The sequence below is a fragment of the Dama dama genome, chromosome 22 (genome assembly GCF_033118175.1).
Source record: "Dama dama isolate Ldn47 chromosome 22, ASM3311817v1, whole genome shotgun sequence".
NCBI classification, from domain to species: Eukaryota; Metazoa; Chordata; class Mammalia; order Artiodactyla; family Cervidae; genus Dama; species Dama dama.
The window spans coordinates 963,260-1,088,813 of record NC_083702.1 but is presented as its reverse complement, the minus strand read 5'-3'; the positions used below and the strand labels follow the sequence as shown (position 1 = coordinate 1,088,813).

Here is a 125,554-nt window from a genome sequence, read left to right as displayed (position 1 = left end):
TATGGCCTCAGAGTTAGACCACGGCCGCTGTGCGGGCCTCGGGGTCAGGACCGCGGCCGCCGTGCAGTCCAGCAGCCTCACTCCCAGGTGTTTTCCTGAAGAAAGCAAAAACACTCATTTGAAAAGATACGTGCACCCCTATGTTCACAGTAGCATTATTCACAATAGCTGAGATGTGGAACCAACCAAAGTGTCCACCCACAGATGAGTGGGTAAAGAAAATGCCTTGTGTATTTATACAGTGGAATGTTAGCCGTGAAAAAAGAAATCTTGTTGTTTGCACCAACATGGATGGATCTGGAGGGTATTATGCTCAGTGAAATAAGTCACAGAAAGACAAATACTGCATCATTTCATGTTTATGTGGAACCTAAAAACAGTGAACCAGGAACACACTCACAGATACAGGGAATAAACGTCGTTTCCAGAGGGAGAGGGTGAGGGGCCGAGTGGAGGAGGGGTGAGAGGAGCAGAGGGCAGACCTCCACGCGCTGAGTCTGGGCTGCGCCGCGGGGGGCGCCTCAGCAGCAGCGCCTGGAGCCGCGGTGACGCAGGGCGCCTTGGCCTCGGGTCACCCCTCGGTCAGTGTGAAGCAGCCGAGTCACTGTGGCATGTGTGTGCACGTACACCACGGTACATACATGACCCTGTATGTACGTCAGCTGTACTTCCTTAGGGAAAGTCAGGATGAGAGGCGATCTGGGAAGACGGTGCAGCGGGAAGCCCCAGGAGTGCCTGTCCCTCCCAGCAGCAGGCGCCAGCAGGCTCTGACTTGGGGGGCTCTGGAGAATGCGAGAGGTGAGGCTTCAGGGCACGACTGGGCTCGGGGCAGGGGAGGTGGGGCGCGGAGCACAGACGCCACTGCCGTGCAGCAACTGTGCATGCATGCGTCCCAGAGCAGCTCGCAGAGCTGGCAGCGGCCGGCGCGGGGAAGGGTCCTGCCCTCCAGCTGCTGAGGCCCTGTGTGTGCTCTGACGGCGCGTCACTGCGGCTGGCCTCACAGGGGCAGACGGGGCGGGGGGGCGGCCGCCACCGCTGCTGTAGTCCCCCGCCATTGCTGCAACTTGCCACCCCCTTCTGAAGTGACTGCTAAAGACTCCAACAGAGTACATAATTGCATATATGGGGAGAATTTGAACGTGACTGCTTGTGCCCAGGGAATCCATTAAGTTTACACCTCAAACTGATCCTGGCACAAAGACCGCCTACAATAATCAAAAGCAAAACAAGCACAAAGCTGGGGGAAGAGAGACTCTGATTTTTGGGGTTGCCAGATTGTTAGATTGAAATATCCAGCGAACAACAAAAAAAATCACAGGGCATACAAAAAAAAGTATGGTTCTCTCAAAGGAAAAAAGTAATACAACAGAGTCTGTCCCTGAAAAAAGACCTGATGGTGAATATACTAGACACAGACTTTAAAACAGCAGTCTTAAAAATACTCAAAAAACTAAAAAAGACATGGAGAAAGTCAATAATGTATGAACAAAAATGGAAATATTGGTACTTCACCTGATGGTCCAGTAGCTAAGACTCCACGGTCTCAATGCTGGGGGCCTGGGTTCAATCCCTCATCAGGGAACTAGATCCCACATGCCACAACTAAAGTTTGCACACAAATTTGGTAACCTCAATAAAATGGGCCAATTTCTTGAAAGACACAATCTGCCAAAAGTCACACAAGAAACAGACCATTTGAACAGGCCGGTAGCAATTAAATTGAATCAAGAATTAATAATCTTCCCAAACAGAAAGTTTCAGGCCCTGATGAGTTCACTGGTGAATTATATCAAACATTTAAGGAGAAAGTACACGAATTCTCTACAGTCTCTTTCAGAGGATAGAAGCAAAGGGTTACTGCCTAACACTTCCTATGAGGCCAGTATTATCCTAATACCAAAACCAGACAAAAACGTTGCAAGAAAAGAAAACTGCAGGCCCATATGCCTTAAAGAAACTCTCCTTGAATATAACAGGAGAAAACCCCTAGATGACCCTGGGTGTGGTGATGACTTTTTAGATACAACTTGAAAGGATTGATCCATGGATGAAATAATCACTAGTTAGACTTTGTCAGAATTAAAAACTTCTATTGACAGTGTCAAGAGAGAAAACAAGCCACAGACCGGGAGAAAACATTTGCAAAAGACATCTGAAAAAAAGACTTACTCAAAATATACAAAGAACTCTTAAAACCAACAGGAAGAAAACAAGGAACCTGACTGAAGACTTAAAGACCTCAACAGATTCCTCACAAAGAAGATACATAGATACCAACCTGATATGAAGAGCCAGCTCACTGGAAAAGACCCTGATGCTGGGAAAGATTGAAGGCAGGAGGAGAAGGGGATGACAGAGGACGAGGTGGTTGGATGGCATCCCCGACTCAATGGGTGTGCGTTCAGGTAAGCTCTGGGAGTTGGTGATGGACAGAGAGGCCTGGCGTGCTGCAGTCCATGGGGTCGCAAAGAGTCGGACACGACTGAGCAACTGAACTGAACTGAACTGAACCCTATGAAGACATTCAGCTCCACTCACAGGACAGGGAATCTTCCAGTGGATCTTCCCGACCCAGGGATTGAATCCAGGTCTCCTGCATTTCAGGCAGATTCTTTACCGTCTGAGCCACCAGAAAGCCCCAGAAAGAACAGAAAAGTAGAAGTAAACGCTCTGCCTCAAGTCGACGAGGAACAAGTACACTGCACAGTGCTGTCCTCTGCCCTCAGCAAAAACCCTGAAGATCTCAGAATTCATACAATTATAAATTAGAAGGTAAAGTCACATGATATAACTTCCCAACTTTTAAAATAAAAATTGCTTTTGAAAAAAATCTGTGTTTAACATCGGGAGAGTCTTCACTTTTTAAAAAATGCTAACTATAAGGAAACTACTGTATGTCCTAAAACTTATCTAATTGTAAAAACAGAAAAGGAACTCTGTGAAGCTGCAGCTACACCAGCAGGCATGAAAATCAGGCACTTCTTGTGAAATACTCTTGTTTTTACTTGAAAAAGCAGCTTTTATGCAGGTGCAGGCTTGCCAGCAAAATAAAATGGACTGGAATGGGTGAATTTAACTCAGATGACCATTATGTCTACTACCATGGGCCGGAATCCCTTAGAAGAAATGGAGTAGCCATCATGGTCAACAAGAGTCCAAAATGCAGTACTTGGATGCAATCTCAAAAACGACAGAATGATCTCTGTTCGTTTCCAAGGCAGACCATTCAGTATCACAGTAATCCAAGTCTATGACCCAACCTGTAATGCTGAAGAAGCTGAATGGTTCTATGAAGATCTACAAGACCTTCTAGAACTAACACCCAAAAAAGATGTCCTTTTCATCATAGGGGACTGGAATGCAAAAGTAGAAAGTCAAGAGACAACCTGGAATAACAGGCAAGTTTGGCCTTGGAGTACAAAATGAATCAGGGCAAAGGCTAATAAGAGTTTTGCCAAGAGAAGGCACTGGTCATAGCAAACACCCTCTTCCAACAACACAAGAGAAGACTCTACACATAGGCATGACCAGATGGCCAACAGCGAAATCAGATTGATTATATTCTTTGCAGCCAAAGATGGAGAAGCTCTATACAGTCAGCAAAAACAAGACCAGGAGCTGACTGTGGCTCAGATCATGAACTCCTTATTGCTAAATTCAGACTTAAATTGAAGAAAGCGGGGAAAACCACTAGACCATTCAGGTATGACCTAAATCAAATCCCTCACGATTATACCATGAAAGTGACAAATAGATTCAAGGGATTAGATCTGATAGAGTGCCTGAAGAACTATGGAAGGAGGTTCGGGATGTTGTACAGGAGGCAGTGATCAAGACCATTCCCAAGAAAAAGAAATGCAAAAAGACAAAGTGGCTGTCTGAGGAGGCCTTACAAATAGCTGAGAAAAGAAGAGAAGCTAAAGGTAAAGGAGAAAAGGAAAGATACACCTATTTGAATGCAGAGTTCCAAAGAACAGCAAGGAGAGAGAAGAAAGCCTTCCTCAGCGATCAATGCAAAGAAATAGAGGAAAACAATAGAATGGGAAAGACTAGCGATTGCTTCAAGAAAATTAGAGATACCAAGGGAATATTTCATGCAAAGATGGGCACAATAAAGGACAGAAATGGTATGGACCTAACAGAAGCAGAAGATATTAAGAAGAGGTGGTAAGAATACACAGAAGAACTGTACAAAAAAAGATCTTCATGACCCAGATAATCAGAATGGTGTGATCACTCACCTAGAACCAGACATCCTGGAATGCGAAGTCAAGTGGGTCTTAGGAAGATCACAACGAACAAAGCTAGTGGAGGTGATGGAATTCCAGCTGAGCTATTTCAAATCCTAAAGGATGATGCTGTCAAAGTGCTGCACTCAATATGCCAGCAAATTTGGAAAACTCAGCAGTGGCCACAGGACTGGAAAAGGTCAGTTTTCATTCCAATCCAAAGAAAGGCAATCCCAAAGAATGCTCAAACTACAGCACAATTGCACTCATCTCACACTCTAGTAAAGTAATGCTCAAAGTTCAGGCCAGGCTTCAACAATACTTGAACCGTGAACTTGCAGATGTTCAAGCTGGTTTTAGAAGAGGCAGAGGAACCAGAGATCAAACTGCCAACATCCTCTGGATCATTGAAAAAGCAAGAGAGTTCCAGAAAAACATCTACTTCTGCTTTATTGACTATGCCAAAGCCTTTGACTGTGTGGATCACAACAAACTGTGGAAAATTCTTGAAGAGGTGGGAATACCAGACCATCTGACCTGCCTCCTGAGGAATCTGTATGCAGGCCAAGAAACAACAGTTAGAACTGGCCATAGAACAACAGATGTGAGGCAACACCATGGCAGGCAGCTTAGATTAGGAGTAGGCCTTCCTACTTCTGGGTGGTAAGATTATCAGGCCACCTGGATACCATCAATCAGCTTACACTGACTGCTGTTTGCCAATTAGGAAATTAGGAACGGGGCGGAAACCCCCAGGAAAGTCCCGCACGTGTGAAAGTTTTGACCAATGAAATTGCTTTGCAAACTTGTAACCAACCCGCTTAAACCAACTACCAACGGTGTGTGCTCACCCTATAAATTTGTGTAACAGCTTGGGCTCGGGGCTCTCTGACCCACACCACTGCGTTGGTTGCGGCAGGAGCCCTGACTCGAGTCAGCAATAAACTTCCCTTTTTGCGAGTTGCATTGTCTTGGAAGCCTTCTCTCTTCCCGCTCGGGGATTCGGACATCGGGCATAACATTTGGGGGCTCGTCCGGGATCCCTTGACCCGGGGAAGAGAACACTTCCAGGACAGAGGGGAAGGATAGATAACAGCACCGGTGCTCAGGCAAGACAGGAAAGTCCAGTGTAAATCCGAGGCCCTGCTGTGAAGCAGGAAGGTATCTGGCGCAGGAAAAAGCTTTCTATAAAGGGGGGAACGGATTAAACGTTCCAGCCAGCGTAAGGCCAAGGCCAGCGAGCGCACTGGAAAGCAGCTGGCTCTGCGGGAAGGAGAGTTTCTCTCCTGATCCTGAGTCTGGTGAGCAGTGGACGAAAACTCAGGGGGCCCGAAAACCCAGCACTGTGTTGTCAGCCAACGTTTGTCTGTCCGTGTGTTTGTCTTCGGCTCTCCGTGTTTGGGTGTGTGTCGGCATTGTCTCTGGTCTCGTTCTCTTCTGGTGCATCGTTCTCTTCTCTCTCTTCTGACTTATTCTCTTTCTCCCCTTCTTCTCTGATCTGCCCTCAACTCCTACTTTTTCAGGAGTTTCAGTGAACAGGCGAACAGTTGTGGGGGCAATTGATGAGTCCCGGCCAGGGCTACACTCTGGCGGACTCTGAAGGCCCTACAATAAGTGAGCCTCAGTAACTAGAGCCTGACCGGGTGAAACTCTCCTTTAACATCCTTAACTGAGGACGTGGCCTAAAATTCTTTGTGTGGGCACGGGTCAGGCACTTAAAGGCCATTAGGGCACCTGCCACTTGAAGGCTCCCGTGAGAGGATAAGGGGGTCATGGAACGGGCTAGAAACCCCTAGGTTGCCCGCCCCCAGCAAGAAAACTTCCGTGCAATGACACAGGCACATAAACAGTTAAGCATACCATAAGCCCAACCTCTTGGCCACCACCACTCCCGTTAGGATTTTTGGTGGTCGTTCTCAGTGACTTCCTCTCTCCCTCTCTCTTCCCACTCACAACCCCACCTGGGACGATTATCAGCAGCTGTTGCAGGTGCTCTTCACCACAGAAGAACAGGAGCAAATTCTGGCAGAGGTGCGGAAACGGGTCCTGGGGGCCAACAGGCCAACAGCCCAGCCTCATCTCGTGGACGAGGGGTTTCCTCTGTTGCGGCCTAACTGGGATTTTGAGTGAGCGGAAGGTAGGGAGCGTCTCCGAGTGTACTGCCAGACTCTGATGGCTGGCCTGCGGGCCGCAGCAAGAAAGCCGACAAATTTGGCGAAGGTGAATTTAGTAAGGCAAGAGCCCACTGAAAGCCCGGCAGCCTTCCTAGAGAGGCTGATGGAAGCTTTCAGGCAATATACACCCATGGACCCCCAGGCTGAGGAGTCACGCGCTGCAGTTCTGTTAGCGTTCGTGAATCAGGCAGCCCCAGATATTAGGAGGAAATTACAAAAGACAGAGGGATTGGGAGAACAGACAATACAGGATTTACTGAAAGCAGCTGAAAAGGTATTTAATAATAGGGAGACCCCAGAAGAAAGGGAAGAACGAATTCAACGGGAGGAAAGGGAATTAGCTGAGAAGATCAGGAAGGAAGATAGAGAACATAGAGCGAGGGAAAACCGGAAGAACCAGAGGGAGCTAGCCCAGATTCTTTTTGCGGGTATAAAGGCCGGAACAGAACTGAGGGAACCTTGAGACCCCCAGACGAGAGAAAAAGAGAAACCAAAAAGGCAGGCCCTAAAGAAAGGTCAGTGCACCTACTGCAAAGAACAGGGGCACTGGAAAAACGAGTGCCCTAAGAGGGACCCGAGGAGAGGAACGACCCAGAGAGAGAAAATCTCCCCTAGAACTCGAGTTCTATATGCGGGGGAAGACAGTGACTAGGGGAGTTAAGACTCGGCACCCCTCCCCGAGTCCTGGGTAACCATACATGTGAGGGGAAACCCGTTGGCTTCATGGTAGATACTGGTGCCCAACCCTCTGTTTTAAATCAAAAACTGGGACCAATGTCTAAGAAAACCAGCTTGGTGCAAGGAGCCACGGGGACAAAAAGATATTGTTGGACCACAGAACGAAAAGTAGATTTGGGGACCCACCAGGTGTCCCATTCGTTTTTGGTAATACCAGAATGCCCAGCCCCTCTACTTGGAAGAGACTTATTCACTAAAGTTAATGCTCAGATCCATTTTGACCCTGGGAGAATGACAGTCACGGATGGACTTGGACAGCCGACATATGTCTTATCCCTAGCCTTAAGAGATGAATACAGACTTTTTGCGCCTAAGCCCTCAGAGACCATAGCACCGGATGTACAACCGTGGGTCCGTAAATACCTGTTGGCCTGGGCTGAAACAGCAGGGATGGGATTGGCCAAACAGAGACATCCGGTCGTCATCGAGCTAAAGGCCAGGGCAACTCCTGTGAGGGTGAGACAGTACCCCATGAGCCAGGAAGCTCGGTGGGGGATCACTCCCCACATTCGACATCTCATGGATGCCGGAATTCTCAAGCAGTGTCAATCCCCTTGGAACACCCCCTTACTGCCGGTGAAGAAGCCAGGGGGGACAGATTACAGACCTGTCCAGGACCTACGAGAAGTCAACAAGCGGGTGAGTGACATACACCCTACTGTCCCCAACCCGTATACCCTCCTGAGCAGTCTGCTGCCTGAGTACACTTGGTACACTGTGTTGGACTTGAAAGATGCCTTTTTCAGCCTACCCCTGGCGGCCCAGAGCCAGGAGATATTTGCCTTTGAGTGTACCGAGGGGGAAGGCCAAGCGGTGGTACAATTAACTTGGACCCACCTCCCACAGGGGTTCAAGAACTCCCCTACCTTGTTTAATGAGGCTCTGAGTGAGGACCTCTATGAATATCGGACTCGCCACCCAGAGGTCATCCTGCTGCAATATGTAGATGACCTTATGTTGGCTGGAACCACAGAGGAGGCATGCAGCCGTGCCACCAGGGACCTCTTACAGACCCTAGGCACCTTGGGGTATCGTGCTAGTGCAAAGAAGGCGCAAATAGCCCGGCAAGAGGTCACCTATTTGGGGTATAAGATCAGGCAGGGGCAAAGGTGGCTAACTCAGGCCATGAAGGAAACAATATTGCAGATACCAGAGCCCAAGACCCCCCGCCAGGTGAGAGTTTCTGGGGACTGTTGGATATTGCAGACTGTGGATCATGGGGTTTGCTGAGAAGGCCCGGCCCTTGTATGAGGGAAGTAAAGAGACCCCAAACTGGACTTGGACTGAGCCAATGAAACAGGCTTTCCAGTAACCCAGAGAAAGACCGCCCTCTCCATGATTGCGGCGAGATACTGGCTGAGGCCCTGGTGGCACGAAAAGACTTAACTGATGTACACCTAGACAACAGTGAGCTAGTATGGTTCACCGATGGGAGCAGCTATGTAAAAGATGGGCAAAGGAAAGCGGGAGCCGCCATAGTTGATGATTCAGGACAGACGATATGGGCTGAGACACTTCCCCCAAACACTTCTGCGCAGAAAGCAGAACTGATTGCCCTAATACAGGCTCTGGAGCTAGCCAAAGGGAAGAGAGTTATCATTTTTACTGACAGCTGACCAAAAATTTGCCCGAGATTCGCAGGCTCCTGGAAGCTGTCCAGCTGCCCCGGGCAGTAGCAATAGTACATGTCCCCGGTCACCAGAAAGGAGAAGACCCTAAAGCGCGGGGCAATCGGGCTGGTGATGCGGCCGCTCGAGAAGCGGCTAGCCGGGACTACGCCGCCCCCATATTAGCCGTGGGACTTCCACCTCCTGGTATGGGGACTCTGCCGCCAGTCCCCGACTATTCCCTCCCTGACCTCGTTTGGATCAACGAGGATACCACCCTCCAGAAGGATGACAAAGATGGATGGTACCGAGATCAAAACAACAACCTGATATTGCCTGCCATCCTGGGTCGTCACCTATGTGAACACCTGCACACAGCTACACACTTGGGAGAGAAAAAGACCCTAACACTTCTCCAGACGGCCTGCCTGAGGTTCCCTCGACAAAATGCAACTGGACGAGAGATAATACAGGCTTGCAAAGCGTGCCAGCTGATGAGGACAGGGAAGAAGCAGCACACGGGAATGAGGTACCGAGGGGAAGAGCCAGGGCAACACTGGGAGATAGATTTCACTGAGGTAAGGCCAGGCAAGTACGGGTATCGCTACCTGTTGGTTCTGGTAGATACCTTCTCAGGGTGGGTGGAAGCCTTCCCTGCTAAGGGAGAGACAGCAATAGTGGTTGTTAAAAAGATCTTAGAGGAGATGGTGCCTAGGTACGGGCTGCCAGTAACTATGGGCTCTGATAACGGACCTGCCTTTGTGAGCCAGATTGTACAAGGGCTGGCCCAAGCTCTGGGGACGAAATGGAAGTTACATTGTGAATATAATCCCCAGAGCTCAGGACAGGTTGAGAGAATGAATCGGACCCTAAAAGAAACTTTGACAAAGTTGGCAATAGAGACTGGCGGGGACTGGGTGACCCTCCTTCCCTTCGCACTCTTTTGGGCACGCAACACCCCTTATAAGCTGAATCTTACCCCTTTTGAGATTCTGTATGGAAGACCCCCTCCTGTGTGTCATATTTTCGAAGGAAAATGCCTGCCACCCCCTCTGTGTCTTGGTTGCTGTAATGCCAAAAACCTTATACCACTCTGAAGAGGTTATGTACTCACATTGGAACCAGGAAACGCTAAGACAAAAGAGAGAGCCAATCAGTGCGATCACCATAGCAACCTTGTTCAGTCTTGGGCTGGCAGGAGCAGGACTTTGGGACAATTCCAGCAAACTCTGATGGCATTAAGTAAGGTGCATAACCATGTTTGGAAATTGATTTGAGAGATACATGAGGGTCAAAATAAGGGGGCCATCCCCTCACATAATATTGGCCCAGGTGATTGGGTTTAGGTAAAACGGCACCAATCTAAAGTATTAGAACCTAGATGGAAAGGCCCTTATGTTGTTCTCCTTACCACTCCTCCTGTTGTCAAGGTCGATGGGATTGGACCCTGGGCTCACTGCAATCACGTGCGGCAACCCACAGCAGAAGAACAAGAAAAAGCGCGAGCAGAATGGAAGGCGAGTCCTCACCCGTCAAATCCTTTGAAACTGAAACTCGTCCGCCGGGAGGCCTCCTAACTCTCCTGTTGATGGCTGCCCTTATCAACCCAGGAGCGACTAGTCGCAACCCCCATCAACCTGCCAAGATCACCTGGAACCTCAGCGACGGGCAGACCCATGAGCTGCTCAACGAAACCTCAGGAGTCCACCCTTCGAACACCTGGTGGCCAGACCTTTACTTTGATCTGAGCGGAGTCTTCCCCGGGGAAGGACCCCGGGGGAAATACCCACAATTCAGGCCATGGGGGGCCATAGGGACTGGGAGAAAACTCGGCCAAGAGGGGTTCTTCGCGTGCCCGGGCAACATAAGAAATAACTGGAAAACCTGTGGTGGCATGGAAAGCTTATTGCAGGAGCTGGAGCTGTGTAACTTCTTGTGATGGGCCCCGACAATGGGACGTAGGAAACAGATTTGGTAGCCCCGAGTGTGGCGCAATCCCCAGGGCCAAGTACCTCAGATACGGGTGCAATTTAACCAAGCTTCACTATCTCTGCAAGGCCAAGGCTTTCCTCCCTACGAGCCGCTGCTGAGGTGGTCTTGCAGAATAGGAGAGGATTAGACTTGATTTTTCTCCAACAGGGTGGGGTCTGCGCGGCTCTGGGAAAAGAATGTTGTTTCTATGCAGACCATACAAGAGTGGTAAGAGAATCTATGGTAAAAGTAAGAGAGGGACTGGCGCAACGGAAGAGAGAACGGGAAGCCCAGCAGAGATGGTTTGAGTCTTGGTTTCAACGCTCCCCCTGGCTGACTACCTTAATTTCCACCCTCCTGGGTCCACTTAACCGACTAGTATCAGCAAGTGGCCCAAGATGGAAAAGAGGAAGATTCCTCTACTTGAACAACAGACGGGGGGAATGTGAGGCAAGCAGAAGTAATGCCATGGCAGGCAGCTTAGATTAGGAGTAGGCCTTCCTACTTCTGGGTGGTAAGATTATCAGGCCACCTGGATACAACCAATCAGCTTACACTGACCACTGTTTGCCAATTAGGAAATTAGGAACAGGGCGGAAACCCCCAGGAAAGTCCCGCACATGTGAAAGTTTTGACCAATGAAATTGCTTTGCAAACTTGTAACCAACCCGCTTAAACCAACTACCAACGGTGTGTGCTCACCCTATAAATTTGTGTAACAGCTTGGGCTCGGGGCTCTCTGACCTGCACCACTGCGTTGGTTGCGGCGGGAGCCCTGACTCGAGTCAGCAATAAACTTCCCTTTTTGCGAGTTGCATTGTCTTGGAAGCCTTCTCTCTTCCCGCTTGGGGATTCGGACATCGGGCATAACACAGACTGTTTCCAAATGAGGAAGAAGTATGTCAAGGCTGTATATTGTTCCCCTGCTTATTTAACTTCTATGCAGAGTACATCATGAGAAACACTGGGCTGGATGAAGCACAAGCTGGAATCAAGATTGCCAGGAGAAATATCAATAACCTCAGATATGCAGATGACACCACCCTTACAGCAGAAAGTGAAGAAGAACTGAAGAGCCTCTTAATGAAAATGAAAGAGGAGAGTGAAGAAGTTGGCTTAAAACTCAACATTCAGAAAACTAAGATCATGGCATCTGGTCCCATCACTTCATGGCAAGTAGATGGGAAAACAATGGAAACAGTGACAGACTTTATTTTCTCGGGCTCCAAAATCACTACAGATGGTGACTGCAGCCATGAAATTAAAAGACGCTTGCTCCTTGGAAGAAAAGCTATGACCAACATAGACAGCATATTAAAAAGCAGAGACATTATTTTGCCAACAAAGATCCGTCTAGTCAAAGTAATGGATTTTCCAGTAGTCATGTATGGATGCAAGAGTTGGACTAGAAAGAAAGCTGAGCGCCAAAGAATTGATGCTTTTGAACTGTGATGTTGGAGAAGACTCTTGAGAGTCCCCTGGACTGCCAGGAGATCCAACCAATCAATCCTAAAGGAAATCAGTCCTGAATATTCATTGGAAGGACTGATATTGAAGCTGAAGCTCCAATACTTTGGCCACCTGATGAGAAGAACTGACTCATTTGAAAAGACCCTGATGCTGGGAAAGTTTGTAGGTGGGAGGAGGAGGGGACAACAGAAGATGAAATGGTTGGATGGCATCACCAACTCGATGGACAGGAGTTTGAGCAAACTCCAGATGATGAACGATGTGGAAACCTGGCGTGCTGCAGTCCATGGGGTCGCAAAGAGTCAGACACAACTGAGTGACTGAACTAAGGCTTGCCATGAGAAAGGGGTGCTTATAGATGCTAACATGATTCAAGAAAAGGCAAAGTCACTACATGGCAACTTGAACGGAAGGTGAAGGATGTAAAGATGGAGAACTGAATGCCAGCAAAGGTGGTTTGATGATTTCAGATGGAGGTTTGGCTTTAAAAACGTCAGGGTAACAGGAGAGGCAACTTCTGCTGACCAAGAGCCAGCAGACGAGGTCCAGACGCCATTAAGAAAATCACTGCACAGAAGGTCCATCTGCCTGAGCAGTGTTTAATGTAGACAAAGTACTGTCCTGTATTCTTGGGAAAATGCCACAAAGGACATTCAGGAGCACGGAGAATCCAGCAGCAGGGCTTAAGGCAGGAACGAATGGGCTGCTTCTTTGCACAGATGCGGTCAGGTTTATGACAAGATGGCCCTCAAGCCTGAAGGGAGAAGAGGCCCAGCAGGTGCCCGTCTTTAGTTGGACATTAGGAGGTCGCCATGGCCAGGCCACATCTTCTGGATTGGTTCCATCGATGCCTGGTCCCTGAGTTCAGGAAGCTCCTTGTCAGTAAGGGATGGTGTTTCGTTTTGCTGCCGCTGAGTAGAGCCTCCGGCCACACACAGCCCCAGGAGTTCAACACTGAATGCACAGACATGGTCTGCTTCCCCAGACACGGCGGCTCCGTTCAGCCTCTAGGTCAGCGGTCATGAGGACCTCTGAGGCTCCACACACGATACTACGGGAAGGATCGTCAACATCATGGAAGAGACACTGATAGAACATCCTGAGAGTCTGGGAGGCTCGCACCACTGACAATGCTGTTGTTCTAAAAAAAAAATCCTGCTGGGGAAAACTGTCTCGCTGCTGTGCGTGACTCCCCAGGGTTTACGACAGAGCCAGTCAAGGAAATCATGAGAACTTGTGGATCTGGCAGCATGCCCTGGAGGGTGAACTGTTCTGATGCAGGTCTTCGGGAGATTCCAGGGCTGGGACTCCCCTGCCAGCCCAGCGGTTAGGGCTCCACGCTTCCGCTGCAGGGGCGCAGCTCAGACCCCTGGCCGGAGAACTAAGATCCCACATGCCGCGAGGCGTGGCCCCAAAATTAAAAAGTTCCAGGGCTAACAGACACCACAGCAGAGGCATTGACCAAAGAGATGAGATGAGAACTCCTGAACCACGGCCAGACAGTGGAGGAGAAGACGCAGAAGACGCAGCCCCAGGGAGCAAGGTGATGTCAAAGCAGCGGGCAGAAAGGCTCCGATTCTTCAAGACAGCTTCCCACTTTACGCACAACATGGGCAAACGGGGAAGGGCTGGTGCAGTGTGGAAGCACGTTTAGAGACAGAGAAGTCCGACGGACATTACGAGGTATTTCTATGAAGCCCCCGGCCCCCCACCCCCTCCTCGGCCACCTGAGACAGCAAGACTGTCCCCCCGCCCCCCCGGGCCCCCGCCAGCCTGCTCAGCCTGGGGACAAGGAGGGCTTTACAACAACCCACCTCCAGTCATGAGCAGGGAACGGACAGACCTCTCGTTGTGTCTTAATGTGAAAACCTAACAGCTGTACACTGTACTGGGCTCGTGTGGAGGCGGACAGTCTGTCCTCACAGAGACGGGAGGTGAGCGACACTAACTGTAAAACTAACGACGCATCGCTTTTGTTTCTAACTTTGCTTTCAAAGACTTGTGTGCAGCTCTCCCTAAGTGGAGAAAGCGTCACAATCTGTCATCGTAGCTTTTCTTTTTTAATGCAAGTGTCCCCAGTACTGCATCATGAATATGACTGCAATGCTGTATGCCAGAAGACTAGGACAATCCCCCCGCTAGTGTATGGGCTGGGCTGCCTTGAAGGGACTGTGCTGATGGTACTAAGTGACTGTGAAGCGATCAGACTGCTGCTTCTTGACTGTCGATCCTCAGATAACTGTACCTGTACACAACTGTGAATTTCTTTTTCACATTACCTTCTTTTTAAGCTTTTTAAATTAATCATTTTGGCTGTGCTGTCTTCGTTGCACACAGGCCTTCTCTAGCTGCGGCGTGTGGGCTTCTAACTACAGTGACTTCTCGTTGCAGAGCACGGGCCCCTACAGCTCGGGCTTAGTTGCTCCAAGGTTTGTGGGATCTTCTTGCATCAGGGACTGAAGGTGTGTCCCCTGTGTTGGCAGTCCCCCCTCTTTTCCTTTTTTCCGTCTAGTACTTGTAGTATGTGTAACATCCACAGAGCTCTGTACGGCGTGAGTCCTGACAGATGATCCATCCTGGGGACAGGTGACAAAAACTCGTGATCCTGATACAGTACCGTACAGAGTTTTTCTTCATGATTTTTTTTGGAGGGCTGCACCTGAAGGCTTGTGGGATCTCAGTTCCCCAGCCAGGGAGTGAGCCCTCACCCCCTGCAGTGCAAGTGTGGAGTCTTACTCTCCAGACCACCAGGGAAATCCCTCTAGTTTTCTTTTCTATAGCCTTACATAATTGGAAGACTATATAACCTGCAAAAATGTCAACTGTTCATGTTATCAGTAGGGACTTCAGTCAACAGTAGCTGTTAGAAGCTAAGCTTTGGGGGAGTCAAAAGTGAACCTGTGATTTCTGACTGGGGGCAGGGGTTGGTGACCCTGCCCCTGCGTTGCTTGAGGGTCAAGTATACATTGATGTTGCCAAGTTCAGGATTCTCAATGGCAGAAGACAGGACACGCAGATATGGAATGAGGGGGGCAAACACCCAGAGATGCGGTGGAGCTGGTGGTGTCAGCATGGCACGTGACTCCTAACACCTGAGCACGTGTCTGCGTGTCCACGCATATCAGCGTGTACATGTCCACGCATATCAGCATGTGCACATGTCCACGTGTGCACATGTCCACGTGTACACACATATCAGCGTGTGCACATGTTCGTACACACGTGTTCACGTGTGCCCACACACAGGTGTGCCTGATACCCTGCCTCAGCAGAAAGGCCTAGAAACACAGGCACGCTGAAAGCAGCAAGCACATTTTGCAGCTGGATCTTGGTCTCCAAAACCAGCCCCGTCACAAGGAGGCTGGGCCCTCAAGACCGCTGCCTCCAGGGCAGGGACAGAGGCCCGAGCAGCCTGGGTGGACACCTGGTGCTAGGAAGCAGCCACGCAGGAGGGTCCTGATGGGGCTCGTGTCTCAGACAGCACAGCTGACTGGACCGTGGGCCAGGCTGCAGCCGGACACCAAGGCAGCCCACAGGGCTGTTCACAACCCAGCCAGGCCCGGCAGCATCCACGCCCAGGCTGACCGTCGGGGGCCATGTGCAAAGCCAGACCTGTTCCAGGCAACTGAGTACCACACGCGGGCAAGTGGGCGCCTGGGAAGGGGCAGTGGTGGGCGTCGAGACACCACAGCCTGGCTGCAGCAGGATCCCAGGGGGCACTGCTCTGGGGGTGGTGGGGGGTGGGATCTCCCTGTGGGCAGGTGCTGCAGACTCTCAGCTTCAGTGCAGAGGCAGTCCCTGAAGGTGGGGAAGCCCCCCAGCCCTTCCTGGGACACAGGCGCTCGGGGTGGAGGCCAGGCCGTCGGCAACTCACTCTGGACTGCCCGAAGATTCTGTGTCTCTGTGCGCAGGCATGTAGTGTGTGCGTGGATGTGCAGTGTGTACACACATGAAAAGCACGCGCGGGTCTCCGCATCCTCACCAGGGCCTGGTGGGGCCGGACACACGTCGGGAGCTCGGTGGACAGTGCAGGAAGCAGGAAGAGCCAAACTCACTTAAAGCCAGTGACGACTGTCTCCCAGGTGTCACAGAGAACCAGTGATAAGACAGTGTACAATGTTACTCTCATTCTTTCTGAACACGTTTATCTCCTAAGATCTCTTCTGAAACAGAGACAGTGTGCCCGTGACCACAGAGGAGGCCCTGCCCTGCAGGGCCAGGTGCAGTGGGGTACGCCCAGCACGCGCTGGCCTTCGGGTTTCCACGGCCCAGGGGCCCTGCCAGGCGCCGAGAGGCCACCGCCTGCTGCCCCAGAGCAGCTCCTCAGGGCGAGACCCGTGGCCTGGAGAGTGGGCACCCTCATTACCGCAGGCTGCAAGCGACGCGGCCATGGGTACCCAGGCACAGCCAGGGATGGGCAGCCGCTGTCCTTGGTCGGTTCCCGGCTCGACTGGAGGGAGCTGGCGGGCACCCACGTCCCTGGGGGCCCCACCCCCGCTCAGGGAGGCCCGCGGAGCCGCTCCAGTAGCACAAGCTTGGTCTGCAGGTTCACGTTAAAGGGAGGCAGCCTGCTCAGATTCACACTCAGTCCGGTGGTGCCTGGGACGCGGGCCAGGATGCGGTGTGTGTCCCGGTAGAGTGCCAGGGGCCCGGGAGCGGCCTCCATGAGCAGGTGTGTGTATGCCAGCATGCGCGCCGAGCCCGGCTGCAGATCCTCCGTCTTCTCGTACCTGCGGAGGAGAGCATGCCGTGCCCTGCGGGCCCACACTGGCCCCTGGCACCCAGCACCCCCGGGAGCCCACGCCAAAGGGTGGACATACCTCCAGGCGCTGTTGACCTCCAGGAAGCGGGACACGCCTGTCTGGGCAGCGGCCACGTCGATGTGCAGGATGACATCTGTGGAGAGCGGGCAGGCCCCGTCAGCGCCGCAGGCCCGCACCTCTGCTGAGACCACCTGGCCCCCGGAGCCGCGCACCCACCTGCGCGGGCGGGCACAAGCTGGTGCAGCCTCTGCATCGCCACGCCACCGGGGTAGTTGAAGTGGGACACATACAGGCCCGTGGCCGAGTATGCGGCATTCACCACAAGGTGCCCCATCACCAGGAGGGACCCCACTCTGTGCAGCCAGGATGTCCTGTGACCGCTCAGCCTGGAAGGGAACAGACAGCTGGGAAGCGCCGTGAGGAGCATGCCCGCCCGCTGCCGCATCTCCACGCGAGTGGTCGCCACACAGCAGACCTGACAGACTCGGAAACCCCGCCAGCCGCCAAGGTCAAACCTGCGTTAGCCTTTCGAGCATCCCGAGTTACCCCTTGGGTCAGAACCCAGCCTCGAGCACGTCCCAGGTGCCGGGCAGAACAAGGACAGGCGCCTGCTGCCTCTACGAGCTGGTCAGGCTGACCACGGGCCCTGCAGACTCGGGCTGGACCCCGCACCAGACCCTGGCTGGGCGCCCGGTTGAGCCCGTTGGTCACCCTAGACACCCGCCCCTTCACGACCCAGTCATGGCCCAGGCGAGCCCGCGCGGCGGCTGGTGGCACTCACACGCGGGCGCAGCCCCTGGCGGCCACGATGTTGAGCAGTGGGAAGGCGTAGATGACGAAGCGCAGCTCCTTGTGCGGCAGCAGCGAGTACAGGGCCACGAAACCCAGTGCGGGCAGCAGCAGCGCCAGGGCCCGCCTGTCCACCGCCCCCAGCGGCACGAACAGCAGGCTGCAGCCCAGCCCGCGCGGCAGCGCTGAATAGAAGTACCAGAGCAGCGGAGAGGTCTGCGCGAACGTCAAGGAGGCTGCGGGCTCCCCCGGACCAGCCCCGCCAGCCTGACGGCGCCCCGCCCACGGCACCCGGGAGCCCACAGCTGGGGCCAAGGCAGGACACCCCACGGGGACGGTGACCTCCCCCACGGGGATGCTGAGCCCCCCCACATGGGGACGGTGACCCCTCCCACGGGGACGGTGACCCCCACGGGGAACGCTGACCCCTCACGGGGATGCTGAACCCCGCCACGGGGATGCTGACCCCTCATGGGCTGCCACAGCAGCGGATGGCGAGTGGGACTGCCCAGAACCGTCCCTCCATCTTTCACTGTGAAAACAGCCTGTCCCAGGGTGGGGGGCACAGTGGGGACCCACAGCATTCTCTTTGGGGATGTCTTTTAAAGAGCCCAGAGTAAAACGTTAAATCAGAAGATTGCAAGGACAGAGAAGCAGCTGGGGCTAAGACGCTGAGTGGTGTTTTCTCCGGGCACAGATTCAGGACCAGGGAGACCCGCCCTGCAGAGAAGGACATGCTGGTGCTGGCGCCATGGCAGCCGCCGCGCTCCGAGGCGCAGCTGCAGCGGACAGCAGCGCCTCACTCTGCGCCAACGGAAGGATACGCCCCAGTTGGAACTCTTGTTCAGAACGGTGTTGTACCAGAGCACCTTCCCTTCTGGCCACACGAGGTAGCGCCAGAAATAGGAGTCCACGGCCACTGTCAGTCCTGAGGAAGGAAGAGCGGCTCAGCAGAGCAGGGGCCGCCCCGGAAGCTGTCACAGGCGGAGGTCCCCGGGACGCAGCCCTGCCAGCACGGCACCCAGGAGCCACGGCAGCGTGTCCCAGAGGAGCGGAGGCGCCGGAACCGCCCCCAACCCAGCCTCCACACACAGGCGCCCCGCGTCTGCCCAGCCTGGCCGAGGCACAGGGAGGGGGCCCCGACAAGGGTCCTGTGCAGGGGGTCTCGTGGGGGACGCTTGGGCAGCAGAGCCAGAAGACCTGCACTGGGACCCTGTAACCCAACCCCACAGGAGGTGCAGGTGATTCCACTTAATGAGAAAAAGAAACGAGAGAGCCCCCATCAACCCAGCCCCCGCGACCCACTTACCCAGGCAGAGGATCCCGGCCGGCACGGCACAGCGCAGGGCCCGGGTCAGCGAGAGCTTCCGCCAGCAGAGCGGCAACAGCAGCGCCAGACCCAGGAGTAGGCTCAGCTCGGCCCTGAAGACCAGGGTGACGAAGGCCGAGAGCCAGATGAAGCGTGCCCACCTCTGCTGCAGCCAGGCCACCAGGGCCAGCAGCACTGCGGGGGACGGGCGCGGGGTCACCCTCTGCTCGGGGGGCGCGTGAGCTCCGAGACCGCCCGCCCGGCCCCTCTGGGGTCCCTGCCCCCCTCCCGGCCCCGCGGACCAGCTCCTCCTCCGGGTGCTGCCCCGGGGAAGCCCTCGCCCCACCAGCCCCCCGAGGGCGAGCTGGAGCCCTGCACGGGGACACAGCTGGCTCGCTTCCTGGCCTCCCTGGCCTGCGTTTCTGGGACACCTGGTGGGCAGCTTTTGACAGACACTCAGATGGACCCCTCCCTGCCAGCCAGGGGGACCCGGGCAGGATAGGCTGGCAGCGACATACCCACGGGCAGGGCCAGCACATTGGGGAGAGTCCGCGTGCAGTAGAACATCAGGTGGAACTGTGAGGCCGTCACCCAGCAGAACAGGGCGGCCACCGTGGCCCCAAACTGCCGCCTCACTTCTTTTTGTAACGTCCAGAGTCCAAGAATCACGCCAAGTCCCAGGACGGCCCTGACTGAGCAGAGAGGGTGCGTGTGCCCAGCGGATCCCGTAGTGAAAACGGGCTGGTGTACACAGCACAACGGGAGTCAGCCGCAGAGAAGAAACCCTGCTGCGTGCCGCAGCGGATGCACCTAGAGGCACCGTCATGCTAGAGGTCAAGTGCAGAGGAGCCGGGGAAGGCCGAGTGCCACGTGGCATCACGTGTGTGTGGAATCTAACATGACACGGATGCACTACACACAGAACAGACACACACGAGGCCTGTGGCTACCAAAGAGAAGGCGGGGAGGGACAGCTTAGGAGTCTGCGATCAGGAGACACACGCGGCGGTGTGACAGACATCAGCAAAGACGCGCTGCCCAGCACAGGGAACTGCGTTCAACAGCGCTTGACAGCCTGTGATGGGAAGGGTCTGCAAGAGATAGATGTATATGCAAAACTGAACCACTTCACAATACATCTGATGTGAACAGAGTACTGCAAGTTAATTCTACTTCAATAAAAAAAACTAACATGCAAAATAAATGAAACTAAATACGTTCCATTTAAAGCAACGGTTTGTTGTTTTTACTGAAACTAGTGTTAGGTGAATTTGTTCACTCTCTGTTTCACTTGCTAGTAACTGAATTCTCTTGAGCGTGGTGGGCCACCTTTCAGTCCTGTGACACTTTTTTATTTAGCAGTAAACACTTCTGAAACTCAGACAAAGGGGCTGGGCATGGGAAGCAGGTGGGCTGGACTCTGGCACCCCGAGCCTGCAGCTGCTGTGCCTGGAGGCCCGGCACACTCGGAGGCTGGGCAGGGCAGACATGCGCGGGCGACGGCCGGCACCCCAGAGGCCCTGTCACCCGGCCGACGCCTCCAGGGCTACACTTACCGAGGACCTGACGCTCAGACGTGGCCGCAGCCCCCCCGCCGAGGCTGCCTGGACCCCCGTGTGAGCGGACGGCCCACCTCTGCCTCCTCGTCCACATTTCCCGAGGCCTGGCCGCCTGGTCCCGGGAGCTCTCTGACTGCGCACCCCGGCCAGCGTGAGCCGCGCTGCGACTGCTCAGGGGCGGGGCCCGGCCCCGCCGTCACGCAGGCGCCGCCGTCACGCAGGCGCCGCCGTCACGCAGGCGCCGCCGTCACGCAGGCGCCGCCGTCACGCAGGCGCCGCCGTCACGCAGGCGCCGCCGTCACGCAGGCGCCGCCGTCACGCAGGCGCCGCCCCCACTGAACTGCCTGCCGAGAGGCCAAGACGGCCGGGATTCCAGGAGGCGGCCACTCCCGCCGAGGGCCCCTTGACCGGTGACCGAGGCTGTCTGACGCTGCCGCCGCCCTTCACCCTGTACCCCTGGAGAAGCCCTTACCTACGAGCTGAGAGTAGAACTTGGACATCTCCAACAACGAGAGCGCGTAGACCGCGGGGCTGGAGAGCGCAGCGATCAGCAGCGGCCCAAGGAACGTCCTGGGGACCACGCCGGGGAACTCGAGGTGGTCAAACTGCAGAGAGAGGGCGGGTCAGCCGGGCCCGGGCCGGGTCCCCACGCCGCTCGGGCGAGCTCACCTTCTCCACGTCGAGCCGGTGGTAGAGCAGGTCGTGCACGGCCTGCAGGTTGAAGCTCTCCTCCACCTTGGTGTAGGGGCAGGCGGCCAGGTGGACGGCGGCCACCGCCAGCAGCAGCCCCAGGAGCTGGCGCTGCCCGCCCAGGCCCGCCGGCCTCCTCCCAGCCATTCTGCGCGCCCGCCTCCTAGACTGCCATCCACCGTCAGCACCGCAGCGCTTGAGTGTTTGCAAAGGATGGAGACACAGGTTCCCAAGCTTCAAATCTCCGCTGGCATCAACACCTGGGAGACGTGTGTGAGGGGTAACAGGACCCCTCTGAAGTGCCGTAGCTTCTGTAACCTGGAAACACATCAACACAAGACACTGAAAAAACAATCGTGCTTAAGAAACTCTCACGTTTTAACCAGTCATCTTCCTCTTTAAGCTGTCTGCAAATACTCTTCCAGGAAGAAGGACCCAAGTTGCAGACCCCGAGCTGAGTGCATTGGCAGCGGGGCCCCGGGTCAGCCCGGCCCTGGACACAGCAGGGCCGAGAAGCTGGGGTCTGGCTGGACAGTCAGGAACACGCCGGGCTCGGCCCCAGGGTAGTAGCCCGGGCAGACAGGCTGGGGCTGTGAAGCGGGAGGGTGGGGGGCACACCCAGAGCGCCAGCCATGAGAGCAGGGGGTGCCAGCGAAGACCTGCACCTCCAGGACTGTGTGACGGGGCGTGGACTCTGCATCCTGAACTTCGCCCAGGAGCCTCTGAGCCCCGGGAAGCACCACGCTGGTCGTGAGCACAAACCGGTGGATGGCAGAAAGCAAGCGTGTTTCTGGGGGTCGGGGGGGAGGCGCAGACAGATGCCTGCACTGCGGGCACTCACACACCGGCAGGACTCTGGGGGTACTCCGTGGAACAAAGATTCTGAGGAGACCGCGGAGCATCCGGGCAGCGCCTACTCACGGAAAACCTACATCTTTCAACTTGGTGAGGGAGGGAAGACAGCAAATTCTTCCTGTTTGTGGCTTGTCTTAAAACAGGTTTGCTTTCCTTTGAACCAAACCAGAAGGGCAAGAAGCAAAAGAAGAGAACCACAGTGCCGTTTGTTAAAACTACTTTTTGGTCAGAGGGAGATGTATGCAGTCTCTGCTCTCCTAAGTCAGCAAGTGGGGAATCCACAACTGAATAAAATCTGGAGGAGGAAGAGGAATCCTGTTCGATATGGCGGTGGTGGCGAGGTGGGGGAAGTAAGGGAGTCAAGAGGGCTTTAATAATTCAGAATTACCAAATAACGCAGTTCCGAGAGAAGTAACAGAACTCGGTTCCCTTACCAAACTGTAAGGGTGGGATTTTCCTGTTTTCCCACCACTGTAACCTCAGCAAGGAGGGGCTCTGTTCATCACAGCTCACAGCTGCATCGGCACCTGGTGCTCAGCAGGTGCTCAACAAACTACTTGAAAAACAATTCATAAAAGCTCCTAAGTGTGGATGTCATCAGCTTACATTTTCATTCAGTTCAGTTCAGTTACTCAGTCGTGTCCGACTCTTTGCCACCTCATGAACTGCAGCACACCAGGCCTCCCTGTCCATCACCAACTCCCAGGGCTTACTCAAACTCACATTCATCAAGTCAGTGAGACCATTCAACCATCTCATCCTCTGTCGTCCCCTTCTCCTCCCGCCTTCAATCTTTCCCAGCATCAGGGTCTTTTCAGATGAGTCATTCTTCACATCAGGTGACCAAAGTATTGGAGTTTCAGCTTCAGCATCAGTTCTTCCAATGAATATTCAGCACTGACTGATTTCCTTTAGGATGAACTGGTTGGATCTCCTTGCAGTCCAAGGTACTCTCAAGAGTCTTCTCCAACACCACACTTCAAAAGCATCAATTGTTTGGCACTCAGCTTTCTTTACAGTCCAACTCTCACATCCATACATGAGTACTGGAAAAACCATAGCTTTGACTAGATGGACCATTGTTGGCAAAGTGATGTCTCTGCTTTTTAATATGCTGCCTAGGTTTGTCATAGCTTTTCTTCCAAGGAGCAAGCGTCTTTTAATTTCATGGCTGCAGTCACCATCTGCAGTGATTTTGGAGCCCAAGAAAATAAAGTCTGTCACTGTTTCCATTGTTTCCCCATCTATTTGCCAGGAAGTGATGGGACTCGATGCCATGATCTTATTTTTTTTAATGTTGAGTTCTAAACCAGTTTTTTCACTCTCCTCTTTCAGCTTCAAGAGGCTCTTTAGTTACTATTTGCTTTCTGCCATAAGGGTGGTGTCATCTGCATATCTGAGGATCCTGATATTCCTCCCAGCAATCTTGATTCCAGTTTGTGCTTCATCCAGCCTGGCATTTCACATGATGTACTCTGCATATAAGTTAAATAAGCAGGGTGACAATATACAGCCTTGACGCATTCCTTTCCCAATTTGGAACCAGTCTGTTGTTCCATATCCCGTTCTAACTGTTGCTTCTTGACCTGTATACAGATTTCTCAGGAGGCAGGTCAGGTGGTCTGGTATTCCCATCTCTTTAAGAATTTTCCAGCTTGTTGTGATCCACACAGTCAAAGGTCTTGGCATAGTCAATAAAGCAGAAGTGGATATTGTTCTGGAACTCCTGCTCTTTCTATGATCCAACAACCAGTTGTGGATGTCACTGGTGATGGAAGTAAAGTCCGAGCTGTAAAGAACAATATTGCATAGGAACCTGGAATGTTAGGTCCATGAATCAAGGTAAACTGAAAGTAGTCAAACAGGAGATGGCAAGACTGAACATCATTTTAGGAATCAGTGAACTGATTCCTGGAAATGGAAATGGGTGGATTTAACTCAGATGACCATTATATCTACTACTGTGGGCAAGAATCTCTTAAATGGAATAGCCCTCATAGTCAACAAAAGAGTTTGAAATGCAGTACTTGGGTGCAATCTCAAAAAACGACAGAATGATCTCTGTTCTTTTCCAAGGCAAACAATTTCATTAAAGACACATTAATGCTTTAATTTCCAATGACGCCGAGCAGACCACAGAACATTCACATGCTGCTCTCTGTTCCTCTGTGAGGTTAAAAAACTGTCAAGAGCTAGGAAGCATGTATAAAGCCGAGCGTTGGGAGCAGCTGCACATGTGCCGCTTGGCAGGACGGCTCAGACGTTCCAGGCTCGTCCCTGCAGACCCCGCTCCACGCCCCTGCCCACAGCACGCGCCCCTGTGGGAAAACCTAGACTCTGACATCTCAGGGGGCTTCCCTGGTGGCTCAGACGGTAGAGAATCCTCCTGCAATGCAGGAGACTCGGGTTCGATTTCTGCGTTGGGAAGATCCCTAGAGAAGGAAGTGGCAACTCACTCCAGTTTTCTTACCTGGAGAATCCCATGGACACAAGAGCCTGGTGGGCTACAATCCATGGGTTCACAGGAGCTGTGGGGTGAAAGCTACATGACAAACCCTGCTCCGGGCCCTACGGGCTTCTCCCCCAGATGAGGGTGCTCTCTGCTGACGGCCGAGAGCAAAGCAGTTTATTCTGGAAGGCACTAGCAGCACCCTGCATGCCCACCCGCGACCAGGAGACACACACAGCGTAAGCAGGTACACAAACCACAGTAACCCCCACCGGGCCGAGACCGCGAGCAGATGCACCTGCACTGATCCACACCTGCCTGCAGCTGTTCGGACTGTTAATCCGAGCGGTTAAACAGGCCACGACTGAGGAAATTGTCGTTTCCAGGATGGAGGCCCCTCAAATTAGGAAGCGACCTGCAGAGGCCCTCCTGTCCCTGTCTATTCCTAGGTCTCGACTGAAACCGGTCAAGTCACATGTTCACGTTACTAATTCACGGCTGGAAACACAAAGAAACTGGCGGAGATCAGGCCAGAGAAAACTGTCTTTTGGACTTCTTCCTTCTGGCAGTTCTGTCCTACAGAGACCAGGTAACGCCCACGTTCCTTCTCCTAACTTAAACCACGGGTTTCGGCGCCAACGGCCTCGGGCACGGGGGGTGGGGAATGCGGACTCCTGGGTCCCCAGACACACTCCTCAGGCCCCAGGTGACGCGGCTGGCCCCAGGTGAGGAGCCTGGCGGGCGTCCCGCGTGCACGCGCACGGTGAGGCCCAAGAAGCCTCGCGACGGCGCCAGCCCGAGGTCCCCTCAGCCCGCCCCGAGAGCCCCAGCCGCGCGCGCTGACCTCGCCAGGCCACCGCGCGGTCCCTCGAAGCGCTCGTGCCTGGGCTGCCCACGGCCGGAAGTCGGGTGGCGGAAACCAAGAGCTTCGGCGATGCCCTTGCCCGAACCTAACATGGCCGCTGAGGCTCGGTTTCCGTCGCGGACGCCCTCGCTGCCCGGAGTAAAGATGGCCGCGCCGGGCGGCGCGTGGAAGAGGCGGACGCAAGGGGCGGGCCCGGGCCTCCACGCCCCCCACGCCCGGCCTCCCGGCGGGACGCTGACCCGGGGCCTTCCTATTGGTAGCCGCTCGTGGCGAGCCCGGATTGGACAGCATGGGGGCGGAGCGGGCCTAGAAGGCCAATCACCGCGCGAGGGCTGGCGTGGGGCGGGGCTCCGGCCAGCTCCGCCGAGTATCCCCGGGAACCGCCGGCGCTTCGGAGCCGGTGGACGGCCGGAGGCCGGAGTGCTCGGCCGGTTCCCGCTGGACTTCGGCCCGTGTCCGCGCGGCCGCGACTCCGCGGCGCCGTCCGCCTTGGCCCGCCATGCGCCCGCCGGCCCCGGCCGTGCTGGGGCTGCTGCTGCTGCTGCTGCCGCCCGGCGCGGCCACCAAGAAGCCGACGCCCTGCAAGCGTTGCCGCGAGCTGGTGGACAAGTTCAAGCAGGTGGGTCGGTCACCCTGTGGGGACGGGGGCGGGGGGCCGGGGTCGCCCCGCCGTGGCCCAGAATCACCCCCCGTGGGCCTGCGATCACCCTGCCGTGGACTGGATCATCCCCCATGGCCTGTGGTCACCCTACCATGGCCTGTGGTCACCTCACCGTGGCCTAGGTCACCTCATCATGGACTGGGTCACCCCATGGACTGTGGTCACCCCACCATGGACTGTGGTCACCTCACCGTGGACTAGGTCACCCCACCATGGACTGGGTCATCCCCACATGGACTGGCTCACCCCTCCATGGACAGGTGTGAGGCAGCAGGGCTGACCCTTGTGGCCCTCTCCCCACAGGGAATGGTGGACACGGCAAAGAAGAACTTTGGTGGTGGAAACACAGCTTGGGAGGAGAAGACGCTGTCCAAGTATGAATTCAGGTGGGCACCCTGCTCTGACGGGCCCAGCGCCCGCCTTTGGGGCCTGACATGTCCCTGGGAGCGTCTGCAGACACAGAGGGTCCCTTGGGCACAGTCATCTGTCCTTGCCTGGGGCCGGCGTGTGGGCCTCTGACTGGCCCCTGGCTGTCGCCTCACCCTCCAAGGGGCAGACACAGGGGTCTTTTCAAAACACAAGTGGGGCTGGCTCCCCGCCCCAACCCAGAGCTTCAGCCCATTGCCAGGCTTCCCTGGGTGGACCCCACACTTGATGTCCCACCTAAGGATGAACAGGCCTCCCTGACCACCGCACCCTCTGCGTTTAGCTCTCTGCCTGGCAGTGATGCCCCCCAGGCCCCAGCTGGGTGTTTGTCAGGGGTCTGTTTTCACTGCATGGCTGCGGCGCGGCAGCAGGGGGCTTGCAGTCATCCTGGAGCGTGGACGCTGACCCCTGAGGTGCCGCACGCCCCCACCTCACGGTGCTGCCGGCCCTGTGTTTCAGCGAGGTCCGCCTGCTGGAGATCGTGGAGGGCCTGTGTGAGGCCAGCGACTTTGAGTGCAACCAGCTGCTGGAGGAGCAGGAGGAGCTCCTGGAGGCCTGGTGGCTGCGGCTGTGAGTGCTCAGGGCCCGGCACCCGCCATGCCCAGGGTTCGAAACGCACTGGAGACAGTAGGGCTTCCACACACCTGATTTCTCCCTCACCCACATTCCCGTCCTGTTCCACCAAAGTGCAGCGATCTTGACAAGGGAGTTAGCTGGGAGAGTCTGCTGGCCACAGGCCCTCATTTCCCGGGTCCCACAACGCTCAGAAGCGCCTTACGTTCAACTGTGGTTTTGTTTTGAGGAAATCCGCCACGTGAGACTCAGTGGACGCTGTTTACATTCTCAGGAAGAAGAAGCATCCTGACTTATTTGAATGGTTTTGTGTGCAGACACTGAAAGCTTGTTGTTCTCCGGGGACTTACGGGCCAGACTGCCTGGGTATGTCTTTCCGTGGGGACCCTCGAGTGTCTGCGTGGTTCCTGTCCTGGCTCCGGGGGCGGCGGCTCCCACAGGCCTGGGTGCTGCCCTCTCCCGGCTGCAGGGACCTTCTTCCCTGGTCTGATCCCAGGTGTGCTCCCAGCTCACCCCTGGGTTCATCGTAACTCACTGCCTGGTGCAGCCCGCTGAGTGCGAGGAGGCCCACGGCCAGCAGAGCCCTGTGCGAGAGGCTGGGGCGTCCAGCCTTCAGGGTTCCCCCCAGGCATCACGGACACGTTCAGGTGGATCACCTGGGCGGAGGGCATGATCTTGGCACTTAGACCCTGCCCCAGCCCCCCCACTGTCCTGCTGGTGTGTGGCCGCAGCGGGATGTCCTCACTGTCCCCTCCTCGGTCCCGTGTCCCCAGTGAGGCCAGGGCCCGTGTGTCCTGGAGAAGGGGCAGAGCGGGTCTGGGGTTGCAGCAGGACTCGGAGCGGGGGCTCCCTGGGGACCCCTCTGCTCCCAGGTGCCCTCTGAGCAGCTCGTGTCCCCAGCGTGCCAGGGCGGGTCCGAGCGGCCCTGCAGCGGGAACGGCCACTGCAGCGGAGACGGCACCCGAGAGGGCGACGGGTCGTGCCAGTGCCACCTGGGCTACCGGGGGCCGCTGTGCGCCGACTGCGCGGACGGCTACTTCCGCTCGCCGGGGAGCGAGGCGCGCAGCATCTGCTCAGGTACTGGCAGTGCCCGCAGGCCGCGAGGGGCGCGAGCGGGGCCCGATGGCGGGGGGCGGGGCCGGGAGCGGGCCCGATGGCGGGGGGCGGGGCCGGTCCTGCTTCGGGTCCCTGAACAAGGCGCCGGAGGGAAGTGCAAGGTGATGCCCCGGGAGGGCCTCCTGGGCCGGCAGCGTGGCACCGCCAGCTCCACGACAGCCACGCTGGGCCTGGGCGCTGTGGCCTCCGGGAGGCTCGCGCGGCCCTGCTGCCCCGGCGGGAGGCTCAGCACCGGCGGGAGCGGGCTGGTTGTGCCTGCGGTGCTCGGGCCGGGTCCGCGGAGCCCCTTCCGGGGGGCTGGTAGTATGCCTGAGAACGGGACAGCAGAGGCCATGCAGTGTGGCCCCCGAGTCCCCGTGAGAAAGGCACGCCACCTCGGTTACCCTGGTGTCGGGAAGGGCAGGCCCCCACGGGCGTCTTTGAAGGCGCCCCAGGCTCCCCCGTGAGTTCCGAGATGTGCCCGTGGGGTCCCACAGATGGGGCCTTCTCAGCTGAGACGGACATGCCGACCCTTCCCCTGGGGGCGGCCCGCGCCCCACTCATGAGGCTGTGTCAGCCCAGGGCGGCATCCAACGACGTGTAAATCCAGGGAGGGGGCCACGGGGACGTGTGTTTCCTCATTGGCTGTCACTGCCTCGGGGGAAGACTGTGGTGGGCCGCGGCAGTCAGGTCTGGGGGCCGGTGCTGTGCCCTCGGGCCTGCCCGCAGTGAGGCCAGCCGCCCCGGTTCCCACCCGAGACCTCCCTGGGCCTGGCAGGATTGCGTGTGTTGGTGGGCGGCATGCACACCCAGCCGGGTCTGGGCTCCAGGCTTAGGAGCAGCTCCTCTGAGTCCTCGTTTGTTAAGAATTTTATCACCACTGGGCGTGGGAATCCCTGCGTGTTGTCTTTTCTCATTAAGTCCAGTGTTTCGAGTTACATGAGTATTTTTCTGTTATTGAATCAGTCTTGCCTCTTTGGGATTTTTGCTTATTTTCACCCTAACAAATGTCAGTTGCTAAGCCCCCAAACGACCTTTGCATTGAGTTTTCTCCTGAGACGTGCCTGCCTCTGCCTTGCAGCCTGTGACGAGGCGTGTAAAACATGCGTGGGCCCCACCAACAGGGACTGTGACCAGTGCGAAGTAGGCTGGGTGCGCCAGGACGACGCCTGCGTGGGTGAGGCTGGCAGGCGGCCCTCCCCTCTGCGCCCCCCACCCTGGACCCCCCGCCCCCTGTGGGCTGTGCCGGCCCAGCACCCCCAGGACTCACCATGCTCTGCCTGCTGCGGACGTGCGGGGGGAGACTGACGTCCCCAGTTGTGCTTTAAGGGGTCACAGGTGGAGGCTGGGTTTGTGGGCGGGTGCTCTTGCCCACGGGCAGAACGCTCCACGAGGACTCTCTGTGGCCTGGACTCCGGGCTGGGAGGGTGGCCTGCAGCCTTGCTGTCTGTGGCCTTGGGGGTCCTGTTGGCTCAGGCCCAGTCACGTCCCCTTGGGCCCTGCGGGGCTGGCAAGGCAACGCTGCAGGGAGGGGGCGGCCTCTGACTGTGGTGACGGCGCAGTCCCGTGCTCTGGAGGCCCCTTACCAGGTTTCCTGGCCTCCCATCACCCACTGCCCGCCCTCAGGCCTCACTTGGACTACAGCCCCGCCCGCAGCATCTCAGGGCCTGGGGCGGGTCCCTGCGCTGCCCGGCTGCTCCGGGGGGGTCCGGCCCCGGGTTTGGTTTCAGCCTCCTGCCTCGGGCCCCAGACTGAGCGGGGTGTGGTGCGCCCCGCGGCCCTGGGGAGGGGCTCGTGCTCAGCCGCTGCGCTGTGCCCACGCACGCAGAGGCCCTGGAGGACGGCCGTCCACGCGTCCCCAGGTGAGGGGCCCTCAGCCGCCACTCAGCGGTGCTGTTGTTTCCAGACGTGGATGAGTGTGCGGCAGAGCCGCCGCCCTGCGAGGACACGCAGTACTGCGAGAACATCAACGGCTCCTTCGTGTGCGAGGGTGAGCGCCGCCCGCTGCCCCGGCCTCCCCCCCAGCCTGCCCCGGCCTCCCATCCCCACCTCGTCCCCGGTCCGTCCCCCCGTCCTGCCAGCTCCCCAGACCTTTGTCTGCGTGACTCCTGCACGTGCTGCCCACTTGAAAAGCTTAAGATGGCAACACAAGTACTGGCCGTTTCCCGACCGTCAGGAAGCTCAGATGAAAGACGGCATCGGCGCCCACTGGTGGGAGGGCCCTGGGGTCAGCGCAGTGCAGATCGGACGCCGTGCCGTGTCCCCTGTTCGATTTTCCCTCAACAACACCACCGTGACCGCGCTTGTCCGTCGTGTTTCTCTGCATCGTGTCATTAGGAGCGAGCTGATGTCTGTTCCTCCTCAACCCACGTGGTTGACTGTTTCAGCCACGCATGTTCTCCGGTTACAGGCTTGGAGGGCCCTTTAGGTAGAGCTCTTCACGCTGCTCCTCGCTTCCCCTGCCTCAGTCTCCGAGTGGGGCCGCCCGGCCCAGAGCTGGTGCCCCTTCCTCGCCCAGCAGCGGCCCGTGTGGCTCATCCCCCCGCGGCATCCTGTCTCCGTGCTCCACGGACGCACAGTGTGCCCCAGAAGCGTCACAGGAACGCAGGCGTGTGCTGGGGGCGGCACGGGGGCCACCCCTCGAGGGCGGGGACGCCAGCTCTTGCGGCCACAGGGCCTCTGCCGCCCCACGCAGCTGCCGCAGGACGAGGCTCATGTCGTCACCCCCGCCCCTTGTTGCAGAATGTGACCCCACCTGCGTGGGCTGCACGGGGAAGGGCCCCGCCCAGTGTAGGGAGTGTGTCGCCGGCTACAGCAAGGACAGCGGCCAGTGTGAAGGTCAGCGGGTGCGTCTCTGCTCCACCGGGGAGCTTCCCGGGGTCCACGCGCCAGCAGCTCCTGCCCTCACGCCTCTGCCTGTCCCCCGCCAGACGGCCGCCCGGGGCTCCTGCTGAGCCCTCCCTCCCTCCTCTAATGCTCGTCCCGTCTCCGCCTCTGTGCGCGAGTGAACCCCTCGACCCCTGCCGGGCCTGTGTGCCCAGCGAGGTCACCCATGCAGTGGAGTGTTCTCATTTAGACATCGATGAGTGTTCGCTGGCGGAGAAGCCCTGCCTGAGGGACAACGAGAACTGCTACAACACGCCCGGGAGCTTCGTCTGCGTGTGCCCCGACGGCTTTGAGGAGGCGGAGAACGCCTGTGTGCAGACCGGGCCGGCGGGGGCTGGTGAGTGACACCTCAGCCACCTCTGCACACACGTGGCCGGGGGCTGGCGGGGGTTCCCGCGGCGTGGGGGGGCCCCTCAGAGACAAGCACGCGGCGGGCGGCGGGGGAGTGCCCTGGGCGCCCTGAGCACGGCACAGCCCTGGCGGCTTCGACCCCAGAGACCTGCAGGCAGGATGTCTGAGGTCAGGTGTCCGGGGCTGCCTCCCCCCGAAGCCCATCGGGAACATCCTTCCCGCCTCTTCCGGCTCTGGGGGTCACTCCTGGCATTCCTGGGCGGGTAGCTGCATCCCTCCAGCCTCTGCCTCTGTGGTCTTGTGGCCTTCGCCCCTGGAGTCTGCATCCACAGTTCCCTCTGCTTGTGGGGACACCGCTCATGGGCTCAGGGCCCCCCAGTGACCTTGATCACCTGTAGGGACCCTATTTCCAAGCAAGGTCACGTCCATGGGTGTCCCGTGGGGGGTACAGTTCTTCCAAGATGGTTCCAGACGTGTCCTGGGGGCTGTGGGATGTCTGCGGGACGGTGGCTGGGCCTCCAGGAAGAGCTGAGGCCCCAGCGGGACCATGGGGGGCCCAGCGGGCAGCAGAGAGCAGGGCCCGGAGGGGCTGCAGCCGCCCCGCTCAGACCTGTGCTCCCAGGCTCACCATGCGGGCTCTCGTCTCATCTGGGCTGACTAACTGCGGCTGCCTCGCCAGCTCCCCGTCTCCTTTCTCGGGGGCCCTGCCCCACTCTGGGGAGACACCCCAGCTGGGCAGGCCTCCCACGGCTGCGGGCAGGCCGTCCACTCACCGCCACGGCTCCAGCAGGGCCCCTTGTGCCAGGATTTTACCCAACGATCTCTGTTTTCTGACAGAAGCCACGGAGGCAAGTCCGACGCAGCCCCCCTCCCGGGAGGATTTATGACGAGTGCAGTGTTGGCCACGCCGCCCCTAACTTATTCAGACTCGTCCCGATGGGCCCGGTGCCAGCTGCTGGCTCCAGGGGTCTCCTTCCCAGAATGGCCGGTGCTTACTGGACCCTTCAAAAGCTGCGTTTCTTGGCTGTTCTTAAACAGATTTGTATATTTTGATACCGTTCTTTATAATAAAATTGGCCACTGAAGGTAATTAGGCAGAGAACAGGTGTGGGTTTGTCTCGTTAAAAACATCTGGACTCTTTCGAATGGAGTTTGCCCAGTCCTGGAGCCCCGGGCCTGCGGGGGCCCCTAGGGGTTCCTGTTGCTCACCCCCAAAGGCTTGCAAGCACCAGCGGAACATTGATCAGGGGGTTCAGGGCCCCCCGTGGGCCCTAGAGAGTATCATCAGGGACCCTGGGGGAAGAAGTCAGAGGGGAACCCCCAGGACCAGGTCCTCATGTAGGGAGGAGGCGCCCTGCACCCCCAGGCCCGGCCTGTGCTATGCAGTCTGCCCAGCGGTGAGACCACGGCTGCCCTCGGGGTCTCACACCCTCAGGCCCTCGGCGCCCCCGTCCCCAGCCTCACTTCTGCCCGTGTCACCCTCTCCCGCGGTCCTGGCCCCAAGGACAGTCCCCGTGCCCCTGGCTGCCCCTGGGTGCTCAGCCCCAGCCAGGCACTCGCCTGGGCGCTGGGGCGGGGCGCCTGCGGCAGGACTCTACCCTGGGGTGCCTCGCTGGAGGGGGGCACAGCATCAAGGCCTCAGGCCCGCCAGGCCCTGCAGCTGGCTTCACCGGCTCCCCCAGCTCCTATGGGACGGAGCCTCCAGTCCCAGGTCTGGGGCAGGTTCCCCGAGTCCCTGGGGTGAGCAGGAGGGAGTCCAGTGGGCTGGGCAAGGCCAGTGCAAGACCCACAGCGGGGGGCCACAGCAGGGGCCACACGCTCCTCTCGGAGACGGACACGTGAGGCAGGCTGAGGAGCTGAATAGGAAAGTGGGGTGATGGCCGTGCGTGCGGGCAGCACAGGGCAGGGCGGAGATGGGGGGATGGAGTCTGCACTGTGGGGTTCCAGGAGGGCCCCACAGGGGAACAGGCCAAGCCTGAGAGCTGGGCCAGGGCCTGGGTGCTGGGAGAGGTGCTGGCGGGTTGGTGGGGGGAGGCCCTGGCCTGGGGCGCTGCGGGGAGGCGGCAACCCGAAGGCTCCCCGAGGGGAGAGAAGCCTCCTCGCCAGCTGTGGGCCAGCAGGTCCACAGGGTGGACAGTCCCTGCCCAGTGTGGGGCCCAGGCCTGGGTGCCAAAGCCTCCCCCTGGGGCTGCATGACCCGAGCAGGGAGCCGCCCCGCGTCCAGCTGGAGCCCGATGGCCCCTGTCCTCACTGTGGGGGATGTGTGCAGAGCCCCGGGCAGACCAATCACTCACCCATGGCGGGGTCAGCTGGGTGGCTGCCTCGCCCCTCCCGCAGGGGGTACCAGCCAGTACCCTGAGGGGACCAGTCACCTAGCAGTGGGGGGTGGGCTCTGGCTCTGGCTGGCAGCCCCCACAAAAGCTGCACCCTGGCCTGAGCCCCGCAGCTGGCCCCCCTGTGACCACTGCGCTGGCCGGTGGGGCCTGGGGGTCCTCTCCCTGTCCCCTCCCCGCCTTCCTGCGGTGCCACACCCCCCCCCCCAAAGACCACCTCCCAGACACTAACGGGCCTGCGCAGCCTGGGGAGGGTCGAGGCCCGCCGGGCGCCTCCCTGCTGGCAGCACCTGCAGCCACAGCCCAGGGGAACCTGGGTCCTCAGCTCTCTGCTCTGGGACCCCCTGTCAGCCCCTTCACTGCCCCTGCCCCACTAGGGCAGAGCACGCCAGGCGGACTTAGCTCCTCCATCGTGCCCGGCGTGGTCCCACGCCAGGGCCTCCGCGTTACTGTCTCTCCTGCTGGGAACGTGCGGGGTCTGCTCCCCCATCCGCTGGGGTCTCTGCTCATGTGGGGGGTCCGGGGGCACTGTGGCTCCCTGCCCTCTCAGACCCTCCTGGGACGGCACCAGGAGGCACAGCCCCTCACTGGAGCTGAGTCACCCCGGGGCCCAGGCCCCCTGAGGACGGCTTTAGCCCCTTCCCAAAGCCCCACATGCCCAGGGGGGTGTCTCTGCACCCAGCAGGGCTTCTTGCCCCCACCCGACCCCCCAGGCCGAGGTCTGGAGTCAATGGTTAACACCCCAGTCTCAGTTTTTCCATCTGTAGATGGGAGCAGGACCTCGCCAGACCAGGCCAGGAGTTCAGGGTGCCCGCGCTGCCCGCAAGCAAGGCGTAAGGACGTCAGCACTGGGGGGGCTGAATGGTCCTGGCCTCCCAAAGGGCCTGGCTCCGCCGGTCACCGGGGCGGCCCGGCGGTGACCCCCGTGCACACCCCGCGGCCGCCCCTCCTGGGAAGCAGGGGGACGGTCTGGCCGGGTGGATGGATCAGCCCCTGCGCCCGGGGCCGAGGGGTGGGGGCTGGCCAGCAGGTGGCGCTGCGGGACCACCTCCAGGCCCGTCTGCCTCGGCCGCAGGGTAGGGGGCCACCCTGGGCGGAGTCTGGGGACAGGCTGTCGTCACGCTGAGGCCTCGGGGGTCCCGAGAGCCCCAGGCCCGGCCCTCGGGGCGAGCCATCCAGTGAGGGACCGTGCCTCCTCCCGCCTGGTACCGCCCCAGGACCCCCTCAGGGACCCCTCCTCCTCCTCCTCAGGGTCACAGGGAACAGCCCCCTCCCTGCCTCCGAGCCGGACGACCTGCCCAACGTCCAGTCAGGCTCAGGACCAGGGGGCACGTGCGCTCACCCGCTGGGCCCTGCAGGCGGCCAGGAGCCTCGGGGGAGCCATGATCAGGCTCCGTGGGCTGGAGCTCAGACCCCTGGGGCTGCGCCCACCACCCTCTGGACCCTGGGGCCCCCGCACCACTCACAGTCCTGGGGCTGCCTTCCACCCAGCCGGCCTTCATCAGGCTGTCACGCGCCCCATGGGCGAGCGCTTCTGGAAGCATGCAGCCACGGTCCCGGCCGCCCACCCTGGCTTTGCTGCAAAGTGGGTCCTTCTATCTGATGGGTCTGCACAGAGGGACATGGGCAGTGTCTGGGGACACTTCTCATGGGGTGAGGGGGCTCCCGGCTCGAGTGGATAGAGACCAGCAACGCAGCTCGACACACCCAGGAGTCCAGGACGCCTCACATGTCGGCCCCGGAGGAGCCGTGTCCAGGTGCCCTTCTCCTCAGGGGAGTCACGGCGAGCAGACAGCCCCCTCCTGCCCTCAGGGTTGCCTGGAGGACCTCCCCTTCCCCCACCCCCCCACGGGGCCCCCTGAACACAGGGCAGGGACACCAAGCCCTCCTGCTCTGCGCCCTGTCCAGCTGAGGGCCGACTGGCCCTGGCCTGAGCAAGGGAGTGAAAGTCGCTCAGTCGCGTCCGACTCTTGACCCCATGGACTGTAGCCCGCCAGGCTCCTCTGTGCATGGAATTCTCCAGGCTAGAATACAGGAGTGGGCAGCCTTTCCCTTCTCCAGGGGATCTTCCCAACCCAGGGATCGAGCACAGGTCTCAGGCATTGCAGGCGGATTCTTTCCCAGCAGAGCCACAGCGGAAGTCCCTGAGTCCTGAAGCAGAGTCTAAGCCGGACATGTGGCTCAGGCCCGAAGGCCCGTGTGTCCTCCTTCCTTTGTGGTGGCGCGCTCCTTGCTTTGGGGGGCTTGAACCTGCACCCGCACAGGGCCCGTCTCTGCCTAGAGGGCACGCGTCCTGCAAAGGCCCCGGTGCGCTCCGCACTCTCTGGTCACCTGGCCTGATCAGCACACGGCTGCTGATGTGGGGAGGGGGGGTGGTCCGGGTGACTGGGCTGGAGAGGCCCAGTACCCTGAGGGCCCGCGTGTTCGCTCGCGGTGACCTACACTGTTTCTGACCTTCCTTCCGACGAGGCTGCGGGAGAGTGTGCCCCGCCCCCGGCCACTGCGCACGTGCAGCTGTGGACGCTGACCTGAGCGGACTGAGCAAAGACACCACGGCTGGCCAAAGCGGGCCTCTCGCAGCTGTCCACACCCTGGGGTCCATCCCTGCCTTTTCTGTCGTCAGATTTGCAGCATAAGTAGAGACATGGAGGGACCACCACCCTGCATTCTCCGGGCTTCAAATGCTCCACCAATCACGCCCGGGTGTTGGGTCTGACTCACAGTCTTGGGTGGGGGCACTTGCAGAGGCTTCCCCTGGACTTATCTGTGACAGTGGCCAAGGCAGTGATGTCCTTGGCCACTAAGTCTGTCTGCTCCCTGTCTGTTCTGGACCTGGGATGTGCCCACGGGATCCATGTGCAGACCCTGGCTGAGAGCCCGCTTGTCTCTGGGCTCCCGCGAGCCCCCCACTCAACAGAGGAGCCAGGAGGGTGCTCTGGGCCTCGGGGTCCCGCTGCAACCGTGGCCAGCGGTCCTCAGATGTTTGCTGTCTCTCCTCCCCAGCACACTCAGCTGGGGGTCCCGGGGAGGTCCCTGGGGACCCGCCTGCTATTCAGGTGGGTCCTGGGTCTGAAGCCTCAGGTCTGGGAACCAGGAGAGGGGTAATAGCCTTTCACAAGGTCACACATCCTTGGTTTCTCCTGCTGGGCTGCCAGACCAGTCCCGGAAACACTGAGTTCTGTTAACTACAACCTCAGGCGCCTCAGGCCCTTGGCCTGGCTCCAGGCCTGCCACTCCCGAGAGCTGCACCCACCTGCCCACAATCAGGCGCCCTCACCTCCTCGCCACTGGTCCCAGGACGGCTTCTCCACCGGCAGCAGGATGGTGGGAGCCCTGGCAGGCGCCTGCCGCAGCTCCGTGCCCACGTTGGCCCCAGCCTTTCAGCCCCGGCCACACATCAGCTCTGCCAGCCTCTTCCTGGCCGCCAGCGCTGTGACCGCGTCGCCTACTGGGGGTGCGCTCTGGGCCTGGGGAAAGGCCCTGCTCTCAGGGGGCTCCCCTCGTCCGCCTGGCACCTGCTGCTGGGCCCTGAGGCTCTGATGGGGGCCAGCATGTCCCCTCCAGGTGATGTCACCACTTGGGCCCAGAAGGGAGATGGGCAGGTCCCGACGGCAGGGCTCACATCTTTAAGGGGTGCCCGATGGAGGCGTGGCCAGGGATGGGGGTCTTGCGGGTCACCGAGGGCCCACTCCCTCGAGCAGTGCCTGGCAGGGGGCTCTGCCCTCCTGGAAGCTGACCCCTCCCCCGCCACCGTCTTTTCCCAGGGCGCCAGCCCATGACACCCCCGCTCCGCACTCTAGATGGTCGGACCCTGCGCAGCTACGCAGCCTGTCCAGGGCACCAGCGACCGCGGAGACCAGACTGCGGCCAGCGGCGGCGGCGGGAGGGCCTTTCTAGCTCTGCCCCTTATAACCACGCCCCTCCGCCCCGGCCCCGCCCCTCGGAGCCGGTTCCCAGAGGAGCGGGTCCTCAGCTGACCCCCAGGGAGGGTGAAGCCGGATGGCCATTGAGAGGTGTTCAAGCTGCGGCGAGGGCGCTGGGCCCCGACCCCCCTGGACTCTGCCTGGGGAAGGAGCATGGCAGGGAGCCAAGTGACCTCTGGCCGAGGTCAGGGCTCCAGGGGCCCAGGGCCAGGTCCAAGCAGCCTGGTGCAGGCCGTTCCTTCCCACCCGGGACCTCCAGGCCCCGAACCCTGGCACCAGCCCGGACCTTGTTCCTCTTCGCACACCCGCTCTCCCCTGTGGGGGCTCACGGTGGAAGGGGGCGCACTTCCCTGACCCCTCAGGCCCTCTGGGGTACCCTGGCACAGGGCTGCCCTCTGAGGGTGAGCCTCCCTCACTGTCCCCCACGGGGGCCACTGCCTCGGGGACTCCTAAGCCACCACTGGGCTCACAAACAGGCCTTCCCAGACCGGGCCCCCGGGCCCTGCCGGGCTCTCCTGGCCTCTGCATTTCAGCCCCACCCGTGGGTGCCCGGAGATGCAGACAGGCAGGCCTGGGAGGGGACTGGGGCTCGGGGCCGCCACGCGGGACAGGACAGCCGTGCAGTGGGATGACGCAGGCCAGGACGTGGTGCCGTCACCCTCGGCATGTCCACCGCCGGCCTGACGGGCCTGGGGGAGGGGCATCGGGGCCAGGGCAGGGGTGGCACAGGCGGCCTCGGCCTGGGGACTGCCCTGGGGGCAGTGGCTGGGTTCTGAGGGTGGACGGGACCAGCCTTGGGCCTCTGTGGGTCAGGCTGGCGTTCGGGCCATAAGCCCCCTCCCAGCTCAGGGTCTTCAAAGCCCTTCCCTGTGGCTGGGATCATCCCGGACGCCAGGCCATCTGGCTCCGCACCGCCGGAGGGTCAGCCCGGCCTGACTGGACCCCCCTTCTTCAGAGACCGCTCCTCCCAGCTGTGTGCGGAAAAGCCCTTCCAGAGAGACAGTTCCAAATGACATCATCAGGGCTGGCCCGGCCACTTGCACCAGCCACGCTCCGTCCAGCCCGGCCATCCTGTCAGCTGAGCCACCGAACGGGCGTCAGCAGCGGGGTCTTTCTGCACCCACATCCCTATGAACCTGGGGGCGTCGGGGGTCTGCTCTAGGGCAGGGCTCCACGGAGGAAGGCCCTGCGTCCAGGCCTGTCCCCAGAAAATGAACGGGGGACGGCGGGAAAAGTTATCTGACCCCTTGCCCCATTCTCCCCTGAAGGCCCAGAGGGCTCCCAGCCGGGTCCACGGCTGCGCCCCCCAAGCCCCAGGTTCCCTGGACGCAGTCCGCCGGCCCCGCCCTCCGAGGGCCGGCCAGCGGGCCGCAGTGTCCAAGCCCGGGACGGGGGCGCGTGGGAGCCCCTGGGCAGCTCGGCCCCTAGGGAGAACCCGCGGCTAAGAGGGTGCCAGCTCCCCCTCCGCGCCCCCCACCCTCGCCCAGCCCCGCCGCCGGGGAGGGTTGGCCGCAGCCCCCAGAGCTCCCCCTCGCGGAGCAAGAGGGCCGCCGGGGCGGGGAAGGGCTCGGCCCGCCGGGAAGGGGGCGGCCGTGCTGGGAAGGGGGCGGCGCCGGAAGCGTCCGCCAGGCCCCCCGCGGAAGGGGCACCAGGCCGGGGGTGCGGTGAGCCCGGCGCGGGGGCGCGGAGCGGCCAGTCCGGGGCGGAGCGACCGGAAAGGAGAGCGTGCAGCCCGCCCCCTCCCCTCCCCTCGGCGCTCCCCTCGGCGCTCCCCTCCCCTCCCCTCGGCGCTCCCCTCCCCTCCCCTCCCTTCCGCTCTCCCCTCCCCTCCCTTCCGCTCTCCCCTCCCCGCCCCTCCGCTCTCCTCTCCCCGCCCTTCCCGGAGCGCCGGGCGGCGGCGGTGACGCCGGGTTTCGGGGCGGCGCGTGCGCGCTCGGCCGCGACCTTCTCGGAACGCGCTCGGGGCCAGGTGGCCGCGGGCGGGGCGCTCGCGCTGCTTCTGACGTCACGGGGGTTCCCGCAGGAAACGGTCCGCGTGGGACGGGCGGGGGCGGCAGACGCCAGGTCGGTGGGCGGCAGAGCCCGCGTCCGTCGGGCGCCGAGGCCTGCGCCCTGGGTCCTGCGTGTCCTCCGCGCCGGAGCCCGCACAGCTCTCCTTCCGCGGGGAGCAGAGGCGGCCCCGACGGGCCCTCGTGGGACCTGTGAACGGACTCAGGGAGCCCCCACCCCGGGGGGCCGGAGAGCAGGGGCCCCCACTTCACCCTGCGCCCTCCGTGGGCTCAGGTCCGACTCGTTCTCGGAGCTGAGGCTCCCTCTGTGGTCTCAGACAGCTGCCCCGGAGCGTGACCCTAGGTCCCAGGGAGCCGGGGGTGACCGCCCTCACGTCCGTGTACTGGCCCTCCTGCAGGCGGGGTCGCTCTGCAGGGTCGCCTGGGGCGCTGTAACACCCCCTTCCGGCCTCGGACTAGAAGCGAGGTGATGACCGAGCGCACAGGCCCCCCTCCGCCGCCCTTCCGACCCCACCTCCACCCTCACCTTGCTGCCCGCTGACCCGGGTGCGAGGGCCGATCTGAGCACCCCTCCTCCGTCTGGGGTCCCTCCCGTCTCACAGGCCCCCACCATCAGCACGGCTGTCTAGGGTGAAGGGTGGGAGAGGGGCGGGGACACCAGCCTGGGACCCTCAGCGCCGCCGCAGGTGAGCCGTCGGGGGCTCAGCTGTGGCCGGGAGAACAGTGGCCCTTGTCCGGCCTCCGGGGTGGGGGCTGGGGTACCAGCCCCGGGTGTCTCGGGCGGAGAGTGGCACCCGCCCCCACCCCACCAAGGCATATTGTCCATTCACCCGCCACTCTCACTATTAATAGCTCCTCTCCGCAGCGGAGCTACTATAAATAACCCCCAGCCCCTCACACAAGGCCGTTCAGGCGCCTGCCTCCCGCGCACAATCGCCCACACACGCCTGCACACTGGCTCCTCAGCCGCCTGCCGGGCGCTGAGCCCGCTCCTGGCCAGCTCCGGGTTGGGCGCGGGCGCTCCTGCAGCCCAGCTGAGGCCGGGGTGCTGTTTACCTCCCCTAAGGCCGCCAAGCCAAGGAGCCTGGAGCCATGCTAGGCCCTCCCCAGCGGGTCTGGCCTGTTCTCCCTTCTGGGGGAGGTGGGCACACCCAGCCTGCCCCTGTGGCTGCACTCAGGCACTGGGGCATCTCAGAGGCCCTCTCTGACCCGCATCTGGGGGAGCGGGCACCATGGTGTCTACCCGGCTGAATGCCCCAGGAGGCACCCTGAGTCAGCCTGAGGCAGACGCTCCTTCCTCTGAGGAGACCAGCCTGTGGGGGCTTCGTCTTGCCCCACTGCACCCAGGGTCCTGCCTACCCCAGCCCCTGCCCCCAACTCTGGCTCTCATGGACCCCAGGCTGGCCTGCCCTCCCCTCCCGCCTGTCCCAGGAGACGGGCAACACTGAATTCCTGGCCCCTGCTTGTCCCTGGGGACTCATCAAAGGTGGTCAAGCCACGACCCCTGTTCACACAGCGGCAGGATGGCCCCTGGCTGGGACAGTCTCCCCGACAGGACCCTGTGGCTGGTTGTGCCCAGGGCCTGGGTTGGGGGGCTTGGAACCCGCTGGTTATTGTGCCAAGAGGAGAAAGAAAACAACCCTGTTTACGGAAAAGGCAAGTCCGCTGATGCTGGCCAGCGGCCTCCCCAGGGACAGAGGCCCTTTGTTGGGAAAACAGGAAGCGAGGATTTCCAGGACCTGTCGGGCCACCCGCCGGCCACCCGCCCAGCTTCCGCCAATTCTCAGCAGCTTCTGCCTGTCGCCAGCTGCCCGTCAGTCCGTCTCCTCGTCTGTGTGTCCCTCTGAGCCGGAGGCCCAGGCTTCCAGTTTTAAGGCAAAGCCGCTGTCATCTCAGCCCCACAGTCAGGGCGGTCTCCTGGGGCTGCCCTCTCCGGCACCGTGCGCCCAGGTCACGTGGAGACGGATGCCAGAAACCCTGGGTGATGCCTTCCAGCAGAGCCCAGCCAGGCCCCACCCGGAGACCCCCGACATCAGGAGACACATGTGGGGAAGGGGGTCTGTTAGGTCACGACCAGTAGGGGCGTCTGTGAGGGCAGCCTCGGAGCTAAGACCCAGGGGCACAGAGAAGGCCAGTGCCAGCCGCGTGTGGGAAAGAAAGGCGGGGGCAGAGGGCAGAGGGGGCGGCCAAGGTGGCCTGAGGTCCCCTCCTGCCCGAGGGCCCTGTAGGGTCTCACGGTCAACGATCACCAAGCTGCTGCTCTCCAGGCCGTGGTTCCCACACCGTTCAGCCAGTGGGTCCGCCACGGCGTGGGCAGGTGTGCACACGTGTGACTCACCCTCACACCAGCCCCCACACGTTCTCACACACACGTGCGCCGGCGCAGGAAGGGCCCCGTTCCCCGCACCCCTGCGCCCGCGTGTGCCGGACTCGTGGCCCGCCCGCCCCCCCCACTTCCGACTCACATCTGCTGGGGGCGGGGGCGCAGCTGGCTCCCCAGGCGCCGGCCCGAGCCGGCCTGCCCCGTGCAGCTGGGAGGTGCCACTGGGTGCCTGGCGCTGGGCAGCAGTGGGACTGCTCCCCGCCCCCAGCCTGCACGGAAGCGGCCCGCCCCGGCCCAGGGCCAGTCCGCCTGCTCTGGCCGTGACCTCCGTCCTGTCGGGCAGGTGGCTGTCCAGGGACGTCAGGGAGGAGGGACGCCGCGGGCACCATGGCTCCGCGAGCCCTGGGGTCCGGCCTTCGGGCAGGTGCCTGATAGCCCTTGTACCATCCGCTGCCCACCTCTGCCTGCCCACCTGCATCCCTAGGGTGGGCAAGAGGTGATGCCCGCCAAAGGGGAATGCCCCGGCCTAGAGCACTCCCCCAAGCTGGCGTCTTCCAGGCCCGGTGGTCAACCCTTGCCCACCCACATCCTAACACGGCCCCGTCTTCAGGTGGCTGGTAGGACGGTGTTTGGACCCCCACCCAAGCCATCTAGAGTTTCTCGTGTTCTTTCTTTGTTCAGCCATTGAAAGGAAGGTGCTGAGCTGGGTCATGCCAGGCCTGGCCTGGAGGGGCGGGGCTGAGGTCTGGGCAGTGACCGTCCTGGGCTCACGGGCAGCCGACGCCCGGGACGCCCCGGCCCGTGCTGTGGGACGGCTGTGTCCAGTCTGCTTTCTCCACGGGGACAGAAAAGAGCATGTTCAAACCGTGGCCACGCACGCTCCCCGAGCCCGCCGGCCTCCCCGCCTCCAGCCACACGCCCAGCGGTTCTGCTCAGGACACCTGCCCAGCCCGTGCCATCCAGTCGCAGCGGGAAGTCCGGGGGCAGCAGGCGCTGCAGGGCCGGCCCGGCGATTGACCGGGACCCCGCGGGGCTGAGGGGCCTGGCCTCGGCCCCCTTTCCTCCCCAGAGCGCAGCGGGTGCTGCTTGCCCTTGGCCGGCACGAAGCTCCCACCGGGGGTCCCCACCACAAGAGCGTACCCTTCCCTGGCTGAGAATCAGCTCAGGGGTCGCCCCAGCGGGACAGGCGTCCATGCCAGTTACACACACGGGGACCGGAGGAACGGCCGGTGTGGTCCGCAGGCCTCCCGCCCTAACGAGGACCCCAAGGGCCCCCACTCTAACGGCCACGATGCACCTCAGGTCTCCACACCCCGGCGCCCACGCAGACCCTGTGTCCTCCCACGGGTCCCTCGCTGGAAGCCCGCAGAGCCGGGCTGTCTGCCTCCCCCCGACACTGAGATGCTCGGCTGTGGGCTGGGAGCTGCCGGTGGCAAGAGGTCCCCAGGCGGGCTGCGGGCGGAGCAGTAGGGGCAGGACCCGGGTCACTGCGGGCCCCTTGGCTGCCCTGCCGGCCAGCGTGGGGTGGGGGCCAGGGAGGGTCATCCAAGCGAGATGGGGTGGTGACAAGGACTCGGGGGATGATGGGCGCTGGGCAGGTTCTGGACCCCGGCCCACCTTATGTGGCACCCCCTCCCGTCCAGTGGGCAGCAGGACCCTGCGGCTACTCCTAAGGCCCCGGCGGCCTCCCGTGGAGGGACACACGTGTGCGAAGCTGTGGGAGGCCCCCCAGCCAGTACCCAGGTTGACCACACCGATGCCACCCTGGTCGAGACGTCCTGCGAGACCGCGGCCCTGCTCGGCGCCTCGAAGCAGGGGGAATGGCCACACCTGGATTCCAGGCCCACAGGAGCCGGGAGACAGCAAACCTGGGTTGTTTTAGGCCATGAGGGCTTGGGGTCACTTGCGATGACCGCAGGACGCTGAAGGAGGAGCCGGCTGTAGATGTGACAGGGCAGCGGCCAGGGCGTCCGGGCGAGAGGGCAGTGCCCGCCCGGCACAGGGTGGGCAGGTCCGGAGAAGCTGCTCCAATGAGGGGAGCCACGCACGTCTCTGTGGACCCTGTAGAGGCAACGGTGGCGGAAGGGGGGCTCGCGGGTGGCGGGAGAGGCCAGAGGACAAGGAGCGGTCAGGGTTTGGAGGGCGGGCCATGGGCCGGCAGGGGCAGGCAGCAGGGAGGGTGTTTCTCCAGCCCCGTCCAGCTCCCTGAGTCTGGGGGGGACAGGGGTGGGAAGTGGGGGCTGGGGATCCCAGCTGGGTGAGGAGGACAGTGAGGACGGCCAGAGGGCGTCGGTGCTGAAGACTGTGGGCTCCCTGATCAGTGGTTGGACTCTGCGCTTCCACCGCCTGGGGCACGCGTTCAGTCTCTGGTCGGGGAACTGAGACTCTGCAGGCTGCACAGTGCAGCCAAAACACACGCACCCACACACGCACACACACACACACTGCCCTGAGATCCCACCTCACGCCCACAAGGATGGCCATGACCAAAACAAAAAGAACCAGGCAGATACCAAGGATGGGCAGGAGGTGGTAACAGGGCGCCCCGTGCACCGCTCACGGGGACGTAAAACGGGGCGTGCAAGCTAAGTCCCTTCAGTCGTGTCCGACTCTGCAACCCCATGGACCGCAGCCCTCCAGGCTCCTCTGTCCATGGGACTCTCCAGGCAAGAATCCTGCAGTGGGTTGCCATTTCCTTCTGCAGGGGATCTTCCCTACCCAGGGACCGAACCCGGGTCTCTTGTGTCTCCTGCATTGGCAGGCGGGTTCTTTACCACAGCACCACCATAGAACGATGCGGTTCCCCGGGATGGGCCTGACAACACACACGACCCACGGTTCCGCTCTCGGGTCCGTAACGTCTACAAGAGCTGAAAGCAGCATCTCCCACAGGCGCCTGCACACACCCGTGCTCACGGCAGACAGAGGTGGGATCCGCGTGTCCATCAGCGGGTGCACGGGGAAAGGAGATGTGGTCTCTCCACATGGCGGGATATTAGCCCACCTTCAAGAGGAAAGGGACCCTGACACATGGGTTCAGATGCTGCAGTGTGAATGGACATTAAGGACGTTACGCTGAGTGAAGTTAGCGCCTCAGCAGGGCAGCTTTTGTGCGATCCCACTTACGCGGGGTCCCTGGAGGAGCCCGGTTCAGAGACAGAAGGAACGGGGGTGAGCACCAGGGCTGGGGGCAGGGGTGGGGACTCAGTGAGTAAGGGGGACAGTTTTCCTTCGGGAAGGTGAGAAAGTTCTGGAGGTGGTGGGGGGAGGTGGTTTCCCAACAAGGGGAGTGCTAGATGCCCCCAAGCGACACACTCAGCAAGTGTTCTGCTGTGGACACTTTATCGCAAGAAAGATAAAAACAAGTTTGGTTGGTGCAGCGTTTCACCACTCAGGTACGAGCGAAACACACAGGCCCCCATGACTTACGGATACACTGAGGTTACTGCCCTTCTCTTTGCCCTAAACTTGCTCTGCACAATATAAAGGGTAACTTTCGTGGCAGTGATTCTTAGATAAATTTAGCGTTCTTTCTCTTTCTTTTTTAAAAAAAGGTTGGCCGCACTGGGTCTTCGCACGGCTCCGGCTTCTCTAGCTGCGGCCTGTGGACTTAGCTCCCCCACAGCATGTAAGGACTTAGTTCCCTGACCAGGGATTGATCCTTGGTCCCTACATTGGAAGGCAAACTCTTGACCACTGGATCACCATGCAAGCCCCAAAATGTAATGCTTTTTTATTTAGAACATTATATCAACAACAACAGCAAAAAAGAATGACAAGTCAGTGCTCTTTCTGCATGGATGTTGCATTTGACAAAGTGTTTTTTTAAAGACACTTTCTGGGCTTATCTCCCCTCACCTCCTGAGGCCCCAGCCCCAGGCTTGGGAGCTCACAGGTGCCCTGAGGTCCCCAGGGTGGCCCGTGGGTTTCTGGCTGGCGCTCTGTGTCCCTAACAGGCTTGGGAACCCCAGGGAGGGTGCAGAGTCACACGTGCGAAGGGCTGCTCCTGGCCCATGCGAACTGAGCCTCCCACCGTGTGGGAGGCAGGGCGGGGAGGTGTTTAGGCTTCGGGAAGAGATGTAAACTGTCTCCTTAACGCTGGTCTGGAGGGCTCCCCTCTGCTAATTCAAGACCAGACCTTCTTTTATTTTTTTACCGTCCCTGAAGGCCTGCAGCATAGCAGGAGACTGGACCCTGGAGTGAGCCGCCCCCACCCCTCCGGCCTCCCCTCCCTGCAGGTCCCCGAGCCCCATCTGATCATGCCCCTAGTGGCCATGCTCCCCGATGTTCAGTCCAACCCAGGGGGACCTTTGCCTGCCCCTCAGCACCCCACCAGCTCCTCCCCACCTTGGTCTCCCAGGTCCTGCCAGCTCCCTGCCCATCCTCTCCCCTCTGCCCACCTCCCCTCACCCAACCTGGCCAGGCCTGGCCTCCTTCAGCCGTCCCAGATGCTGGAGACATCCGCTCAGAGTCCCCAGCCCGCAGGGACGGGCCGCCACCAGGAACACAGCCACCCCTGGGGACGGGGCCAGCCCTGGGGACACGGCTGCCACCGGGGACAGGGCGTGGGGGACGTTGTCCTAACAGATAGGGCCAGAGGGGCTGGGCCTGGCCGTGTGGCTCCTGTGAGCAGCAGGCCTGTGAGGACCTCCATGCAGACTAATGCAGGCAGGTCACTCACACACACACACACACACACACACACACACATGCACAGGAGCGCCAGCTTCCTGGGTGCCCACGGCCTTCCAAGGAGCTCATTTGTCATGCAAATGCCCTCTCCAGGGGCCTCCCCAAGGGTGCTAGAGAGCTGTGGCCTGTCTAGGGTGGGGCCTGAGGTCAAGACCCCTTGGGTCCTGCAGCCCACACCCCTGCATGGCGAGTTGAGCTGGGACCTGGCATAGGGGCCTCAGCTGCAGACCCAGACAGGCCTGAGGTTTGACCGCTCTGCAGCCTCCGCGCCCAGAGCAGCCGTGCGGCCGCACCCTTGGAAGCCCCAGGCTGCCAGGCCCCTCCTAGCCTCCTGGAACTCCCCTGGGTGGAAAGGCCTGGCTTCACTGTTCTCAGCTGCCCCCTCCTCCCCCCAACGGGGGCGGGGGATACAGCCCACCGCCCCCGCAGCCGAGCCTGATAGGCCGTAGCCCCACCGGGTGTGCCCCCCACGCCAGCCCCTCTAGGCGAGATTTGGGGTCCAGGCCTGGGCCCCGCCGTGCTGGGGTCAGTCGGCCTCTGGGTCTAGTTGCTACCTTCAGCCAGGATGGCCAGGCCCGGAGACACGGGCTGAGTGACAGAGGCCACGGCCACCCCGTGGGCCTGGGGGAGCGACCGCGGTGGAGCCGCGGGAGCCCGGCGGGCCATTCTTCTGCCCGCGGGTCCGGGACCGGAACAGGGCGGCTGCTCAGGGTGCGGGGCGCCGAGCGCCGCCACACAAGTGCCCGCAGTGTCCTGGAGCAGCCCCGCCTCGACCCCTGCTCCCCGAGACCCCGCCCCCGCCCACCTGTGACGCCCACCCCATGCTGCGACCCCGGCCCTCCGCAGCTCTGCACATCCGCCCGGCCGCCTCCGGCCCTGTCGCTTGATGGCCCGGTGCCCTGACTGTCCCCCAACCCCAGCTCACACTACCCGTGGACCCTGCAGCTCCTGCCTGGACACCCTGCCTCAACCTGCGCCCCCACCGTGCTCTCCTGCGTTCCCCGGAAGGCCTCCGGGCCCTGGACTCCCCAGCCTCACAGATCGGGGTTTCTGGTCCTGCACCCCTTCCTGGCCTCCGCCCCCAGACCAGGTTTCTAGGGGTGGGAGACCCTCCCCACCAGCCACCCCAGGCCTGGGAGAGGGTCCTGAGAGCAGAGTCCCTTGGCAGCAGGGGCTGGCTTCCTGCTGGGGTGCCCTGAGGCGGGAGGCATGGCAGGAGGGCTGGACTGGGGTCCACATCCCAGAGGTAGGTGCAGGCCCTGGGCCCTGCTGCCGGGCTGGGGCCAGGGCCCTCTGCTGCCCAGTGGCCCAGAGAACAAAGCCTCAGGTGCAGTCACGACTGCCAGGGTGTCCGGCTGCTGGACACGCCGGTGAGGAGGGCACTTGGGCTGCAGGTCATGAAGAACACGGCCCCCCGGTCAGGGCGCAGGATCCACCCGGACCCTTCCAGGTGCCAGGTCAGCACCCATGGGGCCCAGTGGGGCCGGACACAGGGGACCCACACGTCCCACCCAGGGCGTGCAGAGCACTCTCCTGGCCCCCGGAAGGAGCTGGAGCCTCGGGGCAGGGGGTCAGAAGAGGGAGGTGGGCGCCGGGGCAGGATGACCCGTGACTCGAGCGACTGGGAGGAAGGGGTGTCCTCACCAGCAGAACGGGGCAGGGCGGGGTGAGTGGCTGGCAATGGGGAGCCGGAGGGCGGAGAGGCTGAGTCCACGGGCTGGAAGGGCCCTGGGGGGCGGGAGAAGGTAGGGGGTCTCTTCCCGCTCCCCACCTCCACCCCCTGCCCGGAGGCCCCTCTGTGCACCCAGCCCAGCGAGGGCCTTAGGCTGGCAGGACCGCTCAGCTCACAGGCGGGGAAACTGAGTCTGGGGCAGAAGGAGCAGTGTCTGGACAGACCTGGCCAACACAGACGGAGAGCTGGCCCGGTGGAACTGGTCTGACCAGGTGTGTGTGCGTGTACATGTGTGTGTGTACACGTGTGTGTGTGTGTGTGTGGACTGGAAGCCCGCCAGGAAGCAGGTGAACAAAGGCCACAGCCTGCGTCATGGGCAGCAGCTCGGGGCCACGGCCAGCGGCCCCGCCTCGAGACCTGGCTCTGGGTGGGGGCTGGCAGGCTGCCGTCCGCTCTTCCCAGGTCGGAGCCGCAGAGATGGCAGGCGGGAGGCCAGTGGTGGCCTGGGTCTGGCTGCGGCAGTGGCCTCCCCGCTCTATCCAAAGGCAGCCTGGCCAGCGCCCTCAGGGCCCTCGGTCACTCAGGGCTCCACACGCCCGGCCTCACTGAGAGGCCAGGGCCCGGGCTGGCAGCCAGGTCCCCTCAGGGGCCCCTGGTGTCCTGGCGGGTGGGCCTTCAGGAGGCAGACCCTCCACTGAGGACCCACGGCCGCCGCTCTGCCCAGCCCACCGTCCCGCCCGTGCTGTGGGCACCGTTCTGAGGGCGCTGCTCCAGCCTCCCTGACTCCCTGAACTCTCGCCCTGGCTGGAGCCATCTCTCCGCCCCACCCCATGGCTCCTTGACCCCAAAAGTTCTTCCGCAGGGATGGCTCAGGGCCAGCCGCTCCTGCTACTCACCGAGCTTCCCTGCCACCCCCGGTCCTGTCCTGGTGACCCCCGGCCCGGGTTTTCCAGCCTGTGAGCTGGACAGCAGCACGCAGCCTCAGCGGGCACCTGTTCCCGAGGACCAGGAGGAGGAGGGCCCACGCGGGCAGGTCCTGGGCAGGAGCAGCCCCCCGTCCTGCCCTGCTGCCCCGCAGGATGGGCCTCGGCCTCGGGAGGGCAGCGAGGAACCAGGATCTGGGAGCTGGACCAACAGCACCCACCTCCGCGCCCAGAGCCGGTTCCTGCAGCTGCCCCCGAGGTCAGGTCAGCGTGGCCCAGCCTGGCCCGGTGTGAGTTAACATCGGAGGTGCAGGGCAGCTGACAGGGGGTCCCTGCCGCCAGAAGTGGGCTCCGGGCGCTACCACCCGCCACGCACACGGGCGCCTCCCTGCACCCTCCCAGGGGGTGAGACAACCAAGGGAGCCACGGGAGGTTCTGGGTGCGAGTGGCATGTTCAGGAGCAGACTCCAAACACTGCCTCAGCGGGCCCAGGCCTGGCGTGGGGGGCCAGGAAGGATCCCAGGGTCAGGGCAGCGGTGGGGGCCCCTGGGTCAGCTTGTTCCCCTGCCCCATGAGGCAGCCTCAGCCCTGGGTCCCCAAGCAGCTGACTCGCCTGCCTGGGAGGGGCTCTGGGCCTGGTCGAAACCCTGCACTGGCGCGTCTCAGAAACCGAGAGTCAGCGGCTCCCCGCTGCCGGGCCTGCCACTGGGAGCCGCCCAGATGAGCGTGGCGGGCAGAGGGCTGGGATGGGCATCACTTGGGTCCCCGTGGGGCCCCAGCTGGGAGGCAGCAGGGAACCAGGCTGGCTCAGGCTCAAGAAGGACAGAGGCGGAGGCTTTGGCCCGGTGGGGGTGGGGGTGCCCGCCTGCATGCCTCCAAGCAGGCTCAGTCGTGTCTGACTCTCTGCGACCCCATGGACTGTAGCCCACGAGGCTCCTCTGTCCACGGGATTCTCCATGCAAGAATACTCGAGTGAGTTGTCATTTTCTTCTCCAGGGGATCTTCTGGACCCAGGATTTGAAGCTTTGTCTCCTGAATTGGCAAGCAGACTTTACCACTGAGCCGCACGGGAAGCCGGGGGCGCCTGCAGCCCCCCTCAAATCTCAGCCAGCAGTGCTGGGGAGTGACCGAAGGGCCCGCTTCACTGATAGGAGGATGGACTGTGCAAGGAAACTCCGGGGTCACGGCACCCACCCCCGGGGGCCACGTGCCCTGACCCCTACCTGGAGCCAGTCAGACCGTGAGAGGCCAGGCCCCCGAGAGGAATGGACGGTGCTGGCGCAGGGGCCTCCATGGGCCTGCTGGACATCCTGGCCACCACACCCCCACCCGGCTCAGGCGGGCCCAGCAGGCAGAATGCCAAGGCTGCTGCCTGGGGTCAGGCCTGGGGCGGGAGCCAGGCAGCCCTGAGCAGCGGGAAGTGAGGGGCTGCCGGCCTGGGATGGGGGTTTTCTGGGGGTGGGGAGCCTGGCCAGAGAGCAAGTGCAGAATTCCTTCCATTCCTTTCGTTTCCCTGTGATGACTCAGCAGCAGTCCATAGGCACTGTCTGTCCCACAGGCCTAGGGATGTGCCCGCCGCGAGGGGGGCTGTCACAGTGCCCCACCCCGCTCCCCCCACCGCTCAGTCCCAGGTGCGCCCACCCCCCAGCTGCCAGGCACCCACGCTCCGGGCTTGGCCTCCTTCCCGCCCAACCCCAGCCCGGCCTCCTGCAGACCTTCCCAGGGACCTGGCCCTGGGGCGGGGCGCGTGCCTGCCACAGGCCCTGCCCCCGGTGCCCCCATGGGGTGAGCGTGGGGCAGGGGGGAGGGACGGCCGCCGTGGGCTTTTGGGGCTCCCCTCCGGACAGGGGATCCCGCATGTCCAGCCCTGGCCACATCCCGTGCAGCGCTCTGGTCTCCTCCCTCTGGAGCGGGTGGGACGGCTTCCCCGTTTTGCCCCCTGGGGAGGAGGAGCCGGCGCTGCAAGCCTGGAGGCCGCCTCGCCCGGGTGTCCGGCCGGGCTGGCACGGGGCCGAGGGGGAGTGGGAAGGAGGTCCCAGAAGGGCACGTGGACGGGGGGCCATCGGGTGTCTGCATACCCACCCCCGGGGCTGCACGGGCCAGCCACTGCGTGTGCACACGTGGGCGTGTTGCTGCCTGGGCCCTGAGCCCAGTTGACCAGCCACTGGGGCGCCCTCCCCCAGGCCCTGAACACCCCGGCACTGGAAGCCAGTGGGAATGTAGGGAATTGAGGGATGAGCTGGACACGAGTTGCAGGTGCCCCCTTCAGACAGGCCCACTCAGCTCCTGCATCCCACCCCCCAGCCACAGTCACTTCCTGGGAACCAGCCCGGTCACCCGTCCTGAACCGGATGCTCTGCCCAGGCCGCCTCGGGCCCCAGGAGCAGGCTGCCAGGGAACCCTGGGCAGAGACAAGGACAACTCCCACTTGGGCTTCAGGGGTCCTGCGGACTCGCCCAGTCGGCGCTGAGCCTGAACTCGGGGGGCTGGCCCAGAGCTCCAGCAGCCCTGGACACCCCTTGTTTCACAGCTCTTGCCTCCTTCCCTCCCAGCCCCCAGGACTACAAAGTCAGCCAGGAAAGGCCGCCAGCCTAGCTCAGGGTCACCAGACTCCCCCCACATCAGCCCCCACAGGCCTGGCCAGCAACCCCTGAACACTGCCGTTCCCAGCAGGCAGCGCTCTGATCTGAATGCCCTGGGCCCTTCGGTGCCCTGTGCAGACTGGCACTGGGCTGCCCCTGGGAACCAGACTGGGTCCCTCCAGCCACAGCTGCAGTGGGGAGAGTCTGGAAGTCCCCATGGGCCCCCAGGGCCTGTCTCGCAGGCCTGTCCCCTGCTCTGGCCTGGCTCCACACTCGGCCTGTGGCCACCAGGGTTCAGTGGCTGCCCACATGCCTGGGTCTGCTCCAGCGGGCGATGAAGAAGGTCAGCTGCCGCTCGGGTCGGGGAGCCTGGGCCCCAGTGCAGGGCTCTGAGCCCCACGAGGGTAGCCCTCATCAGTGCAGCCTTCTTTCTCCACCAGCAGAAGTCGGACCACGCTGTGTCTTCCTTGGAACCAACGACCCCCCCGCCACCGCCATGCCCAGGTGTGGGGGGCTCGTCCCTAGCTCTCTTATTTCGGAACCCTTAAAGGACAGCAGGGACTGGGGTGCCAGGTTTTGGGCTCTGAGCTGTGTGGGTGCGGCCTGGGGCTGGCAGGGAGGGGCCGGATCGAGCCTGACCTGAAACTGTCATCCCTCCTGCTCTGCTTTCCAAGCCTGATCCATTCCTGGGCGAGGCTCCCGCCTTGGCAGTGACAGCCTCCTGTCGTCCCGGCCGGGCCAGCTGCCGCGCAGGGCTCACCCTTCTCCGGCAGCCCCCAGACACGGCTCTGTCTGTGACGCAGCGTGAGTGTGGAACGGGGGTGTGTGTGTGTGTGCTGAGCCCGAGCAGTGACACAGCAAATCCTCGGCATGCGTCTCCAAGGCCGACCCCTTGTTTACTGTGACCAGGCCCTCCCGGGTCCATGCTCTGGACAGCCTGAAGGTCCACTTGAGCAGGCAGTTTTCTGTGGCCTGAGTGTGGTCTGACCATTCATCCTGGGACTGAATGAAACTCCCCTAAGACGAGGTCATTCCTGCCGCAGACCCTGGGCCCCAAGGTCTCCACGGGCCCCTGGCCGGCTCCCAGCGGCACAGCTCTGACCCTGCCTGGCTGCACGCCCCTCCCCCACCCTGGTTCAGCCTCCAGACTTGGCTGCACTCTGCCTGCCCCCCCAACGGGGGCCCCGCATGGCCCCTGGAGCTGCATGCAAGCCAGAGGCACACACAGGCTGGCTGGTCCAGCCCCCCACTCTGCGGGGGTCCCCCTGCAAGGCCTCTTCTGTATCCCTTGCTCGTCCACGCTAGGGGCCAAGCAGAGGGGACGGCAGGACCCCACCCACCCAGCACCACCCACAAAGGCCGCCCGAGGCTCCCTGGCCGGGTCTCAGAGGCTGCGTCTGCTCCTGGGTTGGGGCACGGGGCTCCTGCAGAGGGTGGCCCCACTGCCCCCAGCCCCCTGCCCCGTGGCCTGGGCCTTTGGGGTAAGCAGGCCCCTCTGCCCCAGTCCCACCCAAGCTGGGCTCCTCGGCACAGGTGGTGGAGCTGCCACTCTGCTGGGCCCTGCCCCGGGCCTCCCCGTCCAGGAGCCCCCAGGCTCTACCTGTGAAATCTGGGCCTGGACCTAGGACAAGACTTAGGCATCCGCTGCACGCCTGGGAAGCACGTCTGAGGGGCTCTTCCTCCTGGCCTGCTCAGGGGTGGCCAGAGCCCCCTCAGATGGGGACCCCCGGACAGGGTGAGTGGGGTGAGGCCCCAGCAAAGTGGCCAGAGAGCTGGTCCAGGGCCAAGGCTGTGCCCACTGCCTGGGGTGGCCTGGCCCCAGTGCCTGACGGAGGGCCGAGGTGAGGAGACCACCCCTGCAGGCACAGGCGGCCCCCACATCTGGTCACTGCTCCCGTCACTGCCACCCCCGGGCTGGGGTGGGGCGCTCTAGCCCAGCTGGGTTCGGGGTCAGATCCACCAGGACTCCAGCCTCTCCCCAGGTTGGGCCTGGGTATCCCACGGCACCGCTGCTTTTTCGAGGTCCCCTTGGCCAAGATCCAGGTGACCGCTGCCAGGCGGCTTGAGGTGGCATGCACAGGGGTGGCGGGAGGTGGTGCTGAGAGGAGATGGCAGCTCTTGAACTTGGCCTTGGGTCGGGTCAGGCAGGGGGCTCCCTGGCAGGGTGACCTGGGCTCCCACAGGCTGCCAGCCACAGCCCCTACTGGCCCCATGCAGGCCCGGCCCAGTCGCCTCTGGGGCATGTTGCGAAATGCCGGCTCTGCTGGTTCCTCTCCCCGGTGGGTGAGAGGCCAGGACAGAGGCAGAGAAGGCCAGAGGGAAGGCCCCTCCTGCTTCAGCCCGGCCGCAGCCACAGGGACGCCTGTGCCGCAAGGCGTGCAGCCCGCGCCGGGCCGCGGAGCTCCCCGGGGCCCAGCCTGCGGTCAGCCAGATGGAGCTGGGGTGAAGCTGGGCGCTGTCAAGCCAGGCCCTGCGGGCTGCAGAGGGCTCCGGCATGGGGGAGGAGGCAGAACAGGGCTCAGGGGCCCAGGTCACCAGGCTGACCCTGCCAGCGGTGTGGGTGCCGGGAAGACCTGGGGTCCGAGGGGGCATGGACAGGGGTCGGGGGCAGGGAGGTGGTCCTCCGGGCACCGTCTGGGTGGAGGGGCACGGAGAGTCCAGGGCAGGGCCGAGCAACCCCCTGGGATGGCCAGGGTCAGCTGGAGAGGCCGGGTGAGGAGGCCCTGGATGCTGGCACAGGGACTGAGGGGGATGGCGGGGACGAGGGCCCAGACCCAGAGCCTGTGCTGTCCCCACCTCCCTGCTGTGACGCCCGACTGTGAGCGTGTCTGTAAGCATGTGATGGTGTGTGCATGTCCGTGTGTGTGTGAGTACCCATGTGTATGAATATCCGCAAGTGTGCGTAAGCATCCACGCGTATGAGTGTCCTTGAGTGTCCATGTGCATGAGTGCATATGAATATGCGCACGTGTGGCCGTGTGAGTACCAATGTGCATGAGTGTCCCTGAGTGTGTATGAGTGTCTGTGAGTACGCACAGGTGCTCGCAGTATGAATGTACGAATGTCCGTGAGTATGTGTAAGTGTCCACGTGTGTGAGTGTCCTTGAGTGTATGAGTGTCCATGAACATGCATGTGTTCATGATATGAATGTCCATGTGTGTGAATGTCCTTGAGTGCGCACACATGTCCGTGTGCATGAGTATCTGTGAGTGTGTGTGCACGACTGTCCGTGAGTGTCGTGTCCATGAGTGTCGAGTGTCCGAGAGTGTATATGAATGTGTGCACGAGTGTCCGTGAGTGTGTATGTGTGTGAATGGGAGACAGGGTGGAGACCGAGGCTACCTGCCCTCTAACCTCCTCTTCCTCCCTGATCCAGGGAAGACAGCCTGGCTCTGGTCACCATGGCAACAGCCGCCCCTCCTGTCCTCAGGGCAGGGTGACCTTGTGGGGCTGTGCAGGGCCAGGAAGGGCTGTTTCCAGGGTAGGGCGGGGCTGCAGCCCCCCAGGAGGATTCACGTTGCTCCCCACACTTAGGAAACACCTGCCTTGAGAAGACACCAGAAGCCTGAAGAGGCACCTGGCCTCCTGGCGAGGCGGCCCCTCTCTACAGCATGGCCTGATGCACACGGGTGCTCACAGCACACTGGCCTGAGCTGTGGGCATGCCCGGGGTGGTGGGGGCCAAGGGACCAGGCCTGGCCTCTGCCATCAGCGAGGTGGCCTGGTGCCTCAGCCTCAGCTGAGCCCTCTGGGAGCTCCTCCCACAGCTGCAGGAGTGGCCCCAGCTCTGCTGCCCATGAAGTTGCTGACCTGGGCCAGGCCTGCCTGTGAGGCCCAGAGCTATTTTTAAGGCCCAACGGATGGGCCTTCCAGGAACCAGGAAAAAACAGGCAGGGCTTGACATCCTGCCCTGCAGGGATGTGGCTAGGAGGTGGGTGTAGATCAGACCTGCAGTGAAGAGGTGGCCTGGGTAACTGACCAAAGGTGGTGCCTGGGGCAGAAGGGTGAGGGGCCCTTGGGGCTCAGACCTGGCTTTACCTTCCTGTGTAAGGAGGGCAGGAGCTCCACATCTGGGAAAATCCCTTAGAGCCTCCATATGCCAAGCTGAGAAATGGGGTGGGCCATGCCTGCCGGCAGGGTAGGCACAAAGAAGGTGGGCAGCACCTTGCCTGAGTCCTGCCCTCTGGGCAGGGTCATCTCAGGCCTATTCCTGGGGACAAACAGGACCTGAAAGAGGGCCCCTGCAGGACAGTCCCTGGTAGGGAGGGGCATCTGGGTCCGTTCTGTGAGACCCTCACAGACGTGTGACCCTCAGGGACTCACAATGCACGCAGGACACACACACCACAGCACGTTTACAACACATAAAGAGTCTGGAAGAGATGAAGGCTCTGAGTAAACCTCCATCTCAGGAAAGAGGTCACTTCCTGCTCTCTCCTCCACTCCCAGACCAGGTGGGGGACCCCTCCCCACTCCCAGAGACCCCAGGGGCTTCCAGAGGTGGCTCAGCCCACCTTAGGGCTGGGGGAAGAGAGACACACCTCGCCCCTTTCTGAAGGAGAGTGAACCCTGCTCTGAATTTGAGGAGACTCAGGGTCTTTGGGTCAAGATTCCGGAGCTGGTGGGGGGCAGGGGTGGCCCTCACTCCAGGATGCCGACTTCCCAAGGCTGACTCCCAAGGTCAGGACACCCAAGGACATTCACATGGGGGGCTGGAGGCCCACAGGGGAGGCCACGGGGGGGCTTTGGCCCCTATTGACAAAGTTGGAATTGCCCTCAGAGGCACATCTTGACACCGAGACCCAGGACACTCTACTGCAATCTTACCCTCCCCAGGACAGGACAGGCTATGGGTCCAGGAACCTGGAGCAGCCTGACCCCACGCAGAAGACCCTGTGGACCACCCACTGGTCCCCGAGAAAAACCCACAAGAAGATGGGAGTCTCTGGACTCCACTGCAGGGGTGGGCGCCCTGCCTTGGATCTGACCCTGTGAGTAGCTCTTACCAGCCCCAGGTCCGTGGTGAACTGGCCAGCCCTGGCCTCATGTCCACATGGCAGGAGGGCAGTGGACAGTGTTCCAGGGAGATAAGAACCCAAGAGCTGTACCAGTGCAAGGTCCACTCTCTGCCCTGAGTCAGCGACAGTGGCAACCAAGGGGTGTGACTTGGGGCAGGCTGGGCACGCTGAGGGAGCCAGCAGGCTGGCCAGGGCCTCGGAGGCACATGCTTGGAGGGCGCACCTGAAGGCAACCTCTCTCGGGTGGGCCCAGGGGTGGGGCTGCAATGATGTGACCCCAGCCTGGCCCCCAGGGGCCACACCGAGTATCTGCAATGCCAGAGGGACCAGCACCTTGACCTCTTGGCTCCCCCAATCCTCTCTGGATGGCTGTGGGAAGCAGTGGGCATCTGGGCTCAGCCGGGGAAGGTGGGGGGAAGGGGGGGGGGGCTGGCAGACGGCTGCTCACACCTGAGCTGCTCAGGCTGGTGGTGACCTTGGGCTGAGGTCGGCAACCGTGGGGCCGAATGGGTCTGTGCTGTACAGAAGGCGGAGAACGGGCTCAGGTCCAGACCACGGCCATGAAGACCTGGGCTGGTGCCAGTCCTGACACAGGCGGTCAAGGTGGCCTCCCTGGTAAGGTGGACAGCAGCTGGGCCTGGCAGGCAGCCAGGTGGGTGGAGCGCAGGGGACGGCCCTGCAGGCACGGGGACAGCAGGTCAAAGGTCCCCGGGGGCAGGCACGGTCAGGAAGGCCCTCGGGCTGCAGGTGTGAGGGCAGGCGGAGTGGAGACTGTGGTCCGGGATGGGCAGGACGGAGCCTCACCCCAGGCGGGGGCTTCGAGTCCGGGGGCGCGGCCTGCCCAGGGGTCACGAGCACAGCCCGGGGCACCGGAAGCCGACTCCCGAATCCCGCGGCTCCTCGCAGCCCAGTCGCTGCATTCCCTGCGGGACCGCCGGCGCCGGACCGGTCTCTCCGGTGACCTTCCCAGCGCGGCCTGGGGCGGGCCTCTGACCGCGCCCCGCCCGGGCGTCGCCAATGGCTAGGCCCCGTGCCCTTCGCAAACGCGGGCTCCCATTGGCTCCCGCGGCCCCGCCCCGAGCGCGGGAGCGGGCGCCCGTGTGCGCGCGTAGGAGTGACGTGTGCCACCGCGCCCCGCCGCGCCGTGCGCCTCCGCGGCCTCGCTCCCGCTAGCTAGTCCCAGCCGGCTCGCCGCGCCCTGGGCCCGCCCCGCCCACCCCGGAAGACGCGCCGCTGTCCTCGCGCCACCGCCCGGGCGGAGGGGGCGGGGCCCGGCTTGGCCCGCCCCCGCGGAGGGATACGTGCGACCGTGGCCCAAAACCCCCGGGCGCGGAGGCCGGCGCGTGTAAGCGGCTCGGCTTGAGGCGCGTCCGCGGGGTACACGCTGGGCTTTGCCGGGCACTGCGCCGCGCGGGCGGCCTCGCCCGAGCTCGGAGGCCGGCTCGCCCTCCCGCTCTCCGCGTCGGGGCTCCGCGCGGTCCCGGGAGGCCGCCCTCCCGCGTCCGCCGCCGCGCGGGGAGCCGGGCCGGGCGAGAGGCGGCGCGGAGACCCGGAGCCGGGGCCCGCGCCCGGCCGCCGCCCGCGATGCTGCTCTCCAAGTTCGGCTCTCTGGCACACCTGTGCGGGCCGGGCGGCGTGGACCACCTCCCGGTGAAGATCCTGCAGCCAGGTATGCGGCGGCGGGGATCTGGAGCGCACTAGGGTCAGGGGGCCGGGGGCCAGGGGCGCACTAGGGTCGGGGGGCCGGGGGAGACCGGGGGCCGGGGTCCCCAGCTGCCCCAACCCTGCTTGTGGGCTCCCCACAGCCAAGGCGGAAAAGGAGAGCTTCGAGAAAGTGTATCAGGTGGGCGCCGTGCTGGGCAGCGGCGGCTTCGGCACAGTCTACGCTGGCAGCCGTATCGCTGACGGGCTCCCGGTGAGTCTGGCCGCCGGGCACTCGGGATTCTCGACCCGCGCGCGTCGTTGCGTTCTCGCGGGCCTGACCACTGGTCCCCTCTCCCCAGGTGGCCGTGAAGCACGTGGTGAAGGAGCGGGTGACCGAGTGGGGCAGCATCGTAAGTGCAGGCGGGGGCGCCGGGCGGAGAGGGGGCGCCGGGCGGAGCGGGGGGTACGGGAAGCAGGTGGAGTGCGCTGACCGCCGTGTCCCCTAGGCCGGCGCGGTTGTGCCGCTGGAGGTGGTGTTGCTACGCAAGGTGGGCGCGGCCGGCGGCGCGCGCGGGGTCATCCGCCTGCTGGACTGGTTCGAGCGGCCCGACGGCTTCCTGCTGGTGCTGGAGAGGCCCGAGCCGGCGCAGGACCTGTTTGACTTCATCACGGAGCGCGGCGCCCTGGACGAGGCCCTGGCGCGCCGCTTCTTCGCGCAGGTGCTGGCCGCCGTGCGCCACTGCCACAGCTGCGGGGTCGTGCACCGCGACATCAAGGACGAGAACCTGCTGGTGGACCTGCGCTCGGGCGAGCTCAAGCTCATCGACTTCGGCTCGGGCGCGCTGCTCCGCGACACGGTCTACACTGACTTCGACGGTGAGTGCCCTCTCCTCCGAGAGGACCGAGGGGCTTGCAACTGTTGGGACCGCGCGCCGCGCCGGCTCGCTCGCGACCACGGCCAGAGTGGGCTCTCGGGCCGTTGTGTCCGGTGGGTGCGGGCGCGGGGTGGGCTCGGGACTCCCTTGGCCCGGCCGGGAGCCCGGCGCCGCCGCGAGCCTTTTCTCCGCGCGCGCGCGCGCGAAGCGTGGGGGCGCAGCGCAGAAATGCCCGCATTGCGGAGCCGGGGAAGCCGGGGCTCCCCGCCCCTCCCGTATCCTCACCTCACATCTGTTTGTTGTGAAACCCGAGCCCGCGCTCACGTGACCCGGCGCCCGCGCCGGGCCAGCTGGGGGGGCGGGGCGCCCGGGAGGCCCCGCCCGCCGGGGTTTTTCCAGGGCAAGGAGGGGCAGGATGTCGCGGCGGCTCAGTCCTCTGGCTCCGCCGGGAGTGCGGGCGCTCCGGGTGTGGATTGCCGGCCGCTGCCCCGGGGCGGGCGTGCTAAGCCCCGCGTGTCCTCCAGGCACCCGCGTGTACAGCCCCCCGGAGTGGATCCGTTACCACCGCTACCACGGGCGCTCGGCCACCGTGTGGTCCCTGGGTGTGCTGCTCTACGACATGGTGTGCGGGGACATTCCTTTTGAGCAGGACGAGGAGATTCTCCGGGGCCGCCTCTTCTTCCGAAGGAGGGTCTCCCCAGGTGTGTGAGGGGGCTGGGCCTGCCGCGGGGCGCAGCAGGGCGCGGCAGGCCTCCTGCTGATCCTCTTCTCCTCCTCAGAGTGCCAGCAGCTCATTCAGTGGTGTCTGTCCCTGCGGCCCTCGGAGCGGCCCTCGCTGGACCAGATCTCTGCCCACCCCTGGATGCTGGGGGCTGAGGGGGGCACCCCAGAGAGCTGCGACATGCGGCTCTGTGCCCTCGACACCGACGACGGGGCCAGCACCACCTCCAGCAGTGAGAGCTTGTGAGCACGGCCTGTGCCTGGCCCCAGGGGCCGGAGGGACCCCCTGCCCTGACCAGGTTGTCTGCTCGTTTACGAAAGCAGTGATCTCTGACCCCTGGTGACCTTTGCCTTTGGCACCAACCCGTTTCCTTTGCTTTGAGTGCCTTTTCGAACGCTGCTCTCATGGGACTTGGTTTTCTCAAGCTCTGTCTGTCCAAAGACACTCTGGACCAAGCCAGGTCCTGCCTGCCCTCCACCGGCGCTTGACCCGAGACCGTCCCTCTCCTGTGTCACTCCGGAGGGGGCCCTGACCCCCCCGGCGCCTCCGCGTCTGACATGTTGGACAAGGAGCACTCCTGAGTCCTGTGGCCTCATCTCACCTGGGCACAGGGTCCCTCGTGACCCCCCCCAACCAATGTCTCGGTGTTTGTCTGGGCACGACTGTGCACAAGCAATGCAACGTTCAGGCCTTGCTGCCCACCCACCCACCTGATGCGTGTGCGTGTGCAGACGTCTTATTTATGGTGTGACCCCAAGGAGGGCTATTTATTGTTTAATTTATTTGTCAAGGTTCCTCCCTCCCAGCAGCCCTACCTCCTTAAGGCCCGTGGGCGGAGGAGGGGGTGGCTGTGCGAGTGGACCCCAGGCCCCAGTCCTTCCTGTGTCTGTCAGAAGGTGGGCTGGTACAGCGGCTAATTTAAGGGGCATGGGTGACCCTGCCACCTCGAGGCCCTGCGCCTGCGGGGTGGGTTTTAAATTATTGACATTGTACAGTCTGCTTGTTGGCTCTGGAGGTTGGGGGTGGGGGGACAGAGTCTCAAGCCTTTAATTTATTTCAGCAGCTGTGTGTTTGCGATCCCAGTGTGTGCAGGCACTGTGGATAGGGGCTTCTTTCAGTTTAAAAGTGAGATGTCTGGAAATCATATTTTTTATACAGGTATTTCAATTAAATTGTTTTGTATTAAACGAACGTCCTGTGTTTTCTGGGTTAGTCTGGAGTAAGAGGGGAGGAGGTTTGGGGAGAAGGGGCCTCTGGTCTCCGTTTAACACTCTGCTTTTTTTCTGGGGAAGGCGGCAGTGTGAGGGGCTCAGGCGCTTCCCTCCCAGCTTTGGCCTCCCTGCCACCCCCTTCTCTGACCTGCTGCACCCTAGGGAGTGGGTAACACGCTGTGCCTTCAGGGCCCCTGGGAGAGGAGCAGGGAGCTGGGTCTGGGTGGGTCTAGCGGGGGAGGTCATTGCCAACCCTAATCTGGAGCCTTGTTTGGCAGTGGCCCCAAGAGGCTGAAGGTTGGGTAAAAGTCTGCCAAGAGGCAGAGACTTGCAAGTACAGAGAATGCAGGTGGGCGTGGTTGGGTCTTGGCCTGACAGGTGGTGGGCAGGAGCCGTGGCCAAGTACAGGTGGAAACACGTGCACCAGGGTGTGAGACCAGGGGGGCTGCGGAGGGTCTGGCATTTACAGGGTCTGTCCAGCTCACAGGCCTGCTGGAAGGCCCTGGGAACAGACCTGGGCCAGAACCGTTCTGGGCTCAAAGGTTAGAGCAGAGGCAAGAGATTGTAGAAAGTGAAGCTGGAAGACCCTTCTGGGGGGCAGGGTTGGGGGGCTCCTGGCTGGGCCATTCAGGGATTCAGCGGCTCTTCGTGGCCTGCCTGGGGCCGGGGGTCTCCCCAGGGGCTGCTCCTGAGGCCTGGCATCCTGGGGGGCCACTCAGTGTGGGTGGGCACACTGGAGACTCTGCCCATGGCCCTGGTCTGGCCAGCCTGCCCACATCCTCCCAGGAACGGGACGCTCAGGGTGGAGGACAGGGACCCCCACTCTGGTGACAGTGACCCCATGTCACTGTGATCCTGGTCCCCACTTGCAGTGGAGGGTGCTGGGCTGGTCTTGGGCACCCTGCCCATTCACACCCCATGCTCTGTCCATCCGTCAGACCATCCAGCTCGTCTTAGCATGGGGCCCAGTCCAGCCATGGGGAGTGGGAGGCACGCCCCATCTAGTCTCCAGGTGCTGCAGCCAGCTGGGAAGGCGAGGAGGCTCCCAGAATCAGGGGCCCACTTGCCAGCAGGCCTGCGCCCCTGGTGTGTGCAGGCTCCCTGCAGAGGTGGGGTTTGTCCTACGTGTTAGAACTAGGCCTGCAGGCCTGGGACGGGAGGCAGGGAGAAGGGGCTCCTCTGACCCAGGGCCTCTGGGGACCAAGATGAGACTGTACCTGCGAGCAGGACCCCCAGCCCCCGCTTGAGGCTACTGGCACCGTGGGTGGTGTGCACAGCCTGGGGCTGAAGCAGTGGGCCAGGCTGCCTGAAGAGCGCAGAGGGCCAGACCCCACCACTGCCTGGCACCCCAGGCTGCCAGCTCACGGGCTTCTCCCCGCCGCCCTGCTCCAGAGGCTGCCCTGTCCAATGGCCCTGCTCCACCCGGCTGGTCCCCCATCTCCACTCGGCTTTAACACCTTGGCCAGTTTAGTACTGAGCCCCCTTAGAACCGCCTGTTCACGGCTCGTCCTCAGGGGCTCCCCTTGGGAAGAGTGGAAGCCTGGCACGCTGTGGCCCCCCGCTCCTGTGCGCCCCTCCCGGGGAGCGACGCACTGTGCACTGGGCTGGTGGGCACTGGCTCAGCTTCCCAGGGAGAGTCCGGATGCCGGATGGAAACCCACCCGCCACAGCTGGCTGGGCCTCACTAAGTTTCTTTCCTCAGCCGCAGCCCCTGAAACGAAACCTTGGCGTGGCTTTGGTGCCCCAGCTTCACAGAAAAGGGAAGTGATCCCAGGCAGGCCCTCTGGGCGTCCACACCCTGGCCAGTGGAACCCCCATGCTGCAGAAAGCACAGAAGGAAACTCGAAGGGACAGGCTGGGCGGCCCCGAAGTGGCGTGGAGGCTGGACAGGCAGCAGCAAGAGGGCCACCCACCTGCCTGACCCTCAGGAGCAACGTGGCTGGAGGGGACAGGCCCCACACAGGCGCACTCACCAGCCCCGGGGGGCCCCCGCGGGAGAGGTGCTGCGGGATGGGCCGCCTGGGGTCCTGGGCGGCACCAGGGGTTGGGGTCGGCCAGGCCGGGCTCTGGTCCCAGTGCACAAGGAGGGACAGGAGCTCACTGGGCCCAGTTCACCCCTGACCCACAGCTGTGGCTGGGGGTGCAGAGGCCCAGCCGATGACATGCCAGCCCGGGGTGTCTCATGGGTCTGCCCCCCCACAGAGGTCTTTGGTGGGGGGGGGGGGCTCTGCCCGCGCCTCCAGCTCGTGGCTTCCAGGCTGGCCGACTTTCCAGGCAGCCTTGGCAAAACCGAGCCTGGATTACACAACAGACACCCCGCCCCTCGCCCCAGCCCCCAAGGGTTCCCAGCAGTCTGGCCCGAGTGGTGGGAGGGGGCAGGCAGAGCGTGCCCCTCCAGCACTGGTCACGGCCCTTCCCCTGGCTTGGTGCCTGAAAAGAGGCCCTTTCTAGGGAGACAGACCCCCGATGCTGGCCTGGGTACAGTGAGATGGGGGTCCATGCTCTGATGAATGAGTAAGGGCTTTGGGGGGTAGGGCACCTACACTCAGCCCTGAATGTGCCAGGGAGGTGCTGGAGGGCGGGACCCCACCCCCCACAGAGCTCAGGGACCCTCCCCACCCGGGACCCCACCCCCCATGGAGCTCAGGGACCCTCCCAACCCCCCACCCCCCACGGAGCTCAGGGACCCTCCCCACCCGGGACCCCACCCCCCACGGAGCTCAGGAAGGTGGGCCGGCTCCAGCCTGGCCTCTGGCCCCTCCTGCCGGGGGGCTGCTTGGCCTGCTCCGAGACCCGGGCCTCTGTGGGCAGGGAGTTCTGAGGGCACTGGGCCTGCATACCTGCCAGGAAGACAGGTACCTGGTCTGGGGCCTTCGCGTGACGCACCCCCCCAGCCACCCCCCAGGAGCCTGAACCCCCTCCTTGGCAGGATGGCGAGGAGGGCCGCTGACGCCCAGGCCCGGCCAGGGCCGTCTGTCCTGCCCCCTGTGGCCCCAGGGCCCCCACCCGAGCCTGGGCTGTGGGGAGGGGGCGGGACCCTGATGACGAGAAGGCCCTGCTGGTGCCAGGCGGCAGCAGATGCCCTGGGTCCTGGGGCCCATGACCAGGAGGGCCGGGAGATTCCAGCCCTGGGCCAGGCCGGGCAGGGGCTCCTGACACCCAGGTAAGCCGCGTGCTGACCCACCACATCCTCCCTGCGTGGTGCGGGTCTGGAGAAGCCTGGACTGGGGCTCCTGTCTTGGCATGGCCTATCTGAGTGGAGGGTGGGGGAGGAGTCCACAGCCCACACTGGAGCCTCCCTCGGAGTTGCCCCAAGCCTCCCATCTCCCTGTCGCTGGCTCCTGAGTTGCCCCAGACCCCCCACTCCCTGGCCCAGAGCCAGCACAAAGGGCCCTTTCCCTCTGGAGGGAACCAGACGCCCCCAAGCCCCGGGGCCATGACCCAGACCGGTGGGCATGGTGGATTCAGGCTGGGACCCAGACGAGGCAGTGGGGTTCTCGGGGTCAGGGTCAGCCTTTCTGCTGGGCGGGCTTCAGAGCGGGCCTGAGAGATGTCAGTCCTAGCAGCTCTGCAGAGAGCGGAGAGGTGGGGGGGGCCACGACAGGTGGGGGAGCCCGTGGGCTGGGGGACGGGCAGACCTGGGGGGCAGCCAAGCCTCCACCAGCAACACACCCCTGGGGTCTCTGCTCACCCGCAGCCTGGATTCCCCAACAACCTACTCCTCCTGGGTGAGCTGCGTGGGGGGACGGCTGAGGGGGGAGGTGGGGTCTCAGAGAACGGCTGAGGGGGGAGGTGGGGTCTCAGAATGGCTGAGGGGGGAGGTGAGGTCTCGGGGGTGGGGCTGAGGGGGGAAGTGGGGTCTCAGGGCCCCTCAGGCCCCAGCAGAGCCCCGGGGGGCACACGTAGGCCTTCCTCCGAGAGCTCCACCAGCCTCAGCTCTCCCCGCTGAGAGGTCAGGACGGGCTGCCCCGCAGACTCCAGGCATGTTGGCCGCTGAGACCCCTGGCCAAGGCCGGCCCAGCACCCTTCCCAGCAGGCCCCCCACCCAAGGACCAGAGGAGGCGCCCCGGACCCCGGGCGGCCCTGGAGCAGGTGAGGGGCTGCTGTGGGGTCCCTGTGCAAGTCGCCCAGCAGCCCCCTCAGTTTCCCCTCCAGGAAGCTCCGGGGGGACCCCCTGGGCACAGAAAGGCTGTGTGTACGTGGGGGGGGTCAGTGGGCGTGTGTGTCTGGGTGCTCGTGTGCATGCGCGTGTGACCCCGCAGGGCGGCTGTGCGTGCGTGCGCCCCTGTGCTCCCGGGACTCCGGGCGTCCTCCCGCCACGTGCCCAGCTGCCTCTGGGACTCGGTCTGTTCCGACGCCCCCGCAGCCCGAGGGGGGCCCTGTGACTCAGCACCCGTGGGGGCGGGTGGGCCAGGGGTCGGAAGCTGGTGATGGGGGAGGCAGAGGGAAGCGGCGCCAGGCTCCTGCCCCGGGCCCTCCCGCCCCCCAGCTGCCAGCTGCCATGGCGGCCGGGTGGCCACACACGTGTACCCGTGTTAGAGCGCACATGCGTGCTGGCTCGTGCGCAGGAACCGCCTGCATCCCCAGAGGGGGTCCGAGAGCCACGAGGGCAGCAGGGTCTCGGGAAGGGGGGCTCCGCCGAGGTCTGAGCAGGGAGAGGCGTCGACGGCCGCGGGGCGGTGGGGGAGCCGCCCTGAGGCGCGGTCCCTCGGCAGGGTGGGCGAGCTGGGTGAACTCTGGGGCCAGACTCGCGTGGGGGGCTCCAGGTCCTGCGAGAGGGGAGGCGGCCGGGTCCCTGATGGCTCAGGTGGACCCTCCCAGGTGCCTGGGTGACCCCCTGCCCCGCACAGCAAGGCCCCTCCGTCCGGAGCAGCCCTCAGCCGATTGCCTGGGGGGCCGTCCCATCCCCGTGTGACCGGCCTGGGTCTGGGGCAGGGGCGCTGGAGTGCCTGGGAACTTGGAACACAGTCCGCCGGCCTCCCCGCCCAGGCCGCTCGGTCCCATCCTTGTCATGCGTGGTCGCCTGCACCGTCTGCCGGGTGCCTGACCCCTACGCCTGGCTGCGGCCGGCGGCCACTGACGCTAACGGCCGGATGAGCTGTGGCACCCAGAGCTGGGGGCCAGGAGACGGGTGCGTGCAGGCCTGGTTACGGGGGCGGGGAGGGGAGGCAGCGACCGCCCTGCTGTGGCAGTGCCTCCAAGGCCCCGGCCCAGAGGTCCGCTGCCGCTGCCGCCAGAAGTCCAGTTTCCCTGCCAGGGCTGGCCCTGCTGGGCTTCCCGGCCCTGCTGGGCAGGAAGGAGCTGCGGTGGGAGGGCCCCAGGGCCGAAGGGCTGTCGCGTGCAGTGGGCAGGGCCTGGTCACTCGGTGTGCGTGGCCACTCTGCAGCACTGCCTTCCCTGGGGACTCTGGGGCTCCAAGAGGAGGAGCCCCGGCCCGGGGGTGGGGGTCTCGGGGAGAGGCAGGGTGGGGGAACCTGGGGGCTGGCCCACCCCTTGGCGCCATGTCAGTCTCCGTCCGGACTGCCCACGCTGCCCGCCCTTGGGTGCCCCTACTGGGATCCTCCAGGCGGTGTCTGCCTCCCGACGCCCCCTCTCTCAGGCGTGCCCATCCAGGCCCACCCTGGCCCTGTGCCGACTCCAGGCCTCTGTCTGTGGGGCCACCAGGCTGTCCTGGCTAACCGCTCCAACGGGCCCTCCCACTGGAGCCACCTCCACCCAGGAGCCCACTCCCCTAGACAGCACCCCAGCCTCCCCTCGGTCCCCAGAGGTGCAGGGGGTCCCCCACCTCCAGAGGGCCTGCTCCCTCCAGGACTCGTGGGGGCGAAGGGGATGGGGAGTCCTCCACCAGGGCCCCTAGAGGCAGGTCCACGTCAGGCATTTCCTTTCAGCTATCTGCATTTTTAATAATGAGCCAAATTCCTCATGTTAAAAATATTCTGAGCCACTTTAAACATTTCTCATAGAGTTAAATGGAAATCTAATAAAATCTGTGAAAAGTATTTTTAAAACAGCTTTATCGAGGTATAATTTACATACCATGAAGTCCACCCACTTTCAACGACTTCAATGAGCCGCCCACAATTCAATGATTTTAGTAAGATTTCCGTGCAGCCACCACCACACAGTCCAATTTTAGCAGGTTTGAAGACCTCCTGTCCTCGCAAGCAGTCACTCGCCCCCCACCCCAGCCCCCGGCAACCAAGCTCCTGCTTTCTGTCCTCATAGACTTGCCTTTTTTGGACATTTCACATAAACAGAGTCTACACCTTGTAGTGTTTGCTGTCTGGCTGCTTTTCTCAAGCACACGCATTTTGAAGTTCATCCATGATGTAATGGGTCCATAGTTCATTCCCATAAAAATATTCCATGGTGATGGTAGTGTTGTTCAGTCACGTACAACTCTGAGACCCCATGGACTGCAGCACGCCAGGCCTCCCTGTCCATCACCAACACCCAGAGCTTGCTCAGACTCATGTCCATCGACTTGGTGATGCCATCCAACCATCTCATCCTCTGTTGTCCCCTTTTCCTCCCGCTTTCAATCTTTCCCAGCATCGGGGTCTTTTCCAAGAGTCAGCTCTTTGCATCAGGTGGCCAAAGTATTGGAGCTTCAGCATCAGTTCTTCCAATGAATATTCAGGACTGATTTCCTTTAGGATGGACTGGTTGGATCTGCTTGATGTCCAAGAGACTCTCTAGAGTCTTTTCCAACACCACAGTTTGACAGCATGAATTCTTCAGCACTCGGTCTTCATGGTCCCCTCTCACATCTATACACGACTACTGGAAAAATTCCATTGTAGAGAGCCATTTTGCTTATCCATTCACTAGTCGATGGATATTTGGGTTGTTTTTTCCCCCACACTTTAGCTCTTATGAATAAGATTGTTATGAACATGCGTGTGCATGTCTCCATGTGCACATACATTGTCACTCCCCTTCGGCAGATAATTCACCGTGGGGCCGCTGGGCCATCTCTGTGTAACTTTTGAAGAAACTGGCTCTGTGTTTTGTATCCAGACCAACAATATACAAGGTTTCCAATGTTCCCGTGACCTTGTCAATGCTTGTTATCACCTTTCATTTTGATTATCACCGTCCTAGTGGGTGTGACACTGTTTTGCATTTGGTTTCAATCTGAATTTTCCTAATAACTAATGATGCTGAGCATCTTCTCACATTTGATGAGACATTTCACCAAAGAAGATACCCAGCTCCCCTCCTCCTTTTGTGAAATGTCTCATCAAACACTCCACCTGTTTTCACTGGGGCTGCTTTTTTTTACTGTTCGTTAAATTTTGATATATGTTTGTGAAGCGAGTGAAAGGCACTCAGTCGTGTCCAACTCTTTTCAACCCCATGGACTATACAGTCTATGGGATCTTCCAGGCCAGAATATTGGAGTGGGTAGCCTTTCCCTTCAGGGGATCTTCCCAACCCAGGGACGAGCCCAGGTCACCAGCACTGTAGGCGGATTCTTTGCCAACAGAGCCACAGGGAAGCCCACATATGTTTGTAAATTGTGGTAAAATATACAGAAGCGTGTTAAGTGTATGGTTGTCTCATTTTGAGTTGTGAGTGTTCTTTGTATAAATATACAGAACAGTTTAGAGTGCGTGTTTGTCCTGTTCTGAGTCGTGAGTGTTCTTTCGCACATGTGACTTGTGGACACTCACCCCCGTTTTCATCACCTTACTGCTGCCGTTTGAGGCAGAGAACATTTCCTGTTGACCAAGCCCGATCTCCTTTCCCCTGGATTCCGTCTTTAGTGCTGTACCGGACCACTATGCATAACTCAGGGGCGCAGAGATTTTCTCTGACTTGTGAAAGGTTTTATAGCTTTAGCTCTCTCATTTAGGTTTATGGTTCATTTCGAGTTAATTTTTGTGTATGGTGTGAGGTAAGGGTCCAAACTCCTCTGTCAATGTGTGGATATCCACTTGTCACGGCACCATTTATTGAAAAACTATCCTTTTCCCACTGAAAACTGTGGAACCTTTGCCACAAATCATTTGATCATGAATCTATGGGCTTATTTCTGGACTTTCAATCCTGTTCCATTGACCTGTGTGTCAATCCTTACCCCCAAAACATGCTGTCTTTACTGCTGTAGCTTTATTGTAAGTTTTACAATTGGAAACTGTAATTTCTCCAACCTTGTTCCTTTAAAAAATTGTTTTGGCTATTTTGTGTCCTTTACATTTCCATACACATTTTATGGTCAGATTATTGATTTCTGGCCCTCTTAAATCTGCTTGCATTTTGATAGGGATTGCATGTATATGTGCTCAGTGGCTCAGTCCTGTCTGACTCTTTTGTGACCCCGTGGACTGTAGCCCACCAGTCCGTGTCTCTGTCCATGGGCTTCCCCAGGCAAGAATACTGGAGTGGGTTGTCATGCCCTCCTCCAGGGGATCTTCCCAACCCAGGGATCGAACCCACATCTCCTGCACTGCAGACAGATTCTTCACCACTAGTGCCATCTGGGAAGCCCAGGGATTGCATTCAATCTGTTAATCCAATTGGGGAGTACTGGCATCTTATCAATATTGAGTCTTCCCCCACAAACTCTGGGAGACAGTGAAGGACAGGGAAGGCTTGCGTACTGCAGTTCATGAGGTCGGAAAGAGTCAGACATGAGTTTGTGACTGAACAACCACCCCCATGAACACCGAATGTCTCCCTGCTTGTCTAGACCTCTTTAATCTCTCTCAGAAATGCTAAGAGATTTACGTATACAAGTCTTGCCCCCTTTTGTTAAACTTACTCCTATCCATTTCACTTTTGTTCAGTGCTATTGTAAATGAAATTGTTTTCTCAGTTTCCTCTTTGGCTTGTTCATTGCTAACCCATGGAAATGCGGTTGAATTTTGTATGTTGATTTTGGGGACTGGAACCTTGCTGAACTCACTCATTAGCAGCTTTCTTCCTCTATGACCGCTTGCCATTTGGCCGCAAATGCGTCACAAATGCAGAAATGGATGGTTTCTGGTGGAGGAAAAGGGAACCTTCAGGTAAGTGGAAAGTACCAGGAAAATAATGGAGAGGAAGACATTTAGGGAAATGACACTAGAAGCTTTGAAGTCTTTAACTCCTGCTCTTGCCACTAGCCCGACTGTGCGTGGAGCTGACCCTAATTAACATATGAAATGACTGGAAAATTGATCTGACCAGCAGACCTCCACCCAGGTCTCAGACTAAGCACGAGGCGTGCACACGTGGACAGACCTGAGTAGAACAGCAAACACTGGCTATCACTGAACACTGGAAGCAGAGACCATGGGAAACCAGCATTCTCCACGGGCAGGGGGAGACCCGTAATACTCAGGTGTCGGGGATAGGAACTGAAGTCACCTGGTGTCCACAGAATATAAAATCTCAACTCTCCTCACAGAAGAAAAGACAACAGACACAAACAGTGGGATGCCACAGATAACTTAGAATTATCTGACTGGGACTCTAAACCAGCTTTTAACCAGAAACTGCAAACAGCCTTGACAAAATATTAACAGAATGACTCAGCAAAGAAATAGAAAGATACAAAGAAGCAAACGGAAATTTTGGAACTGAAAAATTCAATAAATGAGGCAAAACAAAACTTACTGGGTGGTTTCGCTAGCAGGATGGCGATGACAGAGGAAAGAATCATTGAACTTGACAGATCAGTAGAAATTAGTCTAAGAAATAGTCAGAGATGTTAAAGAATGAACAGTCTCAGGGACTCATGGGGCCGTGACAGAGGGGCTGGATTTGTGCTGCTGAAGTCCCTGAAGAAAGGAGAAAGACCGTGGGGCTGAAAAAATATTTTGAGGAAATAATAACAGAAAACTAAAGAAGAAATGGGTTTCCCTGGTGGCTCAGTGGTAAAGAATCTACCTGCCAATGCAGAAGACTCGGGTTGGATCCCTGGGTCGGGAAGACCCCTGGAAGAAGGAAACGGCAACCCACTCCAGTATTCTTGCCCAGAGAATTCCATCGACAGAGGGCTGCAGTCCATGAGGTCACAAAGAGGTGGGCATGACTGGGCGACTAAATAACAACAACAAGGAAGAAACACTGACAATACCCAGTGCTGACGAGGCTGTGAGCCGCTGGAGCACCTGGACGCTGATGCTGGGAAGGCAGAGCCACACGGCCGCTCGGGGAGGTGCTTCTCAGTTCCGCATGCAGGTAACTGTGTCCTTACTGCCGGATACAGCGATCCTGCCCAGACACTTATCCCAGAGCAATGGAGATGTGTGTTCACACGGAAACCTGCACTGAATATGGCCAGAGGCTTTATTTGTAACAGCTGAAAACAACCCAGACATCTTTCAACGGGTGAACTGTGCTGATCTACACCATGATAGGACTGCATCACAAGAGAAACAAACTTGACTCACGAAACCTCCCAGATGAATCTCAAAGGTGTTACAGAGCAAGAGAGACCAGTCCCAGCTGCCTTCTGCCTGATTCCATCCACGGAGAACATCATACCATCAAGGAGAACGTCAGCGGTTGCCAGGGGTTACGGTGGAGAGAAGTGTGCCCCAAAGTTACGGCAGGGGCAATTTGGGGGTGATGTAACTGTGTGTACCCTGTGACAGTGACAGCTATCCAAATGTGTTAAAATTCAGAAAACTGTACACCAAAATCAGAAAGTCAATTTTTAATTGGGAGAGGGGGAGGATAAATAACATTTCGCCCTACAGCTGAAGCTAACACAACATTGTAAATGAACTACACTCCAATATAAAATAAAAATTGAATCAAAACGTCAATTTTACCATTTAATAATTAAAGTGAGACATACAAGATATTTTTAAAACATATGTTTCAGGCAGTGTTTACACGCGCCAGGGCTTTCTCCTTGGCACGCGTTCTCCCGCGGGCGAGGGCACCGCGGCGCGCTCGGGCCTCGGGACGCACAGCGCCCCGGAGCTGATCGCTTGTCCTGCGGTCCCCCCCCTCGGGAGGGTCAGAGGCGTGACAGACACTTGCAGCCCAAGGCGAGGGAGGCGTCCTCACACACGCTCCGCTCAGGAAAAGCCAAGGCGGTGGGGGGCGGCGGGAGACGCGGGCCCTGGAGCCCAGCCCCGGGTCGCCGCAGAGGCGCCGCGAGACTCCGCAGACCCTCCCGAGTCCCCCATCCCCCGCCCCGCCCTGCCCCGGAGGCCTCGAGGCCCGCTTCGCGCAGCAGCCGCGGCCCTTTCCCCTTGCCTTCCAGGGCCGGCCAAGCCCCAGCCTCGTCCCGAAGGCCCGCCCCGCAGCTGCCCCCCTCCCCACCTGCTCCCCGGCAGACCGCCAGCGCACCCCCCACCCCCGGGGGAACCCGACCCTCCAATGAGGGACCCGGCGGAAACCGGAACTTGAGGTTGGGGGGATCAGTGGCGGCCGGCTCTGCACCCCACCCCTGGTCCGCCCCGCGGCTGAGCCCCAGACGCTTCTGGGGCTCGAGGGCTGGGAGCGCCGTGGGCGACCGCGCTGGTCGGAGCTGCAGGGGCCTCTCGCCCAAGGCGCCAGGTGCCACTTCCCGTTGGAGAGGCAGGTGCGCCCACCCGGTGAGCTGCGTCACCCCAGCGCCTCTTTCCCAAGGGCTGGGCACACGCCCTCCCCAGGGGTCACAGCTGCGCACACGCCCTAGGGCCAGACGAGCCCCCAGTGTCCCCTCCCCGCAGCAGTCATCCAGTCCTTGGCGTCTCCCAGGTCCCACCTCCCCTCAACCCGCGTTCTAGCTCGGAGGGTCCTCGCACCTCCCAATCTCCCGCGCACCCCCAGCCCCTTCCCGCACACCCCGCGCCCAGACGCTGCATCCTCTGGCCAGGGGGTCCAGCCCGGAGCCCGCTCCCCAATGGGGCCTGTGTTCACACCCGCCTCACCACCCTCTGTCCCGTGCCAAGGTTGTGTCAGTGGCACCCAGCGAAACGTGGAAAAATGTGTTTAAACGTGCAAATGAAGAGTTTTAGGAAAAAAGGGTCAGTCGTCTCAAAGTAATAAACAGCCATTTTAAAAGAATTAATCAGAATCTTACTGGAAGCTGTGCTCATGATGTTTCTTCAGGAACGACTGCTCTTCCCGTTCTGACCAGAAGAGGGGGAAGGGGGCGCCTGTTGCTGGGGGCTGGCGGGTGGGTGCACACCTGCCCGAGAGGTGCCCCCGAACCATGGGCAGTGCTGTCAGGAAGCCCCGCTGCCAGGACCCAGCGCCCAGCCCTGCCTGCTCAGCTGCCTCCCCTTCCTCTGGCGACTCCGCTGGACACCCAAACCCTGGCCTCGGCTTGACCTCCGGGGACCAGAGAGCAGGCAAGGACAAGCTGCTCCACACTCCTCGCTGCAGAACCCAGCTCACGACAGCAGCCCACTCCCTCTACACAAGTTACCGTTCCTGCAAACCAGGACCCCCTCGAACCACCAAGCACGTTGAATCCTAGCAACTTCGAGGTATTGCCCATTTCTTTGGTCATACTGGGGACCACCCTGCTCTAAATGGCACCCTCCCACACACACACTTCCTGTTTGCTTTCTCGGCCTCCATCTTCTCACACTGGGCACTCATATAAGCTGTGTGTGAGCTGTCTTCCCCATGCAGAGGTCAGCTCCAGGTAGGTGACTGATGGCTCTGTTTGCCCCGGGTTTAGGGCTGAGAATCCCTGACCAGCTCAGGGCAGACCAGACGTGGCCCCCAGCCCCAGGGCCGGTGTTGTGTGCTCCCAGTGCTGGGACAGGGCGGCGCCCAGCAGGTGCTCAGGGACTGCTGGAGGAACGAGGGGGTGAACGGATGAGGCACACAGACCCGGTTTACCTGTGAGCTCTGGCGGGGGGGGGGAGGAGGGAACCCGTCATCCCTGGCCCTGGGGCCTGAGTGCATCGGTACTCTCCTGCAGAGGTGTGGCCAGGCTGGGGAGGGGAGGTCCTGCTGAAGGAGGGGCCTCTCACTGGCCACGGCAGCAGGCCTGTCGGGCTCCGGGGGCGTGAGGAGAGCCCAGCTCAGAGCCCTGCGCTGAGTGCCACCACCGTGCGGGGGTAGCACATACTGGACAGCGGGGCAGCGGGGACCCTGGAGCACCCCTCCCCACCTCAGCCCTGTGGCCAGGCAGTTTCTTAGTCCTGGAGAGGAGGGAAGTCATTCCCCTTGTCTGGGCTTCTGGTTCCCCCATCTGGGATGGCCAGGGCTGCTGTGAAGTCGTGAGGGACCCTGCATCTGGTCAGTTCCCAGCACCCGCCCCCCCCAACCCCGCCAGCCAACCCACCTCTCCCACCTCCTCCAGGAGGTCAAGGATTCCTTCCGAGGGAGGCCCTGGGTCAAGGCCGCAGTTGCTGTGTACAGGCAGGGACCCCGAGGTGGGCCAGGCATGAGAAGCCGGAACTTGTGGTGTGGGGACCTTGGTCCCCACCTCCCTCTGTGCCTTGATGGAGAGGGGGCACTTGGGGTGGACAGGGGTCTCCAGAGAACAGCAGGAGCACTTGCGTGAGCCCAGAGCACAGCCCACTGGCCTGCCAGGGGCCAGGCCTGGCCGAGGGGTGGGGTTCGGCTGCAGCACATCCTCCATCCCGCTTCAGGGGGGACACGCGGCCCCGTGGTCCCCCAGTCCCCACGAGGGCTCCCTGGCCCTGCCGACCCCTTCCCTGTCCTCAAGGGAAGCAGCGAGCCAGGCAGAGAAGTTTCTGAGCGAGGGGGCACGTGGGCTCTGCCAACCCCTCTCCGTCGGCTGGGGGCAGCAGCTCGCACTAAGGGAGCGATGACGAGACGTCCAGCGGCCTGCACAGCTAATGAGGCACAGCCCAGACCGGGCCTGGAGGTAGGTGCGCATGCGGAGACACAGCCGAGCGTAGACCCAGGGGCCTGGAGGCAGGTGCGCATGCGCAGACACAGCCCTGCTTAGGCCCAGGGGCGGGGCCCGGCCCCTGGTCAGGTGAAGGTGACTCCAGACAGCAGCCCGGCGGGGCGGCCCCGTGGTCCTTATGAGCTGGCAGGAGGGTCCCGTGAGGGCAGGCCCAGCCGGCTGACTGCTGGGCGACCCCACAGAAATGCCGCTGCAGGGCCAAGGGGCCCCTGTGGCTCTTGAGCAATGACGGCACGTGATGACCTCAGGGATGCAACATGTCTGAGAATGGCTCGTCCTGGCAGGTGGCCCCTGAGGCCAGCGGAGGGGCCGACCCTCACCGCACTGTCCTGGCTGGGGGCCTGGGGAGTGGAAGGTGGTCCGAGCTCTGGGGGCATGGGTGCAGGGTGGGTGCTCAGGTGGTGGGCACTCAGGTTCTTAGCAGAGTCTTTGAAGGGTGGGGGCTGGTGAAGGCCTATTCTGGGCCCCCGGGGGCACCCAGGGTGTGGACCCCAGCCCGTGTATGGGTTTCCTGGCCCCCCAGACCTGGTCAGCTCCAGGAAGGGTGGGGTCACACCCTGCACTCCAGAGAACCTCTTGCTCAGGGCCAGGGATGCTGGCCCTGACCCCAGGTGGTCCAGAGGGAGCCTGCACCAGGCTGAGATGGGTGCGTCAGGGGCTGGGCCATCTGAGGAAGGGGCTACCCATGGAGCCATTCTGTTGGCCCCACTCAGGGTTCAGGAGGGGCTGGAAGGCCTTCCTCTGACTCAAAGTCCCCGCATGGCCCAAGGGCCCAAGGAGCTGCAGACCTTTGGAGACCCGAGAGGTACACAGACCCCCAGTCTGGGGCCACTGCATGCCCTGAGGCCTAGCCTTCGCAACAGAGGCCTGGACTGTCCAGACGTGAGCTGGCCCTTTGCCGCATGCCTGCAGTCGGGCTTGGCACCCACGTCTTCTTGGTGAGACACTTGGCCTCAGGCTGCTGTCCCCTGGGTGGCAGCTGGGGAGAAAGGAATGGGGGGCTGGCTCAGGCAGCCTTGTGTGGGGGCATAAACCCCCCTCCCCCAACCATCTGGTGGCTCAGACGGTAAAGTGTCCGTCTGCAATGCAGGAGACCTGGGTTCGATCCCTGGGTCAGGAAGATCCCCTGGAGAAGAGAATGACAGCCCACTCCAGTATCCTGGCCTGAAGAATCCCACGGACAGGGGAGCCTGGCAGGCTGCAGTCCATGGGGTTGCAAAGAGTCAGACACGACTGAGCGACTAACACTTTCACGTTCACTTTTCACACCCCCCCCAGCCCACCTCTGACTATGAGGGGGAAAGGAGAGGGAGATGAGACCCCACCTTCTCAGGGCCCCCTGCCCAGTCCTGCCAAGCTTGTGCCCGGGCAGCAGGCCAACGTCCGTCTTCGGGGGAGTCCACCCTGACCCCAGGAGCAGTATCCCCCCAGGTGCCCCGACTCCAGCTGGGCCCAGCTGCTCTCAATGTTCACAGGACTCACCCAGCGTGGCACGGGGCTCCAGTCATGGCCCCTGGCCACCCACCACGCCATGTCACTGGCAAATATTGGAGCCCGGTCCAGACACGAGGCTCTTAGGGGTGACCATCTCCCCTTTGACCTGTGATCTGCTGGGGCAGGGAGGTGGGGGGTGTGGTGGGGTGGGGTGAGGGGAGAAGCGGATGCAGGACTGGGGTGCCCTGGCATTGCTGAGACTCAGCTGTGCTCAGAGGCCATTCGAGACCTGCCCAGCTGTCCATCAGTGGATGGGGAGGTGAGAGCCCTGGATATGTTGACACCCCTCTTTCTGTCTGCTTTTCAGCACTGGAAAAGGTCTGCACTTGAAGGTGAGTGTGCCTGCTCCTCACTCCCACTGCCCGTGTCGCTCACTGCCCACTAGCCCCGGCCCCCAGGCAGGAGTCACCCTCTGAGCCACACCCAGGCCCTATAGGTTTAGGGTTCCCTCTGCATCCTGCCAAGTCTGAGGTTCCAGAAATCTGGGACTCCTGGATGGGCGAAGGGTGGGCCAGGAACTTCCAGTTCCTGGGCAGTTGGAACCAGAGCCCAGGGTGGTGGACACTCAGGGAGGAGGATGCAGCACCCATGACCCGGTGTGAGGCCCTGGAGGGTCCTTGATCACCCAAGTCAAGGCTCAGAAGCCTGGCCTGACGCTGAGGCGGTGGCCCCTCCGTCCTCCACCTCCTGTGCACTGTGTACCCCCCCCCCCCCGGCCTGAGAGTGGGAGATGGGGCTTCCAGGGGCCAGTCTGGGTCCGGCCCTTGACCCCTGGTAGCCCCGGAGCACCTGTCCTCCCAGCCCCCGCCCCCGCTGAGGCCTGGCCCGAGCACTCACCGCACTGGAAGTTGCAGAGCTGCTGGGGAGCGGAGAACTGGACATCGGTCCTCCTGCCCTGCAGATGGGGGCAGGGCAGAGAGAGCAGGTCAGCACAGCCTGCAGCGCGCCCTGCATGGCCCCTCATTCCCTAGAAGCACCACCTGGAGAGGCTGTGGGGCTGAGGGGACCCCCAGAGCAGCTCAGGGCCCCGGGCAGCTCCTGGGAGGCGGGCGGAGGCTGGGCAGGAGGTACACCTACCTGGATGCAGGTGCTGGGTGCGCAGGCCTCGTCCCTGGGAATGTCCACAAAGGCCACTGCAGGGTCCTCTGTGGGGTCACCCTGTGGGGGGAGGGGTCGGTCACAGGCAGTGGGGGCGCAGACCAGGCTCCTCCAGGTCACCGTGGCGCTCGCCACCCTTTGCCCCTGCAGGGACTAGCTCCTAGCTCCGGACTGCAGGGGAGTTGGGGGTCAGCCCCACCCCCAGGTTGCCAGGACAGTGCCCACCCCACCTGGCTCACAGAGGCCGCAGGGACGGGGGTGGCCTGGAGCAGTCGACGGCAGTGGGGGGGCCACGTCTTTCCCTGGTGACACAGGCACACCTGGAAGCGGGCGGGGCTGGACGAGAAGAAGGCCACCCGGAGGCGGCCCGGAGCGGGTGCGGGCTGGACGGTCATCTTCCAGGCTGTGGGGGGCAGGGGTGAGGCCCAGCACCCACCCACCACTGACCAACACCCTGTGTCTCGCCTCCCTGACCGAGAGGCGTTTACACAAAGGAAAGGGCCGTCTTGGCTACGGCCACACTGCAAGGGCCCCTGACCAGCCTCCAGGCTGCACCCTGGAGGGCCCGCCCCTGGAGCGCCCCTGTCCCCGAGGGCCCCGCCCCTCGGAGGACCCTTCCCCTGGAGGCCCCCTTCCCCTGGAGGTCCCGTCCCCTGGAGGGCTCACCTGGGAAGCGCGGCTGCTTGAAAGGGCACCTCACTTGGAAACCCAGGCTCGTGGAGAACTGCCGGGAGGCCGAGGGACAGGGTCTGGCTATGTGCGCAGCGACAGGCGGGCCTCCTTCACAGCCCTCTAGGACTGGTCACAAACCCCCGCCCCCCACTGTTGGCCCAGGAATGGTTAGAAGGGCTGCAAGGTGTCTGGACCCTGGGGCTAGGCAAGGCAAAGGGAGACATGTGGCCGTGGGTCTCTTGTCTGGCTGGGCACGAGGCAGGCTGTGGTCCGGCCCACTCACCTTCAGGCAGAGCTGGGGCTGCGTGTCCACGAGCGGGTACTGCACCTGAGGGGCGCTCACGTCAGGGCCCTGGCGGTCCATCCCCACCCCCATCCCTGCCTGGGGGACACTCACCTTGCCGCGGGCCGGCCGGCCTGAGTGCTTCAGCTCGAGGCAGTGGGCCCCTGGCCCTGGCCGCCAGCACAGACTCACACGGCCTCTCATGGGGCAGGCGGGCTCCCAGCTCAGCACCTGGCTCCCCGGCTGGTAGTGGATGGCGTCCCAGAGGCTCTCCGTGTCTGCAGGGACCCTCCCCCAGGGCTGGAGTCAGCGGGACACTGTCCTAGCTGCTGACGGGCCACCGGACCCAGCACCTGCCCAGTGACCGGCACGCTGGGTCCCGGGCAGGTGTCTTCTCTGGTGGCTTTAGGACTAGGCCCCACCCAGTCCGCTTGGGTGCCCTGTCGATGAGCACCCCGCAGCCTCCGGGAGGCCTCCCGTCCCCCGCAGCCTTGGCTCTCCCAGGTGGCCAGGCCATGGCGAGCGTGTGCGCTTGTGCGCTGGCTGACATGGACGCTTGCATCCACGCAGGGCTTCCACCACCTGGAGGGCTTGCCCAGAACACAGTTCTGACTACTTACTGCCCGAAGGCGTCTCAGGCGCTGAGGCTGGGCCTGCCCGCTCCTCTCAGCCCCTCTTGTGTCAGCCCCACGCTCTGAACCAGGAGCCCCCACTCCTGGGGACCCCGGACTCGCCATCTCCCACCCCTCCCTCCTCGCTCTCCCCGGCACCGCAGGGCACTCACCATCTTTGAAGGGGCAGGTTTGGATTCGCACCGCGTCGGGGGTCGCCGACCAGACCTGCGGAAGGGGCTGGGATCAGCACAGGGTCAGCCCATCTTCTTGTCCACTCTCGGGTGTCAAGGCCGCGCCCTTACTGACCTCAAGGCACAGGCACGACAACTCTTGGCTGTAGGGCAGAGAGACCCTCCGGGAGATACTGTTCCCTGTTACCTGCATCCGAGGGAAGGCGCGTGGGGGCGGGCGGGGCCTGGTGGGCGGGGCTGGGACTGCGGTTAGGGCGGCAGGGGAGGACAGGGGGCGGGCGGGGTCTGGTGGGCGGGGCTGGGACTGCGGTTAGGGCGGCAGGGGAGGAGGGGGGCGGGCGGGGTCTGGTGGGCGGGGCGGGGGCCGCGGGCGGGGCGGCAGGGGAGGAGGGGGGCGGGCGGGGTCTGGGCTGTGGGCGGGGCGGCAGGGGAGGACAGGGGGCGGGCGAGGCCTGGTGGGCGGGGCCGGGGCTGTGGGCGGGGCGGCTGGAGAGGACAGGGGGCGGGCGGGGTCTGGCGGGCGGGGCTGGGGCTCACCAGCACTGGGGTGCCCGCGTCCTCGCAGGTGAACCGCTTCAGACAGAGCCGCGCGTAGTAGTCAGGGCCCCCAGACTCCGGCACCTGTACTAGAACGACCTTGCGGTTGCGGTCCACCCAGTAGGAGAGCTTCTCAGCTGTAGGAAGGCAAGAGGAGGGGTCACGCTGGGGCCAGAGGTCACCACGCACAGGGCTCCAGCTGTCCTGACAGCCTGCATGTGGTGACTCCCGCCAGACCCAGGCATCTTGGAAGTCTCTGCCTGAGGACCCATCGTGAGTTCCCAAGTGAGGAGGGCAGAAGAGCCTGGTAGGAGGCCTGTGGGTGCCCACCACCACCCGAGGGTCTTCCCAGGGGCAGCGGGGCCGGGGTCCCACCTGGGGAGGGACCTCACCGAAGCAGTCAGGCACATTCTTCCCCACGTCCTCATCTCTGCAGTCTGCGAATGACAAGGGCAGTGTTGGGCCCAGCCCACTCTGCCCCCGGGGCCGCCCCCAACCGGGCCTCTGCTGGTGTGATTTCCAGAAGCCCACTGCTCCAGGGAGACGGCAACCCAGAACTGAGCAAATGCACTTGTTGGGACCTGTCCCGCCTGGCCTATCCGCTGCCTGGGTGAGTCCTGCCCCAGGGCAGTCTCTGGAGGCTGGAGGGCAATGCTCATGCCAGCTCCCTGGTCCCTACCTTCCATGTGGTATTGCTGGCCCAGCTGGACCCCGCAGAAGTGGGGGACAGTCCTCAGGGTGACGTAGAGGGTCTGGGCCACGCCCACCTCGAAGCAGTCAAAGTGCACCTGGAGCTGGGCAGGGACGGGGTGAGCTGTGGGCCTGGGCCTCTACCCCCCACCCCTGGCCAGGCCAGCTCCACCTCGCACAGCTGGGACCCAGAGTCTGGGGTAGGGGAGGGCAGCGAGAAGCGGCCAGGGGACAGCTGTGCTGCGGGGACAGCTGTGCTGCGGGCACAGGCTTGGGGCAGGACTGGAGGGCCCAGGGCAGACGCGGGCCTCACCTGCTGCCCTGCCTGCCGGCGGGAGGCCCTGGAGACCCGCACAGCCTGGCACTGCGTCTCCTGGGTGTCCAGGCTCGTGGAGCAGGCCTCCAGGCCCTGCAGACTCTCTGTGGAGAGAGGGCCGCGGGCTGTCAGACCGTGCCGGCCCCTGTGAAGGCAGCGAGCAGGGTCTCCCAGCCTGCCCTCAGGTTGTCGTGGGGAGAAGAGGAGCCCTGAGCCCCCCACGACCCAGGAGTGACCCGGCCCAGTCACCGTGCAGCGTGAGGGAGGCATTGACACGCAGGAGCAGGGAGCAGCTGTCGGGCGAGGAGCACTTCATGGCAGTGGAGAGCGCCAGGGCCCCCAAGACGGACCTGGGCATGGGTGCTGGGGGTTGCCGGCAGAAGCTGTTGAAAATATTTTCTGTTGGGGAGAGAGGGAGGCTAAGTGCCAGGGTTGCTGGTGCCTGGGCTATTCCCTGCAGGTGGCCAGGTGGGGAGGGGCTCTGGGGCTGCACAGAATGGGGGGGGGGGGTCCTCCCTACTTGCCCCAGTGCCGTCAGAGCGCCAGGCCCTGGGCGAGTGGTGGGCCCAGGTCCCACCTGCACCATGTGCAGAGCTGACTGCTGGGCCCAGGAGCGGGGCCCCCACCTGGCCGGCAAAGGGGCAGAGGTGGCCCCCCCAGGCGTGCCGGCTGGACCTATGGGTTCCAAGGATGAGCAGCAGCACAGGTCTGCAGGGGGCGCCCGGGCCTGAACTGGTCATTGCCACCCTGTCCGTGGTCAGGCGGCAGCACCGGCACATATGGCTTGGCCCCAATCGTCAGGGCCCTGGAAGCTGGGGCCGGACCGAGCGCCATGCAGGCAGCTGGGGTCTAGCTTTCAGGCTCCAGGGCTGAGCGGTAATTTTGGTCTTGGCTCTGCCTGATCTGCAGGCAGATGCTTCAAAGTCAATGGGGTTAGTTCCATGGTCACCACCATGCCCTGCACACCACGGAGCTGGCAGCCCAGGTTCCCTCTGGCACTCAGGACCTGGCATGCCGGTCAGGTGACACGTCAGACGGTGTGTGTGCTCAGCAGTGCCCAGGCCCCAGGCACACCCCAGGCAGCATGGCAGGAAGACCTGCCCTCGGGCTGACGGTCAAGGGGAAGCAAAGGACAAAGGTGCCAAGGGCCTTCCTGTGCTTCAGAGGGAGGGGGACACGGGGGACCAGGGTGACCGGTTGAATGCATGAGGGTGGGGGAAGGGCAGAGGGTGCACCCAAGGCCGTCTACCCCCACAGCAAGAGGAGCCAGAGTGAGGGGTCCCCGCAGCCACAGTGGCTTGACTCCCAGACCTTGGAGAAGGGGGTCAAGGCACTGCTGCTGAGACCCAGACAGAAGAGCTGGCCCATCGCTCAGCGGAGCCCCGACCTGACCAGATCAGACGTGACTCAAAGAGGCAGCAGAAACTGTGAGGTCTGAAACTTTCCTGGGAAAGAAACCAGAGCTGTGGACCTCGCTGAGGTCAAGGTGGAGTCACGGAGCTCGGCCTGGACAGCAGGCGAAGTGTGGTCTCAAGACCCTAGGTGTGAGGACATGCAGGACAGTGATGACCACGGAGGGGCAACCTGGAGCCTGCTGTCCTGCAGTGCTGTCGGGGATGGGAGAGCGGCGTTCAGGGCGCCTGGTACCTCCCCGAGAGAAGTGGGGCAGATCTGGGCAGAGGCAAAAGACCGGAAGTGGCCAGAGTTTGCAGGATGAGCATGGGAGGATCGCGATGCAGAGAGCGGGGGGAGTGTTTGGCAGAGCAGGGATGCGCGCGTGGACTGAGGAGCGCAGGAAGAGAAGAAGCCACAGGGGCTCTGGGGACAGAGTCTTGTCGGCCCGTGGGGCTGGGCTGTCCCTGCTCCCAGCCTGACTGCAGACCCTGGGCCTCACAGGGCCCCGGTGCAGCGGACGCAAGAGTCTTGCTTCCTAAGAGAGATAACTAGCCGTGGTCACTGGTCTGATCTCGCCTAACAGATCTTGAAAGAAGGACCCCAGAAGGATTAACCTGTTTCCAAGTAACTTGACTGTATTCCAGAAAAGACTCAAGAATATTTGTGAGGATAAAAGTGTATATCCAGCGTGCGTGTGTGCTCAGTCACACAGATTCCGCCTCTTTGCGACCCTGTGGACTACAGGCAAGAACGCTGGAGTGGGGTGCCATTTCCTCCTCCAGCGGATCTTCCTGCCCAAGGGATTGAACCCACGTCTCCTGTATCTCTCGCATTGGCAGGCAGATCCTTTACCACTGAGCCATCTGTGAGGCCAGGTAAAAACCCCAGTCTACCATATAATAAAAAATTACAAGTTATGCAGAGAATCAGGAAAACAACCTGAATGAGGAAAAAAATCTATTAATTAAAACTGACACAGGTGTTAGAATTAGTAGACAAGAATATTAAAACAATTATTATAACTGCATTTCACATGCTCAAAAAGTTAAAGGTAGACATGAAAGATTTTTTTTTTTCAAAAAAAGTCCAACTTACAAGGATGAAAATTGCAATGTCTGAGATGAAAAATACATTAGCTAGATTAATAACAGATTAGCCATTGGAAAAAAAAAGATTGGAGAACATGACATAGCAATAGAAAACACCCAAAAGTAGGTGGAGAGGGATGATGGTGGTGATGGTGGAGGTGGTGGTGGTGATGGTCATGGGGTGATGATGTAATGATGGTGGAGGTGGTGGTGATGGTCATGGGGTGATGATGTAATGATGGTGGTGATGGTCATGGTGGAGATGGTGATGACAATGGTAAGGAAATAAAACAGCGCTTCGGGGAGCTGAAGGACAACTTCAGGTGATCTAATGTACGTGTAGTTAGAGTCCTGGAAGGAATGAGGGAGTGAAAAAAACTCCTTAAAAAAGGATAGAAAATTTTCAAGCTTGGTGAGAACTATACACTCACAGATCCAAGAAGCCCGATGAATGATAAGAAATATGAAGAAATTACAGGCACAGCACGGTCAGTTTGTTCAAAGCCAGAGTAAAGAGAAAACTGTAAAGCTACCAGAGGGAAAGACATGTGAGGCACAGCGGAACCAAGGCAGGGGAGAGGCAGACTTCTTTTGGGGAGCCACGCGAGTGAGATGATGATAGGGAAAGACTCCCCAGGACTGAGAGACAAAACCCACCGGCCTAGCATCCCACCCCCTTCTAGGCCTGCATACCTGACTCTCGGCAAGCATGCTTCAAGCCCAGTGGGAATGCAGTCCTTCTGGCAAACGGTGCTCAGTTCTGTGTCCGCAGGCAAACAGCGGGCTCTAGCCCACAGCTCTCACAGAATGTAGAGTTTATCCCAAATGGACTGTCAGACTCAATGTAAAACCTAAACTACCAAACTTTCAAAAAGAAACCTGTTTTTAAAAATCTCTATGACCTTAGGTAAGGCGAAATTTTCTTAGACACGACAGTGAAATTGTGACCCATAAGAGAAAAAATGGGTAAGTTGGATTTCATCAAGCTTTCAAACTTCTGCTCTTTGAAAAACCCCAGTAAAGAAAGAAAAGACAAGTCAGAAACTGGGGGGAAATATTTACGAATCGTGCACCTGTTAAGGAGCTTCTGTGCAGAACCCGTAGGAGCTTTCCAAGTTCAGCAATGAGGAGACCGACAACACGGCCGCCGGTCCTCCACGTGGAGGGGGCGGGGCTGCAGGACCCCACCGCCCCAGATGACGCAGGTTTAGAATAAAGCCAGCGAGCAGCTGTTGGTGTTCAGCCACTAAGTCGTGTCCAACTCTTTGTGACCCCATGGACTGCTCATGCCAGGCTTCCCTGTCCTTCACTGTCTTCCTGAGTTTGCTGAAACTCATCTCCATTGACTCGGTGATGCTAGCTAATCATCTCATCCTCTGTCGCCTCCTTCTCCTCCTGCCCTCAGTCTTTCCCAGCATCAGGGGCTTTTCCAGTGAGTCAGCTCTTCACATCAGGTGGCCAAACTAAGTGGGTAGTTGCTCTGCCTTTTCCTAGCCACATGTGCTGGCAGTTCTTAATGAGGGTAAAATCCTCCCCGCTGGTCAGAGCTGTGAACGGTTGCCTGCCCCCCTGGCCTGGCCCCCACCACACACCCAGCCCGCTGTTGCCCTGGGGCTGATGAACACGAGGTGCAGGGTCAGGTGGGCGATTCAGAGCGTCCCGGGGGGACAGTTCCCAAGGGCCGTGGCTGGAACTGGAGCAGAGGCTGCCTGCAGGAGGCTCCAGGGGCTCGTGGTCAAGCCCGGGAGTGGGGGGTCAGTCTGGCAAGGTGGGGGGTGGGGGTGAGGAGCGCTGTGTCCCCAGGCCTGACATTTCCTTGCTGAGAGGTGCATCCTCGGAGCCTGGAGCTTCAGAACCCTCTCTCATCTAGGTTGCCCCTTGTGTGTGTGGAAACGTCCTCCTCTGTGCAGAAAATGAGAAGGCGGCATCTTTTGACCTTTACTGGAGAAATACAAGGACCTATTCCAGCCAATCAAGCAAAGGATCAGAGTCAGAAGGAAAAAAGGGTGGAGCCATAGAAGAGCATGGTGACCACGGGTGCCAAGAAGTTGACTGTATAAAAGTAAGAACAGGCTCTTGTCCCCAGTTAAGCTCACAACCCAGAGGGTGTGTAGAAGAAAGTGATGCGATGGATTTCCCTGCTGGTCGAGTGGTTAGGATGCAGCACTTGAACTGCCTGGGCATGGATTCAGTCCTTAGTTGAGGAACTAAGACCCCACAGGCCGTGCAGAGCGACCTCATTGTGGCTGTGTGGAAGGCGTTGTGAACCCCAAATTCTTCATAAAGATTAAGGGGAAGTAAATACATTTGATCTCATTTGAAGGTTTAAAGCCATCACAGTAAACCAGAGGCATACTAACAGAAGGCCTAACAGCTCGGCTGTATCTTAAAAAGGAGAAATATGAACTCAGAAGGAAGAAGTGGGTTACAAAGGGAACCGAGAACACAGGACCGGTAAAACACGGAGGTGAATTTAACTGTGCGTTGTCAGGGCAGGAGGAGAGAGAAGGGCTCCGTGCGTCTGAAAAGCCATCGGGGGTCTCCTTCTGCACCCCACAGGGGCCTGCGCTGTCTGGGCCGGTTCTACTGAGAACTAACAGTGCTGGAGGGGAAAAATACACGTAAAAAACTCACATGTAAAACCACACGCGCGAAAACATACATGTAAAACACACGAAACATACCTGTAAACATACATGTGGGAAACAGGCATAGACAACTTACATATACATGTGAATACATACATGTGAAAAAACTTCTCAAAGCCCGTGAGAGCTGATAGGAGCATCAGGGTCCTCGGTATCAAACCCGAGGGAGCAGGGAGCGGGAGGTTGGCAACAGGCCGCCTCTCGACCTGACCAGGAGGCCCAGGGCTGCCCCGTCTGGTGATCGGATCGGGAGAAACCTGCTGCCTCCTCCAACCCTGGGCCCAGCAGGACGGCAGGGACGCGGAGCTTCCTGGAGAGCCTGCAGCCTCCGCAGGCCTGGGGGCCAGCTCCCAGCGCTGCTCTGCACTGCGGGAGATCTAAGGAACTTCAGTCTAGGACTTAGAAATGGTCCAGATAGTCAGAGGTCACTCCCGGTCCCACTCAGAAACAATGGGAACCCGGTCTGCGGGGAGATGCCTGAATCCTCGGCCCAGGGATGGCAGAGGCATTCCTCAGGGGCATGGAGCAGACTTTTTTTTTTTTTGGCTACACTGCGTGGCTTGTGGGATCTTAGGTTCTCACTCAGGGACAAACCCCAGCCAGCAGCAGGGAAAGACAGAGCCCTGGCCGCTGGACAGCCAGGGAACTCCCTGCAGCAGACACGTGAGAGATGAGCAGCCTCACTGGGGAGACAGAGTGCCCAGAGGGAGGCCAGAAGAGACACACGCCACAGACGGGTCCACGAGCCTCCACTGGGCCACGCAGGTTTAGAGCAGTGCCTCGGGCAGTCCTACTGCTCACCAACTCAGGACGGAGGTTTCACCACACTTTCTGCACGGGACCTCAGCATCTCCTTTCTTCCAGGCTAGACTCTCAAGAACACAGGGGAGGACACCGTGAAACTGTGTCCCGCCCTTTGCCGTGTTCCCAACGGTGTGTCTGGGTCGCAGCACGAGCCGCGGGGCGGGTGGGAAAGAGCGGAAGCCTGTCTTTGCGTAGACGCGCCTCAGTCTCTCCTGATGTTTATGGCAGGGCCCTGTCTGCACGGTCAGGGTGCTCAGCTGTGGATGCCGAACTGTCGCCCCTTCCACACATGTTCTCAGCGTTGCAAACAGCCCTGCATTAAATCCTCACCCCGTTTCCCATCCGACCCCTCCTGGGGTCTCGTGGTCGGATGCTCCTTCCCTAGGAGGGGCCCTTGGGACAAGGGTCCGTCAGTCCCGGCCTGTCAGTATCTTCATGCCTGAAGGCCAGTTTCCTGTTATGGAAATAGATTTGATGTGTAGCATTGTGTAAACTTAAGGAGTACGACATGCTGGTTTGATGCATTTATATGTTGTAATAATTGCTGTTGTAGCAGAAGCACCCATATCAAGTCACATGATTATCGTTTCTTTTTTGTGTGGTTGGATGAATTAAGATCTGGCCTCCTAGCGGGTTTCGTGATTATAACACAGAACTGTGTCTATAGTCATCAGACGACTCGCTATGGTTTTGCTGTCCATTCTCTTCTGGGGTAAAATGTGGCTCTTTGAAAAATCTGATGTACTTTCCTTTCCATTTTGAATTGCTAAGTTCTTTTTGCTTAGATGCCCACAGATTTTTCACTTTCTCTTTAACATCCAGCCATTTTGCTCGAGTAAGTTTTCACGTTACGTATTCGGGGTTGTTCCTTCACGTTCAGTGCCGAGTGTTGAGGGTGCTTGTTGTCCTCGAGCTGCAGTTCTGCGTGTCTTGCTCTGCGGCTCGCTTTCCTCCAGGGGCTCACAGCACCCGCATTCTGGACTTCCTCTGCCCATCTGCAGCATCTGCTATTCTTGACATGTCATTTCATCTCTTTTTGATTATTTTTCTTTTCAAACTTTACTTGTATTCTTTTCTCAGCATTTTTAGTTATTTACTCGTTTTTGGTTGCACGGAGTCTCCGTGACTGTGCGAGGACTTATCTCCGTTGTGGTGAGTGGGGCTTGCTCTCTGCCGTGGTGCGTGGGCTGCTCACTGCTCTGGCTTCTCTCGTTGTGGAGCATGGGCTCCAGGGCACGAGGCCTGCAGCCGCTGCAGCACACAGGCTCAGGAGCCGTGGTGCTCGGGCTTCGTCGCTCTGAGGCGTGTGGGATCTTCCCGGACCAGGGACCGAGCTCTGCATTGGACTCTAGTCCAGTGCGCCATCAGGGAAGTCCCTTGTAATCTCGTTTTAATTGAAATAGAGTGTATTCACGATGTTGTGTTAATTTCCGCTGTACCGCAAAGTGATTCAGTTATACATATAGATACATTCTTTCTTTAAAAAAGCTTTCTTTTTCATTATGGTTTATCACAGAATATTAAATATAGTTCCCTCTACTATCAGTTCAGTTCAGTTCAGTCGCTCAGTCGTGTCCAACCCTTTGTGACCCCATGGACCACAGCATGCCAGGCCTCCCTGTCCATCACTGACTCCCGGAGTCTACTCAAACACAATATGACATTTCTTTTTGATTTTTTACAAAATCTCCTTTTCACTTTCTATTTCTCTCAAGGTATTTAATATTGGGTCTATTCACTACTTCTAACGTAGTCTTCATTTCTGCAGTGATTTTTCCTTTATTTTTAAGCCCGAGTGTTGTCACCTCATTTCTGAAATTTCCTAATTTTTGTTCCTATTGTTCTTTAACATCTGTATCCAATTCTTGAGTATTCTAACATTTCATGCAAAGATGGGATCAATAAAGGACAGAAATGGTATGGACCTGACAGAAGCAGAAGATATTAAGAAGAGGTGGCAAGAATACACAGAAGAGCTGCACAGAAATGCTCTTCACGACCCAGATATCACGCTGGTGTGATCACTCACCCAGAGCCAGACATCCTGGAGTGTGAAGTCAGGTGGGCCTTAGGAAGCATCACTACAAACAAAGCTAGTGGAGGTGATGGAATTCCAGCTGAGCTATTCCAAATCCTGAAAGATGATGCTGTGAAAGTGCCAGCAAATTTGGAAAACTGAGCAATGATCACAGGACTGGAAAAGGTCAGTTTTCACTCCAATCCCAAAGAAAGGCAATGCCAAAGAATGCTCAAACTACTGCAAAATTGCACTCATCTCACATCCTAGCAAAATAATGTTCAAAATTCTCCAAGCCAGGCTTCAACAATACATGAACCGAGAACTTCCCAATGTTCAAGCTGGATTTAGAGAAGGCAGAGGAACCAGAGATCGAATTGTCAATAACTCTTGGATCATACAAAAAGCAAGAGAATTCCAGAAAAACATCTACTTCTGCTTTATTGACTATGCCAAAGCCTTTGGCTGTGTGGATCACAACAATCTGTGGAAAATTCTTTAAGAGATGGGAATACCAGACCACCTTACCTGTGTCCTTTGAAACCTGTATGCAGGTTGGGAAGCAACAGAATCGACATGGAACACGGACACATGGACTGGTTCCAAATCGGAAAAGGAGTACATCAGGGCTGTATTTTATCACCTTGCTTATTTTACTTATATGCAGAGTACATCACGCAAAATGCCAGGTTGAATGAAGCACAAGCTGGAATCAAAATTGCCAGGAGAAATATCAAGAACCTCAGATATGCAGATGACACCATCCTTATGGCAGAAACTGAAGAACTAAAGAGCCTCTAGATGAAAGTGAAAGAGGAAAGCGAAAAAGCTAGCTTAAAACTCAACATTCAAAAAACGATCATGGCATCTGGTCCCATCACTTCATGGCAAATAGATGGGGAAACAGTGGAAATAGTAACAGACTTTATTTTCCTGGGGTCCAATATCACTGCAGATGGTGACTGCAGCCATGAAATTATTTTATTTTTTTTGCAGCCATGAAATTAAAAGACGCTTGCTCCTTTGAAGAAAAGCTCTGATCAACCTAGACAGCATATTAAAAAGCAGAAACATTACTTTGCCAACAAAGGTCTGTCTAGTCAAAGCTATGGTTTTTCTGGTAGTCATGTATGGATGTGAGAGTTGGACCATAAAGAAAGCTGAGTGCCGAAGAATTGATGCTTTTCAACTGTGGTGTTGGAAAAGACTCTTAACAGTCCCTTGGAAGGCAGATCAAACCAGTACATCCTAAAGGAAATCAATCCTGAATATTCATTGGAAGGACTGATGCTGAGGCTGAAGCTCCAATAGTTTGGCCACCTAATGTGAAGAATGACTCATTGGAAAAGACCCTGATGCTGGAATGATTGAAAGCAGGAGGAGAAGGGGACGACAGAGGATGAGATGGCTGGATGGCATCACTGATTCGATGGACATGAGTTTGAGTCAACTCCAGGAGTTGGTGATGGACAGGGAGGCCTGGCGTGCTGCAGTCCATGGGGTCGCCAAGAATCTGAAGTCTGAACATGACTGAGCTACTGCACTGAACTGGCTATTTTAAACCACTTTGAAATGAAAAGTTACACTTGTGGGTTTTCAGGGTGTTCTGGTGCACTTCCCTTGCCTGTCGGGACCTGGTTCTGTTCCTCATTCTCTTTTTAGTCTCATAAGTCGTCTGGGGCTTGTCCCCAGAGTCCCCCTTGGCCGTGTTCATGTGAAGGGCGATTTCCGCGCTTTTAGCCGCAGCTGGGTTCTGCTTTCCTTGCTGCACACAGCGCCCTCTGCTGTTGCTGTTGGGTGGACGTGCTCTGCCGTCCGGTTTCCGAGCTCTTCCTTCCCCTGGTCCTCATTCTCTTGCCGCTGCTGTCCTGGAGCTTCTCGGAGCTTCTCTGTGCAGGGCCGCCTCCCAGGGGTTCCTGAGCAGGCGCTGTGTGCTCCCCAGTGGTGCTCACCGCCTGCTGCGTTCAGACTCCCCTTTGCCTTCTGTTGCTCCTCCCACCTGGGGCCCTGGGGCCTACACTGCCATCTCCCAGGACAATTTAGGAAAGAAATGAAGCCGAAGGGTCACCCCCCCAGAAGTCAGCGTCCAGCTTAGATCTACTCATCCATGGGCTCTGTGCGCAGGTCCGCAGGATGGTGGGGGGGCATAAGGAGGGGCCCCCAGGACTCAGGGTGGCCTCGCTCAGGAGTAGAGGCCTTCGGGGAACCGCCCGCACAACGTGGAAGTCTGAAGACAGGCGGGGTGGGGGTGGAGGCGTCCGGCACTTGGTGTGGCCACCGCGGGATTTCCAGGCAGCAAAGATCGCAATTGGGCGCTTGCCTCACGGCAGACAGAAACAAGCGCTAGCTGAACCAAAGACCTGAGTCTGAGAACCAAAACTTTAATAGAGAAACACAGGAAGACAGAGAGGAAGTATCTATGACCTCAGAACGGGGAAGACTTCTTAAAAGATCCCCTCCAATTCACGAAATCCTGAGAGGGGAGGCGTGTGAATACTATTGCATCGAAACCGAAGCATGTGACTCTCAGCCCGAGGCTGAGGAGGAGGAACAGTGGGAAGAGCTGTGACGCGGGGTGACTGCCGTCACCACGGGAGGCGCCCACGCAGATCTGTGTTGTCAGAGGCACACAAACAGAGACGGGAGTGTGTGGGGGTCCCTCACAAAATACCCCCCATACCTGCCAGAACCCATACTGCCCCCGCAGCGGACCGAGCACGTGGGCCAGGCCAGAGCGTCACTCAGGCACGAGCCGCATCCATGCCTGGGGACCCCGCCCCCAGAAGCCCTGCTGGGGGGTGACAAAGCCCGGGAATCCGTGGCGAGCCCCCTCTGTGCCCCCCGCCTGGAGAGAAGGAGGCCGGGCGGGTGTCCTGCATTTTCACGGCTCCCACTGGGGTACGAGGGAAGGGAGGGGGAGGGAGGGAGACCGTGATGGCCCCCAGGTCCCCTAGAAGCCGAGGGCCCCTCCCCGCAGCCCCCCCCCCCCCTCAGGACCTGCCCGGCCGAGTTCCCCGTCCCCCCAGCCTGGGGCCATCCTGACATCTGGCCCTTGCACACAGCAGGTCCGCGGGGGAAACCCCATGGGTTTGGGGTCAGTGAGTGAGGAGGGGGTCTGAGTAATCTGGGGGTCCATAGGGAGCTGCCCACGTTTGACCAAGGCTGAAGGAACGTCAGAGACGATGGAGTGTAGAAAACAGAGAAACAGTGTGGGGGAGAGGACAGACAGGGAGGAAAGGAGGGAAACGAAGACAGCATGTGGGGGGAGAGAGCGGCATGGCGGGACGGAGGGAACGTCCACCGCGAAGGGACACAGTGTCAGGGACACGCGGGCCCAGCGCGGTGGTCACAGCGCAGGGGGCTCAGCGGAGACGGGGCGCGGGAGCCAGCCACCTCATCTCAGGTCAAATAAGTACAGTGAAGACGGCAAATCAGGAGATGTGGCTGACTTGGAATGATCACAGCAAAAGCCACGGAGAAAGACAGGAACAGAGGAAGCCGGCGATGCACGCAGAGGTGGTGTTGCCAGAGCAGAGGCCTGCGCTCAAGCGGGAGTGGAAACGCGCCCTGAGGCTACGGAACAACAGCGTCGTCCGGTCGGAAGCTCACAGGGATCCAGGAAAGGGCCCGGCCTGGGCCGGAGCGAAGCCTGCAGGCCCCTTGGCAGAAACACCAGGGGGGCCTCAGGCTTCTCACCCTTGGGGAGGGTCTAGGCATAGGCTGTGACCTGATGATGCCGTTCAACCCCACAACCGCTGACCACGGTCAGACACACCAGCGACAGGGGCCTGCCTGGGGTGGGGGCAGGCCATTGGCTCAGGGGTCCGCGTCTTGTCTCATCATCCCACTCCTTAACCTTGGGGGGTCCTCGAGAAGTAACCCCTCCCGAGGCGAAGAAACAGTCAATTAAAGTTTAGCCATTTCTTTGGTTTTTCCTATTAAAGTAAAATTAAAATACTGATTTTAAATGGAATAAAGTAATTTCACTTTTATAAAATCTTTGTTATCTGTTTATCCAGGAACAGTATATTTGCCTACAGAGATGTCTAGAACTATGTCTTCCTAGGATAAATAGCATTTATTTCTCTAAGAGGGCTTTGGAGCTAGATTTATTGGAACTTTTCTGCTTATATATTCTACGTCCCTTGCGTGCATGCATGCTAAGTCGCTCAGTCGTGTCTGACTTTTTGCGACCCCATGGACTGTAGCCTGCCAGCCTCCTCTGTCCATGGGATTCTCCAGGCAAGAATACTGGAGTGGGTTACCATGCCTTCCTCCACTGTGTCCCTAATGCCCCTTTTCAAATAAAATATAAAGTGTCTGCAAAGACAATAAAGCTATTAAAACAAGATGTCGTATTAAGGTAGGCAAAAACGGGGCATGTGATGAGAAAGTGGAGGTTCCATGTATTGCTGGTGAGGTGGAGACTGGCGTGGCCACTTCACAAAGCAACAAATTCCAATAGGAACCTGCGACTCCCGTGTCCAGCAAGCCAGCAGCTGGGCGTGGAGGGGGGCCGTGCCCTCCTGCCCCAGGCAGCGGCAGGGATGACTCTGCCCGGTGAGGTGGAGGGGGTGTCAGCGCTCCTGCGAGGGAGACCCCGGCCACGGGAGGAGAGGGTGACGGGGACCAGGAGGGCCTGAGATGTACTCACGGTTCACATGGCTCTTGCAGGCGAAGCCCTGCGGACAGAACATTGAGAGGGAGTGAGGGGTCAGCCGGCCGCCTCGTGTCACCCCCAGAGCCCCACCCGGTGACCTGCGCCCCTGGACCTTCAGGCCCCGCAGCACCCCCCGGAGCTGGCGGTGTGGGGCCCGGGTGCAGGGAGAGAGCAGGTGGCAAGGACCCGCTCATGCCAGGCAGTGATGCCTTGGGTCACGTGGGAAATGAGGGGGCTCGGGAAGGTGGGGGCCCTCTCGCGGGCGGGGCACTCCAACAGCTGGGGGCTCCTTGCCGGCACAGGTGGGGGTGGGGGTCTGCTCCTCCTCCCTGGGTCTAGGGGGCAGGCACTCCTGGGGGTCCATCTCCAGTGCTAACCCCCTTCCTAAATAGTCTTCATTTTGGAGTAATCTTAGATTTATAGAAAAGCTGCAAGGATGGTATTGAGCTTCTCCCAGTGACCCCGGATGCTAACACCTGGGTAACCGGATGTCACTCCTGGCTGAGCCCCAGACTCTGGGCCCCCTGTCTTCACCCAGGCACCTTGTCTGCCCCAGCCTTTTCACCGTCACCCCTCATCCCCCCAGTCTTCTGATCATGACATCCCCCTGAGACACTAAGGCCGTCAGCCCCCAGTTGCACAAACCCCACTGAGGTGACCCCAGGGGCCTGCCCGTGGTCCTCGGGCTGAGGAAGGTGACCGGGGGCAGCGGGGGGGACCCGGCTGGGCAAAGGGGCTGCACCTGCCTGGGTGCCCCGCCCAGAACCTGACCGAGCAGACAGGCGGAGGGTGACACGGCCAGTCCCGCGGGCCCAGGGGCCGCAGGCGGCACGGGGCGAGCCCAGCAAGGCAGGGCGGCCGCGGGCCTGGGCCACAGCCCTGCGTGGCCACCTCGCTCCTCCCACACCCCTGAGGCCTGGAACCAGCCCCCGCATCCCTGTGGCCTGAGTCCACCCCCTCCCAAGCTAGCGGGGGCCCCAGGGAGTGGGGCGGTTGACCTGTGTCCTGGCCCCCACGGCCGCCCCTTGGAGACCACCCCGTGCCTGAGGACCACAGAGCCGCCGCCCTGGGTTACTGGCGGGGGTGGGCGCGGCCTGGTGCTTGGACCTTGGGCGCCCAGAACCTCCCTGGGGCAACGGTCAAGGTCAGAGAGCCCCGGTGGGTGGTGGCGCCCGGGGGAGCTGGGGGTGGTGGGTGCGGGAGACGGCAGATCTGCGCCTTTTGTCGAGGCGGGGTGGGGGGGGGGGCGGGGGCGGAGAAGTGGCTGCCCCTGCCCTACCCCCCACCCTTGGGGGTTTCCGCCGTTGGGCTTCTCGGGGCTTCCCAGGTGGGTCGGCAAGGGGGGCGGTCTGTGGGGAGGGGCCCAGCGGGCCTGGTCCTCACCCTGCCGCCCCATAGGTGGGGAGGACAGGGTCCTAGGTGCTTGGGGCGGGGCCCCGACCGCCCTCCAGCCCCAGGCGCCCCGTGCTCAGCGGCTCCTCTCCCCACCTTCCCGGCCCCGCCCTGCCTGAAGGCTGTCAAGGCCCAGAGCGCTGCGGGGGTCTCTGTGCAGGTGAGGGGCTTCAGAGGCGCCCGAGGCAGCCCACCACCCTGGGCTTCCTGACCCCTCCCTGGGGCCCCTCCCCCAGCCCCTCTTCCAGCGGCCCCTCCCCCGGGCCTTTCAGGCTCTGTCCTCTTCTCTCCCCATCCCGCACCCCCCTCCCTTGATCCTGCCGCCCCAGCTGGGTGCCAAGGCGGTGCCCGGGCCCAGCCCTCTCCCTGGGTGGGGGGCCGCGGCGGGCTGGGAGGCTCCCCCGGCCTCTCCCTCCCCCCCAGCCCCTCCCCCACCGTCCAGGCCCACCCCAAGGAGGGAGCCCCTGCACACCGCTGCGGCCTCACCGCTGTCCCAACACCAGTCCTCCATGTCTGGGCTTCTCAAACCTCGTATTTCAAAATTCCCGTATTTCTCTGAGCCCAGAGAACGCCTCCGGCCTGGGCCCAGGCGCTACAGCCGCGTCTTAAGATTCATCCTGGCTTCTTCCTTCCCTGGAGGTCTGGGACCCAGTCCCGCAGCTCCACCTCACATTGCCCCTGAAGCAGCCCACCCTTTCACCATCACCAGGCCCCACCCCTACTTCAGCCGGCTGTTCCCTCTGCACCTACCAGTCCCACCAGGAACCAGAAGGACCCACCATGGGTCCCTGCACCCAGGACCTGAGTCCCACTTCTGAGGCTCTGCCTGACCCCTGGCCCCTGGAGCCTGCCCTGTCCCTCCCTGGACCCTCTGCCGGACGCACTCCAGGCCCTGGGGAGCTGCCTTGCCTCCTGACTCGGGGCTGACTGTGTGTCCCAGTGTCCCCCGAGCTCTGGTGCCAGCTGCCACCGCTCCCCGATCCTGCTTGCCCTGTGTCTGCCCCGGTCCCCGCTGACCCCCACCTGGAGGAGGGCCCGTAACCGGGGCTCCCCGGCCCCCGTCCCAGTCTCAAGCTGGGGGACCTCTGAGGACAGGGTGCTGCTGGCTGGGGCGCCGCAGGGACAGTGAAAGTCCCAGGACACCACTTCCGAGCCACATCCTTGCCCCGTGGCGCCTTCCCTCCCAGAATGAGCTTGGTGCCCACGGCATTTCCTTAGCTGGGCGTCCACACAAGCCCGGACACCACCCCAGCCCGCACCCCGGATGATGAAACGGCCCTGTGAACACAGGAGGGGCCGTGCCCCAGCATGGCTCCCCGGGCAAGGACACTCACGGGGCCTTGGTGCCCCACACGCTCCCGGCAAATGCTTCCCCGACTGGCACCGTGGGTCAGCCACCACCTCGGGGGAGCCGTGGGCCTCCGACCACCCACCGCCCCGGGCCCCGGGCCCCTTGCTGGTCACTCTGAGTCGCGTGTGTAGCTGGGCCAGGCCAGTGGCCAGCCAGGTGGAGGCAGGGCCCCTCATAGGAGAGTCCAGTAGGGGCAGGCTCACCTGGGAACAGGAGAGGCTGCATTCCGTGACCCTGGGGACGGCCAGGCTCTGGTAGGCGCCCCAGGTCAGGCAGAGCAAGGCGACGGCGCGCCCAGCCAGCATCTGGCCGCAGAATGGTGCCCGCCAAGCAAGGGCGCGAGGGGCGGCTCGTGGCGGCTGTGCCTCGCCTTCCCGGCCTGCGGCTCAGCCTGGAGTGAGCTCGCTCCTGGGGCAGACACTCCCCCTCCCAGTGGGCCGGCCACAGCCACAGCCCACAGCTTCCGCCTGCAGGCTCTGGCTCCTGGCCAGACGCCCTGGAGTTTCCAGGCTGTCAAAGGAGACATCCTGGAACCGTGGGGCTCTGGGGTCTCCCGTGGCTGGGTGCCCCTGGGGCTGGCAGCCGGGGCAGGGCTGACTGTGGGCCTGTGGACTCGGGGAGCCGCCCTGCACCCCCCATGAATCCTCGGTGTCCCCGCCCCCCCCCCCCCCACCGTCTCTCAGGCTTCTGTCCCAGAGTCGGGAGATGGAAGGTGGCCCTTGCCCCGGTCGTCGAGCTCAGCGGGGCTGGCAGAGAGGTGGGAGCCGTCCCCGGGACCAGCCCCAGCTCCCACAAGCCTGGGCCACCCCTCCAGTCCTGAGTGCCCCGTCCCTCCTCTGGGTGTGAGAGGCTGCCCCACTTTACTGGGCCCTTGCTCTGCTGTCCATCACCCCAGAGAGCGCTGCCCCGAGGCTGATTCTGGGGCCTGGCTTGTGCAGGGAGCTCACTCTGTCCCTTCTCCATTTGGGTAGTCTATGCAGAGACCTCCACGCAGGCGCTCACAGCGTCCTGCCTGCCCCCAGCCCTAGGCTGAGGTGTGGCTCGGGGGTCCTTGGTCTCCTCCTTGGGTCCAGCCTACCTCCCTCACTGGCTGGCAGGTCTGAGCACCTCTGGCCCTGAGGACACGTCCCCTGAGTCGGGGCATGGAAAAGAGGGAGTTGCTGGAGACCCCGGAGACCCCTTCAGGGCCCAGGGAGCTGGGGATCTGCTTGGAACCCCAACAGGGCGCTGCAAGCGTGGAGGGGAGCTGACCCAGCCGGCAGCACCCCCAGGCTGGCTCCCTGGGGGGCCCCAGGCCCTGGCTGCTCGCCTGTCTGTCGCCCCCTCGTCTGACCTGAGATGGGAAGTGGACTCGGGCCACAGGAGTCAGGAACCAATATGGGAAACCCCTGAGGGAGCTTAGTCCTCGGGCGTGGGACCCACCGGCAAACATCACCCAGGACCATGGTCTCCGCTGCCTGCACCCCCACCCCTCCCAGAAGCCAGAGGCAGAGCCAATGGGGGATGGAGCCCTCGGGGCAGTGTTCACCTGTGGTCCCCTGTGGGGTACGGTCAGCTGTCGGCTGGGGCATCTGGGGTGGCCGGGAAGTCCAGGCGCTAGTCCCCCCGCTGTCCCTGGCCTGGTCCCCTCTGAGTCAGGCTGCCAGAGCTCCCTGGGTCAGCCAGAGGGCTCAGGTCAGGAGGGCTGCGGGCTGTGTGCCCAGACGCTGTCCACCAGGCCAAGCGGGGAGGACCAGCCTGAGGCCGGGACTGAGTGCCACCACCTGCTTTCTCACCCGGGGGGCAAGTGGGGACTGTGCACCCAGTGACTCCGTGGGCACTGGCTCTTCCTGGAGCGAGGAGGCCCCACGTGGCCCCGGTCCTGGCCCACCTGCCGGCCGGCACCCCCAGGGCCCAGAGCACGCCATGCCAGTGCTGAGGGGCTGCAGGCAGTCAGAAACGAAGCCGCCACGTGGTTTCATGGGGAGAAGCGTGGTGGGGATGGGTCCTTGTCCTCTGGGGCTCCTGTCTTGTCTCCGAGGGCTGGGGGTTGCCAACCCTCCCAATGTCCAGAAAGAACAGGCCCTTGTGACCCTTCGCAGGCTCCCCGTCCCCTATAGGTGCAGGTGGCCGGGATGCCCCAGCCTGAGCTGAGATGCTGCACAGGCTCACCCATCTCCGGTCTCCGCAGCCTGCACAGCCCACGGACGGCCCAGGGCACCGAAAGTCCACCTGCGGTGGACCCTGAGGTGTTCGACCCAGTGCGGGCGCCCCTTCACCCCCTCGCTCAGTGCCAGGTTAGAAGGAGACGCTCGGGTGCAAAGAACCTGGAGCAGCACAGCCAGACTTTTGTTGAATCAATGAGTGAACAAGGGGCCTCGGGATGGGGCGCCCTCCAGTGAGGAGGGCGCCTGGGGAGGGGCGCCCATGGCAGGGTCCGCCTCCCCCAGGGCAGGGGTGCGGGCTGAGAGGGAGGCGTGTGGATGTGGCACAGGGGGTGCGGTCAGGGGCCCGGGGTGAAGCGGGCTTGGGGCGCGGGCAGCGGGCGGGCCGCGGGCCGAGGCTCCATAAGAAATACCAAGGTGAGGATGCACAGGTTCGCTAAAATAGCTCTGTATACAAGGTCCCGCATCTACGTGGAGGTTTTCAAAGAAACGAGCCACGCTCTGGAGGCCGCGGGGCCCGAGCGCGTCGCTCCGGCCCTGGTGCTCGGCGTCACGGGGTCCACAGGCCGCTGCCCAGCTCGTCGCCGAGGGGCACGAAGGAGGCGCCCTGCAGGACGGCGGCGCAGAAGGAGCGGCAGCGCTTGCAGGGACCGGCGGGCGGCAGTGAGCCTCGGCACACCAGGCAGGGCGCTGGGAGGCCCCTTGGCAACCCTACGGCAGAGAGAAAGGGAGAGGAGGGCCCTGAGACTGCGCCCGCCATCACCCGCCATCGCGCGGGCCTCCTACCGGATCGCGCCCACCCAGCCCCGACCACGCCCACCCAGCCCGACCACGCCCACACGCCCAGGCCCCGCCCACACGCCCCGACCACGCCCACATGCCCAGGCCCCGCCCGCCCGCCCCGGATCGCGCCCCCCGAGGCCACCCACCAGCTCCCAGACTGCGCCGGTCAGCCCGTGAAGTCGCCACCCTAGACCAGGCCCACTGGTCCCGCACCAGGACCTCGTCTCTGGCCACAGTCACGGGTCCCTGAGGCTCTGCGCCCCAGGGCGTGCCCCCTCGGACTCGCCCCTCTCAGCGTAGCCCTCACCCCCTGCGAGGCGCTGGTCTCCCCGGAGGTCAGTCCCAGCTGGCTCCCAAGCCCACCCGCTCCCACACGGAGCTCATCCGGCTACCCCGCTCCCAGAAAAGCCAGGACCTCCACTCCAGGCCGAGGGCCGAGGCCCTGGGGCCTGTGCTCGTCTTCCCCGCCCCAGGAGAGGAGTCCCTGTTAGGGTTAGGGGCAGTGAGCGAACCCGGGGACTCTCGTAGGAGGTTATGAGCACGCTCAAGATGGCTGGAGCCCACAGCCCCATTGGCACCCGCGAGCCTCCCCCCAAAGCCCTCCTGGCGTCCAGCCTCGGGAGCAGGGCCCCTGGACTGCCCCCTCAGGACCCGCTCGGGAGACCTGGCGGAGGACGCCTGCTGACCACGAGGGTGCTGGCTCCAGGGCCCTGTGGGCACAGGACGGCCCTGCGGGATCCTGGTTCTCTGCCCCTATCCCGCCTCCTCCCCTGGGTCCCCCTTCTGCTTGGACAGGGGCCGCGGCCTCCAGGACACACTCCTCCGGCCCCGCCTGGGCGCCTGGAGCCCCGTCGAGCGGAATCTGGTGTTTCTCCAGGATTTCCCCAGTTCCTCCAATAGCCGAGGGGCGTGAGCCAGCCGGCAGGTGGGGTCAGTGCCCCCCAAGAGGCTGGACCACCCCCCAGAGCCAAGGGGTGAGGCGCCCGCAGCCTCTGTCCTTGCTCTGAGCGGCCCCATCTGTGACCTTTCTCCGGGAGCGCGGTGGCGCCCACCCCTCCCCCGCACGCCGCGCCGTGACTCAGCTGGGGCTGCCGGGCCTCTGAAGGCCGGCTCCGGGCGAGCTGCAGCCTGCGCCTGGGCCGGCGGGGCCGCGGGGGCTTCCCCAGGCTCTCCCGGCCTCGGGCCCAGCCCAGGAGTGCCACGGGCTGAGCTGCCACACCTGCCGGAGCCACCAGCAGCCCTGCCCGTAGCCTGGCTGAGTCACTTCTCCCCAGGGGCAGGCGGGGCGGGAGGGGCCGCCCCATCTCTATGCAAAGCAGCCCGCGGCTTCCCGGAGCCTGGAGCAGCGCTAAGCCCGAGCCCAGGAACGGGGCCTCCCCAGGGACGAGAGCCAGCCTGGGTGCGCCGGGGCCTACAGGCACGTGAGGGTGCAGGAGGCCGGGGCGGGGGGCCACGTCTTCAGGTGAGCAGGCGCAGAGGCCAGGGGGCAGGTCTGCCGGCAGCGCTCTGCCCACCACGCAGCCCAGGCCTAGCGGGGGTGGGGCCAGCCGGCCAGACCCTGGAAGGGCCAGGCCCTCAGGACAGAGGGGCGGCGTGAGGAAGGCAGGGGGCGCTGCGCCGTCCCTCAGGGGCTGGGGACGGGGGTCGCTGAGACACAGGGGAGCCCCGCGCTGCACATCCTGGGGTGAAGGAGGGGGCGTGAGGGGAGCGCGTGGAGGCCCCAAAGTGGGGCGTGTCCACTCAGGAGCTGGTGCTCTGGATCCAGATCAGTCCTTCTGGGAAAAAACAGCAACCTGAACTGACTCATTGGAAAAGACCCTGCTGCCGGGAAAGACTGAAGGCAGGAGGAGAAGGGGATGACAGAGGATGAGATGGTTGGATGGCATCACCAACTCGATGCACATGAGTTTGAGTAAACTCCGGGAGTTGGTGATGGACAGGGAGGCCTGGTGTGCTGCAGTCCATGGGGTTGAAGAGCTGGACACGACTGAGCAACTGAACTGAACTGATCGTGAAACATGAAAAACACCTTCTGAAAAGCAACAAAAGGCAAAAAGCAAGAAACGATCAGGTGAGTCTGCAGGGATCAGCCTTTGTGGACCAGGACCACCAGGCTGGAGGTCCCAAGGCTTGAGGGGTGTGGGAGGCAGATGCCCACCGCCACAAGGGGTGAGAGGCACCCTGCCCCTCGAAGGGTGGCAACCCCAAAAGGTCACACCCTGGGCGAGCCCAAAACACACCTTCCCGGCCCCAGGGAGCGCGAGGCGAGTTCTTGGTGCTGAGCAGGGTGGGTGGAAATCCCAGGGAGATTGGAGCCCCGAGCTAGTCCCTAACAGGAAACAGATCTAATGACAAGTTCTCATCCCTGGGCTTGGGGCGGGGCACAGAGGGTGCCAAGCGTCAGGCTATGAGCTTAACGTGATGTGGGCAGCCTTGCTCAGGAAGACGGAAGATGAGGGGCCAGGGAGGGGTCATCCGCCAGGGCACACGTGGCTCTCTGAGGGGACACGCCCGCATCCTGGAAGGAATGCAGACTCCCCGCAGTCCATTTTTTAAAGAAAACGATCCATCTCTAATAAAATGTGAGAGTGCTGGCAGAATCAGAACGTGGCCTACGACTTCACAAGCTGATAGAATTATCAGACACAGAACACTACATGATTTCATACCATTTAGAGATTTTAGGCAAAGGAAAGAAATTATAAAGGATAGCCAAATTTATTAAAAAGTAGCATTTCTAAAAAATGGCTCTATAATAACTAAAACATTTCAATGGATGGGATTCACAGTGCTCTAGACTCTGAGGACAGAATGAACTGGAAGGCAGAGGAGGAGGCTACACGGGTAGCCCCGCAGGAAACCAAACTGGGAGGTGAAGTGACATGGGAGGTGGGGGGGAGCGGGGGAGCAAACACCCCCGAGCTCTGGAGGCAAGGAGAGGTGGCGGGGTGGAGGCGGTACTCAAAGGGTTAAAGGCTGAGTGCTTCTCATAAACCATTAAAGACAGGAGTGTGCCGATTAATGAAGCTCGGAGATTTCCAGTTGGAATAAACACAAATAAAACCCCACCCCCAGACCCGTCCTTAAAACAGTCGGAAATTTTGCAGGCAGGTGAGACAGTTCACTTTCGGAAAGCGGTGGATTTGGCCGAGTATCTCTGAGAGCATTGGTGACAGCCAGGAGAAAGGTTCTGAGAGGGCCCCTCTGGGCGCCCACTGCAGAGAGCCTGTCCCTTTCCAGGTGAGTGTCGGAAAGAGAGGATAGGTGAGAGCTCCGTGGGGGAGTCTGAGCCCTGGGAGGGTGCAGGGCGGAGGGCCGCTGTGTGGTCTGAGCACACAGTACTAATGTCCCGTGTCTCCAGGCCCGAAGGCCACTCGTCCTGCTGCTGCTAAGTTGCTTCGTCGTGTCTGACTCTGCGACCCCGTGGACCACAGCCCACCAGGCTCCTCTGTCCATGGGCTTCTTCAGGCAAGAACACTGGAGTGGGTTGCCATGCCCTCCTCCAAGGGATCTTCCCGACCCAGGGAGTGAACCTGTGTCTCTTACGTCTCCTGCGTTGGCAGGCAGGTTCTTTACCACTAGCACCAATTGTCCGGGTGGGAATAAAAGTAGGATTTAGACATTAACCTCAGCATGCAGCTGGTCATTTCTATGCAGCAGCCAAAAGACCAGAAACAGAGTGTGTGACCTCCAAACCAGAAGGAGGAGAAACTGAAATGACAAAAACATTAATGAAAATAAGGCAAGGACAAAGAGAAAGAGGAACATGAGCTGGAGAAGGATAAACAGACATCAGATGCAATCAGATGAGAGGTCCTGTGGGCGTGAGGCTCCAAGGCGGCCCCTGGTGACCCCCACCTCCTGTGCCCCAGTCCGGGGCAGACCCCTCACGTCACATCAGGCCGGACGTGTGGCCAGCAGAACATGGCAGAGGTAACACTGTGACTTCTCAGGCTGAGCCACAGAAGACGTGACTCCAGGGGCTGGTCTGGAATTTCTTGTTCTGCGGATGCTCCACCTGCCGTGAGGTCACTCAGGCGGCCCTTTGGAGGGTCCATGAGGTGAGGACACCGTGAGGCCTCCAGCCCTCGTCCAGGTGAGCGAACCCTTGGAAAGCGGACCCCACCCGAGTCAAGCCTTCACATGATGCAGCCTTGGCCACGGCCTTGACCGAACCTCAAGTGAGACCTGGGGCTTGGACCACAAGGTTAAGGCCCTCTCAGATCCCTGGCCCTCAGAAATGTGTGGGCGAGCAGGTGTTTGTTGTTCTGGAGTAATCTGTGTGCACAGTCCACGCCATCTGTGCACACAGACGACCACACAGGACATAAATGTGAAATGCGCTGGTTAAGAGAGTGGTCAGTTTGGATTCAGAGTTTGGGTGCTCTTGCCCTCTGAGATGGACTACATTCTGTCTATGGAGTGTGTCTCTCCCAGAATAAATCTGCTTTCACTCTAAAAAAAAAAATCAGATTTTATACAGAGAAATATGTAAGACCCAAGGTTAGAGAGTGACTGAAAGGAAAAGACAGACCCAGGAAAATTCTAACCAAAATAAAATTAATAACGGAGTCTGAAGAAATGCAGAGCAAAAGTTGTTGGGATTATAAGAAGCGGATGTGTCCCCAGAGGTTGTCATCATACTTGGGACATGCACACAAGAAAAAGCAGAAAGAACATAAAAGGTTTGAATGCCACCCTAAACAACCCAACTGCACTTGGGATACTCGACCAGCATGGAGCACACATTGTCTTCCCCAGCACTGACCACGCTCAACACCCCTCAGCGAAGGTCTGGTGCTGCGGTGACCTGGCTCCGGTCAAAACATGATTATGCCGACAAGAAAAAGCCAAGCCACTTACAAAATCTGATGTGAATATATTTAAAGGAAACCGATTTCTAAATAACTTACAGATCAAAGAAATAATTGTAATGAAAATTTAAAAATATTGATCTGAATAATACCCCAAACACTACATTTCAAAAATTTTCAGATACAGTTAAAGGAGAAAATAAAGGGTGATTGCCATCCTCAAATTGCCTGTCATGTATTGAAAAGAAGAAATGCCAAATATTAAGATCCAGCCAACTTCTAGCTCGAGAAGTTAGAAAAAAAACAAACCCAAGTAACAAATGTCTACTTAGGTCTTCTGCCCATTTTTTGATTGGGTTGCTTGTTTGTTTTTTTATTAATATTGAGCTCCATGAGCCGTTCGTATATTTTGGCAATTAATCCACTGTCAGTTGCTTGGTTTGGAAATATTAAATAGCTCGTGGGAAGCTGCTTCACAGTGCAGGGAGCTCACCTCAGTTCTCTGTGGTGACCGAGGGGGATGGGGGGGACGCCCAAGAGGGAGGGGACCTACACGGCTGCACACGGCTACACACGGCTACACACGGCTGATGCACCTCGCTGTACGGCAGAAACCAACACAACATCTTAAAGCAATCATACCCCAGTTAAATATATACATGCATACACAAGTGCGTGAAAGTCGCTCGGTCGTGTCCGACTCTTTGCAACTCCATGGACTACACTGTTCATGGGATTCTCCAGGCCAGAATACTGGAGTGGGTAGCAGTTCCCTTCTCCAGGGGATCTTCCTAATCCAGGGATCAAACCCAGGTCTCCCGCGTTGCAGGCGGATTCTTTACCAGCTGAGCCACAAGGGAAGCCCAAGAATACTGGAGTGGGTAGCCTATCCCTTCTCCAGCGGATCTTCCTGACCCAGGAATCCAGCCGGGGTCTCCTGCATTGCAGATGGATTCTTTACCAATTGAGCTATGAGCGAAGCCCATGCATATACATATATAGGAAGACAAATAAAACCACAAATGCAAGAGCCAGAGAAGCAAAGTGAAAGTTCAACAAAGCCTCAGGCTGGTTCTCTGAGAAGCTGGACAAAGCGACAGACCCTGGTGACACTCACTGATGGCAACGGGGCTGGCAATATTAGAAATAAAAGTGAAACGTCTCTCGTTCTGCAGACTTTAAAAAGATGATGAAAGAAGACAAGGTCCACTTCTCAGTCCTACGTGGACGGATGCCACTCATACGAACACAGTGACACGACCATCTCAGGAGATGCAGGGGAAATGGTGCAGAGATCCTATGTCGTTCATTCATGATAAACAGAGAAGAGAAAACCACTCTCAGCCAACAAGGAATGTCCTCTGTTTGAGAGCGTGTGCTTGTGGAGACCTTGCTCTGGTCTTGTTAGTGGACTCCTGCCTGCTCCCCTCAGAGCAGGGGCGGGGCAGGAACCAGGACAAGGTGGACAGACTGGACAGGGAGGAGCACGGACGCTGCTTGAAGGGGTGGGGGTGCAGCGCAGGAAATACAAGAAGATACAGGCCGGCAGGACCAGGAGGTGAGCCCTGCAGGAGGCGGGCTGCAGGGCAGCGTGCAAGGGCCATGGGGGTGTCTACACATTAGCACAAGTAATTGGAAAATAAATGTTAAAACCCCATTTATATCATTCATATGCAGAATCTTAAATAAATCAAACTCACAGGAACAGAGGATAGAAAGGTGGCTGCCAGGAGGGAGCCCTGGGTGGTGGGGAGAGCGGAGCAAACGCTCAGCTGGCAGGTGGGTGAGGCCTGAGGACCAGCTGTGAGACCTGGCGGCCACAGCTGATCACCAAGCCGGCATCACCGACAGTAAGCGTTCTCACCAAGAGAGGAGAAGAATATCAAAACCCACCGTTTATTAAAGTAGCAAAGTCAATTGATAAAAATACATGTATAAAAGTATCAAAAATAAATCTAATACACAGGAATTCATTTGATGAGAAAAAAATCCACTAGAAAAATATTGCTTAGAAAAACTAAAGAATATAGTATGTAAATAAACGTCAAGATACATCAAGTGGGTAGATTGGGAGTCTCAGCATCGTGAGGATGTCAGTTCTCCTTAAAATGATTGGTAGATTTGACAAAGTCAGTTCAGTTCAGTCACTCAGTCATGTCCGACTCTTCGCGACCCCATGGACTGCAGCACACCAGGCTTCCCCGTCCATCACCAGCTCCGGGAGCTTGCTCAAACTCATGTCCATCGAGTCCATGATGCCATGCAACCATCTTATCCTCTGTTGTGCCCTTCTCCTCCCGCCTTCAATCTTTCCCAGCATCAGGGTCTTTTCCAATGAGTCAACTCTTCGCATCAGGTGGCCAAAATATTGGAGTTTCAGCTTCAGTCCTTCCAATGACAATTCAGGACTGATTTCCCTGAGGATGGACTGGTTGGATCTCCTTGCAGTCCAAGGGACTCTCAAGAGTCTTCTCCAACACCACAGTTCAAAAGCATCAATTCTTTGGTGCTCAGCTTTCTTTATAGTCCAACTCTCACATCCATACATGACCACTGGAAAAACCATAGCTTTGACTATACGGACCTTTGTCTGTAAAGTAATGTCTCTCCTTTTTAATATGCTGTCTAGGTTGGTCATAGCTTTTCTTCCAAGGAACAAGCATCTTTTAATTTCATGGCCACAGTCACCATCTACAGTGATTGTGGAGCCCCCCTAAATAAAGTCTGACGCTATTTCCATTGTTTTCCCATCTATTTGCCATGAAGCGATGGGACCGGATGCCATGATCTTAGTTTTCTGAATGTTGAGTTTTAAGCCAACTTTTTCACTCTCCTCTTTCACTTTTATCAGGAGGCTCTTTAGTTCTTCACTTTTTGCCATAAGGGTGGCAAATCTATTTATCTGAGGTTAATTTATCTGAGGTTATTGACATTTCTCCCGGCAATCTTGATTCCAGCTTGTGCTTCTTCCAGCCCAGCGTTTCTCATGATGTACTCTGCATAGAAGTTAAATAAGCAGGGTGACAATATACAGCCTTGATGTACTCCTTTCCTGATTTGGAGTCAGTTTGTTGTTCCATGTCCCATTCTAACTGTTGCTTCTTGACCTGCATACAGATTTCTCAGGAGGCAGGTCAGGTAGTCTGGTATTCCCATCTCTTGAAGAATTTTCTACAATTTGTTGTGATCCAAGCAAAGTATTTGATGTAGTCAATAAAGCAGAAGTAGATGTTTTTCTGGAATTCTCTTGCTTTTTGCATGATCCAATGGATGTTGGCAATTTGATCTCTGGTTCCTCTGCCTTTTTTTTTTTTCATTTTTTTTAATTGAAGGATAATTGCTCTACAGAATTTTGTGGTTTTCTGTCAAACCTCGACACGAATGAGCCATGGGTGTACATCCATCCCCTCCGTTCTGACCCTCCCTCCCACCTCCCTCCCGACCCCACCCCTCTAGGCTGACACAGAGCCCTGTTAGAGTTTCCTGAGCCACACAGCAGACTCCCGTTGGCTGTCTGTGTTACATACAGTGATGTAAGTTTCCATGTTACTTTTTCCATGCATCTCACCCTCTCCTCCCCTCTCCCCATGTCCATGAGTCTATTCTCTATGTCTGTTTCTCCGCTGCTGCCCTGTAAATAAATTATTCAGAACCATTTTTCTAGATTCCATAAAAATGCGTTAGAATATGATATTTCTCTTTCTCTTTCTGACTCACTTAACTCTGTATAATAGGTTCTAGGTTCATCCCCCTCATCAGAACTGACTCAAACAAGTTCCTTTTTATGGCTGAGTAATATTCCATTGTGTATATTTACCACAACTTCTTTATTCATTCATCTGTCCACGGGCATCTGGGTTGCTTCCATGTTCTAGCTATTGCAAATAGTGCTGCAATGAACAATGAGATACATGTGTCTTTTTCAACCCTGGTTTCCTCAGGGTATATGCCTAGGAGTGAGATTGCTGGGTCATATGGTGGTTTTATTCCTAGTTTTTTAAGGAATCTACATACTGTCTTCCATAGTGGCTGTATCAATTTACATTGCCACCAACAGTGCAAGAGCATTCCCTTTTTATCCACACCCTCTCCAGCATTTATTGTTTGTAGACTTTTTGATGATGGCCATTCTGATCTGTGTGAGGTGAAATATCTCATCGTGGTTTTGATTTGCATTTTTCTAATAATGAGCAATGTTGAGCATCTTTTCAAGTGTTTGTTATCTATCTGTATGTCTTCTTTGGAGAAATGTCTGTTTAGGTCTTCTTCCAACTTTTTGATTAGGTTGTTTGTTTCTCTGCTATTGAGTTGTATGAGCTGCTTGTATATTTTGGAAATTAATCCTCTGTCAGTTGTTTCATTTGCTATTATTTTCTCCCATTCTGAGAGTTGTCTTTTCACGTTGCTTATAGTTTCCTTTGCTCTGCTAAAGACTTTAAGTTTAATCAGGTCCCACTTGTTTACCTTTGTTTTCATTTCTGTTACTCTAGGAGGTGGGTCATAGAGGATCTTGCTTTGATTTATGTCATCGAGTGTTCTGCCTATGTTTTCCTCTAAGAGTTTTATAGTTTCTGGTCTTACGTTTAGGTCTTTAGTCCATTTTGAGTTTATCTATGTGTATGGTGTTAGCAAGTGTTCTAATTTCATTCTTTCACATGTAGCTGTCCAGTTGTCCCAGCATCATTTATTGAAGAGGCTGTCTTTGCCACATTGTATATTCTTACATCCTTTGTCAAAAATAAGGTACACACACAGGTGTGGGTTTATTTCTGGGCTCTCTATTTTGTTCCCTTGGTCTTTATTCTGTTTTTGTGCCAGTACCATACTGTCTAGATGACTGTAGCTTTGTAGTATAATCTGAAGTCAGGAAGGTGGATTCCTCCAGCTCCATTCTTCTTTCTCAAGACTGCTTTGGCTATTTGGGGTCTTTTGTGTTTCCATATGAATTGTGAAATTTTTTGTTCTAGTTCTGTGAAAAATGCCATTGGTAATTTGATAGGGATTGCACTGAATCTGTGGATTGCATTTAGTAGTATAGTCATCTTCAGAATATTCATTCTTCCCACCCAGAAACATGAACTATCTCTCCGTCTGTTTCTGTCATCTTTGATATCTTCCATCAGTATCTTATAATTTTCTGAGTACAGTTCTTTTGTCTCCTTAGGTAAGTTTATTCCTAGATATTTAATTCTTTTTGTTGCAATGGTGAATAGGATTGATTCCTTCATTTCTTTTTCTGATTTTTCATTGTTAGTATATAGAAATGCAAGTGATTTCTATGTATTGATTTTGTATCCTGCAACCTTTCTAAATCACTGATTAGCTCAAGTAATTTTCTGATACTATCTTTAGGGTTTTCTATGTACAGTATCATGTCATCTACAAACAGTGAGAGCTTTACTTCTTCTTTTCTGATCTGGATTCCTTTTATTTTTCTCCTCTGATTGCTATAGCTAGTACTTCCAGAACTGTGTTGAATGATAGTGGGGAAGGTGGACACCCTTGTCTTGTTTCCTGATCTTAGGGGAATGTTTTCAGTTTTTCACCATTGAGAGTAATGTTTGCTGTAGGCTTATCACATATGGCCTTTACTGTGTTGAGGCAGATTCCTTCTATGCCCATTTTTTGAAGGATTTTAATCATAAATGGGTGCTGAATTTCATCAAAGGCTTTTTCTGCATCTATTGAGGTTATCATATGGTTTTTATCTTTCAATTTGTTAATATGGTGTATCACATTGATTGATTTGCATATATTGAAGAGCCCTTGTATTCCTGGAGTAAACCCAAATTGATCCTGGTGTATGAGCTTTATGATATGTTGCTGAATTCTGTTTGCTAAAATTTTGTTGAGGATTTTTGCATCTATGTTCATCAGTGATACTGGCCTGTGGTTTTCTTATTTGTGTGTTGTCTTTGTCTGGTTTTGGTATCAGGGTGATGGTGGCCTCATAGAATGGGTTTGAAAGTGTTCCTTCCTCTGCAATTTTTTGAAAGAGTTAGAAGGATAGGCATTAACTCTTCTCTAAATGTTTGATAGAATTCTCCTGTGAAGCCATCTGGTCCTGGGCTTTTGTTTTTTGGGAAACTTTTGATCACAGCTTCAATTTCAGTGCTTTTAACTGGGTTGTTCATAATTTCTATTTCTTCCTGGTTCCGTCTTGGAAGACTGATCTTTTCTAAGAATCTGTCCATTTCTTCCAGGTTATCCATTTTACTGCTATATAGTTGTTCATAATAGTCTCTTATAATCCTTTGTATTTCTGCATTGTCTTTTGTAACCTCTCCTTTTTCATTTCTAATTTTGTTGATTTGATTCTTCTCTCTTTTTTTCTTGATGAGTCTGGTTAAAGGTTTGTCAGTTTTGTTTATCTTCTCAAAGAACCAGCTTTTAGTTTTATTAATCTTTACTATTGTTTCTTTCATTTCTTTTCCATTTATTTCTGCTTGGATCTTTATGATTTCTTTCCTTCTACTAATTTTGGGATTTTTTTTGTTCTTTTTCCAGTTGTTTTAGGTGTAAAGTTAGGCTGTCTATTCGATGTTTTTCTTGTTCCTTGAGGTAGGGTTGTGTTGCTATAAACCTCCCTCTTAGGACTGCTTCTGCTGCATCCCATAGGCTTTCAGTTGTCGTGTTTTCATTGTCATTTGTTTCTGGAAACTTTTTAATTTCCCTTTTGATTTCTTCAGTAACCCATTGGTTATTTAAAAACATGTTGTTTAATCTCCATGTGTTTGTATTTTTAGTTTTTTTTTCTTGTAATTGATATCAAGTCTCAGCGTTGTGGTCAGAGAAGATGCCTGATACAATTTCAATCTTCTTAAATTTACTGAGGTTTGATTTGTGACCCAAGATGTGGTCTATCCTGGAGAATGTTCCATGTGCACTTGAGAAGAAGGTGTATTCTTCTGCATTTGGATGGAATATCCTGAAGATATCAACGAGATTCATCTCATCCAATGTATCATTTAAGACTTGTGTTTCCTTATTAATTTTCTGTTTTGATGATCTGTCCATTGGTGTGAGTGGGGTGTTAAAGTCTCCTCCTATTATTGTGTTCCTGTCAATTTCTCCGTTTATGTCTGTTAGTGTTTGTCTTAGGTATTGAGGTGCTCCTATGTGGGGTGCATAGATATTTACAATTGTTGTGTCTTCCTCCTGGATTGACCCCTTGATCATTATGTAGTGGTCTTCCTTATCTCTTGTAATCTTCTTTATTTTAAGGTCTATTTTGTCTGATATGAGGATTGCTACTCCAGCTTTCTCTTGCTTCCCATTTGCATGGAATATATTTTTCCATTTTCTCACTTTCAGTCTATATGTGTCTTTAGGTCTGAAGTGGGTTTCTTTAGAGTGTATATATGGGTCTTGTTTTTGTATCCATTCCGCCAGTCTGTGTCTTTTGGTTGGAATTTAATCCATTTACATTTAAAGTAATCATTGATATATATGTTCCTGTTGCCGTTTTCTTAATTGTCTGGGGTTGATTTTGTAGATCTTTTTCCTGCTCTTGTATTTCTTGACTATATCAGTCCGTTTAACGTTTGTTGTAAAGCTGGTTTGGTGGTACTAAATTCTCTTAACTTTTGCTTGTCTGAAAAACTTTTGATTTCTCCATCAATTTTGAATGAGATCCTTGCCAGGTACAGTAATCTTGGTTGTAGGTTTTTCCCTTTCAGTACTTTAAATATATCCTCCATTCCCTTCTGGCCTGCAGAGTTTCTGCTGAGAGATCAGCTGTTAAATGTATGGAGTTTCCCTTGTATGTTACTTGTTGCTTCTCCCTTGCTGCTTCTAATATTCTTTCTTTGTGTTTAGTCTTTGTTAGTTTGATTAGTATGTGTCTTGGTGTGTTTCTCCTTGGGTTTATCCTGCATGGGACTCTTTGTGCCTCTTGGACTTGATTGACTATTTACTTTTCCATGTTGGGGAAGTTTTCAACTATAATATCTTCAAAAATTTTCTCATACCCTTTCTTTTTCTCTTCTTCTGTTCAGTTCAGTTCAGTTCAGTCACTCAGTCGTGTCCAACTCTTTGCTACCCCATGAACTGCAGCATGCCAGGCCTCCCTGTCTATCACCAACTCCTGAAGTTTACCCAAACTCATGTCCACTGAGTCGGTGATGCCATCTAACCATCTCATCCTCTGTCATCCCCTTCTCCTCCTGCCTTCAATCTTTCCCAACATCAGGGTCTTTTCAAATGAGTCAGCTCTTCACATCAGGTGGCCAAAATACTGGAGTTTCACCTTCAACATCAGTCCTTCCAATGAACAGCCAGGACTGATCTCCTTTAGGATGGACTGGTTGGATCTCCTTGCATCTCTCAGATCTTCTCCTGGGGCCCCTATTATTCAATTGTTGGTGTGTTTGATATTGTCACAGAGGTCTCTGAGAATATCTTCAGTTCTTTTCATTCTTTTTACTTTATTCTGCCCTTCAGAAGTTATTTCCACCATTTTATCTTCCAGCTCACTGATTTGTTCTTCTGCTTCAGATATTCTGCTATTGATTCCTTCTAGAGTATTTTTAATTTCAGTAATTGTACTGTTTGTCTCTGCATGTTTATTCTTTAATTCTTCTAGGTCTTTGTTAATTGATTCTTGCATTTCTCCATTTTGCTTTCAAGGTCTTTGATCCTCTTTACTATCATTATTCTGAGTCCTTTTTCAGGCAGTTTGCCTGTTTCCTCCTCATTTATTTGGACTTCCGTATTTCTAGTTTGTTCCTTCATTTGTGTAGTATTTCTCTGCCTTTTCATCATTTTTTTTTTTAACTTCCTGTGTTTGAGGTCTCCTTTTCCCAGGCTTCAAGGTTGAATTCTTTCTTCCTTTTGGTTTCTGCCCCCTAAGGTTGGTCCAGTGGTTTGTGTAAGCTTCCTATAGGGTGAGATTTGTGCTGAGTTTTTGTTTGTTTGTTTTCCTCTGATGGGCAGGCTGGGTGAGGTGGTAATCCTGTCTGCTGATGACTGGGTTTGTATTTTTGTTTTGTTTGTTGTTTAGATGAGGCGTGCTGCACAGGGTGCTACTGGTGGTTGGGTGATGCCAGTCTTGTATTCCAGTCGTTTCCTTTGTGTGAGTTCTCACTATCTGATTCTCCCCAGGGTTAGTTCTCTGGTGGTCTAGGGTCTTGGAGTCAGTGCTCCCATTCCAAAGGCTCGGGGTTGATCTCTGGTCAGGAATGAAGATTTCACAAGTGGTTTGTTATGGCATTAAGTGAGATTAAAACAAATATCCAAAAACGAGAAACCAAAGATGACCTCCAGGCAAATGGCAGTTATAAAATCAAGCAAATAATAATTAAAATAATGGAATATACACATATACATCTATACCCATGAGCAAAGTTGAAACAGTCCAACAAAAATAAAGTACAATAGATTGATCCAGGAAACAAAGGAAATCAAAAAGTATATTTACCAGTTAAGAACAAAACTAACTAAAGTGCAAACTGGAAAACAAAACTAAAGCAAGGTGCCAAGTGGGGAATAAAGCAATGAAAATAAAACTAACAAGTATGTTGAGACTAAAGGAAAGAAAGAAAGAATAGATATGCAAAGTTAAATAGAGGTAGATAAAGAAGATTTATATATATTAAAGATTAACTGAAAGGGGAAAAGAACAGTAGGAAAAGCAAACAAAGGAATAAATGTAGAAAAAATAATAATATGTTTAAAAAATTAAAATTAAAAAAAGAGAAAAAGAAAAACAAAACAAAACAAACAACTCCCCAGAACTGCAAAAGCCCAATATAGAGGCAGAGGTTTATAACAACAATAAAAACTGTGACTGAGGGAAAAAAAAGGAAAAAAAAGGCTCAAAAGCTTAGTTAGATTTCATAGTGCCAATAGAATTGACAACTACAACAGAGCGGGAGAAAAAAGGGAAACAAAGAAAAAACCCAAAAGAACCTACAGAACAAGTCAAAACACAAGAATGATAAATGTTTTTCTTGAGCCACGGCTGTCAGAGTCCCTTCCCTCGCTGGGAGTCACAGTCCCCCTCACCTCCCTAGGGTGCCCTCTAACACCATGCTGATGTCTGGACCTGGGGTGTGGGGGCAGCTCAGATTCTAATCTGCTCCCGTTCCTCTGTGTTCTTGCTTCCAGTGTCCACAGGTATCAGAACTAGTGCCTTTGCCTTTGTGGGAGCTCTCAGTGACCTTTATAGACTCCACAGACACAGAGTCTGCCTAGCTGATTGTGTGGGTTTAACCTGCAGCTTGCACAGCTGCTGGGAAGGTTTTGGGTCTCCTTCCTTAGCCACACTGCCCCTGGGTTTCAGCTGTGGTTTTATTCCCACCTCTGCCTGAGGGTCATCCATTGGGGTTTGCTCCTGAGGCTGCCCTGGGGGACTCGGGTTTGCCCCAGTGAGGGCCAGGTGTGGAGGTGGTGCAGCTGCTTGTGTCGCAGGGGTTCTGGCAACACCAGGTACTCAGAGGGGTTGGTGGCCAGGGAAGCAGGAAATACGGTGCTTTGGAAGGGTATAGCAACCAGTATTGGCCAACACGCTCCAGTATTCTTGCCTGGAAAACCCCTTCCCTGACAGAGGAGCCTGGCAGGCCACAGTCTACAGGGTTGCAAGGAGTGCGCCGTCCAGGTCATGAACGGCTGCCGCAAGGACTGTCTGATTCCATTTAGGCCGCCGCAGATCAGCTGCTTCCCTCTCAGCCCTAAATGCTTCTCCTCTGACTCAGACAACTGCCCCGATGTGGGGATCGGACCCCTGCTTCAGTTCCTCCACCCACTGAGGGCAGGTCCAGTCCTACTAACTCCCGTTTTTCACCCTAGTTCCCGCGTCCTACCAAGTTTTACGTGGTTCTATATATTCTTTCCTGCTGTCAGGCACTCCTGTCCGCTCTCAGCTGGTGTTCTGCATGCACTTCCGCGTCTGAAGGCATGTTCCTGATGTATTCGTGGAGACAGATGTATTCCACGTCCACCTACTCCTCCACCATCTTGTTCCTCTCCCCTCTGTCTTTTTAAAATCCAGCTTAAACATCTGGAAGTTCACAGTTCATGTACTGTTGGAGGCTGACTAGGAGAATTTTGAGCATTACTTTGCTAGAGTGTGAGAGGAGTGCAATTGTGCGGTGGTCTGAGCATTCTTCGGCATTGCCTTTCTTTGGGATTGGAGTGAAAACGGACCTTTTCCAGTCCTGTGGCCACGGCTGAGTTTTCCAAATTTGCTGGCCTGTTGAGTGCAGCACTTCCACAGCCTCACCTTTTAGGATTTGAAATAGCTCAACTTGAATTCCATCACCTCCGCTAGCTTTGTTCGTAGTGATGCTTCCTAAGGCCCACTTGACTTCACATTCCAGGATGTCTGGCTCTAGGTGAGTGATCACACCACCGTGGTTATCTGGGTCATGAAGATCTTTTTTGCATAGTTCTTCTGTGTATTCTTTCCACCTATTCGTATTATCTTTTGCTTCTGTTAGGTCCCTACCATTTCTGTCCTTTATTGAGCCCATCTTTGCATGAAATGTTCCCTTGGTATCTCTAATTTTCTTGAAGAGATCTCTAGTCTTTCCCATTCTGTTGTTTTGCATTGATCACTGAGGAAGGCTTTCTTATCTCTCCTTGCTATTCTTTGGAACTCTGTATTCAAATGGGTATATCGTTCCTTTTCTCCTTTGCCTTTAGCGTCTCTTCTTTTTTTAGTGTCTCTTCTTTTCTCAACTATTTGTAAGGCCTCCTCAGACAACCGTTTTGCCTTTTTGCATTTCTTTTTCTTGGGGATGGTCTTATTCACTGCCTCCTGTACAGTGTCATGAACCTCCATCCATAGTTCATCAGGCACTCTGTCTATCAGATCTAGTCCCTTGAATCTATTTGTCACTTCCACTGTATAATCACAAGGGATTTGATTTAGGTCATACCTGAATGGTCTAGTGGTTTTCCCTATTTTCTTCAATTAAAGTCTGAATTTGGCAATAAGAAGTTCATGATCTGAGCCACAGTCAGCTCCTGGTCTTGTTTTTGCTGACTGTATAGAGCTTCTCCATCTTTGGCTGCAAAGAATATAATCAATCTGATTTCAGTATTGATGATCTGGTGATGTTCATGTGTAGAGTCGTCTCCTGTGTTGTTGGAAGAGGGTGTTTGCTATGACCAGTGCGTTCTCTTGGCAAAACTCTATTAAACTTTCCCCTGCTTCATTCTGTACCCCAAGGCCAAACTTGCCTGTTACTCCAGGTTATCTCTTGACTTCCTACTTTTGCATTCCAGTCCCCTATGATGAAAAGGACATCTTTTTGGGGTGTTAGTTTTAGAAGGCCTTGTAGGTCTTCATTAGAACCGTTCAACTTCAGCTTCTTCAGCATTACTGGTTGGGGCACAGGCTTGGATTACTGTGATAATGAATGGTTTGCCTTGGAAATGAACAGAGATCATTCTGTCATTTTTGAGATTGAACCCAGGTACTGCATTTCGGACTCTTTTGTTGACTATGATGGCTACTCCATTTCTTCTAAGGGATTCTTGCCCACGGTAGTAGATATAATGGTCATCTGAGTTAAATTCACCCATTCCAGTCCATGTTAGTTCACTGGTTCCTATGTCAATGTTCACTCTTGCCATCTCCTGTTTGACCAATTCCAATTTACCTTGATTCATGGATCTAACATTCCAGGTTCCTATGCAATATTGTTCTTCACAGCATCAGACTTTACCTCCATCACCAGTTATATCCACAACTGGGCATTGTTTTTGCTTTGGCTCCATCTCTTCATTCTTTCTGGAGTTATTTCTCCATTCTTCTCCAGTAGCATATGGGTACCTACCGACCTGGGGAGTTCATCTTTCAGTGTCATATCTTTTTGCCTTTTCATACTGTTCATTGATGGAGTAGAAGGATGTGCGCTCATCTTCTCCTGTGAGAACTCCAAAATTACAACTCACTGCTGAACAATCAATGACAGGAGAATGTTGGATCCCACCAAAAAAAGATACCCCATATCCAAGGGCAAAGGAGAAGCCCCAGCAAGATGGTAGGAGGGGCAAAATTGCATTTAGAATCAAGCCCCATACCCGCCAGAAATGCTTGGAGGGCTCAAACAAAACCTTGTGTACACCAGGACCCAGAGACCCCACAGAGACTGAGCCATACCTGCCTCTGAGTGTTTGAGTGTCTCCTGCAGAGGTACGGGTCATAGGGGCTCTGGGTGCAGCAGACCTGGGTCACATAGCCTGTGGCATAAGCCCTCTTGGAGGAGGTTGCCATTAACCCCATCAAAGAGCCACCGAGCAGACAACCCACAAACTGCAGAACAACTATACCAAAGAAATTCTCACACTGTTCAAAAAGTTCTAGGACCCACAACAGATTTCCCAACCTGGGGATCTGGCAAAGGGACTGAGAACATTCAGGGACTTTGACGTTGGAGGTCAGTGGGACTTGATTACAGAACTTCCACAGGACTGGGGAAACAGAGTCTTAGAGGCACAAACAGAATGAGGTGCACATCAGGACCCAGGAGAAGGGAGCAGTGACCCCACAAGAGACTGACCCAGACTTGCCCGTGAGTGTCCAGGAGTCTCTGGCAGAGGCGTGGGTCGACGCTGGCCTCTGCAGGGGTGGGGGCACTGAGTGCAGCAGTGTGTGCCTGGGGCCTTTTGAAGGAAGTCGCCATTATCTTCATCACCTCCACCATAGTTTGGTCTCAGGTCAAATAATAGGGAGGGAACACAGCCCTGCCCATCAACAGAGAATTGGATTAAAGATTTACTGAGCATGGCTCCATAGCAAGGAGAGATAAGAAAGCCTTCCTCAGTGATCAGTGCAAAGAAATAGAGGAAAACATAAAATGGGAAAGACTAAAGATCTCTTCAAGAAAATTAGATTCCAAGGGAACATTTCATGCAAAGATGGGCACAATAAAGGTCAGAAATGGTATGGACCTAACAGAAGCAGAAGATACTAAGAAGAGGTGGCAAAAATATACAGAAGAACTGTACAAAAAAGATCTTCATGACCAAGATAACCACGATGGTGCGATCACTCACCTAGAGTCAGACATCCTGCAGTCCGAAGTCAAGTGGGCCTTAGGAAGCATCACTATGAACAAAGCTAGTGGAGGTGATGGAATTCCAGCTGAGCTGTTTCAAATCTTAAAGACAATGCAGTTAAAGTGCTGCACTCAACAGGCCAGCAAATGTGGAAAACTCGGCCGTGGCCACAGGACTGGGAAAGGTCAGTGTTCACTCCAATCCCAGAGAAAGGCAATGCCGAAGAGTGCTCAGACCACCACACAACTGCACTCATCTCACACGCTAGCAAAGTAATGCTCAGAATTCTCCTAGCCAGCCTCCAACAGTACATGAACCCTGAATTTCCATATGTTAAAGCTGGATTTAGAAAAGGCAGAGGAACCAGAGATCAAATGGCCAACATCTGTTGGATCACAGAAAAAGCAAGAGAGTTCCAGAAAAACATATACTTCTGCTTTATTGACTATGCCAAAGTCTTTGACTGTGTAGATCACAACAAACTATGGAAAATTCTTGAAGAGATGGGAATACAAGACCACCTGACCTGCCTCCTGAGAAATCTGTATGCAGGTCAAGAAGCCACAGTTAGAACAGGACATGGAACAACAGACTGGTTCCAAATTGGGAAAGGAGTACAGCAAGGCTGTATATTGTCACCCTGCTTATTTAACTTATATGCAGAGTACATCATGAGAAATGCTGGGCTGGGTGAAGCACAAGCTGGAATCAGGATTGCCAGGAGAAATGTCAATAACCTCAGATACACAGATGACATTACCCTTTATGGCAGAAAGTGAAGAACTAAAGATCCTCTTGATGAAAGTGAAAGAGGAGAGTCAAAAAGTTGGCTTAAAACTCAACATTCAAAAAACAAAGATCATGGCATCCGGTCCCATCGCTTCATGACAAATAGATGGGAAACAATGGAAACAGCAAGAAACTTTATTTTGGGGGGCTCCACAGTTACTGCAGATGGTGACTGTGGCCATGAAATTTAAAGACACTTGCTCCTTGGAAGAAAAGTTATGACCAACCTAGACAGCATATTAAAAAGCAAAGACATTACTTTACAGACAAAGGTCCATATAGTCAAAGCTATGGTTTTCCCAGTAGTCATGTACGGATGTGAGTGTTGGACCATAAAGAAAGCTGAGTGCTGAAGAATTGATGTTTTTGAACTGTGGTGTTGGAGAAGACTCTTGAGAGTCCCTTGGACTGCAAGATCAAACCAGTCCATCTTAAGGGAAATCAGTCCTGAATATTCATTGGAAGGACTGATGCTGAAGCTGAAACTACAATAGTTTGGCCACCTGATGTGAAGAACTGATGTACTGTAAAAAACTCTGATACTGGGAAAGATTGAAGGCAGGAGGAGAAGGGGACGACAGAGGATGAGATGGTTGGATGGCATCACTGACTTGATGGACATGAGTTTGAGCAGGCTCCGGGAGTTGGTGATGGACAGGGAGGCCTGGTGTGCTGCAGTCCATGGGGTCACAAAGAGTCGGGCAAGACTGAGCTACGGAACTGAACTGAGCACGGCCCCGCCCATCAGAACAAGACCCAGTTTCCCCTCAGTCAGTCTCTCCCATCAGGAAGCTTCCATAAGCCTCTTATCTTTCTCTATCAGAGGGCAGACAGAATGAAACCTACAATCACAGAAAACTAACCAAACTGATCACATGGACCACAGCCTCGTCTAACTCAATGAAGCTATGAGCAATGCCGTATAGGGCCACCCAAGATGGACAGGTCATGGTGGAGAGGTCTGACACAATGTGGTCCACTGGAGAAGGGGATGGCAAACCACTTCACTATTCTTGCCTTGAGAACCCCATGAACAGTATGAAAAGGCAAAAAAAAAAAAAAAAATTTGACACGACTGCAGTCAAATTCCCGCTGTCTCTGTCGTAATCTACAAGCTGATTCTAAAATTTAAAAGGAAATTCAGAAGACAGAACAGTCTGGGAGATCCTGGGCAGGAAACAGCATCAGAGAATTTAGCTACTGCTTTTCAAAACTTATTTCAAAGCTGCATTGATTAAGACTTAAGTGTGGGACTTCCCTAGTGGTACAGTGGATAAGAATCCATCTGCCAATGCAGGGGATATGGGTTTGATCCCTGGTCCAGGAAGATCCCACATGCTGCGGAGCAACTAAGCCTGCGCACCACAACTCCTGAAGTCTGCGTTTCTATAGCCCGTGTTCTGCAACGAGAGATGCTGCTGCAATGAGAAGCCCAGGTACCACCCAAGCCCAGAGAGGCCAGCACAGGCGAGTATGTCCTGGGGGGTCCACGCGTGGCTGGACAGCCTCGGCTGATGGAAGTCAGAGCGCGGTCATCCCGCGACGGGAGGAAAGAGTGGGGAGGGGCACAGGAAACCTTCCAGAGAGACCTGTCCCTACTCTCCATGTCCCTGCTCGTGGCATTAACACCATCAAGCAGCCAGAAAAAAATCTAATCAAAGATGTGCCAGACTGCTTCCCTGAAAAACCATCACACACAGTCCAGAGAAAATCAAAGACAGCCTCATTAAACGGAGTAGATCTGATTTTGATTTGAATGACTCAGTATAAGAAAGATGCAGCTCTCTCTGAAGATTCAACGGGACCCCAGTCAAAATCCTGGCAGTTCCCGCCTCCCCCAGCCTTCCTTGGGCTTCTCAGGTGGCTCAACAGTAGAGAATCCGCCTTCAATGCAGGAGACAGGAGACACAGGTTCAATTCCTGGGCTGGGAAGATCCCCTAGAGGAGGAAATGGCTACCCACTCCAGTATTCTTGCCTGGAAAATTCCATGGACAGAAAAGCCTGGCGGTCTACAGACCATGGGGTCACAAACAGTCACACGTACCTGAGTGACTGAGCACACCTTCCTTCTCTCTTTTTTGTTACTCCTGAGATTGACAGGCTGACCCTAACACACATATGGAAATGCAAGGGCTGAGACAACCACTGTGCGGAGCATTATGTCCCCTGCTGCTGGCCGGGCCTAGACCTGGGGTGAAGGCTGGGGCACGTTGGCCCGGCTGCCTGGCTGTCGTGAGACAAACACGCCCCAGGCAGCCACCGACGGGATGAGCGCCCTGCGGTTCTGGCCAGAGCCCAGCTGGTAGCCTGGAAGCAAGTGCAGCTTGCCCTTCTGACGGTCTCCGCCCAGAGGCCTGACCCCGATGACTGCTTCACTCGAGCTCCACCAGGCGCCGTCACAGCAGCACAGACCCGCCCGGACACACGCGGGGGTCCTCTCACAGCATCTAATAGGTGCTGTGGGCTTGGGAACCAGCTGGTGGGGGCGAGGGGGGCTGCAGGAGGTTGACCCCCTCTCCCTCCCCGCGGCACAGAGACCGAGGCAAACGTCAGCCACCGTGACACTACTCGTGGTGGTGTGGGGCCCAGCAGGGAGCCTGGGGGCCAAGGGCCACGGGTGCCCTGCGGGCACAGCCAGGCGCCTTCCTGGAGCGGCTCTCGAGAACGGGCGCACGACCAGCAGTCCCGGAGGATGCTCGTCCCGAGCGGCTGCAGGAGAAACCTTGACTCCCACGACGGGCAGGAGGCGTCTCGGCCCAGTGGAGTCGACCCCTTGGACCCAAGTGGGCCCCGGGAGAGGATGGTCCGGGGGCAGGGCAGCAGTGATGTCCCGCCCCTCCTTGTGATGGCCGAGCCTGCGGACCTGAGTATGTGGAGGCGGCCCGCCCAGGCACTCAGAGGGGCAGGTGGGGCGGGAGGCTCCTGGGGGCGGGCATGGGTTGGTCCTGGAGTCCCAGGCGGGCAGAGAGAAGGGCACAGCTGGAAAACAAACGTGGGAGTGGACGACGATGAGGAGCCTGGGCAGAACCAAGCCTCGCTGAAAATCGATCAAGGCACTTAATCATGGCACAGAGTCTCCCCCCAGGAAGGGGCCGTTGCGTCTTGTGGGGGGATTTGGGGTGCGGCGCACCCGATGGTCTGTGCTGAGCCCACTCTGGGGCGTGCGTGTGGGCGTGTGTGTGCGCGCGCGCACACGCGCACGTGCACGCATGCACGCAGGCACCTCTGGTTGGGAGAGGGTCCTTGGCCTCTTGTGCCCTCCTAGGTATCCTCTGAGGTGCGTCTGTCCATTCAAGGCCCTGACCAGCCTTCATCTGGGCCGCGTCTCAGGTGAGGTGGGATCTCCTTCCAGGTTTCTTAGTGCTTCCTGAAAAAGCAGCGAGTGCGCCAAGTTCACTGTTCCCACCGAGATGCAGGCCCCGTGTGTGCGCCAGCCAGCTGGCCATGGTCGTCACTCTGCGGGACTCCCAGACAGGCTGGAGTCACGGTCACCAGGAGTGATGAGCTGTCGTCTCTGACCCAGGAGTCACATGTCTTCTGCCAGCATCCAAGCGACAGCCATGCTCATAGGGAAGGGAACGCGAATCCTGGCCTGGAAGGCTTGTCTCCGGCTCACAAGTGCCCAGGTGAAGAAAAGTGATGTGGAATCCTGAGGTCCTGGACTCAGAGCCTGGCTCTATGATTGGGGAGACTTTTGGAGGGGGCGCGGGCAAGTGTGTGCTGTTTGCAGAAGGACGGTGAATGCTAATGACCAGAGGCGGCCTGCGGTGTATTTGACCACATCCACTCCACTCCTCCTCTCCCTCTGAGGAGTACCCTTCCTCACTCACTGGGCAGATGTGGCCTGACTCGCCCTCTCAAGCGTATACCATCTGCCTTGTGAAGACGACACCCAGGGGAGCCGCTGGCCCAGGAGGGGAGACACGCGGGGTGGATCAGAACTCGCTGCGCAGCCTGGAGCCTGGCTCCGCCTCCCTGGTGGAGCCCCGCACCTCTCCAGCCGACCTGAAGATGTCTGAGAGTCAGGTGCTCGCTGAAGAAACACCACTGAGGTGGGGGAGGAGGTGTCCCTGTTATGCAACATTATTGCTGCAGAGACCTGACCTATAAAGATAGGAACACGGACAACTGGGACAGAGTGGACTCCAAAACCAGAACAACACGTCCAGTCGCCTTCTTACAGAGGCGGCGCAGCACAGCCTGAGGACACAGCGTTCACGCGCATCCGCTGAATGTCCACACGAAAACCCGTCAGTCTTGATTCCTACAGCCCGTCACAGAGAGACAATTCCAGGTGGAATACCACTCTAAATGTGAAAGGCGAAACCATACAACTTGAAGATGAAAACAGAAGTGACTGTTTTTTTTTATGATTTTGGGGTAGGCAAAGATTTCACAAACAAAACACAATTGCTAATCATAAAGACAATATACTGGAATATACTGCAATTAATAATTTATGTACATGAGAAGACACTACTAAGAGAGTGAAAGGCAAATCTCAGAACGAGAAAAGACATCTTTATAATACCAGTATATAGACCCACCAAATTGCATCCAGAATATAGAAAGAACTCCTACAAGTCAGTAGGAATAGGTTACAGAAAAATCTGTCAAATTAAATACAAAAAGATCCTTTGCAAGAGTATGTTGGGCCGGACTGTCAATATTAAAAGCTGCTGAAATTTGTTTCTTGACCATGTGGGCAGTTTGCAAGATCTTATTTCCCTGAACAGGGATCAAACCTGGGCCCACAGCAGTGAAAGTGCCAAACCTTAGAATGGCTAAAATTAAAGGACAAAGAATATCTACTATTGGAAGAGTGTGGAGTAACTGGGAGACTCATACATTGGCACAGTCTTCCTGGGAAATTCCTTGGGAGGGCCAACCAAAGCTGAATGCCTGACCCAGCAATTCCATTCCTACAGAAAGATGAATACATGTTTGCCAAATTCAGGAGTGTTCACAATAGCACTATTTGTAATAGTCTGAACTAGAAAAAATGTAAATAAACTGTAGTTGAGAACCAATTTTAACTACATGCAAGAAAGCAAAGCCAGCCATATGTCAAACTCAACATCAGACCAAGTTAGAATCATTCCTGGAATGCAAGGTTGGTTTAATATTAAAAAACTGATTGATGTTAGGTGCTACAGGCAACTTCTTAGAAAAAGGAAAACCTACCATTTTAATCCTAATAAGAGGAAAAAACTTGTAACCTCACAGATGCAAAAAAAATTGAGAAAATTCATTACCCAGTCACAATAAAAATTCTTCATAAAGATTAGAAATAAACTACTTTAACATGCTAGAGTATGTATACATTTATATCTATATATTGTATCTACAGCTTTGTTAATACCTACAGAAAATGTCATTATAAATGAGAAAATGTTAGAAACATTCTCTTTAAAATCAGGAATTCAACAATGGTGCCCACCATTATGTAGGAAGTCCTGGCCAGTACAATAAGACAAGATATTAGGGGCAAAAAGATTGAGGTGGGAGACATTAATACAAAGCTACTTGCACATGATATAATTATTTATGTAGAACAACTACACATAGAAACTCAAAAGAAGAAACATGCAAATTTCCAGAAATAACAGCAGAGTTTAGAAATGTGCAGATAGAAAATTAATATATAGAAATCAATTTCATTCTATATGCCAGCAACAAACAATGAGAAAATTTATATAGAGAGATGACACTATGTGCAGTAGAATCTGAATATCAAGTAACAAAAAAATATAATGAAAGATGTACACAGTCTCTGGTGGGGAAATTCTAAAATTTAAAGAAGATCTAGGGACTTCACTAGTGGTCCAATGGCTAAGACTCCAAGCTCCCAACGCAGGGGGCTCAGGTTCAATCCCTGGTCAGGGAACTAGATATCACATGCCACAACTGAAAGATGCTGCATGCTGCAACTAAGACCCAGCACAGCCAAATAAATAAATGAATAAAAACAAATATTGAAAAATAAAAAAATAAAGATCCAAGTCAATGGAGAGACATGTTCTGTTCATGAACAGAAGACATGATTTCATTAATTTATCCATTTTCTCCAAATTGATCTATGAATTCAATGCAAATCCAACCAAAATCTCAATACGACTTTTGTTGGACTTGATAAAACAATTCTGACATTTATATAGAAGAGAATGAGGTCGGGAGCGACCAAGACTCTTACGAAGATGGGCAGAGAGGAAGCTTGTCCCACCAGAAAACACGGACAGTGTGGCGCTGGGCAGGGGACAGAGCAGAGACTCCAGAAATGCACACTCACACATGCGTGTGCAACAGTATGTTCACAAGAGCACAGAAACAGTGTTTTCAATAAATAATTGAAAAATTATCTACATAGACAAAAATAAAATTTGATTCTTTCCTCACAACATATACAAAAGTCAACTCCAGATGGATTAGGACTTTTATGTTAAAAACAAAATTTGAAACTCTTAGTAGTAAATGTAGGTAAATAAAGTTTTAAACCTCAAGGTAAGGAAAAATTCCTTGAGACAAAATAACATTGACTAAAAGAAAGACTGAAAACTT

The 125,554-nt window shown here is 58.1% G+C and overlaps 5 protein-coding genes across 11 annotated transcripts; 3 read left to right on the top strand and 2 right to left on the bottom strand.

The window, feature by feature from the left end:
* Positions 1-16,312: 16,312 nt before the first annotated feature.
* ALG12 (ALG12 alpha-1,6-mannosyltransferase) lies at positions 16,313-25,571 on the bottom strand. 2 transcript variants are annotated; one of them, XM_061124294.1, is made up of 10 exons: positions 25,448-25,571; positions 21,279-21,617; positions 21,082-21,214; positions 19,569-19,742; positions 19,051-19,245; positions 18,566-18,669; positions 17,734-17,957; positions 17,169-17,338; positions 17,010-17,085; positions 16,313-16,919 (listed from the first exon to the last, which is right to left on the bottom strand). In XM_061124294.1, the coding sequence occupies exons 2-10, from the start codon at positions 21,444-21,446 to the stop codon at positions 16,688-16,690; spliced, it is 1,476 nt and encodes a 491-aa protein (XP_060980277.1). In that variant the 5' UTR covers positions 21,447-21,617; positions 25,448-25,571; the 3' UTR covers positions 16,313-16,687. The 2 variants fall into 2 exon arrangements, with proteins under 2 accessions (XP_060980277.1, XP_060980276.1); XM_061124293.1 differs by lacking the exon at positions 25,448-25,571 and having other exon boundaries at positions 19,569-19,791.
* Positions 25,572-25,853: 282 nt separating this feature from the next.
* CRELD2 (cysteine rich with EGF like domains 2) lies at positions 25,854-32,550 on the top strand. 2 transcript variants are annotated; one of them, XM_061124291.1, is made up of 10 exons: positions 25,854-26,087; positions 26,433-26,515; positions 27,015-27,125; positions 27,403-27,494; positions 28,029-28,205; positions 29,305-29,400; positions 30,130-30,213; positions 30,966-31,061; positions 31,300-31,446; positions 32,301-32,550. In XM_061124291.1, exons 1-10 carry the CDS (start codon positions 25,968-25,970, stop codon positions 32,345-32,347), a joined length of 1,053 nt encoding a protein of 350 aa, XP_060980274.1. In that variant the 5' UTR covers positions 25,854-25,967; the 3' UTR covers positions 32,348-32,550. The 2 variants fall into 2 exon arrangements, with proteins under 2 accessions (XP_060980274.1, XP_060980273.1); XM_061124290.1 differs by having other exon boundaries at positions 25,857-26,087; positions 32,298-32,550.
* LOC133044064 (collagen alpha-1(I) chain-like) lies at positions 32,397-39,921 on the top strand. The gene is made up of 12 exons (XM_061125627.1): positions 32,397-32,427; positions 32,965-33,171; positions 34,006-34,269; positions 34,675-34,869; positions 35,045-35,378; positions 36,075-36,226; positions 36,797-36,849; positions 37,019-37,247; positions 37,558-37,782; positions 38,672-38,812; positions 38,985-39,380; positions 39,602-39,921. Exons 1-12 carry the CDS (start codon positions 32,397-32,399, stop codon positions 39,919-39,921), a joined length of 2,547 nt encoding a protein of 848 aa, XP_060981610.1.
* Positions 39,922-58,445: 18,524 nt separating this feature from the next.
* Positions 58,446-61,362, top strand: PIM3 (Pim-3 proto-oncogene, serine/threonine kinase). The gene is made up of 6 exons (XM_061124289.1): positions 58,446-58,604; positions 58,741-58,850; positions 58,939-58,989; positions 59,086-59,455; positions 59,979-60,155; positions 60,234-61,362. The coding sequence occupies exons 1-6, from the start codon at positions 58,520-58,522 to the stop codon at positions 60,419-60,421; spliced, it is 981 nt and encodes a 326-aa protein (XP_060980272.1). The 5' UTR covers positions 58,446-58,519; the 3' UTR covers positions 60,422-61,362.
* Positions 61,363-72,670: 11,308 nt separating this feature from the next.
* Positions 72,671-96,877, bottom strand: IL17REL (interleukin 17 receptor E like). 5 transcript variants are annotated; one of them, XM_061124284.1, is made up of 16 exons: positions 96,662-96,877; positions 93,710-93,737; positions 81,353-81,502; positions 81,101-81,207; positions 80,777-80,891; positions 80,490-80,534; positions 80,098-80,234; positions 79,676-79,747; positions 79,540-79,594; positions 78,870-79,033; positions 78,756-78,800; positions 78,467-78,524; positions 78,031-78,203; positions 77,780-77,860; positions 77,540-77,597; positions 72,671-76,187 (listed from the first exon to the last, which is right to left on the bottom strand). In XM_061124284.1, exons 1-16 carry the CDS (start codon positions 96,761-96,763, stop codon positions 76,162-76,164), a joined length of 1,416 nt encoding a protein of 471 aa, XP_060980267.1. In that variant the 5' UTR covers positions 96,764-96,877; the 3' UTR covers positions 72,671-76,161. The 5 variants fall into 5 exon arrangements, with proteins under 5 accessions (XP_060980267.1, XP_060980269.1, XP_060980270.1 ...); XM_061124286.1 differs by having other exon boundaries at positions 78,040-78,203; XM_061124287.1 differs by having other exon boundaries at positions 78,121-78,203.
* Between the last annotated feature and the right edge of the window lie 28,677 nt (positions 96,878-125,554).

What these genes read in the sequence shown, in the direction of transcription:
- ALG12 (XM_061124294.1), bottom strand. Translation starts at nt 21,446, where the DNA reads ATGGCTGGGAGGAGGCCGGCGGGCCTGGGCGGGCAGCGCCAGCTCCTG. An exon ending in ACCGGCTCGACGTGGAGAAG is followed by an intron (nt 21,215 to 21,278) that starts GTGAGCTCGCCC and finishes CTCTCTCTGCAG; the next exon opens with TTTGACCACCTCGAGTTCCC. An exon ending in GCCAGGGGCTGCGCCCGCGT is followed by an intron (nt 17,339 to 17,733) that starts GTGAGTGCCACC and finishes GTTCCCTTCCAG; the next exon opens with GCTGAGCGGTCACAGGACAT.
- PIM3 (XM_061124289.1), top strand. Translation starts at nt 58,520, where the DNA reads ATGCTGCTCTCCAAGTTCGGCTCTCTGGCACACCTGTGCGGGCCGGGC. An exon ending in GGTGAAGATCCTGCAGCCAG is followed by an intron (nt 58,605 to 58,740) that starts GTATGCGGCGGC and finishes GGCTCCCCACAG; the next exon opens with CCAAGGCGGAAAAGGAGAGC. An exon ending in GGTCTACACTGACTTCGACG is followed by an intron (nt 59,456 to 59,978) that starts GTGAGTGCCCTC and finishes CGTGTCCTCCAG; the next exon opens with GCACCCGCGTGTACAGCCCC.
- CRELD2 (XM_061124290.1), top strand. Translation starts at nt 25,968, where the DNA reads ATGCGCCCGCCGGCCCCGGCCGTGCTGGGGCTGCTGCTGCTGCTGCTG. An exon ending in GAGGCCTGGTGGCTGCGGCT is followed by an intron (nt 27,126 to 27,402) that starts GTGAGTGCTCAG and finishes TTACATTCTCAG; the next exon opens with GAAGAAGAAGCATCCTGACT. An exon ending in TTACGGGCCAGACTGCCTGG is followed by an intron (nt 27,495 to 28,028) that starts GTATGTCTTTCC and finishes TCGTGTCCCCAG; the next exon opens with CGTGCCAGGGCGGGTCCGAG.
- LOC133044064 (XM_061125627.1), top strand. Translation starts at nt 32,397, where the DNA reads ATGGGCCCGGTGCCAGCTGCTGGCTCCAGGG. An exon ending in GCCAGCTGCTGGCTCCAGGG is followed by an intron (nt 32,428 to 32,964) that starts GTCTCCTTCCCA and finishes CCTGGCCCCAAG; the next exon opens with GACAGTCCCCGTGCCCCTGG. An exon ending in GGCCCGCGTGTTCGCTCGCG is followed by an intron (nt 36,227 to 36,796) that starts GTGACCTACACT and finishes TCTCCTCCCCAG; the next exon opens with CACACTCAGCTGGGGGTCCC.
- IL17REL (XM_061124284.1), bottom strand. Translation starts at nt 96,763, where the DNA reads ATGCTGGCTGGGCGCGCCGTCGCCTTGCTCTGCCTGACCTGGGGCGCC. An exon ending in TGTCGTGCCTGTGCCTTGAG is followed by an intron (nt 79,595 to 79,675) that starts GTCAGTAAGGGC and finishes CCCCTTCCGCAG; the next exon opens with GTCTGGTCGGCGACCCCCGA. An exon ending in AGCCCCAGCTCTGCCTGAAG is followed by an intron (nt 78,525 to 78,755) that starts GTGAGTGGGCCG and finishes GCCTCCCGGCAG; the next exon opens with TTCTCCACGAGCCTGGGTTT.